The sequence below is a fragment of the Asterias amurensis genome, chromosome 9 (genome assembly GCF_032118995.1).
Source record: "Asterias amurensis chromosome 9, ASM3211899v1".
NCBI classification, from domain to species: domain Eukaryota; kingdom Metazoa; phylum Echinodermata; class Asteroidea; order Forcipulatida; family Asteriidae; genus Asterias; species Asterias amurensis.
In genome coordinates, this window is record NC_092656.1 from 21,344,489 (window position 1) to 21,466,384 (window position 121,896).

The following is a 121,896-nucleotide window of genomic DNA, read 5'->3' on the forward strand; positions in this document are numbered from 1 at the left end:
AGTATCTCCTTTGTGTTTTTCTATGGGGCGGTAACTAAATAGGTTGTCATTTGTAATAGAGTTATTTTAATTCATTTTCTGAAGATATGGTGGCCCTGCTGAACGGACGTCAACAAAATCGCAAATATTAACGTGAATTTGTGCTTATTGTTCGTGTCGCGAATATTTATGGAAATATTTACAGTAATATTAACGTATTTGTTTGAGTGTTTGGGCAAAAAGGGGGCGAAACTTTACGTTAAAATGTCCCTTCAGGGCAACCATACTGTAGTTATTCTGGACTGTTTTCTCTGAAAGAGTTATGTTTGTATGTCTACAGATTTGAAATAATTAAACGAATAAATGATAAATACATACATTTTTGTGCTTATGAGTGAGTTTCGCTCGCAAACTGAAGCCCTGAAAAACAAAGTTAATTCCCCCAACATCGCAAGACGCAGACAGAAAAACTGTCAGTTTGGAAACTCATTCTAGAAGAGTTTATTATCCCCTGGGACGATTAAAGCATGAAGTGCACTTATGTCACTGGCTGAGCTTTAGAGAGAACGCAAAAGGGGAAATAAAAATTGATTACTTGGTCGGAAGAACCTTTTCTTATCTGACGCCCAGTCGTCCATGTAGAAACTGATGGATTAAGTCATAATATGTAGATGAGGCAAGTGTGTACGTCACTGCCTTCAAAAGGAAATAATTTCTGAGTGAGAGTGGGGAATTGAAGTGAGAGTCTGTGATTGATTGGGATGTTTAGATTGAGTGATTCATTCGTTTATTTATTTATTTATATCTTAGTTTATTTATTTATTAATTCATTCAGTGTTTTTTTTATATTTTTAATATGGAACAAAATCTTTGGCAAACAATTAGCATAATTGGTTCTGTTTTATCGAAAAGCGTGACCCGCCGAAAAGTTTGATTAGATTTTGTATAGGTTGCCTCATAAAGTTTGTTTGTTTTGTTGCTGTTGTTGTTGTTGTTGTTGTTGTTGTTGTTGTTGTTGTCGTTTTTGTTTTTGTATTTGTATATTTTTGGTTGGGGTGAGGGTGAGGATTATTATTAGTTATTTATTGGTTTATTTCAGAAACAAAAGCTTGCCAGCCTTAAGGGGCTGAATTGAGGGTTTGTTTTCTTTTACATCATTAAAGCCATTATACACTTTCGGTACAGAAAAAAAAGGTCACAGATTTACAAATAATTAACAGGGTTTACAGAAGGTAATGGTGAAAGACTTCGCTTGAAATATTGTTCCGTGAAATGCTTTACTTTTTGAGAAAACATTAAAACAATATAAATTCTCGTTAGCGAGAATTGCGGATTTATTTTAAACACATGTCATGACACGGCGAAACGCGCGGAAACAAGAATGGGTTTTCCCGTTATTTTCTCCCGACTCCGATGTCCGATTGAACCTAAATTTTCACAGGTTTGATATTTTATATATAAGTTGTGATACACGAAGTGTGGGACTTGGACAATACTGTTTACCGAAAGTGTATAATGGCTTTAAGACAAGTTAAAAATATAAATATTCAAAAAAAGACACAATAATACGGGGGATTTTTAATTTACGATATCCCAAACAAAATCTGCTATGTAGGTTTATACCTTTAACTTAAAACATCGTAGTCGTTGCTTTAAAATAACCAGTCGGCTACAACAAACATCTTGTCTTTACTTTTTAAGGTTATCCATCATTACGCTACCTTAATTTGTTCTTAGAAATGTCAGGCACTCGCTAATTAGTGTGTTAATTAAGGTTTACCGAAACAATCCAACGTGTGGCGTGCACGTTGGTGCTCTACACACGCGATGTATTAAAGTCACTTGACACTATTGGTCATTACTCAAAATAATCGTCAGCATAAAACCTTTCTTGGTAAAGAGCATTGGAGAGCTGTTGATTGTATAAAACATTGGGTAAAACGGCTCTGAAGTAACATAAATTTTTAGAAAGAGGTAATTTCTCACTCAAATAATAAAAGACTTCAGGCCTTAAAGGCAGTGGACACTATTGGCAATTACTCAAAATAATAATTAGCATAAAACCTTACTTGGTAACGAGTAATGGGGAGAGATTGATGGTTTAAAACATTGTGGGAAACGGCTCCCTCTGAAGTGACATAGTTTTCGAGAAAGAAGTAATTTTCCACGAACTTGATTTAGAGACCCTCAGGTTTAGAACTTGAGGTCTCGAAATTAACCATCTAAACGCACACAACGTCGTGTAACAAGGGTGTCTTTTCTTTCATTATTATCTCGCAACTTCGACGACCAATTGAGCTCAAATTTTCACAGGTTTGTTATTTTATGCATATGTTGAGATACACAAAGTGAGAAGACTGGTCTTTCACAATTACCAATAGTGTCCACTGCCTTTAGAGGCACTGAACACGTTTGGTAATTGTCAAAGACCAGTTTGTTCTTTGTATTTTTTAAAGGTTATTTTTTAGCAACTGTTCTCTTAGATAATTACAGTACGGTACATGAACTATCGATTTCTCTCAAACGCGTTGCATCATCGAGGAATTCCACACTTCACTTCCCCCGTCTTCTTCGTCCACAGTCTCCCTTAAAAAGACTGGGAACGTTTGGTAATATTATTGTCAAAGACCAGTATTCTCACTTGGTGTATCCCAATAAATGCATACAAAAAAAATCGGCGAAAATTTTGACTCGATTGGCCATCGAAGTTAAAAGAGAAAAATTAAAACAAAACACTCTTGTTGCACACATTATGTGTTCTGTCGGGTGCTTATAGAAGGTCCTGAGGTATTTGAGAGTGAAAAATTACCTCTTTCTCAAAAACTACGTTACTACATAGGGAGCAGTTTCTCACAATGTTTTAAACTATCAACAGCTCTCCATTGGTCGTTACCAAGTACGCTATTATACTAAAAATTATTGTATTACCAATAGTGTCCAGTGCCTTTAAGACCAGTCTTCTCACTTGATGTTTCTCAACATATGCATAAAATAATAAACCTGTGAAGATTTCAGCTCGATTGGTCGTCGGAGTTGCGAGATAACTATGAAAGAAAGAAAAAACACCCATGTCACACAAAGTTGTGTGCTTTCAGATGCTTGATTTCGAGACCTCAAATTCTAAATTTGAGGACTCCAAATCAAATTCGTGGAAACATCACTTTCTCGAAAACTACGTCACTTCAAAGGGAGCCATTTCTCACAATGTTTTATACTATCAACCATTACTTGTTACCAAGTAAGGTTCTATGCTGATAATTATTTTGAGTAATTACCAAAAGTGTCCAGTGCCTTTAAATCTTCCCTGCTTTGAACTCACCATCTATATTTGGGGGTTTGGGAATAATATTGTTTTTCGCGTCTTTAATTTCCTCTTTTCCTCTCCCTTTTTCTAAGCCGTCACCTTGAGACCGAGGAATAGCGTTTCAAATATTCCCTATAAACAAAATCTAAGAATGAATCCGTTTTTATGGTCTAGAAACTGTGCCGGTAAACTACAGTTTCGCGTTGACTGAATCGATCGATGCCTGCATTGACGTTGCCTCGGTTACTAAATACAGTCAAGTCACCGACTTTGAAGGCTGTTAAAGGTAGACGTGTAATAAATTGGAGAGTTCTTGATATCTAAAACTAGAGTATTGGAATGGATGTTTGTTTATTCCATAACAGGGCCTAAATCTATCTAGTAGGTAATAAACCAAGGAATCATCAACAAAGACTAGCACTATAACCCGTAGAACTGGGCCCAATTTCATAGAGCTGCTAAGCACTCCACGGATAAGCAAACAGCAGCTGGATACCAGTTAGCAATATGCAACAAACAGAAACTTGGTTGGTAATCACGTTTTTACCAAGAAAGAAATTTCATGCTAAGCAAATTGTTGTGCGGCGCAGCTCTATGCAATTTGGCCAAGAAGTCACCTGTGCAGAGATACAGGTCATATATCTGTAAAGAAAAAATAACATATTTTTTGGAAATCGATCCAATCAGGTCAGGGACTGCAATTCAACCCAATCTGTATGTGTGACACTCCAACCCAAAGAGGGATTCGATCCGGGGTCCCCGGACACAGAAGCCACCACGGACCCAACCACATCATCTCCAAGAAAACTAGTGATGAATCACACTGTAGTGCATGTGCACCAATTCCACCTATAACAAAAAAAGCTGCACAGTGACCCAGTTACGCGATCCTTCAAAACAAGTCAGATAATATCCGCTCTTGTACACTAGGCCAAAATAACAGACGTTCATGTTTCACTCTCACCAACTCACTGCTAAACGTACAACAAAAAACACATGAGCTTTCATTATTAACCGAAGATACTTCCTTTTGTCTATTCCCTGAATAATTCATTTATTAGTTGGTACAGAGTTGGGATGATAGGCTGCAGGAAGAAACGAGGAGGTAATTCATCTTGGTGTCTCCGTTAGAAGACAGTGATTTAAGACACATTACGGAAGAGCGAGCTATTTCTTGAAAAGGTCCACGTTGGCTCTAATGCATAACATGCAAAATCTTACTGGTTGAACTTATTTAGCTGAAGTATCTCCAGAATCCAGGCCAGGCCCCGGCCGTGCACGGCCTAATTTATCAGGGGGTCATTTCCTCCGAGTGACTGAGGGGGGTGAATCGGAAAGGATGTGCAGGGGTAATCTTCGGTAGGGAGAGGGGCAGATGCATGCAATTTACTGATTGAGATATTAAGCACGGAGAAAAGAAGTTTGAAACATTAAGACGGAAATGGAGATGAATTAAGCCCTTAGGTTAAGACGAGGATTGAGGTTACGGGTTACTCGTATATGAAGATGGGACGTGACGTGGATTTCCTTCGTGGGTTGTAATGATGCAGAAGACGGGGAAGAAAATTAAGTCATGGGAGAAGAAAGTAGAGCGACTTACAAGTGACAGAAAATCTGTCTTGGTCCAAATTAGTTACGTAGACCCTTTGGCTGAAACCGAATAGGGGATTAGTAGTAGTATAACTTTGCAGTTTAGGGTAATAGATAATCACAGGGGGTGAGGATGTTAGTTAATTCAAATCCCTTTGCAAACTCACCACACAACCAACCTGTGGAACCTTGTGCACACAGTTTTTTCCGAGAAAACATCAAATTAATAGTTTGCATTTTGTTGTGAGAAATTGTGTGCGTATTTCGTTGCAGCGATAGGATACAGTGTTTGGGAAACAAAGTTAATTACCCTTACTTTGTTGCAGCATTTCAGAACGAAATAGTTATGCTTATCGAATTGGTCTCTATCTTTAGAACAAAAACATATCCTCGTGCACTTTTTAAGACACTTGACACTATTGGTAATTGTCAAAGAGCAGTCTTCACACAGTTGGTGTATCTCAACATATACACATAAAAAAACAACCTGTGAAAGTTTGAGCTCGATTAGTCGTCGGAGTTGCAAAATAACTATGAAAGAAAAAAACACCCTTGCCACACGAACTTGTGTGTTTTCAGATGCTTGATTTCGAGACCTGAAATTCTAAATCTGAGGTCTCGAACTCGAAAACTACGTCACTTCAGAGGGAGCCGTTTCTCACAATGTTTTATACTATGAACCTCTCCCCATTACTCGTTACCAAGTGAGGTTTTATGCTGAAATTTATTTTGAGTAATTACCAATATAGTGCCCACTGCCTTTAATTACGATTATTAACTTTGTAATGATCAGTGATATTTTGGGGGTTATACTTCCTGGGGTCGATTTCACAAACAGTTAGGACCAGTCCTAACTTAGGACTAGTCCTAAGAGATATCAAAAACGTACACCTAGTCCTAAGTTAGGACTAGTAACTCGTCCTAACTCGAGATAAGACTAGTCCTAACTCTTTGTGAAATCCACCCCTGACACAGGAACACATTGCCTTCACGTCCCCTTTTCCTCTGTTGGTCCCAGTGGCAGCCATTTTTCAAAACACCCGCCAATTCTCATATATTTCAGGGAAATGTTTTATAATGGCAATTCTAAGCAGAACAAGATTTTCTTTAAGTCCTAGTCGAAGGGACTCCTACAAAAAAAAAATCCGGGACATTTTTGAGGATGCCAATTCTAAACAGCATCGCAAATAAAAAACCGCAGAGCAAAAAAAAAATCGTCCGGAAGCCCCCGGGATGCTCCGCGATGTTCCGTCTATCTAGACCGATGAGGAATGGATCAATGTTGGTGATCATTAGGTTTGCGTTAGATCATCTGTAAGGATGATTGAGATGATGTCTCAGGATTCGACTCGGGCAGCTGTTGCATATGTCAATTTATAGTGCTCATTTTCTCTACTACATTTTTTCATGTGTGAGGGGATGGGATGGGAGTTATGTATAATTGGTTTGTGGTAACACCACGAGTGTATCTACTTGCCATGAAAAAAAATTCTTTAAAGAACTGATTATTTCTTTGTTACAGTACACAAAATAATTCATCAAGAACAAAATTACATACCAAGAAAAAAAAACAGAGCGGGAAAAACAGAAAGTCCGGCATACTCGTGTCTCATAAAACTGTCTTGTCTTAATATTCTACTACCGCGGAGAAGACTTTCGGAATTCGGGAGACTTCTCAGTTCTAAAAAGAACAAAATTACATACCAAGAAAAAAAACAGAGCGGGAAAAACAGAAAGTCCGGCATACTCGTGTCTCATAAAACTGTCTTGTCTTAATATTCTACTACCGCGGAGAAGACTTTCGGAATTCGGGAGACTTCTCAGTTCTAAAAAGAACTGTCCTGCTTTTTTAACTGCTACACTTTAGCTTCTATTAGTTGAACGTTATTAACTTCATTCAAAACCGAAGGTGAATTCTTATTTGGTTTCAACGTTTCGACTAGCCTGCTCTCGTCATTATCAGGAGACTGGGTAAGAGTAAGGTGTCTAGACAGTTAAACAAAACTCTGAACTCAAATGGAATACATACGTTTAGTAATCACTCTTAAATTGTATTAATTGTGGTTGCATACCATTACACCGATGTGCGTTAGCACTGTATACTCAGTACTTTTCCGAGTCCCCGTGAAACAAATATCACAGGCATATTACTCGGGTGGGATTCGAACCCACAACCCTTGCCATTCTAGAACAGTGTCTTCCCATCGGAGATTGCCCGGTGGCTAGAGCCAGTTCGAATCCTATGTTTTTTGGGTAGCGGGTACCGCAACGATTTAAAGGAACACGTTGCCTTGGATCGGACGAGTTGGTCAAAACAAAAGCGTTTGTAACCGTTTTTTATAAAATGCATATGGTTGGAAAGATGTTTTAAAAGTAGAATACAATGATCCACACAAGTTTGCCTCGAAATTGCGTGGTTTTCCTTCTACTGTGCGAACTATCATGGTCGGCCATTTATGGGAGTCAAAATTTTGACCCCCATAAATGGCCGACGTGTTAGTTGACGAGGTAAAAGGAAAACCACGCAATTTCGAGGCATGTTTGTGTGGATCATTGTATTCTACTTTTACAACATCTTTCTACCCATATGCATTTTATAAAAAACTGTTACAAACGCTTTTCAAAGACCAACTCGACCGATCCAAGGCAACGTGTTCCTTTAATAGATGTTATAACTCTTATATTGGCAATACAAAATGGCAACACAACAGTTTGTTTAGAACCCTACATCAGCTTTTCGTTAGTATAATGCATGTTTAGAAAAAACATTCACTTCGAAGTAATGTGATCAAGTAAAAAAAAAAAACTGTTTCTAAGAAGCATCGCTGTCAGTTACGCTTCTCAGTGTGTTCCCTGTAGGGATTAGCCTTACTGTGCGGTCATAATAAACATATAAACATTAATGGTGATAATATTCAAGAATTCGACCCACTCTTTGAAGCAATTCACAAATTGAACATAAATCCTGTCCGTGCGATATGGTCAAAGATTTAATTTCCGGTTTCCTTTTCTTTTTTCCCATGAATGAATCTAGATTGCATTCATGAATGTTATATGCTTTCTAAAAATAGTTATATGTACTCCGTGGCTGCTGCTGTGTCAAAATGGTATTGCTGAAAAATTTGAATAGTAACCGGCGTAGTCTTCTTGCGATTTATCCATCCATTTTACTTTCTACTCAGTCGATTACCGCACAATTATTTGTTTGTATGTTGTTTTTCTTTCTTGCTTATCTGGAAACAAATAACATGTTCTTTTATACTCTTTTTTTGAGTTTTCGAAAGCTGATTGGTTGACAAAAAATTATTAGAATAATACATTTATTATTTATTAATCAATAAAAACGTTTTTTTTTTTTTTTTTCTTTTTTTTTTTTCGTTTTTTTTTTTTTTGGGGGGGGGCTTTTTCTCCCTTTTTTTAAAATACTTTTTTCTTTGCTTGAAGTATGCTTATCACTTTCTTTCGAGTTACCGGGGCAATTAATTCCTAAGATGTGTGCACTGACTATGGCACCAGTACCCCCGTGGGACCACTGAAGACCTTCAAAATCGGTTCATCGAGCGACAAAATGTCGCCATTCCAAATGATTTTTAAAACTTTAATTAGTAAAGCTTGTTTTGAACATCAATAATTCAGCCTTGATGTACCCTTCGACCGTGTCGGCAGACAGATCAGCAAAGGGAACAAAAAGGGAATGGGTTCATTATCGGTTGATATTTGCAAATTATTTCATCATTAGCCTGTATTAATCCAATGGCTGGACGAACCCCTCCCCGCAATTATTTCAACACTGACATTAAGCACAAATTAAACAAATAAATTCCCTAATTCTTGGAACGATGGAGCATACTTTTCCTCCCTCTACGGTCGCTCACAAGCCTCTAAAGGCACTAGACACTGATGGCAATTACTCGAAATTATTGTTAGCATAACAACATTACTTGGTAATGAGCATTGAAGAGCTGTTGATAGTATAACAAATTGTGAGAATCGGCTTCCTCTGAAGTAACATAGTTTTGTTTTAATTTCTCAATCAAATATTAAAAGACTTCAGGCCCGAAGCCTGAAAGAACACAAATTAAAATGTGCATATAGGCAGTGTTTTATATTTCATTATTCCCTTGCAACTCCGATGACCAATTGAGCTGCTGCTGCTGCTGCTGCTGCTGCTGCTGCTGCTGCTGCTGCTGCTGCTGCTGCTGCTGCTGCTGCTGCTGCTGCTGCTGCTGCTGCTGCTGCTGCTGCTGCTGCTGCTGCTGCTGCTGCTGCTGCTGCTGCTGCTGCTGCTGCTGCTGCTGCTGCTGCTGCTGCTGCTGTTGTTGTTGTTGTTGTTGTTGTTGTTGTTGTTGTTGTTGTTGTTGTTGTTGTTGTTGTTGTTGTTGTTGTTGTTGTTGTTGTTGGTTGTAGTTTTTTTGGGGGAGTGTACCTACCAATCTAATGGCCCAAGCTTTACGTCTGAACACCATAAAACACTTGCACCGATGGTGCCATAAATCGATGGCGAATGTTTTATTTTTTCTTACCGAAAAAAAACCCCCATTATTTTCTTCCCTCTCCAAAAACTTGAAGTTAACTCACACCGTGTGTACGTCTTGACATTTCCTTCCTAACTCTCGAACACGTTTAGCACCTTTAAATAGCCCCTATTCAGGAACCTATCTTTGAAAGTGTTTCCTTAAAACACAGTTTTTCTTTCTTGCGAAAGATCGTATTCTATAATTATCCACTGCTATCACCCACGCAATGTTTTCGTACCGCCTTCTGTGTCAGCTAATATATCAAGTAATCTAAATCGGATACTCGACTGGTTCAATTGTCAGCATATTGATGTTTTTAAAGACACTGGACACTATTGGTAGTTGTCAAAGACCAGTCTTTTCACTTGGTGAATCTCAACATATGCATAAAATAAAAAACCTGTAAAAATTTGAGCTCAATTGGACGTCGAAGTTGCGAGGAAATAATGACAGAAAAAAAACCTTGTTTCACGAAGTCATGTGCTTTCAGATGCTTGATTTCGAGACCTCAAGTTCTAAATCTGAGGTCTCGAAATCAAATTCGTGGAAAATTTGTACTTTCTAAAAAAACTCTTTTACTTCAGAGGGAGCTGTTTCTCACAATGTTTTATACTATCAACAGCTCATATCCATTGCTCGTTATCGAGAAAGTTAATACGCTACAAATTATTTTGAGTAATTACTATTAGTTTCCGGCGCCTTTAAAGCTATTTTGAGAAAGGGCTTTCTTCGAAGTAATAATTACGCTCTGGATAAACTTTCATCCAAAACAAACTGAGACTCTAAGAATCGGTGTCCGTTCATAAGTGCTGCGTCCAGAGGTCGGGTACCCGAACTCGCCAAGCATGAATATTAACGTTCTGTATGAAGATACCGTATAAGTTACAAATTCTTGCTTTTTTTCTCAGCAGGTACACATTCTATTCACAGCTAAAACTTTCAGAAGTTACTTTTGTATTTTTGTTTTGTTTTATAGTTGTGCCTATAAATCAGCCTTTCACAAAAGACAATTTCGTCAACCCTGTACCTTTTAAGATACCATCAGGGCGCAATTTCATAAAGCTGCTTATGGATGCAAATTTAACATCTATTAAAACAAAAAGTAGCTTAGCGTATATAACAAAATGTTGCATACCAACATGTCACGTGTACTACTAGTGACTAAAATCCTGCCCAGTTTTGCTTAGCAGAAATTGTTTCAGCAATTGTTTCTGCTGGAGCAGCTTAATGAAATTGGGCCAAGTATATGTAATGTAGCTTCACGGTGGTCAGATGTTAAATATTGCACGGAATTTAAATCCTCAAGATAAGGTTTGCGACAGAATGATCATTCTTATAAATCTGTTTTGACGTCACGGTGACGTCAGTTCATTGCGAGTTTCAATTGACTCTATAGACAATTAAGCGTTCGGCATTATGGCATTTTGTTTGATCTCGTTCGTAATGGGGCAGATTATTACCAAAGCAAAAATTACATAATGCATTTAGACATTGTGACGTCACCACGTCATGCCCTACATACCTCGTCAGAATTGACTATACATTAGTGTTCTTTGTAAGTCAGCTCGTGGTTTTGGGAACCGTCCCCTTTTTTGTTTTTTCCCCGAATATTTTAATCAGAAGTGAGAGATTCCCGAGAGAGAAATGTGGCGCGACTTTGCAAAATAACACCTCGCATATTTATCGGGTATTGTGTCATTCATAAAATATTAAAAGGGAATTCCTGTTTTAACTGTTAGCGAGTTTGGTCCCCGTTGGCGCAAACTGAGAACTGCGTGTGAGTAAACCCCGCAAGTGAATTCACGTTCGCGATACAGGAAGTAGGTTCAGATTGTACATCGATACTGCTAACACTGAAACTACTGCACGGAATCCCATGAGCGCGCTTTTGACGCATCTATAATGTAATCATTCTCTAAACACGAGATTTATCATTGCGCAACCTTTTCCATTCAGACCGTGCGCATTGTCGTCATCGGCCGCCATATTGGATGTAAACCGATGATGAAGCAATAACGACATAACCTGTTAAAAATGTCAACTTCTCCCGTCATTCATTCCAATGCATCATGGGACAGCCGACCGGAACTACTTTCGTTTGAAAATTGTAGTAGATATAATGAACAAGGTCCAATTTCACTCATTATAGCTGGTAAGCAGAAAATACTGCCTGACAATTCCTTTGCTAAGCAGTCACAACCATGTAAACCTAGTGTAATTTTGGCTGGTAACCTGTCTCTGTTAAGCTGTACCTTTCTGTGCTTCAACAAGTTTTGTGCTTACAGGCTTTATGCAATTGGGCCCATGTCGTAAACTATTTATAACGCTGCAACGTACAGTTATTTAACAAGCTCAAGTAACACAATAGAGGGCCTACATATCTACGGATGCTTTAAAAATTAAGAATAAGAATAAGAGTTGGTGTCAATTAATTTCCTGAAAGTATCGTGTAAAACGAGGACTACGCCCCCATGGATGCCATTGGGGACTTAGTCACCAATAATTAGGAAAGTTGATGGTTGGCATAACAAAAACACCGCACTCGCAGTTTCACTTTTTCGTTTGAAATATTTTCATAAAGGTGTCAAACTTTTATCGCCAGATTTAAAGCAAAAACAAAAATATATAAAACTTAATCTGCCAATCCATTATCATCACCTCGTAGTTTTTTTCCCTCCTTTCGCGAGAGGCAATGATGAGCCACCCGAGCCGAATTGAAAGATTTCACGCTTTCTGTGCTTCATTATACGATGCCCCATTGACGACACAGTGAGTGTTATGTCAGTTGTGCTCGAGTTAACAGCGACAAAACCCCGGTGTCACGCCAGAAACCACACTCAGAAACATTGAAGTAGCTTCCCGAAGAGCTTTTTGGAAGAGCGATTTAATGTCCCATCTTATAGTTTTCAAATAATTCATCTCTCACAAGCTGCGTCTCTTTGGAACTCCTTGACTGGTTGTATGTTTCCCTCAATCCCACAGTCTAGACAGTTTTAAGAGGATTTTATTTTCCTACTTTCAGCTCCCTTGAGTTATTATCATCTTTAATTCCTTTCTCCTTGTAGTAGCCCCTTACCAAGAATGGCTTTTAGCCTTGATAGGAGCGAACTTGCATTTATGTATCTATACGTGTATTTAATTCTTGCAGCAAACCTATGGAAACACTTGCTCGATACGGGGTCCATGCCCCCCCCCCCCCCACCCCCCCCCCCCCCACCACCGCTTTCCTAAGTTGAATCGAAGTCTTATATAGCGCACGTATCTACCAAACAGTGTACTCAAGGCGCTGACAAACTTTCAGAAAGATAGGTTATTGCAGTGATGAATTCTGAGACCCAATTATTTAGCACCTTATAAGGGTTTACAAGGTGCTACGGCGCATACAGTAGCCACAGCCAGGAACACCGGGGCGAACCGCTTCTCTTTTCGATAAGTGCACTGCGTTCTTTTACATGCGTTACACAACACATGGGACCAACGGCTTTACGTCCCATCCGAAAGGACGAAAACAAGGCAATGTCATCTTCACTGAAAATAGGGCAATGAACACCAATTCACGGGGAATTAATGCAGATTTCATATTGCAAGCAACAGCTGCAATTGAAATATGCTAGGGTGATTTGTAGATTATCTCAATGATATTCCAGCTGGACTCTCATAACTCTTAGGATGGACAATTCTGTTCTCTGATGATTGGGTACCGGTTTAAGCTTTGTAACTTTATACATTAAGTGACACTAGGTTATATCACCGTTAACTCAGGCACAACTGACATAACACTCACTCTGTCGTCAATGGGACATCATGTTCTTACATGAGCGTCAATTAAATTTCAATCATACGGAATTACTATGCTTAAAGCTACAATTTGATTACGAATATGTCCGATTATTAGTTTTTTTGTTTTTTTTTCTGTCTATACTAGTGCATGTTGATTTTGTTTTATGGACTTTAAAGGCATCGGATACAGTTGTCAAAGACCAGTACTCTCACTTGGTGAATCACAACAAACGCATACAATAATAATAAATCTGTAAAAATTTGGGCTCAACTTGGGCATCGAATTTGCAAACAAAAATGAAAGAAAAACACCATTGTTCAGTACCTTGTGTGCTATCAGATGCATCATATCAAAAGGCTTCATATTATTTGAGTGAGAAACGTACTTCTTTCTCAAATTCTACGTTACTTCAGAGGGAGCCGTTTCTCACAATGTTGTGTCACAATGTTGTGTTTTCCATTGCTTGGTACCAAGTAAGCTTTAATGCTAACACATGTTTTGAGTAATTACCAATAGTGTCCAGTGCCTTTACAGATGTTTTGGATTTTTGTTTAGTAAACTTGTTGTAGTGGGTTTTTTGTTTTTTTTTGGGGGGGGGGGGGGGGAGGTTCAGAAGGAGGGGGTTAATGGGGTCCAGATACGTACACACCTTTTCTAACAGTATTTCCTTTACAAGCCATGTGTACGATAGAAAATTATAATTTCAATTTTAAATGTATGTAAAATTGTTGTAATTCAGCCTTTGTGCTGCGAGAACAGTTTTTTTAATAAACCATTTTATCTTGCGAGAACAGTTTTTTTAATAAACCATTTTATGTATCTATCTATATCTATCTATAACTATCATTCTTTTCCCATTTTTGCATTTTTTCTATAATTGGGAGGCTTCAATGAAATTTATGACATCCTGTCTTTATGAAAACTATGAAAATAACAAAAGAAAATGTGCCAGTAGCGTACCTCACTGCTGATGGAGATCACACACGTCGTTGACAAGCTCACTTAACAACTTCAAGGTCCAAGTAGCGACCGTTGCGGGCTATTTTTATACTGTTCGATAACAATGTCCATCAACTGCTTTCCGCTCCAATCTCGACTGTGAAATTGTTTTAGCCCCCCCATGGATATTATTTATTATGCTCTTAACACATTCTTACAAACGGGTAAGGAATTCCTTTTTACACATTATAGCGTTCATTAAAAACCGTCAAAAACATCTGCTCTGAACGCGAAAGACACCCGCTCAAAAAAGGAAAGAAACAACTTTGATGTGAAAATAGCATTCTCGCATTCGCAGTGCCGCGGGTAAGTCGGGTAGATCCGGCGAACAAATTTAATCGAGAAAGCCTGTGAGTTAAAAAAGCACTGGAAACTAATAGTAACTACACTCAAAAGAAATGTTAGCATAAAACTAACTTAACGTTCAATGGAGAGCCATTAGAGCATCGAGCACAAGTTCCGGTGGTTGAGTGGTCGGAGTGTGTGTTCGAATTCCGCTCATGACACTTGTGTCATCGAACAAGTTACTTTACCACAACGGCTTCTCTTCACAAGGTTAGAGGCTGGTATTGTGTATGATTAAGCCCTTGGAGCGCCGCGGCAGCTCGGGGCACAAATTCATAGAGCTGCTAAGCTAAACAATTTGCTTAGCATGAATTTTCTTCATTTATTAAAACACAGGATTATCGACCAAATTTTCACGTGATTTTCAGGATAAGCAAACAACAGCTGAAAACCAGTAACAAGCAATATGCAACAAAATGGAAATTTGTTTGGTAGCCCTGTTTTTATCAAGAAGGAAGAAATGTCATGCTTAGAAAATGTGTGTGCTTAGCAGCTCTTTGAAATTGGGCCCTGGACTGTAAACTCCCCATAGGGAGCTGAGAAAGAGTACGGGAAAGTTATGCAAGGCACGTGTATTGTTGAAACAGTGTTATTCGTCATTATGCGGCCCCGAGGAATCTGTGCAAAAGTTTACCTCAAAAAGAGTATAAAACATCGAATTTAAAACATCATGCGACGATTCCAAGAATTGGGTCACAAAGGCTTTAATCTAATCACACATAAAATATCACTTGATTGGTGATATTTATTGCCTCAGTGTATTGGGTCATTTAATGTTATCTAATTAAAACCACACTTTGCAAAAACACTGTCAGTTAACCCATTGGGAGACATGTTATGGAAATTGCCGCATCTCTCTAGGCTATAGCTCTCCCTGTAAATTGATAATTAAATTGCACTAATACAAAGTAATTAAGAAATGCTTGGATGAATCAGGTCCCCATCGAATCCACCCACGCCGGAAAGCACCTGGTCGCGGACACGTCGTAAAGTGGTGTTTTAGGGGTATGTTAGTAGTTTTAAACTACTAACAAAATACTTAATTGCATGAAGTTTCCACCCTATAAGGTCTTTTTCGAAGGCTGAGATGACAGGCAACAAACAAGACAAGGTATCTTAAGTGTAACATAAGCAGTAATGGTGGAAATACATGAATAGACAGGGAGGAAGAGAGGGGGGTCAGAAAGCACACACAAAAAGCAAGGGGTAAACAGTGAATATGGAGACAAAATGGGGTGACCACAAGAAGGTGGAAACAGGACAATATCAAAGGTGGGAAGAGAGAAAAAAGGTAATTAAATAGTGAGTGTATGGGGCAGGCTGAAAAGGGGGATCTGTTGGGTAAAGAAGAAGGCAAAGACAAAGGGTTATTAGTCATTTCCTTATTGGATGCTCATCTTGGATATTTCTCAATAAAGAAACCTGTGAGAAACACACAGCTTGTCAGACAGTTGAAGGGAGCAAACCCAGAATGTTTAAACAAGAAACAGCGACAACGGGAACAAACACTGTCAATAAGATGAAATGTTCCGTTCCACTTACAAAAATTGCGCTTTCAAAGGTAAACAATTATTCTGAAAATGCCAGCTCACTTGTTCAATATTTGAATTGCATGGCAGTAATTCAATCAAGCGCTATGGTACATCGACAAAGGACTAAACATTAAATCCCATTGAAACTGTGATTTTGCCCGCCATTTCAAAGTAGAATTAGAGGGCACGTATTATATTGTTTGGTTCATTGTTCATTGTGTTTTCTAAAGGTAGGGAAACATTAATTTACTTTAACATTCAGAAACCTATTGTGTATGTTGGAATTTCTTTTATCAAAGGTTTGACGTTGTTATGACAAGTTAACGTGACTGGAAAATACATAATAACCAGGCTTTCTTTGACTAAGGCCATCCTCTACGTTTTTAATGTCTTTCTTTTGATTGCCCATTTTATTGAATGTTTTATTGCCACCTTGGGCAGACAAGGGTGAATCTGAACGTCATTGCCTCCAAAGATTACACATGGATTAGATCATTTCTCACCCAAAGAGCTCAACAAGTCATTTCTAGATGCTCGAAGGAACATCTTCATATCCAATACATGTAACATCCGGTGTTCCACAATGCACAATACTTGGCCCTTTACTCTTTTTGCTGCATATTAATGACATTGGTGTGTGGATATTGTGCAGTTAACGTCACCAGAACCAAAACCTGAAGCAAACTGTATCATTACGAGTCATCATTGATTCATAATGGGGATTCTATGCATGTTTTTGGCCCATCATTAATCACATACATTTATCAACGGATAAACCATTCGAATCTTCAATTATTCAAATTATGTGAAATTAGGTCGTTAGTCTTTTTCTGTCCACAGTTGGGGCAACACAAAGGCTTGGGACCCGACGAGCGAGCCAAACGGTATTCAAAAATTAATAAGTGATTTGGTTTTATGCATCACTGATGTTAGAAAACCAATGAGGAAATAAATCTAGTGCACATGCATAATACAATTATAAAAACATGAAAATAAAGGAACCTAATTACTGCAACTGTCGAATACCCTCACATCATTTTCAAAACTCTCAACGGTATTTATGAATGTTGAATGAATAAGAAGAATGGGTCGTATGAATAAAAAGTAGTACTTACTTTTACTTGAAAATTTCAAGTATTTACTACCATCCATATGAATAAAAGGAAGTAAAAACTGTTACTTAAAAGTATTTACTAAAATGCTAAAAGTATCTACTTTTACCAAAAAGTAAATTCTTTTAATTTTAGCACTTACTTACTTCCATATGAATAAAACGGAGAATATACTACAAAATGCAAGTAAATACTAGTGATTTTTCAAGGTAGCTCCAGAGCTACCTTGGGCACAGAAGTAAAAGGCTCGTGCCAAGAAATTACAGTGTTTATGAATGTTCCTCAAAGGATTAATGTTTTAGTCCAAAGGAAAGACGTCACTGAAATATTAAATAGACACATACACAGTGTTTCACAACAGAAACAATACACACAAACTCAAACTGCTTTTAATCAAACTTGTTTAAATATGCTGAGGATAAAATAAAACCGTTTGTAAAAAAAAGGTTTTGTATCATTACAGTAAGCTTTTTAAAAAGATATAAAGATTTTTTTCAACTCTGAAATAAATGCCTCGATCATTAAGGCTTATTGTTCATAAAATCAGAAGAAGTAATTTTTTAAATGCAATTAAATGCATTTCAATGCATTTCAATAGAATGTTGTTCGTGCTATATTAAAACTTTTAAGTTTGATTTAAATAGCTACGCTCATATCCAGCTCTCATCTTCTCTATACAGCGCTGTCATGCACTCCAAGTTTCAAAAGCATAACAAAAACGTGTTTATTCTGTGTGTCCAGATGAGTCGTCTTCATCAAAATGTTGTCAGAATAAAAACCTCATGGCTGACTTGAAGATTTCTATGTTTCTATTAAATCAAATGCTGCTTTGGCTGTGTGTGTGAGCGCGTACGTAGACGTGAATGGGAGTTGTAATACAAAGGAAACCTTTTGTTAAGAGCCATTCAGCCATGGTATATCAGAAGTATTTACTCCAAAGCATTAAGTGAATACTTTGCAGTAAAAGAATAGGTTTATTCATACGGAATTCAGAAGATGCTTTGACTGAATGCTTTGACTTGAAAGTTTATGCTTTTACTTTTTGCTAGTACTTGTCAATAAATACTACTTTTTATTCATACGACACAATGTTTTGTTTTACTATGTATCGCATAGTGTATCATTGCTTATTACATTATAACCCTTCTTATTTGGACTGCTGAACATTCATGTAATCTTTCCCAGCTCTCTGTTCAGCATACAGCCCTGAGCTGCCATGGCACTCCGCCAAACACAGTATACGGCATCGAGCTCATGGACACGAGAGCCACCATACCGGGGACCTGGTTTTATTGTCTGAAGCATCGAATCAAACAGTAATCGGTGAAAATAATATCAAACACGACTCTGGAGGGCGCACTAGGTCTTTTCCAAAGCGTGCGTTTTTGCAACACTCAAAGGCACAACTCTCATACAAATGCATCCCTGTTATGTGGAGCATTAAATAGCTCTTTCTTTTTTCCCTGCACTTAACAGTTTCCCATAGACCTTGTACACAAACTTCCTTGTGTAGCACCAAGTCTTTAGAATTCCCTCATAATATGGAGTCATATTTGTCCTTATTTTGTCCTTGGTTTCCAGAAGGTATCCAATAGTTTGAGCGCAAACTCAAAGTGCAATTCTGACCAGGTTAGACTTGGTCCAGATAAAAAAATATGTGAACTTCAGCTTGGTCTTTCAATTGACCCTCATGCATTAAACAAGCACAATCACTCTGTCTGTTCTTCACGCATAGTCTAGCAAGAGATTATACGGTGACATTTCATTTGTATTTAGTTTCAAAATAATCACCGTTGGAATTATTGTTTGGAGTGATGCTGAGTGGGATAAGGACTTTTTTTCCATCAAAAATCTGAGCACGGGTTTTTGTTCGTTCAGGTCAAATGCTTGAGGCAGCACGTGTGAAATGACGATTTAACGATCTCCAATGTAGGACACCCACCAAAGGTTACGTTGGTCTAGAACTAGAAGAGCCAAACCCCGTTTGATAAAGTGTGATTTATTTCATGTATTTGTAACATACACCAAAAATATCATTTATGAGTTATGGTTCTATAATTAGTCACCATGAGTACGTTTATTAGCATCTACGATGACGTCAAATCGAGCAGGTGTTACAATGGTTTGAACACACACATTGACTTTAGCGGCTAGACAAGAAATCGATCCATAACAAGCTATTTTGGTACACACTATATACACAGTGTGTCAAAATGTTGCCAGCTCTGCTAATCTTAAAGACACTGGACACTATTGGTAATTATCAAAGATCAGTCTTCTCACTTGGTGTATCTCAACGGTATGCATAAAATAACAAAACTGTGAAAATTTGAGCTCAATCGGTCATCGAAGTTGCGATAATAAAAGAAAAAACACCCTTGTCACACAAAGTTGTGTGCTTTCAGATGCTTGATTTCGAGACCTCAAATTCTAATTTTGAGGTCTCGAAATCAAGTTCGTGGAAAATTACTTCTTTCTCGAAAACTACGTTACTTCAGAGGGAGCCATTTCTCACACTGTTTATACCATCAACAGCTCCCCCATTACTCGTTACCAAGTAAGGTTTTAGGCTTATAACTATTTTGAGTAATTACCAACAAGTGTCCAGTGCCTTTAAGTCCAAATGGGTCGACTCAGATAGATAGATGAAATACTCACAGCCCTGTATTCTTTGTTTTTGAAGGGCAAGGGCGAATGCATTATACCCTTATTGGTAAAGGGCACCCTATGAGAAAATTGTAAATGTCTTCTGTAGCATTTCAAGGGCACCAAGGCAATGCCCGTGGGCCTGCGGGCATGGGGGTAATCGTCTTCGTTGTCTTCGAGTGTCAGGCCTGTAGCCTACTCACAAAAAAAATAAGCACAGGAAAACCTTGCTAAGCAAAACCATGTTACAAAAAAAAGTTAACAATGTTTCGACTGTGCCCAGGCCTATTTTGAAAACATGGGGCACTGGTATAGTGTGACGACCCGCGTGTTGTATTTCCAAACGCACTTGGAACAAAACGCTGGCGAGGGCATTACTCTAAAGAGTTGAAAGACTAAAACCGACAACAGAGTGGGCTATGTGTTTCTCGCGTCAGGCTCAGTTTATGTTTGCCAGACTTTACTTATATTTGCCGTAGGGCTAGAGCGTCAGAACCATGACAGCCCGTTGACAGCATTCCCCTACACCATGCGACCTCTCATCTCACCTTAAAGTTTAAAACAATCACATAAACCCGCAGAAGAAAAACAGATCTAATTGAGTTTATCTCTTCGGTTCGTTGGACTTGGTCTGATGTGTGGTGACAGCATTGTGAGACATCTTGGGTGACGACGTCGACGTATAGTCTTTGATCGTGACTGAATCGGGTTCTCACCCGCAGCAGCCAGTATAGGCCCTAGTGATACTATTAATTCCTGCCTAAAAACGACTGCGATAACGTATAGTCTCGACTTTCTATTTCAAAACTAAAGAGCTGAGCACGGTCTATTCTTTTGGGTCACTTCGTATGACGTTCGTAAATCTTTCATCATCCAAAGGTGTAATGCTATAGTGTTTAATCGTCATACGAAAGTGTGCGCGGCAAAAGGTCACAAAGATTAATGTGCAAAATCGTGTTTCAAGAATTAAGAAAACCAAGTGTGAAAGTTTGAGCGTTTCTCTACCATTGATAAGTCAATAAATGTAGGATTCTTTTTTTTCAGCAGTGGGAATGGGGGAAAAAAACATGTTGATGGGATAAATCTAGCCAAAAAGCCACATATTATGCAATTTTATTTTTTTCAAAAGAAGCAATTGCTCACGATCTTCCGCCGAGAGAAAAAAATAGTTGTACCGTTAGGAGGACCTACATGTCCTACAGAGTGTCACGAAATATCGTTTTTCTATCCTTCTGTCGGGTGCCCGCAATATTATTATTGTTTCATCTCAACTCGAATAAAAATATCTTTATAAGCCGTTGGCGTTGATCACAGGAGGTGCACCCATTCCCTTTGTTGCATCCCTGTGAAGACACCTTTTGTTCTTTCCACTGTTACTGTACTTTTCCCATATAGACTTTGTACACAAAAATGCTTATGGAGCAACCAGGTCTTTAGAGTTTTCCCTATGGGAGTCATTTTATTTTTCCCGGTTTTGTTTTGTCCTTTTGTTTTGTCTCCAGAGGGTACCGAATATGAAAGCAGATATTCCCATTTATGGTTTTAGTTTCCGTCCGCTATGAACACAAAAAATAGCATACTATAGTTAATAAAAATTATAAAAATTAGAATAAATTGATACTGCCACAAACTGGCGATCTCGTTCCCAGACGAGGATCTGGTTACTATACCGTATCGCGACTTCCGTTGGTCATTGTCCTATTAAAAATAAATATGCGAAACAAATTTATTTATATCAAGGATATTGATGTCTCTCAGAGCATCAGCGGAGAAAATAACTTCAAAAAAATGAAGAATATATTTTTTTTTATGATTTTGTTCAAACAGCGCGTATTCCGTCTGGCTTTAGGAACAGCCACACTGCAGTCAAGTTAAGACTTTGAGGACGAGTTAAGTTCCGTATCCATAGACGTTAGGTGCATTGAGCCCATCCTAAGTTAGGACGAGTTAACTCAAGATAGAGTTAATCCTAGCGTTTTTGTATATAGGCCTACTCGCAATAAGTGTTCACAACTTTGTTTTAAATACTTGGTATAACGAGCAATGGAGAGTTATTGATATAACCATTGTGAAGTAACGTATAGTTTTGAATGAAAGAGGTGATTTCTTACTCTTAATATTCAGACCTGAAGTATTTTTATTTCATTTTTTATTTTATGCTTATGCTGGGATACACCAAATGAGAATACTGGTGTTTGACAATTACCAAAGGTGATGTCCAGTGCCTTTAATGGCGCAGGGTTGCAATGAGGTGTATAATCATCATAATGGTGGCGTATCGCTCTTCATGCAAATTATGCTGTAAAGTATCAACTCTTTATATAAAAAAATCCAACTTCACATCAGGTTTTTCAACATCAATATATCTGTGGCGTATTTTTCTACTTTAGGCCTAATGCAGTCTGGCGTCACCCCCAACATTGTAAACTACCGCTTTATTCATATTTATGGATATTTAATGAATGGGGAGCAACAAAGGTGCGGAAATCGAATTTCATTTTGGAGTCCGCTTATTTGATGCAAATATTAAACATTTATATATCCCTGAAACAATTACACATGCATGTGACGCATATAGAATCATCATGTATTGAGATGTCACCCATGGGAGTTGAAAAAAAGCCGCAGACCGTGAAAGTTAAAACTGCTGGGAGGCATTTCTTCTTGGTGCGTGTTCTTACCGGCGAGGCGGGTTTACGGTACGGTCAAAGACCACTGGCTAGTGAGCCCCACGCCGTGACGTCGCTCCCTGCGGCATGCGCGATCTCTTGTAAAGCGTGACGTCAGAGTTTGATCATCGCATAGGTGTCGCTGGTGGAGCTATGTCAATTGGTTCGGGGCAAACTTTTGCATAGTAACCTCCAGATGAGCAAACATTGTGCCATACACATCCTTTCAAAATGTTACCGTCTCTAACGTTAACTACGCGAAAGCTTGGCCGAATCATGAGACATAGCAACTGCTATAGTCTGATGAATTCAAATTTTAAGCGGTAAATTGTGATCAAGCACGTCATTGTACCAGACAATATTCAGAAGTAATACGCAAATGGCTTATTCTGTGTATGCGTGATCTGGTGTGTGTCGTTGTCGCATTACCAAACCATGAATGAAGGGCCGCTACCTTTAAGTACCCAAAATGGCTCTCAAAAACAATCAATTCGTTAACTTTACACGAGTGCCATTGAGAAGAGGACAAGCTCAGAAGTCGACCGACTCTTCAGTCAATAACACTCAATCACGCATGCAGAATATTAGTCATTTCCCCCTAAAGCCAAGAGCACGCTGTGAAGAAACTGAGGGTGCGTGTCCGACCTATGGTAGCGTGAAGAGCGTCAAGAATGACGGAACGTATCGGCTTTAGGCGGCCCCCTCATCGGGCACACTTTAAGAAAGTCCAAGAGATCAGTAAGATCTTTAAAGGCACTGGACACTATTGGTTTTTACTCAAATAATTGTAGGCATAAGATATTACTTGGCAACGATCGCATTGGAGAACTGTTAATAGTATAAACATTGCTAGAAACGGCTCCCTCTGAAGTAACCTAGTTTGTTTTTTTTAAGAGGTAATTTCTCACACAAATTATAAAATACTTCAGCTGAAGCCTTTATTATGCATCTGAAAGCGCAAAAAGTAATGCAACAAAGGTGTTTCCTCTTTCATCAATCTCTTGTAACTTCGATGACCAATTGAGTTCAAATTTCCACAAATTTAAATTATTGTATGCGTAATATGTTGGGAAACACCAAGTGAGAATACTGGTCTTTGACAATTACCGAACGTGTCCAGGCCTTTAAAGACACTGGCCACTATTTGTTAATTATTGTCTTCTCACTTGGTGTATCTCAACATATATGCACAAAATATCAAACCTTTGAAAATTTGAACTCAATTGGTCGTCGAAGTTGTGAGATAATAATGGAAGGAAAACACCCTTGTCACACAAAGTTGTGTGCTTTCAGATGCTAGATTTCGGGACCTCAAAATGCGAGTGCGAGGTCTCGATATCAAATTCGTGGAAAATTACTTCTTTTTCAAAAACTACGTTTCTTCAGAGGGAGCTGTTTCTCACATCATCTTATATAATATCAACAGCTCTTTATTGCTCCTTACAAAGTAAGTTTTTATGCTAACAATTATTTTAAATAATTACTCATAGTGTTCAGTGCCTTTTAAGCCAACAGCTCTTTTTGTTTTCCTTCTCTCTCTTGCCCTCCCTCTCCTAATCTTTTTCCTGGCGCGATACCGTCTCTCATGTCGGCGGCAGGAAATCGACGCCGCCGGTAAGGTCCAACTGACGCGCCACAAGACAAACATATCGATTGGCGGCTGGAACGGAGGCTACGATCGATGATGTTGAATCACATGTTGATGTAATCACTCGGGGTATGGATTGTGGGTGGGTGTGGGTGGGCGGGATTAACTCTCATGCAGTATGCAAACAGAGCATCTTAAGTGTCACATTTTCCTGTCAATGTCCGGGTAAAACTGTAAAGTTTAGGATAATATACATGGTACATCCTTGTTATTTCGGTGTAAGTTTACATAGACCTTACAGCACACTGACGTAATAGACTCGCATAAGGCCTTATCACATAAAGTATTTTTGTCACGGTAACCATAGGGCAAAAAAGTGCATACAATAAGGATACGACGGCAAACTTAAACTTTTTTTTAACAGCTGATTACATGTACCACATCCAGGAAAACTGAGTGAACATTTTAACATGAATATTGTTTCCTTTGTGGAAATTGCTTGACAACGGTAAAGCCCGCAAGTGTACAATGCATTCATACACACAAACATGAGGGGGCTGTCCATGTTTAACATTATATGGCAAGACAGCATCCTATGGGGTGGGTGGCGTTTACAAATTCCAGGCATAATAAAATAATCGGATTTTATATCGCGCTTTTCACACCCGAAGGGCTTCTCAAAGTACTGCTAACATCCTTTCCCCTGGTCACTGGGCCATTTTAATTAATTCATTTACTCAAGCTTCATAGGGAGCCGTTTCACATAGTGTTTCATATTTTCAACAGCTCTCCATTGCTCGTTACCAAGTAAGTTTTTGTGCTAACAATTATTTTGAGTAATTACTAAAGAACGTCCAGTGCCTTTAAAGCTACACAGTACCGTCTGCAGTATTATGACAATTTGAAACTTTCAGGAAATCTCTAAACCCAACATAATTCAACAAACATAATGTTCTGACAAAGTGTGTATATAAACGTAACCTGTTTCATTGTGTACAGTACAAATGTGTTATTTTTTATTCAGATTCTTTTCAGTGAAAGTGTACATTTATTTGAAAATTATCAATGATACACCCAGAGTAACAATGAGCAAAGAAAATTGAGTTTCATTTCGTTTCGTTTCACTTGTATAAGGGGTCAGAGGCATTGCTAACAAAAAGGTCTAAACTAGAATCCAGATTAAAGGATTGTTGAAATGATAGCATTTGTACTTTCTGGTAGCTCATTTCAAAGTGTCTATAGCACTAAAAGCAATAGTAGCATTGCTTCACATCTCAAAAAAGATAGCAGCTACTTGCTTCCACCAGGCAGACAATAAAAAAGTCAGATAAAAGTCTGAAATTTCTCATCTGTGTGGTACGCAGTGTACCCTTTTGTAGATTAAGTTTTGGCCAAGACATGAATCCCTACTCACTGTGAATGAAGATGTAATAAAATTTAACAATAGAAGTTTAAGCTTCATTGGTCATCAAGTTTTTGAATTTTTTAGGATAGTCATGTAAATACCAGTACATTGTAAAACACTGTACTAAAATAACTTTCGCTTCCTTAGAGGAAAACAATTTTCGTGACAATGCTTTACTCATTTCTCGAAAAACTACAGCACCTCAGCACGTAGTATTTTAAGGGTAAACTTTCTACCATTATTATCCTCAATCCATGTCAGTTAAATGTAAATCTGTGAACATTGAATGCTCGTGTCCTGCTAAAAAGTACACAAACCCTTTAAGAGAAATAAAATAAATCACTAGACTTAATACTTTGTTTTTCCTCCCCCGGTTTACAAAACATGACCGCAAAACAAAAAACCTGTTAGTCACAGAAAAGCACAGAAGGTTACCAGCACTAATACTGTGTTAATCACCATGCTCATCACCAGTTCCTTGCCACTGAGTTGTGGACTTTACCCACCTCTCAAACTAAAAAATAATACCAATATAAATAGCTCAATTTCTCTCTCACAATGATACTGTACGGTTCATGAGAAAAGCTACCATCATTTTCAAGATCTCATTGTTGAAGTCTCTGACCTTTCCATCCTTGATGTCACCGTACAGAGAGAGATCTTCTGTGTGCCAGCAGACATTCCGCAGGGGGTTGTCTTGGGACCTTTCTGACAGGCCAAGGGTATTCAGCTGGTAACAGAAGAAGGAAAACTTGCTCCCATTGGTGACGATCGTCTGACAGGTCATCGGCTGCGTTAGATCTTTGTAGGGATTAAACACTGTGGGACAAAAACAGAAGTTGCAACTGATTACAAAGGAGAGGAAACCAGATTCCGATTTTAATCAAAATAATTAGAGGGGAAATTTTGATGTGATTGTGCTTTACCCTAGCAGTACCCTGTATTAATTATGTGTAGTGTTTCATTTCATTTATTCTGGTTGTGAAGCCAAGGACTCTCAGAAAAGCGAACCTTATCACTATACTAGCACAAAAAAACAAAAGAGAGAAGAAGCGGAAGAAAGTTAGAGAGAATTTATCTCAGTTTGAGTTGTCTAACAGTAGGAGGGTTTAAAAAAAATATATAGGTTTATTTGGTAACTTACTGTTATACATAGCAAGAGAATGGAGCCATCCGAACGACGCACTCAATCCACAACCCATCAACACTTCTTCTAAGAGATTCTGCTTTTTGCATCGTAGCCGATCGAAGGATGGAACGTAGACCTGAGTGTGACCAAAGTTGTAGGGATTTCCCACTTTGTAACCTGAAAGTAAGAAACATCTATCGTTAATTAAAATCATAAATCAGTCCCAGAACTTAAAAACCATGTTACAGTAGGCCTATGTTGAGGGAATACTTTGATATTTTGACCAGTACGAATACGTAGCTTTTTACAGCGTTACCAAAGCAGTTCTAGGTAATAATCCAAACTATATACATCAAACTACTTTATATCAACTCTGGTTTTAAAAACAGGAAATGACATAATAAACACAAACATGAATATATATGGAAAAGGAAACTTATTTAAATAAATAATAGGTCCGAAAAGGACGTTATCCTAAGCCTAGGTCAAAATTATGTAAATTATTTATATAAATATAAAACTAAGGATTAAGCCTCTAAAATTCTAAAGTTTGCTGATTCCTAGACAGTAGACACAAATGCAAAATTGAGATATGAGATTAACGGATCAAAGATAAATTATTTTACTCACAACATCAAAAATATAAAACAATACATTATATACTAATGTACAATTAGAGCATTCTGTACACTCTGCATCGCAGCACTTTACAAACAAATAGACAACTTTTTAATTGAAAATACAAAACAATAACAACAACAAAACAGAGGAAATGGTAAAGCATTATGAATTATGCCCAGTGTTTTTCACTTTAAAGGCAAAAAGACTGAAAATAAACAAAGAGAAGGAAAAACAATTAAAAATTGGCTTATAAGCCAACTGAAAACTTGCACCCCTGAAAAAAAATTACAAGATACAAAAGTGCTAGTCAATTATAAGATGATTGACACAAATAAACGAACTGACATAAATGTATGGAGAATGTTATTGAACTTGGCAGAACAGATAATTGTAACTACATAACCTTAACAGAATGACAGGGAGAGGGTATCTCATAGGTTGTTTGGTCTACCAAATAGGTACATTGAGATTTGTGAGGTACAGAGGAACATTTAGTAACATTAACATTTCCAGCAAAAAATAAAATTGTCAACAACATTTGATGACAATAGTTCAAATGATGCTCACAAAAATGTATACAATGTACATTATCAACCAACACACAGATGCAGCATAATAAGACACCCTAAACCCTAAAATGGGGAAACAACACAATCAAAATAATGACTGAAAATGTAAACAAAAACTAGACGATGTAAACATGTTTACAGCCTTCCTGCTTCTTAAAAAAAAAAAATTGTCTTTTACTTTCCCTACTCTAGAATCTTTATCCCACCAACAATCCCCCTGTAAAAATAAAGGAACATACATGTACATAAAGAGCATTCAACAAAATGTGGGCAGTTGACACAATGGTTGAAACAACAGAACTACAATTGAACAGTTAGAATCTTATTAACAGTTCTACGAAAAAACTAATTCAGAAAACCCATTCAGAACCTTTCTGAGGGCAATATTATTTTACCCGGAAAGCAATCTGGATTGATATGCCGCTTGAATACACTGACATTCTCAGGAGCGTATGGCCATGATGGCACCTCTCCAACAGACAGCTCACTATCTCTGCTAATAAACTAAGTATGAAAACAAAAAACACACATATTAACTTTAAACCATTTTTTTACACAGGGTACTTCACACAATTAACTAATAAATTATGATATGTGCATTTTTAGTAAAGAATGAAACATATTCAGTGAGTAAATTTTGTTGAGTAATGCAAATGCAAGGTTACAAATATTTTGTTTAAACATTTCACAATTATAATATTTGGCCGAATTATATTTGATTTTTGAATCAAATTTGAGTTATAAATTGCAAACAAAAACGTAAATGAAATGGAGTTGGAATTTAAAGATAAAAATTTATAATCATCATGAAAACAAAATTCAATTGGAACCAAACAGATAGGGAAGGAAAGTTTCAGTATCCTGCCGCCACTTTTTCATTCGTTATGAAAAAAAAGAGTCTACTCAAATAATGAGATATTCCTTTTTGTCAAAATGTTTTAAAAAGTGATGGCAGGATACAAAAACTTTTCCCAAAGATCGTCCTTGTACCTCTGGTAAAGGGTCTTTTGATCTGATTGCAAACAGCTGCGTTCCAGTGAATTGAAACCTCGTCGTGTCTCTTTTCCAGAATGCCTTCACGTTGACATCCTCATCCGTTTCTCCGTCCCGTAAATGCGGCATATCAGCAGAGAGTCCCGTCAACATTACACGCATAACATTTTCCATGGTCTGTTTCCCAACGTGGTAATCTCTCTTCACCAGATCCCCCCTGTGTCTGTAGGTGTAGAGGTGTTCCTGTAGAATGCAATCAATGACGTGAGGTTTCAGTCTCGTCGCAACCTCATCCACCTCCTCGGTTTTGGCGAGCTCTTCCAACTGCTCCGGTAAGCTGTCCACCATGACCGTCTTCATACAGTGCTTGTACAAGTTAAGAAAGCTATTGTGGAAGCATGTTGGGTTGATAATATAGTGCCATTTCTGTTGCTTGCTAAGTTCGTAGATCATGTCCTTTGCCGTTGGCTTTGCGTTCAAGTCATCGATTGCGACCTGCGTTCGGTACTCTTCCGACTCTTTAGTTTTTCCGTGAAATGGAGGAATTATCGGTGGGTATTTCGCCTGAGGAACCTCCACAAGTTCCTCGGTGGCCGGCTCTACGGTTGAGTACTCACATTTAGCAAACTGGACGAAATTATGGGGTGAAAACAGTGAAATTCGTCGAGGCAGCAGCGTGAGACGTCTGCACATGGAGGCCGCCATCTTGAATTTAAGTGGCGGTCTAATGCGCAGATGCCAAAAAGTTACATCAAATGAAATTTAAGAGCGATCACTGTAAATTGTTCTAGCAAGGAATTGACCAATTAACGGGGATAAGGCTTACTTTATTTACCATCGAGGTCAGCTGACCTTAATATCACGTGACTTTGTTGCACACGAAAGCAAAATCCTGTTGCCGGACGAATCGAGTTGGACAAAAAAGGTGCAAAAACGACTGAAAATGGCTGGACGAAGAGATTGTCCCGAGATTGTGAGGAAAATTCCAAACTCACAGAGAGAAAGGTAAGTGTGAGTGCAAGTTTACGGTCTCGAAGAAGCCTAGGATTTTCAGGCAATAAATGAATTGAATGGTTTGGATCGGGGACCCTCCCCTTTGCTTCACACTTTTCGTTTTCCCCCTTGTGTTGGTCTTGGAATTGTTGTCATGTTTATTGACTTGTATTTAATATTTGTAATGTATTGTCTTGCTGTTTATGCTCTTGGGCACATTTGGTCAATCTGCTCAAATGGTTGATCACGTTGCACAGTCACTCTGATGCGGCCTGTAGGATGTTTCAGAATTTACTTACCTTCAAAAAAAGATCCTCGTTAGTTTTGAATTTATAGATAAGGTTTTGAGTGGTGGTAGTTGTGATGATCGTAACCCCCCATCCTCCCTACATCTACCGTTTGGCTTTGGGGGGATTGGGTGGGTGGGGGGGGGGGGGGGGGGGGTTACGTTCATCGCAACTCGTCTGGTGGCAGCAGGATGGACCAAATCCAAAAAGATTTTCCAACCGATAGCCAAACACAATCTACATGTACCGTTTATGCCAAACATATTATTCCATTATTTTTTATTCACATGTTAATTGATTGAGTTTGTATTAAAAAAGAAGAAATTTATTTCTGTTTTAGGTACAAATCTCTGGGCAAACTCTACAAGGAAAGATTTGGTTCGCAGCCAGCGTTCTTTGCCAGGGCACCAGGCAGAGTTAATCTCATAGGTCAGTATTTTCAATTTTCCCATCAAAAATTTACTCAAATTATTCTCAGGATTGTGCTTGAATTAAATTAAAGACCCTGGACACTATTGGTAATTGTCAAAGACCTGTCTTTCCACTTGGTGTATCTCAACATATGCACAAAATAATAAACCTCAAAATTTGAGCTCAATGGGTCGTCGAAGTTGCGAGATAACTATGAAAGAAAAAACACCTTTGTCACACGAAGTTGTGTGCTTTCAGATGCTTGATTTCGAGACCTCAAATTCTAAATCTGAGGTCTCGAAATTAAATTCGTGGAAAATCACTTCTTTCTCAAAAACTACATCACTTCAGAGGGAGCCGTTTCTCACAATGTTTCATACTATCAACCTCTCGTCATTACACGTTACCAATTAAGGTTTTATGCTAATAACTATTTTGAGTATTTACCAATAGTGGCCAGTGCCTTTAAACAATGTCCTTTCTTTCCTTTTCCCCTTAGGTGAGCACATAGATTACTGTGGGTACTCGGTTCTACCGATGGCCATTCAACAAGACATAGTAATGGCTGCAGGGACCAACCCAGATCAGATGCTAGTCTTCACTAACTCAAACCCAGAATATCAGTAAGTACTTGGGAAGGATTTAGGGATGGTATAATCAGTAAATAGTTAACCCTCCTTAGTAACATCTTCCAGTGAGTTCTCGAGGCATTTGGAACCATTCAACTGCATAGTACAAAGACCTTTTCGCAAATACCATTGCGCAAGCGCAAACTGTTGAATGAGGTGTATTGTTGGATAGCTATAGATCAAATCTTATCACCAGCTAGACCACAATGCACCTAATTCCAAGCTTTACGCGTGCTCCTGAGTATTTGCGAAAAGGTCTATGGGTGTGTATGGTGTTACAACTCTGCAACTAATGTGTATAATGCGTTGATCAGCACCATATTGCAGGCTGGCCAATATGGTTATCTATAATTCAAAACCACAGTGGATGATATTGAATGGTGAAACAGTAGGAGGGTTAAATGTTGAGAATACCTCAAGTACAAACATTCATATCGATTGAATTCAATCAAATAAACTTGAAATCTGGCTTCTGCCGCTTTAAAAAATTACAACTCTGGCACATGATGAGTATGGAAATTAGGTCACCATTGTTTCACTGACTGGTGTGTGTCAGTTTCAATGTGGCATGGTTTGTTACGTAAAGTTTGAAGGCTCATATTTATTGTAAATGCTGTATCCAATACTTCTCATACTTACGTTTGCTTTTGTATTTAAAGTGATACACAATTTGAACCTACGTCCGCAGGGATTACAAGTCAAGCGTGGAAGACTATAAGATTAATTCCAGCAACCCACTATGGCATAACTACATACTATGTGGCTTCCGAGGTATCGTAGAGGCAGAGTGTATATCTAATCCAACGGGAATGAACCTCGTTGTCGACGGGACAGTACCCCGCAGTGCTGGACTGTCAAGCTCTAGTGCTCTGGTGTGCTGCGGTAGTCTGGCGACCATGCACGCCAACCAGCAAGAAATACCAAAGGTAGGTTCCAGATCTAGTGTGGACTTCATTGCGCCATAGCACCTTGTGAACCACTACATGGTGCCATGTAAAAGGAACAGGTCTAATACTTCAACATTTAGCCTCGCATACCTTGCAAGAAAAATACTGATACGCTTTGAGATGGGAAACTGACTGATAGCATTATACATCAATTCAGGGTGATACAGGATTTGAACCTGTGACCTGTGACAGTGCTCTACCTAATGAGTCATCTAGCCACATGTTGGCAGTGTCTCTATTGTGTCAATGTTTTAACGGCAAAGCCGATTGGCCGATAGGAGCACCAGCTTCCCCTAGCTACCCCCTTCTGGCTGATTGGGTAACCCGGTAGCCAGGGATGCGTCTCCTAGTACACTCAATGGTTGCAAATTCTGGAGTTTCATTGTGTCAATAAAAGCTCTTGTCAGATGCTCTGAGAACACAAGAAAAGGTTTCCTTGTCTCCTTGAAAAACTGTGTGAGGTTAGTCTTTTTATATGTCAGTTAATATGAAAATTATACTGTTGTCATGTTTTAGAAAAAGCTGGCGGATATCTGCATGAGGTGTGAGCAATACATCGGCACTCAGGGCGGTGGGATGGATCAATCCATCTGTTTCCTCGCTGAAGCTGGAACGGTTAGTCAACCTCCTTGTATCATTTCTTCAATTTGAAATCTTCAAGCTATACAATGGTCATAAAGTCATAAGTCAGAATAAGTGTTGTTGAGCAAGACACTTAATCATAAGCGCTTCTCATCACCCAGGAGTAAATGGTACCTGCAGCAAACATGCTTATAAATTAGTCGCGATTTCTTGCAAAGTCCAACTGTTCACGCTATTTGAGAACCGACTAGTCGAGTAGTAAGTTTCACTAGGCATCATCATCATCATCATTCTCTTAATCCATCTTGGGGATGGGGGACGTAGAGCAGCCCAACCAATGCGATCTGATGCGAATTGCCACAGCTGCCGGGCCCGAGACTCGAAGTCTGCTTCCAGTTGGCCCAGGGCCTCTTGGCCTCTTCTGCACTAGTCACCCAGGGGTGGATTTCACAAAGAGTTAGGACTAGTCTTATCTTGAGTTGGGAAGTGTTACTAGTCCTAACTTAGGACTAGCTACATGTTTTTGCTATCTCTTAGGACTAGTCGTAAGTTAGGACTAGTCCTAACTCTTTGTGAAATCGACCCCTGGCCTTGTTACTGCTGTGTGATTTTTTCCAAACTTCTTGTTTTGATCTATCCAGGCCAAGTTGATTGAGTTCAATCCAATCAGAGCCTCAAATGTCTCCTTGCCGGACGGCACTACTTTCGTCATCTCCAACAGTTGTGTTGAATTGCAGAAAGCTGCCACGTCTCACTTCAACATCAGAGTAGTGGAATGTCGCTTGGCAACTCAGGTACGAGATGATAATAAAAAACAGCACTTATAAAAAGCCAATTTCTTACAAATAAAATGCCATTCAAGGGCACCAGTTTGCAAAGTCTAAAGTCCAGGATTTAAAATGCTATATTGAACTGAATACTATTGAATGAACTGAATACTATTTGCGCATTCTTCCATCTGAATTTGCATCAGATCTTAGCCAAGTCCAAAGGTCTAGACTGGAAGCAGTTCAAGGTGCTCGGCAAGCTACAAGAGTCCCTCGGGGTGTCCTTCGAGGACATGTTGAGTCTTGTGGAGACCACGTTACACCACGAGCCGTATGATAAGAAGGAGGTGTGTGATATATTGGGGGTCAGTGAGGAAGAGTTGAATCAAGCTAGTCTAAGTGCGAACACGCTGGATGGTGAGACACTTTACTTTGTTCAAGGATCAGAAATGTTTAACTTTTGTCCGAGTTCAGACTCGTTAAGTCGGCCTGGTGAAGAAAATCAGTCGTTATTTTGTCTACATGAAGAAAGCTCCTTAAAATCTATAACTCCTGGGGTTACCAAAAGGTGGACATGCCATCATTTTAGCATACCTCCCAAAATTAGATCCCATTTTCAGACTTTTCTTGTCAGCAATGACTCTCACCCTTGTTTTACTCTACAACCCCTTTCACGTTGACATCTAAGAAACAAGAAATCTGTAAAAAAAACAATCGTCAAGTTCTTGTTTTGTGAAAACAATGTTTTGTCAAAGCCATGTGCATGTTTGTGTCTGGCTTATTTTGGGTGTGGCAATCACCGTTGAGTTGAGTCAAACCCACATTCTGTTGACACCAACACTTAAACAGTGCACCCAGAGCACACAGCCTGGAGGCTGTAGTACCCTGTTCGAGTCCCATCTAACCCATATTCAGAAACCTGTGAGTGGGTACTCATAAGAGTTATGTCCCGTTCCAGTGTAAAGTTCACTTTGCATTTATTTCAACTTGACATAAACCTGACACTGATAAATTGGTCATCATTCAAACAGTTATAATGTTTTCCAATAATACTTTGTTACAGTAACGTCTTTCAAACTGCACGACCGAGCAAAGCACGTTTTCAGTGAAGCTAACAGGGTGGTGCAATTCAAGGAGATATGTGACCAGGGTCTTGGCGATGCTGCTAGCATCCTGGGAGGTCTAATGAATGACAGTCACGCTAGCTGTAGAGACCTGTATGAGTGTAGCTGTGAGCCGCTGGATAAACTCGTTCAGATCTGCAGGTAAAACCACTTGATCAATTTTTTATTTTATTTTTTTTCAAAAGAAAAGTAACTAGAGTGGGACTTACACCTGTGACCTGGTCCCAATTTCATAGAGCTGCTCAAGCAGTGAATTAAGCTCAACATCTTTCTGCTAAGAGAAAAAAAGCTGGATACCAGTCACACACTGTACATGTGACATGGTAGTTTGGCTGGTAACCTTATCTCGTAAGAATCATTTTGTTGTGCTCTATGAAATTGGGCCTTTGGGACATCACTTGTGTAAAAAAAGGGCCACAGAGCAGGGTCTTCCTGCAGGCACGATTTGTACAGATTTAGTGGAGGTAATCTTTACTGTAAAGGAATTTTTGGGGGTGGGCCTCAGCCATAAAATTTCACTATTAAAAAGGACAGGAAATACTACAAGGATGCTGAGCTCACGCACAAGTTTTTACACATAAAAGAACAGCTACCATCCAACCATTTGCCTACTTTGACTCCTGTGAGGGCACGCCTTTTTGTGCCTGTGACGTCCATGCAACACAAGGGGTCTATTGTCTTGGGTTTATCTTGCTGGGGATTGACCGTTGGATGCTTCCCCCACAACACCCCGATGCATTTCCAAAACTCATCAGTATTTTATTGCGTGAATAATTGATATCCTGTTGTTTACTCCACGATAGGGATTCTGGTGCCCTGGGCTCGCGGCTCACCGGGGCAGGCTGGGGAGGTTGCACAGTCTCCATGGTTCCATCGGGGGACGTCGACGACTTCATCGCCAAAGTACATGCTGGGTATTATGCAGCAGACCCCAAGCTCGAGGGAAAAGCCGCAGGGAGTTTGTTTGCGACTGAGCCGGGCAACGGGGCATGCATGTTTGAAATGGATGCTGAAACCACTGTTTAAGATTTGTAGATGTATTCCTTGCCCCTCAGAGTCCTGGGGGCCAATTTCACAATGAACTTAGAACTCTAGGAAACATTCAAAACTTAAGGTTAGTCCTAAGTTAGGTAACCCGTCCTAACTCGAGATATGACTAGTCTTAACTTCTTGTGAAATCGACCCCAGAGCATTTAGCCGACTGCCCATACTGCATCTGCCTTTACCAAGGTCCCACAAACAAAAACTGTTATCTGAAATACTTTGCAAGAAAACAAATTGTCCCCCAAACTCAGTTTAAACTTTTATTTGCCAAACTAAAAATCAACATTAAGTAGATGAATGCATTGACAAAACCCGGTCTACTTGGATAGTGCCTTTAAATGCTTGTCATCAGTCGACCAATCAAATGACCAGTCCAATGTCATGTGACAGTAACCAATTTGTTGTGTCAGTGCAACTGGGTCCTACTGTAACTCTGTTTTAGTCAAAGAGTCATTTGATTTTGTGGCATGTTAAGAGCAAAGGACTCTAGCTCTGTTGGTGTTTCTGATCAGTCGAGTGTGGGTTTGAGTCTTGGTCTTTGAACGCGTGTCCTTAAAGGTAGTGGACACTATTGGTAATTACTCAAAATAATTATCATCATAAAACCTTTCTTGATTACAAGTAATGGGAAGAGGTTGATGATGTAAAACATTGTGAGAAACGGCTCCCTCTGAAGTGACGTAGTTTCCGAGAAAGAAGTAATTTTCCACGAATTTGATTTCGAGACCTCAAGTTTAGAATTTGAGGTCTCGAAATCAAGCATCAGAATGCACACAATTTTGTGTGACAAGGGTGTTTTTTCTTTCATTATTATCTCGCGAATTCAACGACCGATTGAGCTCAAATTTTCATAGGTTTGTTACTTGATGCATATGTTGAGATACACCAACTGTGAAGACTAGTCTTTGACAATTACCAATAGTGTCCACTGTCTTTAAGCAAGGTTTAAAAAAAGGCAGGCAAACCAAAACCAAACTATGTTGCCCAAGTTGGTGTGATGTTTCCAAAAGGATGCTTTGCTGACTAAATAATTTAGAGCCAGGTACCACTTTGTTGCATTATGAAAAATGCATTTTACACGAGGTCCTAACTCACACATGACATGACAATGTAATGTGTTGTTAGCTTAAGATTAATGACAAATACAGTAACATTCTGTATGGATCAAACAAAAATAAAATTAATTTTTACCTTCCAAGTTTTAAAATGTCTACCAACACAATTTAGCATGCCAGTACTTAACAGTTTTTAAAAGAAATGAACAAATATATATATATATGTATACTATTTGGAGGTAAATTAAGGAATATAATGTGAAGAAGAGAAAATCCAAAACATTTTGGGTGACTGTATGTCTGTGTTAACTTTAAAAGTTACTGTTTTTCTTTGTTGTTCCCCGTCATACAAGTGTGTTTAATCAGTTTTGATATCGATTTTTGGGACTATGTTTTGAACTTTGTAAGGTGTAGTTAAAGGTGCAACGAATTCTTTTATAGAAATGCGATAGTTCATGCTTCATTAGACTATGCAAATCTTTTGCGAATGTTTTCAAAAGCGAGTGATTTTGTTTTCTTTCAAAGGTTAAAAGTGTTATACGGGATTTGAGAGGATAAGAAACATCATTATAAAGTAGGATTTGAAACTTTGCATGGTGGGAGCTTATTTAGGTGAGGATTGCGGTTTTACTCTTTGTGTATGTTCTGAAAAGAACCAGTGGTTGACAACTTAGCGTTTGGATCAGTATGCTCTACCGTCTTCAAAAGGAAACAGAAGGAAGGAAAGAAGTTTTTAAAACATTCTGCATCGCACACTTTAAAAAACATTCATCCCAGCAGAAAATTGTATTTAGCAATATAAAAATGACAGCTTTTGTAACAATTCAGGTCATTTCTTTGTCCGTTTAATGGCAGAATGAAATTGCCCTACAATCATGACAATGAATGGAAGACAAGTTATCGTATTTTCCAAACTTGGATTTCATGAAACTCGATAAATCAAATGCATGTGATAAACCCCGTATTTTTTTTCAAATATCTTTTTAATTTCATCAAGCATAGATTTAGTCATTATTTTACAAAACTGTTGAATTTTCATTGTTTGTTAAATTATGTTTATTAAATTAACAGTTCATCATTGTAAAAAATACAGATAAATAAAATATATATACAAATAAAGTATGTACATGTACAAAATCTCTTTGTCCAGTCATCAATTTCAGTATTAGAAATAGTTATGTTCATTCGATTATTTTTTTTGAAACCAACACGTGTGGCTTGGCATATATGTAATGTTGGATACTTGACTCCCTGCACTTCAAAACGAGGTCTAAGATTCACCAGCAACATGCTCCTTGTTCCCCGGTCTCGTCTAGCCAGCTACAGGGAAAGGGTTTTTTCCTTTACAGCAACACGCAGGCTCTGGAATTCACTTCCTGAAAACCTCAGGGAAATACATAACTTGTTCAGCAGCAACTGAAGACACCTGTTCACACTTGCTTTCCCAACAATTTGAGAATTCCCTCTTTTCAATCTTAACCGGTGCCTTTGAATGGTTTTACATCAGATTTAGTGCGCCTTTATAAATAAGGGAATCAATGTGTGGTGAAGAGGTTTTCAACAAGTGGTTTAATCCCAACGAGGCCTGGTTCTTGATAATTTTACCGAGACGAAGTATCCAAAGCACTAGAGAAGTAGACCAATGAGCAGGATTTCTTTGTGGGAACAAGTATTGTCTGATTTTCTTCACCAGGCCGACATAAAAAGTCTGAATTCAGCCAAAAGTTTGAACAATCTCATCCCTGTCCCACTCCTACTCTTTCCTCACCTACCCTTCCCCACACCCCATTGGATACAATCCTTAATCATCCTCATCTAATGATGGACTGAATGTCACCCTCCTGTTTTCCCCACCCTCCAACTCCCCACACCCCGTTGGTTATAAACACTCCTTACTCATCATCATAATCCTCATCTGATGATGAACTATACCCACTCCCCGTTCTCTTTGATGCTGGCATCACCTGTCGCTCCTGTCAAATCAAAACAATAAAAGATTGTCAGACGTCAAAAGGAGAGAGGAAAATGTACTAAATAATTAGAATTACAATTGTACAAGCACGCATAACACTCTGCAATGGATTTTGCAACACACCCTCTCTCGGACAGCAGCATAGCTTTTAGGAGAGTACAACAATTCGAGATTCAAGAGTGTGTGATTTTGTTATGTCTTCTTCTCTAATGGCAGACATTCGGACAATAGGTGGCAGCAGATATAGATCGTGTAAGTCTTGCGGGGTATTAGACCATTTGTGATGGGCTCTGTGACAATGAGTCACAAGGGGGAAAATTTACTTATTTAGTTTTATACATGGCTGAAAAGAGCATACAGAGCTTCATTTTGACACAGCTTACACACTTATGTGATGTTTAGTTCAAAAGTTATGACCTTTTGAAAAATAGATTATGTCATAATCTGAAAATAACCCAAACTGGGGAAACAGCCCGTTTAGTAAAAACATCACCTAATGATATCTAAGGGATGAAAAAAAAATTGATTTATTCACAATTATCAATCAAAACAAATACAGACCCTAAAGAAGCATAAAACCACTTTTTAAAAATATAAAAAAAAAATATTTTTTGTTCACCCTCCCACCCATCACTCAACAACCTTTAACTGGTAAGTGAGCTTTGCGACAAGCGACTCATTTTTGTAGAGCCCGTCACATTTTTCAAACCAATTTAGTCCCAATGTCAATTGCTTTAATTTGTGTGGTATTTATGATACAAAATGTAATGTCTGAACAGTCATGTCAAGCAATTCCTAGGAAATGCCCCCGGAATGTAAGATCACTAGTTTTATAAACAAAGCTGTCTACTACAGGACTTTATAATACTCAGCACATCAAAAAGTTAGTTATATCACACATGTTAACTGCCTGCTACAGGGGGGAGGGAGGGGGGAGGGGGGTTGGGGGTAATAAGTGGGCACTTTTGCATAATGAAGTCAATTTACAGCATTCTCAAGAGATAGCTGAGGGTATTCTAATTGGTTATTTCAGCGTAATTAATTGTTCACAATTTCTTTGCAAATGAAATAAGGTAGTTGTATGGAAATGTATGCATATGAAAAGTATGCAGTTATGCAAGTAGATTGTGTATCTGATACTTAGTTTGTTTCTTTCAAAGAAACATTTTTTAAGCAGTATTTTTTAGCTTGACAACTTTATGACAGTGGGCCCTGACCGCACGAGCAAGATTCACCAAGGTTTTGAGAGCAGTCAAGGTTTTGAGAGCAGTATGGCAGTATTCTCTGTTCCTTTCACCAATTCTACAATCTTTTATTTGACACACGAACAATACCCATAAACGTGTTTACTATTTTCTCAGAGGTGTATTATGTTAACTATTTTTAGCAGAGTACAATCCTAAAAACAAAAACATAACTTAAAGGGAAGGTACACGTTTGGCGATTACTCAAAACAAATATTATCATAAAAACTTACTTGGTAACGAGTAATGGAGAGCTGTTGATAGTATAAAACATTGTGAGAAACGGCTCCCTCTGAAGTAGCATAGATTTTGAGAAAGAGGTAATTTCTCACTAAAATAATAAGAGACTTCTAGCCAGAACACAAATTCTAACACAAATTCGTTCAACAAAGGTGTTTTTTCTTCGTTGACCTATTGAGCCCAAATTTTCACAGGCTGTTATTTTATGCTTATGTTGGGATACACCAAGTGAGAAGACTGGTCTTTGACAATTACCAAACGTGTACATTCCCTTTAATCTTCTTATTACTTTTCAGGACATGGTAAAAGAAAATTCAGCAAAAGTTCAATTTTACGGAAGAAATTATAGCTATACAGACATGAATGGTCTTTAAAGGGTTAAACAAATCAAGATTAATGTATTACACAGTGAACAATCATTGCTATGCATTATAGTTGGTAGCTTTTGCATCACACTTTGCTGATGATTGAAAAATACACAGTGAGTCAATGAAGATGTTAGTTGTACATAATGTACATGAATTATGCTTTCTCGCAAAAACTGTTGATTACGCAAATCAAGATCAATAAAGATGATTAATATTATCAGCTTTCTTGTCAGACCTCGTGTCCAGCTGCCTCCTTCAGCAAACTCAAGATGCCTTCTTTTCCCTTTAGGAAATAGCAATTTGGAAAGGAATGGTACGGGAGAAAAACAATCATATTTGAATTTAGACCGAATATTTAAAATGTAAAAGAATACATAGTTTGTGTCTTCCTTTTATTATTTACTGGCAAACAAAAAGGAAGAAGGGTAATGAAGAAAAAGCAAACCATGCCTTAAAACAAATAGATTGAAATATCAATACATGTATAGACATGACAGAGTTCTTGCACAATGGTACGGGAGAAAAACAATCAAATTTGAGATTCATATTTTTGAAAAAACAATCGTATTTGAGATGCATATTTTGAAAATGTACAAAGAACTACATAATTTGCATCTTCGTTTTATTTAGTGGCAACGAAGAAAGCAAATCATGTCTTGAAACAAATCGTTGAAATAACATTACTAGATAAGTATTGACCCCTGCACAAAGCACAGTTCACTCTACACGTGCCTAGTTCGCCAAAGTGTTCCTGGTTTGAAGGAATTATTATCTCATCCCTAAAACGACTCAACTCACCCTCATATCAAGAATCTTTTCGCTCAGGATCTTGACGTCCACATTGCGGAGTAGAATCTTCTGCTTTAACTGTTCGATCTCTCTCGTCTGTTCCCTCTTCTGCTTCTCAATGGCCATCATCTCTCTCGCCAACTCCTCCTTGATCCTAAAGTACACAAGAAAGGGGTAGATGGAGGATATAAAAAAAAAACTATTGATAATTTTGCTTTTCATGATTTGTTGATAAAAAAATAGCAAATATAAAATACACAGAAATCTAAAATTAAAGTAAAACAAAATGGCAAGTAAATTTGTTTTGAAAATATATGCAGAAACCATCATTAATCACCAAAAGAGTCAAACAAAAGTAGACACAGAACTCAGGAAACTTCTGAGTACACGGTGCTTATTACACATCGGTGTATAAGAGTACAAAATAAATTATATTCTTTATCCCCAATGAAAACTTTACATCTATTAAAAAGTAGGCAAGACAACACAGACTGAAATATTTACAAAATATGAACAATTATGAATTTGGAGACAAACTTACTTCTGGTACTCTGTGTTGAGGGATTTGCTCATGCGCTGTGTGTCTTTAATTACTTCACGATACGTCATGGCTGGAGGAGTTGGACCAGTTAAGGAAGGTTGCAATTAAGATGTTAAGCTTTGCATTGTGTAATATGCAAACCATAAAATACCAGACCTCGAAATAACCAACGACACCCACAGCAATTGCTGTGGTGCCTTATGCTTTTGCTGTGGTGCCCTCTACAAGGTTCCAATACAAACTTACATTTTCCTCATAGAAGAGCCCCTAACCAGAGGAAAATTAGTGAAAATTTTCACAGATTATTTCACAGTGTTATTTTATGCATAATGTTATGATACACCAAGTGAGAATCGCTTTAAGAGATAGCTTTGGTTCTTCTCGGAATCAAGCATACTCACTTACAGACACTGGACACTATTGGTAATTGTCAAAGACTAGTCTTCACAGTTGGTGTATCTCAACATATGCATAAAATATCAAACCTGTAAAAACTTGAGCTCAATTGGTCGTCGAAGTTGCGAGATAATAATGAAAGAAAAAACATCCTTGTCGTACGAAGTTGGCGCTTTCAGATGCTTGATTTCTGAGGTCTCGAAGTCAAATTAGTGGAAAATTACTTCTTTCTCAAAAACTACATTACTTCAGAGGGAGCCGTTTCTCACAATGTTTTATACTATCAACCTCTCCCCATTACTCGTTACCACCAAAGGTTTTATGCTAATAATTATTTTGAGTAATTACCAATAGTGTCCACTGCCTTTAAGAGATCCCTCTAATTCTTCTCGAAACCAAACAGACTCACTTTAAAGAGTTCACCCAAAAGGATATGGTATATTTGCGACCTCTGTCCTGCGTACATTGCGTCCGATGTGTTCATTCCCTGCTAGATCCTTCATGTAGAGGTAGTGAGCAATGAGAGGACTACGACCCTGGATGTTGAATAACACTCTCTCAAAGTCTGGCCCCGGACCTATCTGATGTGACTGTGTGTCAAAATACAGAAAGAGAAGATCTTGTTATCTGTTGGTTAAAGCAATCGCACAACATCGGTAAACAGTCCAAAGGCCCACACTTCGTGTATCACAACTTATATATAAAATAACAAACCTGTGAAAATTTAGGCTCAATCGATCATCGGAGTCTGGAGAAAATAACGGGAAAACCCACCCTTGTTTCCGCACGTTTCGCCGTGTCTTGACATGTGATTAAAATAAATCCGTTATTCTCGATATCAAGAATGATAATTGTTTCAAGGGAAGTCTTTCACCATTACCTTCTGTAAACCCTGTAAGTTATTTGTAAATCTGTGAACTTTTAATTTTTGTTCTGTTCAGAAAGTGTCCAATGGCTTTAAGTATGGGGAAAACCATGCCATATTATTGTCAGACAGGACTTAGGAGGTCATTGGTTTCAATCCTAAGTAAGCAAAATGCAAAAGTAAGAAAGCTGAGTACAAACTTATAATCAACTGTCAACACAGCAGAGTAATAGCTTGGTTCATACTTCAAGGCCTTGTGTGCCTGGTGTTGTACTCGGCTTTCTGCCGTTTGCATTTCGACTTCAAGGCGTGGGCTACAATTGATTTTTCTTTTTTTCAGGGGCTGTTTTGCCACCTATTCCTGGGACTGAAACAGGGTTACCCCCTTAACAGTACATACGGATGTAGGTTTGGGTTTCATCCATCAGAAGCCTGGCTGGTAGCCCAAATGGACTTTTAAAGTTTTCTGTAATCGGCAGCAGGCTTTTACGGTACAACACAACCATCAAACACGTACCTCGGTCTGCATTGGAGGGATTGCAGGCAAGGCAGCACCAGCTGCAGCATGGAATCGAAGGCTCTTATTCGTCAATTGTGTGGCCTCGCGTGACATGCCTGCCGCCAGAGCGCCCTCGGATGAATTCTCCTCGTCAGAGGGTACGTCAACGCTTATCGAAAAATCAGCTACAGATAAACACCAAAAAACAGGTAAATGGAATTTATTCATGAATGTAAAAATATTACAGGGATGTGATAAACTGTTGAAAAAAAAATCTGAGATCTGGCTGAAACACAAAATCTTGCTGTGTGCACACAATAAAAGATATGCAACTTTCTTATTGCAAACAAAAATAAGGAAATGGCAAATGACACTTAACATTTGTACAGTGTTTTTCAGTTTTCTTTGGCACTGTTTTGAAAAGAAAGAGAGGAAATCAGCTGATCAGCTGAAAAGTTGCATGCCTGCAAATAAGAAGAAGCAGCACCCAATAACCTCCCCCCTCCCCCCCTCCCCCCCCCCCCACCACACACGTGTCATTCATTTGCGCCCATTTATCAATCTTCACATATTCTTTAATAATCTTCATACCTTCTTTATTAATCTTTCCTTCCTTGATGAGAACCACCTTCTTCTTGTCTTCTTCTTTCTCTTTATTCATGCTTTTTGGTTGCAGTCTCTTGACGTCCCAGTGATCCCAAGCATCGGGTCCAGGTTTAATACCTTTAAAATACCGTAAAAGAAATAAGTAAAGTTAATAAAAAGTCAAAAGTGACTGAAATATTAACAGAGGTCATATATAACAAATTAATCAAATCGTTTTATTAGGGCCTTCTGGAAGTAATAACAGATTGTGAAACATGCAAGCATAAAGCTTGTTTACTTAATCTTCTCTTTGGAAAAAAAATTGTTGCATGTTAGAGAGAGCGGTAACCATACGATTTGGTTTTGATAACTGGAGGAGTCCGAAGGGATTTATGTCACATGATGTCCGATTTCTAGCTGTTAGATACTAAACATTGAAGATAAATAGGAGCAATGCCATGGATACACAGACAAGTCAGAACCAAAATGTTGAAACCTATTCTAGCTCGTTTTGGTAGCCAATGTAAATCTTTAAGAATGGTTGTGATGAATTCACAAGTGGGAGTTCTTAAAAACTAAACGTACCATCCCTTTTTATCTAACAAAAAGACCTTTTGCACTTACCAGCTACCCACTCACTGCACAGTGTCGCAATCTTCTGCTTGAACTTTGAGTCAAAGGACTTGTGGGAGTCTATGAACGCCTCCCAATAGCCAGCAAAGACTGACTGGGCCAAGCAGTCTGAATAAACCTACCATTGGTAGAATTATCAAATGGGATATAAGAAAAATAAAATACAAAAAGTGTCTATTGATTCTTAAAGGAACACATTGCCTTGGATCGGTCGAGTTGGTCTTTGAAAAGCGTTTGTAACCGTTTGCTATAAAATGCATATGGTTAGAAAGATGAATTAAAAGTAGAATCACAATGATCCAGACAAATTTGCCTCAAAATTGTGTGGTTTTCCTTTTACTTTGCGAATTAACACGGTCGGCCATTTATGGGAGTCAAAAATTTTACTCCCAAAATGGCCGACCGTGTTAGTCAACGAGGTAAAAAGAAAACCACGCAATTTTGAGTGATACTTGTGTAGATCATTAAATTCTACTTTTAAAATATCTTTCTAATCATATGCATTTTATAACAAACGGTTACAAACGCTTTTCAAAGACCAACTCGACAGATCCAAGGCAACGTGTTCCTTTAATCTAGCCTTTGAGAAAGACTCTGCTAGGGTCAAAACCTCAGGGATTAACTTTGTTTTGTGCATGCAATTCTTAAGCTACTCCGAATTAGTAGATAACAGCAGGACAAGTTCGGTTTCGTTCTTATCAGAACATGGAAAGATTGGTTTACTTTTAGGGAACTTTCAGCAGAATCAGGGAGAGTTTGGCAATGGCAACTCTGAGAGAATATAGCTGTACTGGATTGGTGGTTCTGCCAGAAAACATTCTGTACGCCACGCAACACCAAACACAAAGTATAATGCATGGAGGCAATTAGGTTTAAATTTGCCAAGGTGTAATATTCAGAACAAAAGCAAGATGATTAACTCATATTTATTTGATCGACTTACTGCAAAGAATTTGTCCTTTATTTCAGGGTTGACACTGGTGAAGAGAGCCACAAAGCTATCGGCAATCCGATTGAACAACTTGTTCTGGTCCGAAGACTGTTTCGGCTGCATAAAATTAATAAACAATTTTGAGATACATTGGAAACAGCGTGACACACGGACCTTCAAAGGCAAAATAGCCCAACTCAAAAAAAATTATGGTTTTTTAAAGGCAGTGGCGCTATTGGTAATTACTCAAAATAATTATTGGCATAAAACCTTACTTGGTAACGAGTAATGGAGAGAGGTTGATGGTATAAAACATTGTGAGAAACAGCTCCCTCTGAAGTGACATAGTTTAGGAGAAAGAAGTAATTTTCCACGAATTTGATTTTGAGACCTTTCCCGAAATCAAGCATCTGAAAGCACACAACTTCGTGTGACAAGGGTGTTTTTTTCTTTCATAGTTATCTCGCAACTCCGACGACCGATCAAGCTCAAATTTTCACAGGTTTGTTATTTTATGCATATGTTGAGATACCCAAAGTGAAAAGACTGGTCTTTGACAATTACAAATAGTGTCCACTGTCTTTAAACAAGACCATTTCTAGATAAAATTAGGGTACCTTTTCAATTTCAAAGTATCAAAGACCTACTTTGTATGGATGTGAATAATAATACCCCTTTTCTCAAAAACTACGTTACTTCAGAGGGAGCCATTTCCCAGTCACAATGTTTTTTACTTTCAAAAGCTCTTCATTAGAAAGATCTTCGTTACCAAGTACATGTAATTTTTTGTGCTAACAATTATTTTGAGTAATTACCAGTGGTGTCCAAGGCCTGTAAGTGAACAAATTTCAACAGGAATAACAATGGGTGCATTCGTTTAGCTTCCCTGGGTCGACCCCGGTGTGTGGCGTTTTTTTTTTCCAGGACGAACGTGGGTAATAATCTGCACACGTTCGTCCTGGAAAAAACAACCGCCACACACCCGGGTCGACCAGGGGAAGCTAAACGAACGCACCCTATACAAACTCAGATTGACTCTCACCTGATATTCTTGTAGGAAGAACCACCAGAACGTGTCTTGCATGACGGCCACTGAAGCCTCCGACAGAAACAGCTTCTTCCAGAACTTATTGAAACCAGTCTGCAGAAAAGTTATCCACAACAAAATTATTGTCTTTTATAATAATAATATAATAATAATAACGAAAACTTATATAGCGCCAAAGTCCGCCTAAAAGACACTCAAGGCGCTTCACATAGATACAATTTAAGAAAAAGAAAAAAAAAGGCTAAAAAGAACTAATCTACGTAATTAATCATTAATTAACAAACCAAAAAAAATTATTTAAAAAAAATAAAAATAAAAAATAAAAAAAATTCAAAGGTTTAACGCACTGGTTATCAAATTTACCTATTTACCCTTAGTCTGTATTCCCCATTCATGTATTTCCACTTCACTGCTTATGTTTCACTTAGTTACCCGTTCATGTTTGTTGTGTTGTCATTTAGCCTTCGAGAAAGACTCTGCTATGGTCGAAACATCAGGCCATTAACTATTTTTTGTATTTACCCTTTTGTTACAAAATTTGTGTGACATAATAATAACCACTAGGTGCTTGAATTGTCGACAACTCTTGTGTAAAGCACACATTTTGAACAGCAAGAATTTGTTCATGAAGCAAATTTAGGTCTAGGTCCTCTAGACTTTAGTCGGGCTCTTAAGTTTCCAAACTCAGCCCTTATCAGACCATGATATTAATCTTAGACTTTGACCTTCAGGTTTTACTAAAAACTTATTTCAGCATTTTTACGTACTCTTTTTAGTCTCAATCTCAGTATTTGACTTTAAGTCTCTTCTGCTTAGCCGAACTAAGACTTGGACTTTCAGATGTTAGTCATGGATTCTCAGCATAAATTTTAATCAAAAACTTCAGATTCCAGTCCTAACTCTTAAGTGTTTCAGTCTTTGTGTTTGACCTCAGGTCTCATTTACCCAGCCTTGGTCTTGGATTTTTCAAATCTTATTCTTGGACTCTGATCCTAAGGCTTTTATCTTAGTTTTTATTAGACCCCCCAATTCTTCTCAAAGGTTCAGCATTTGTATTTGGACTTCGTCTAGACTCCAACCAGATATATTATATCTACTTACATTGAAGTCTTGAGCCTTTGTGATCCTATCCAGTATCTGTGGTGCCTCCAGTCCATGAGGCAACTCTGTTAGTTCACTCCTACTAAACCCTGGGAAGGTGGTTGTCTATCAACGAAAACAGAAATGAATATTAAAAATACAATTGTATTTGCTTTTATTTAATTCATTTCACATCCAACAGTGCAAACGACAATTACAGGTTGGTGAAAAGGAAACAAGAATAAAGGCACTGGAACCTATTAGTAATTACTCAAAATAATGGTTAGCATAAAACCTTACTTTACTTGGTAGCGAGTAATGGGGAGAGGTTGATGGTACAAAACATTCTGAGAAACGGCTCCCTCTGAAGTGATGTAGTTTTCAAGAAAGAAGAAATTTCCCACAAATTTAATTTCGAGACCTCAGATTTAGAATTTGAGGTCTCGAAATCAAGCATCTGAATAAGCACACAACTTTGTGTGACAAGGGTGTTTTTTCTATCATTATTATCTCGTAACTTTGCTGACCAATTGAGCTAAAATTTTCACAGGTTTGCTATTTTATGCATATGTTGAGATACACCAAGTAAAGACTGGTCTTTGACAATTACCAAAGGTGTACAGTGTCTTTAATCACAAAGCTTTCTTCAACATGTTCAATGAGAAACTACAAAGAAACATTGAGACTAATATTTTATAATGATTCCCTACCTCTACACTCCTGGCTTTGCTACCAAGGATCAGCGCTCTAAGCTCATAGGTCTTATCCTTACGTTGACGCTGACTGGCCTTCACTGCATTGGACTCCAATGCCTTCTCCATCACTATGAAATCAAGTAAACTATAGTCAGAACCTGACTGGGTACATGTATGCTGTGTTGGGTGTTAGAAATCCTAAATGGAGGAATATGATTAAGGTTTAAGATGTATTTATTTAAAATTTTACTACCTTGTTCCAGTCTTTAAATATTTTGGGATGAACAAACAAAAACCGACTAGATAGAATTTCAACTTGCATCGCCTGGACTCTGTCAGCTATCTAGCACTAACGAAGCGAACACAATTGTGCTTTAGAAACAGAATAGCAGTTGCAAGTTCAAGTCCCATTCTTGTCATTTGTTCCTTTTCACTCCAAAATGTAATAAAAGCGACTAAATAAGTTTCCATTGTTGTAAATACTTGATATTTAGATTTTTGTTCGAGGTTATCTGGTTATATAAGTTAGGTTTGAATCTTAACAATGACAAGGTGGGAAGTGTACAAAATGACAACTACACTGTAGTGTATGGGCAAAAAAAATTGCGTTAAATATTTTTCTGATCAGGTCGAAATGTCAGGTCATTAACAAATTGTTTTCCTTCTAGTTTTTGTAACATTTGTTTATCCTGGCTCAGGCCTAAACCTTGTTGCCAAGACTAACTATAAATATGTCCAGTACAGGAATCTGTACATATGTTGTGCTTGAAATATAATACTTGGTGCTTTAATGAAATAAAGTTAGCATGCTGTTTAAATGTGTACTTGTTAATGGTGCTGTGCAGGAATGAATGTGCAAATCAAAATGTGCAAGACAGAAAGAATTAACAAAAGAAAGTTCGGTCATTTATAAGTAATTTATATGTGCATTAATTATTTTCATGAATTTTTTTTTTAAATATCATATCATAGTTATGATCATTTTTTTCAGGCCTGATACTTCACTCTCGTAAAAAGCAAGGCATTTTTTTTTCTCAGGGAAGGGCATCTCAATGAGGTAAAACCAAATGGATTGTTTTGAGGGGCATCAGGCAATGACCAGGGGCATAGAGGCGATTGCCTTTGTTAATATTAATAATAATAAACGTATTTATAGCGCGCCTTTTCCAAAGGATACAAAGCAACAATTATTTTTACTGCAAGGTGAGTGGGACAAAGATTTGAAATTATGAGACCCACTCCTTAGCACACCATCTAGGTTTACATGCTGCTACGGCGCATACAGCAGCCACAGCCAGGAACACTGGAGCGGACCCCTTCTCTTTTCGATATTAAGTGCATGCACTGGGTTCTTTTGCATGTGTTACACAACACATAGGACCAATGGCTTAACGTCCCATCCGAAGGACGAAGCAATGGTTAAGTGTCTTGCTTAAGGACACAAGTGTCACGGCTGGGGATTCGAACCCACACTCTGCGGATCAGAAACACCTGAGTTTGAATTCGGTGCTCTTAACCACTCGGCCACGACACTTCCATATTATGAAGTATCAGACCTGTACTCTTTTAAGGGAGATGGGGCAGGTAAAAAATTTCAGTCAGTGAAACCACAAACCGTTGTTTCCTAAAATTGTCATAAACGCTGCATCTGGAATGACAAGGTTTTTAGATCATTCGGATAAATACAAATAGTGAACAGTGCTATAATAATTATTAAGCAGGAACAAATTTCAAAAGACTGGACAACACATTAGGTTAGACTGAAAGTAAGAAAGGAGATTTGCAAAGCAAGAAAAATAACAGTTAATTTGTAAGATTATTAGTTTTATTTGCCCTCTATTGACAAACATACAAAGCACATGTACCAGTTTTCTTCTGCCAACAAAATCAGTAAAAGATAGTTGGGTTTTAAATCTGACCTAGTTTACTGCAAAAAGGTGATCTAAAATGTCTCTTTTCAGAATTCACACACGCCAGTCTTCGGTTTTAAAAAGCAATATGGGTCGTTGCCACACAGGTCAACTTCAAAATTGCTCCAGAATGTGTGCTGTAGAATTTATCTGCAGAATTTGTTCTACAGAATTCGCACTCCAGAATTTGTGCAGCAGAAATGGTGCTGCAGAAACTGTTTTCATAAAGTGGAGAAATTGCTCTATAAAATTCGTACTGCAGAATTTTTTTCTACAGAATTTGGGCAGCAGAAATTGTTTTGCAAAATGTCCAGAAATCAATATGCAGAATTCATACTGCAAAAAAATAATTCTACAAAATTTGTGTAGCAGAAATTGTTCTGCACAAAATGTTTTGCAAAATGCTTGTGGTGCTTTATATATAACTCAGTGACAGGCATAATTAGTTTCATATTTGCGACGATTGAATAACATCATTTGAAACCAATTGTTTGTTTTGCTCAAACATCAATACTTCTCATGCAAATGTGCAAGTGATATTAGCATATCATACCTTCTTTGTACACCACAGGGCCTGATTAATTTGCATAGAGGAATGTATAGCAAAGGAAGATATTAGCATACACCATCAAATATTAAAGAAGCAGCCATTTGTGCAATTTATTTAAGGCAAGTTTACAGCGAATTCGGCTGAATTTCATAGAACTGTTTAAGTAAAAATATTTGATCTGGCAAGTAAGATCGAGCAGGAAACCATGCCATAAATGATGTATATTATGACACAAAATGTGGAAAATTTTGGATGGCAACCTTTTTGGAGAGCATAATTTTGTTTTGCTTAGCTTTTTTTGTGTGCTTAAGCAGCTCTATGAAATTGTGCTCTAGGGTCCAAGGGTCCGTTAGGTGTAAATGTGTGACGTACCCATCGCAAAAAACAGGCAGCTCACGCAAATAAGTGAAATATAATTAAAATCAAAAACAACCCATACATCAGCCATAATATAATGTCAACGGTGTAGTGGCATCTTAACAAACTTCATGTCGTTTCATGTTCACTACAATCTACATGTACTTAGGTGTTTTTTCAAAACTCTTATTCTCATCTATTTGATGAACAAGTCTCAGTTTTGAGTTTGGGTCCTTAAAGGCAGTGGACACTATTGGTAATTACTCAAAATAATTATTAGCATAAAACCTTTCTTGATTATGAGTAATGGGGAGAGGTTGGTGGTATAAAAAATTATGAGAAACAGCTCCCTCTGAAGTGCCATAGTATTCGAGAAAGAAGTAATTTTTGACGAGTTTGATTTCGAGACCTCAGGTTTAGAACTTGAGGTCTCGAAATCAAGCATCTAAACGCACACTTCGTGTAACAAGGGTGTTTTCTTCTTTCATTATTATCTCGCAAGTTTGATGACCGATTGAGCTCAAATTTTCACGGGTTTGTTATTTTATGCTTATGTTGAGATACACCAACTGTAAAGGCTAGTCTGTGACAATTACCAAGTGTACACTGCCTTTAAACTGGGAAGGCTTTGACAGCAAAAGTGATGTGGCCGGTTCCTGGCAATGAATGATGAGCTTGTAACAATAATCCGTCTTTGAACTTCAGCCCTTACCTGAGCTCGGGGAGTGAAAGAGATTATTCTGCATTCGGTACGACATCTGCTCGGAGGTGACTATCTGAGTAGCATAGACGTCTAGATTCTGCTTGAGATCTTCAAGTTTGGACCCCAGGTTGTCCAGCATGTACATCGGAAGAGCTTTGGGAAGGTTAAGGAGTAATTATAATAATAATAATAATAAAGGGTTCTTATATAACGCTTTATCATACCCTAGAGTATATCAAATCACAGAACTCGAGAGTATAACAGTGCTAACACACATCGGTGTATATTGGTAAAAAAAACAAAATGAATATTTCTGACATCAAAATGGGGAGCAAAAAACCTCCATTCTTCTGATTCTTATTCCAAAGGATACGTGCATGTTCACGCAACGATTCTAAGATGTCATCACGATCTCCAAGAAGATTCTTCTCCGACGTGACATCAAACTCACACTCTTCACCCTCAATCCTGGGCCAATCATCCTGTCAAAAGTTCAGCAAAATTAAGTTTGACAAAAACTGTACAATAATTTGGGGTAGAACAATAACAAATTGAGTACTCAGTAGGACTCGAACCTGTGACCTCCGGCTTATATAAACTGAGTTATTTTGAGAGTCCAAAACTCAATCTCTAAAACAGTTAAAACTCTCATGACATCAATGACCGATTGAGCTTAAAGGAACACGTTGCCTTGGATCGGTCGAGTTGGTCTTTGAAAAGCGTTTGTAAGCGTTTGTTATAAAATGCATATGGGTAGAAAGGTGTTGTAAAAGTAGAATACAATGATCCACACAAACATGCCTCGAAAATGCACGGTTTTCCTTTTACCTCGTCGAGTAACACGGTCGGCCATTTATGGGAGTCAAATCTGCAGATTTCGAGACCTCAGATTTAGAATTTAAGGTCTCGAAATCAAGCATCTGAAAGCACACAACTTCGTGTGACAAGGGTAATTTTTTTTTTCATTATTATCTCGCAACTTCGACGACCGATCGAGCTCAAATTTTCACAGGTTTATTATTTTATGCATATGTTGAGATACACCCACTGTGAAGACAAGTCTTTGACAATTACCAATAGTGTCCACTGTCTTTAACAGCCATGTACACTAAATATTATATGGAAGAAGTATTGGCTCTTAGAAGAATAGGTTTTTTGAGAGCTGCAATGTTCTAATTGTTTATTTACCCGCTTGAGATTCTGTGTCTCCAGCCATGACTCCAGCGTATCAGCAGGCCTTGCTCTGTCTACTTTGCTGCTTGTTATGCTACCCGCCAAGGAGGCTGGACTCCTGCATCCGGCCTCCATCATCTCCATCATCAAATCGATACCGAAAATCACTCTACATAAGATCTTGAATTGGTTACAGTGCATCCAAGACTGTAACACCACCCTTGAAAATATAAGGTTTTTTTGTCAAGACCCATCAATAATTTTGGAAAATTTTCTGGGATAACTTTCCGTATGGCGCCACCACTTTTTCACTCATTTTTACAAAAAGGGATATATCAATCAGGTAAATTAAATACTATATTATTTTATTTCGAATGAAAAAGTGGTGGCGCCATACGGAAACTTTTCCATTTTCTGTATGACAGTAGGCCTATGGCACCACCACTTTTTCATTTGATATGAAATAATATAGTATCCAATTTACTTCACAATGAGATATCCCTTTATGTTTTTGTAAAAATTAGTGAAAAAGTGGTGGCGCCATACGGAAAGTTATCCAAATAAGTTCCTATATTATTTCATATCGAATGAAAAAGTGGTGGCACCATACGGAAACTCCTCCTCCCGACGGCCGCCAGGCCGGCTTGTGCGGCCGTCTGATTTGTCGCGGGAGGAGGGTTACGTTATTATCGTTATTATCGCAACTAACTAATTACTAACTGCATGATGACACTGACAGTGGTCACTGTCCGTCAGTCAGTTCTCAGTGACTCGACGTCAACAGAAAACAATACAATACACACCACCATCGGTTACCAAAACATTCCTGCCCATTCCTGACGTATTTATTAACACAATGATTTGTTTTTTAAGTTCACTGAAAAGTAACCTACCATTTTTTCGATGAATTTTTAAAACGAAAACTGCACACCGCTGCGGAGTTTTTTCTTCGTCGTCAAGAACGCTTTTTTATGCACGACTGGTACCTGTAAGTTTAAAGGCATAAGAGTTTGCAAACTAAACCGAAATAAAGGTACCCGACTCCTTCCAACTTTTCACGACGACTATTCTATATTCAGTTCGCACCGACGGCTTTTGTATGACCTTAAATAATATTTACAATAAATATTTTATTTAAAGGAACACGTTGCCTTGGATCGGACGAGTTGGTCAAAACAAAAGCGTTTGTAACCGTTTTTTATAAAATGCATATGGTTGAAAAGATGTTTTAAAAGTAGAATACAATGATCCACACAAGTTTGCCTCGAAATTGCGTGATTTTCCTTCTACTGTGCGAACTAACATGGTCGGCCATTTATGGGAGTCAAAATTTTGACCCCCATAAATGGCCGACGTGTTAGTCGACGAGGTAAAAGGAAAACCACGCAATTTCGAGGCATGTTTGTGTGGATCATTGTATTCTACTTTTACAACATCTTTCTACCCATATGCATTTTATAAAAAACGGTTACAAACGTTTTTCAAAGACCAACTCGACCGATGCGAGGCAACGTGTTCCTTTAATTAACAAAATAATGAAAAAAGACATACACTTTGTAAAAATTACATGACTTTGTTGTATTTATTATCCCATGCCAAACACACAACAAAACCTATTTACAAATACTGAGCATTAATTTATAGCTTTTTTTCGGATTGCGATTCACAAAAGATTTACATCAATTTAGTATTGACACTTTCTTTTCAAACTTATTTAAAAAAAAAAAGGAAAGACAACAACAAAAATATTACCTTTGCTAAATTTTATGAAGTACATTTTATGTAAAAGTTTGGAAGATGAAAAAATTCTAGCACCCAAGTATAATTAGGAAGATACAACAATTAAATGAACAACTGTGGTTGGTGTTAAAACAATGTTGAGAAAAAAAAAAGGAAGAAATAATTTTCTTGTTTATTTGGGAAATTAAAATTAAAATCTATAAACCCAATGACACACTAATTTATTCTGTCGTGTTAACTGATGCCCTCGTTGTTCACTGCCAGGGTGGACCAATAGTTCCCTACAGTAATAGAAACAATAGACTCATTTGTCCCTTTTCTTGCACTTCAAGTGTCCCAAACAATAGACCGATCCATTAGGCTCCGCCCACGACGCACTTGTGAGCAAGAATACGTGCGCCTCTCCAATGCCACTCTGCACAACTCTGCCGCGTGCGCCAAGCATACGAAGCATGTCGGACCTTAATTTGTCTGACTTTTGGTTGCACAATAGGTTGTGATCGGTCAATACAAAATGGGGCGGGGCTTAATGGATCGGTCTATTGTGCAGATGAGTGCAAAGAATATATAAGTTTGTTTTAAACCTTCCTTTCAAACAAAAAGAATCTTTAAAATATTCATTGAATCATACAGTTTTTCAAACATTTACATATCTTTCTTTTGAGCAGTGATGCATTTTCCAGGCCAATTCTTGAAAAAAAGAAAACCAAACAATTGTACCTAAGCTTGATTTTTTTTTTTTTTGAAGGGGAAATAGCACAAAGGTGCCTTCTCTTTTGTTAAAGCCATTATACACTTTCGGAACAGAAAAATAATGCAATAATGCATAATGCATTATGCAATTGTGTCCGCCCGGACACATTTGCATATGCAGTTGTGTCCACTCCCACGCAAAACCATCCTTGCAGTAAATTAAACGCCCTTTGTCGACGGAACACATTCGCTATTTTTTTTACAAGCTAAGTGCATGTCATGAATGACATGGGAAATGTTCGGCCGTTGGGTATTCGCTGCTATCATAAAAAACATGATTATTCCTTGCTGCATATACGTAGGTTCATTGCATGCACGCTCGCTTTTGCGCGCACGGTCATGTAAATGTCCGCCGGACGGTTTTTGCATAACCCCAGACACGATTGCATATGCAAAAGTGTCCAGAGCGGACATTATTGCATGGCGGACACAATTGCATCTGACACAGGTGTATCACAATTTTCCAATAGGATTCGAAATTGTAACACTAAAGTAAGAACAAAAAATTAAAGTAAAACAAAAACTTAGTGTAATTTTAGTTAATTAAGTCTTTCTGAGTAAATGGCAAGTAATTATTTCTAATCTATAGTATTTTTTTTAAAAGCAAAACACAGATGTACAAAAATAGAACCATTAAATTTCTTACAACAAACGACAACTGTTTCATTTCTGAAACAGTGTTTGACAAACTTTACCCATCTAATTTAAGTAATTTTATACAGATTATACATTTCACAAACTACATATAATTTTATGACCTTTTTGGAATCCAATTGCATGTTTTGTATGCTTCTGTTGGACTGAAGAACGCGTTGAATGAGTTCAACAGATTGAGTGTTGAATTCTAATAACGGTCTTGGATTTTGTTAGAGTGAGGAAGGATCCTTGTAAATCACTTACTTTGTAAAGTATCAATTTGGGTCTTGGAAAATTCACGAAAACAGATTAGCAGAAAGCGATTTTCATATATAAAAGTTTTATGAGACAAAAGAATTAGCTGTTGCAGACTTGTTACCAACCAAAATGACCAATGGTATAAGTTTTTATAAGTAGATACAATCCCACCATCTAGTTAAAAAAAAAATTGTTTTTAAACAAACTGCAATATATTGATCAGAAAAGCTGCTCATGGTAAAACAAAAATAATAATAATAATAATACCTGTAATAATTTTCAACAACATTACGAGAAGAATTAACTGATCAGTGATTTGCCACAATAAACCTTCCAAATCTCTGGTGTACAGGAACATTTTGTGCAAATGATTTGTTCCAACGTTCACTGCTTTAGCGATCAAAGAAGACAAAATTGTGCACTTTAACTTGAATAGATATTCCAATGCCAGAGACTTGCATAGTATATAATGTACGTAGTCCTCCAACAGCCAAAGCACCAGTCAATGGAACTCAGCGATCATCTTACTTTGAAGTCTAATTTTGCACTATTTATCAGAACCATTACTTTGATGCTTTAATCAACCAGTCCATTAAAAACTGAACAAATGCCCGGTTTACTAGTGAATGTTAATAGCCATATAATTATAATAATCTAACTACACCATTTCTTATACTCTTATGCAAAATATACACATTTCTAACATCCTAACATTTAACGAACGATTTCTTCATTTGGGACCAAACTTTACAATAAATACACTGAAAATATTATGTCTTGCACAGACAACGATAATTCATGGCTTTTTTTAAAAAAAATGGTTAAACATTACTAACATGAACTTAAAAGGCCATGATTTTTAAAAATTGTTTGGTTCAGTTCAAAGTTTTCAAACTACTGTAAAAACTAAAGGAGCTTCATTGCAGAGTAGTCTAGTATGCTAAAACACAGTTCTCAAAGCCAGTTGATAACAGTGTGTGTACGTTTGAATTGCAGTAACGACATTTATTTTCTTGAACAAAATACTTTTTAGTAGAATATTTGATCTGCCCTTGAGATAAGGAACTATCAGCAGAAGTTACATGTAAGTTATGGTTAAGTAGATCACGTAATAATACATGTACTAATACTTTAGCAGCCAGAAAGAAAACACTGCATTGTTATTCATTTTAGGCCAATCTGCAAGTTAGCCCTACAATCCCGGCCAAAATGCTTGGGCCACCCTTTCCTAACGTTGTTTACAAAAATTCCCTGTGCACTTCCCATTCACATTCAAAACATTTGTCCCCCGCCCGCCGCCCCCCGCTCATTTTTGACTGTAACTCAGAACACAATCGGCAATTGGAACTGTAACTCAGAACACAATCGGCAATTGGAACCAACATTGAAAGGGGGCAGGGGGGCCCAACGAGATATGGCCGGGATTGTAGGTACCAGTGCTCCGTAAGACCTAAGCATCAGTGTGTTCTGTACAAACTTTTAATTTGTTCATATGCCTTAAATTTCTATTAGGAATCTTAACTTTGCATTTGAAAACAAAAAAATCATGAAAGGCATTGGACATCTCATTTTACTCTGCTATTTAAATTTAACAATAAAAATATACATATTTACCCTTGATACTTTCTACGCTTCTGGCCAAATTTAAGTAACAGATACATTAAAAAAAAATCACTTCAAAAATGATTTTAAAGTATTCAGGTGGATTATTTAAATGGAAAGCACTGAAAAACAGTAGAAACACACAAAAAAGAGATAAAAACTACAAACAAAACTGTGAAACATTAAAGAAGAAAAGGATTCTGAAGAAAAAAAAGATAAAAACTACAAACAAAACTGTGAAACATTAAAGAAGAAAAAGGATTCTGAAGAAAAAATTACAAACAAATTTTCCAATCGGAAATGCAGGGTGGGGTGGCAGACTTACAAGGTAAATTATTATATATTTCTAAAACCAAGGATGCCTCCTGAGTTGGCTTAATCACTTTAGCTCGCAAGCCTGAGTAAACCTAGTAAACAAGGTTAGGTTGCTTGCTATGTGAACCAAGTGTCCATAAGCTTGATCTCGAGGCCTAAAAATTCTAAATCTGAGGTCTCGAAATCAAGTTCGTGGAAAATTACTCCTTGAAAACTACGTTACTTCAGAGGGAGCCGTTCATCACAATGTTTTAAACTACCAACAGCTCCCCATTACTCGTACGGTTTTATGCTCATAATTACTTTGAGTAATTACCAATAGTGTCCACTGCCTTTAAGTGCGTAGTTTAATTAAGGGTTAAAAAACCAAATATCGAGATAATGAACCTTTGAACGCCGATCAAAAATGTTGTTTTCTTCGGCCATTATGAGTGCTCAGCACCATGTTCTAAGTAGTAACCCCCCGAAATACTCAAATTGATTCCCTTGCATCTCCGTGTAAACAACACTCAAGTCTGCGAAATCTCAGAGTGAAGCTTCCAAACTTGTCCGACACTAGAAATCTGTTTCCATCTTCTTTGTATCAGTCAGTAGTTGCCGCTTCAAATCTTCTAACCTCCGCTGAATGGACGAGAAAGTAGGCCGTTTCGTCGGGTTCAGCTCCCAGCATTTGAGCATGACATCAAAGATACTGTCTGGACAGTCATCCGGGGGTTGCATTCTGCTGCCGTCCTCCACAAAAACTATGACGTTATCAGCGGGCTGGTGGGATGAAGAATGACAAGAGTATACATGTTTGGTTTGTGGTAACACCATGTGTGTGTCTATACGCCAGGTAGATTTTGTTCTTTAGAGAACTGCCTTGCAATAAATTATACTACTCTGCGTGTGTGTCTAATGCCAGGTTTATTTTTTATTTTTTAGACATGTTAGAGAACTGCCTTGCAATAAATTCTACTACCGCGGAGTAGATTTTCGGGAGACTTGTTATCTCTGAAAAGAACTGTCCTGCTTTAAACTACTACATTGTACCTGGTGCGTAAGGTAGAAAATCAGCTTAACCTTACAGAGTGTTGTTATTTACTTTACAACCAAGGAGTGAGTTCTTAATTGGTCTCGTCGGGATGACTCAATGCAACTCCTATATAGGCTTCTGGTAATAACTGGAGTCAGTTTGTGTAAAGTCGTTGTGGCTCAAGGCCCGGTCACACAGGCCCCGATAACGAGAACGAAAAACGGGAATGTTAACAATGCACGCCCTCGATTGGTTGAATGAGCGTGGGCACGTCCTGCATGAAGCAATTCAACCAATAGAATGCGTTCTCTTTGCAGACCCGTTATCGTTTTCATTATCGCTGCAGTGTGACTCGGCCTTTACAGTGGACTTACGTCACGCAAACAAACATGATAATGGCAAAGAATAATCTATAAAGAACTCCCTCCAAAGAGAATTACATGTATTAAAATTTCACAAACATTTCACAAACATTTCACAATTCTCTTTAACTTGTGGGTACAACCATCTAATAATTCTCATTTGATGGAGAGCCAGTTTCATCTCACAATTCCAACAGTATACTCTTCATCAAAAGAAAACAGGACAATGGAAATAGCAAACTGTACTTCTTATTGGTATCAACTTACCACCCGTGGGTATGGAACTCTCCCAAATGAGTACAGCTCCCACAAAAGAATACCGTAGCTCCACACATCAGACTTGGTGGAGTAATGCTGTGCAGAAAAGAACAAAACAATTTAACAATCAATTCAATTTTTTTTTCCCCTTTTTTTTCTTTTTTTCTTTCTTTTATGCAAGTTGCCTGACACACAAGGCCTGAAGGCCACTTCGGGGCTACAATTATGTTTGTCCAGAGGCCGTTGCCACCTACTCCTAGGGCTGAAACAGGGTTACCCCTTTCACAGTCCATACGAATGTACATGTAGGCTTGGGTATCATCAATTCGAAGCCTGGCCGGTAGAGCAGAAAGCACTACCTCCCCAATTTTATGTAGCAAGTGTCACGACCGGGATCCGAACCCACACCCTGCTGATCAAACACCAGTGCTTGAATCCGGTGCTCTTTAACTGCTCGGCCATGACACTGCCACTAAACCCATATATCATGGTGGGGTTGAACAAAGAAAACTTTACTAGAGCAGGATTTGAACCAACGTCCTCCAGTTTAATGTCCTGGTGCTCTACAACTGATATCTAGCCATTAGTGGTCTCCCTATTTACATGTACCTAGTCAGTTTCCCTTGTGGATCATTTATCACTTGGCATTTTTAATAAACCTAGCCAACCCCTAACCCTACAAATTCTATCTGCATGTTTTGTTTAAAGATGGACTATAATGGTACTCCTACATTAAAATCACTATCAGAACTTGTTTATGTTGTGTTCAGCTATCAATTCATTGTTGTGGTCATGTTTTTCTCCAAATAATTTTGCTACAATTTGACCGAAAAAATTTGACCTCGATTCTTCGATTTTGAAATTTCCCGCCCTGGACTGGTTCCCGGCTATTAAACCAACACTGAAATCCAAGCGGATTTGTAAACCAGCGGACGTCATGAACGCGGTCAAAAAATGGTGATGTCATACCCATGAAGCAACGAGAGTAAACAAAGATTACGCCATGTTACTCCGTGTGTTGTGTATGCGTTTTCATCCACACTATAGGCGTGCGTGTGTGCTACGAAGCTTTTTGTTTCTAATGTATCAGCTATAAATACTGCCGACTATTTGGTTGTTTGTGGATGCACTAGAAGTTTCAAAGTTTGTGTAAGAAGCCTGGATCGACTCCGAAATTTAAACCTCTAAGCACTGAGAGAATTCAGGGGGATCTTCTACAACCAGGCCCCAGCCAGTGCTGCTTGTGCATGCTACGACGTCGGCGGGGTCCCTCTGCCGTGGCCCTGGTCGCAAGTGGCCGTGGAACAGCAAAAGAATCAAGTGGCATTACAGAAAAGAGAGGGAGAAAAGCCTGGTAAGTACTTGTTAATAATTTTTACAAATCTACTACTGAGAAACTATCTCCATTATTAATTCAGGCCCAATACATGTACATGTAATTGTAATAAGAAAAATAGTAAACAATCTCTACCCTTTTCATGCAAGGAACAATCATCTTGTTGTCAAATGACACGATTTCATGCTCTGAATCTGACCCGACTACCATAAAATAGCTACATAGTGTATTGACTCTGTTGAGTGATGAATCCATGTAGCCACCCAAGAGCTTTAGGCATGTTTATGCCCTGGTTTACACTTTCTGGCATGTTCATGCTCAACCATGTGTGAACACTATATTAATCCATTTAAAAAGTTGATTGTTACAGTTAACAGTTTATTGGCCTCGCTGACATGTATTTATATTGGTCTATACTGGATTGCTGGACATGTATTTATATTGGTCTATACTGGATTGCTGGACATGTATTTATATTGGTCGATACTGGATTGCTGGACATTGTTTTTGCCAAAGCTGCCTAAGAATTGTTTGCTTTTTTTTTAAGGCACAGCTCAAAAATATGTTCTAACTCCCATCCATATAATTGCCCATCCATGGTCATTCAGAATTTTTCCCTCCTAATTCAGGAATTACCAATTCCAGAGAAGTTTAGTATGAAGTTTTCCTATAGCTGTGTTTATTGGCTTGGCACGGTTAATTATGGAGTGTTTACTATATTTGCATTTGTAAAATAAGGCCAGTTCTTTTTCAGCACTAGTTTTTTTATTTATTTATTTATTTTTTGTTTTTATATTTTTTTGTACAGAAATAACTCGCAGCTCTACACTACAATGAGAATGCAGGACGAAGACAATGCAGTACAGAGACATGCTAGCCAGAAGAAGAAATGGAGACCTAAGATTCTCAATAGCACTTTAGGTAAGTAGTAGGCCTATGCATGCAAATTTTCAGAGGATCAGATGATTTCTTCATTTTTAGTTTTTCAGCTGCCCCTTTGAAAACTGTTTACGGTGGAGGGGGGGGGGGGAGGGGATGGGGTGTTGAATCGCAAGAACCCCCCCCCCCCACCCGATCTGTACCTGAACAGTTTTGTACTAGGTGTAGATCTGGGGGAGGGGGGTGGTTGGAGGTCATGTTTTCTATCTGACATAAAGAAAACCTGCCCCCTTGGTTTTGTTGCATGTGGACTCCTTTTGTACTGGTTTTGCGTTAACTCCTGTAAGGTTCTTTTTAAAACTACGCCAACTCAAAGAGAGATTGTCAGTACATGGTGTTACGTCAAACCTTCCGAGATTGTATTTCTGCCTTGTAAATTTTCAAGAAATCCCACATAACGTTTATTTGGTTTTGTTTTTTATTTTTCATTAAACAGATACGCATAGAATGCATGCACAATGCACTTGTTCATTGTCAGCAGGGTGACAAGACATGAAAACAACTCCATCCGCAGCTGATGTGTAACCCCCGTGTCATCGACATCAACCTTCACCAACTGGAAAAGGATGCAGCTTTTTTTGGGGGGGGGGGGGTGGGGGTTCAAAGGTAGTGGGTTCAACTTTGTTTGAAGAAAGAATGACCTGTGCCCAATTTCATGGATCTGTTCACCACCAAAATGTGCGCTATGATCACGGTTCTCTGCTTACGTCCAAAGGCTAAATTTCTGCGCTTAATACTTTGTAAGCGTAGAATGCCTGGTATAAACCAAGTATGCACCCATGACCCGCAAAAGGCAAAATTTGCTGGTAACCTGTGAAACACGCTTGACGTAAGCACAGAATTTCCTGCTTCCGCAAGTGTCGATTCTTTGTTTACAGTAAGCAGATCCATGAAATTGGGCCCTAGCTTGTACACATTGATGTGGGTTTTTATTTTATTTTTTATATATATTTTTTTTGGGGGGGGGGGGTAACCAGGGTAGTACAATCATCTTTGTTTAAAAACAGAATGACATGGTCTGTACACAATGATTTTATTATATTCTTTTAATGTACAACTTAATTTACAATTTACAAAGAGAACCACAGCTAACTAGGTACATAACATGGCTTAGGTTTTCTTTTTTTTTGGGGGGAGGGGCGTTGACAGGGTTGTCTAGTTAACTTTTTTTGATGATGGAATGTTCAGATGATTTCGCTATCACTAGGCAACCTTTTTTCAATTTTGATATTTTAAACTCAAAAATAAACTATTGTCGTTTGCAAATACATACAGTTTTAGTGTTGTCGTTATTATGGAGGTGTACATGGCTTCTGTTTTTTTGTTTTGTTTTTATATTTCTGCTAACCAAGTTGAATGTTGTTACCATGTTAATCATAGTGTATTGTTGACAACAGGGGACAAGTTTATTGCACATAAGTGCTAAATTAATCAATTTGAACCACACACCTAATTTTATAAGTCGTAGTAATTTACATTTTGTGTCTTTCAGAGGGGTGGGTGGTTCAAATTAAATTAATCAATTTGAACCACCCACCCATCTGAAAGGAACAAAATGAAATAATATACATGTACATTTATACGTAAATTATTATGGCTTATCAAATTATTTCTCACTCCCTCTGGATCATTATAACTTGGAAAATTGTTACGACTGAAGACAAATAAACCAAAGCAAAGCTGCCTAATCCGTTGGTGGATACGAAAATCCTTCCACTGTACTGTACACGAGGGTTTGGAAACGTCCTTCGTGTTTCTGCCATCAAACATGATGTCAGTGGCAGCGGTTGAACGGACAAGATAGTCCTAAGCTCACCACTTGCTGATAATCATCATTGCAGTGTTTTCTGTAAAACAAAACAAAGAATTCATACAAAATTATTAACAAAAGAATTCATACAAAATTATTAACAACAGATTTGTGGGTTGCATGGTGAAGTGTTAATATTGCATGTGTGTACCTGAATTGCTTTAAAACTATACCCATGCCAGAAGGCAATCATAATCCAAAGTAGCAGTTACATACATGTACATGAGATATTTGTGTAGATGCACATGTGTCAACCACCACGCAGTTACTTGGTGGAGAAAAACAACAACATAGGTTATCTACAATATCAGTTTAAATTGATAATGTATGAATTTTGCCAACAAAGTATAAAACGCAAGACAAAAATTACCCCTCCCCTCACATTTCTACTGCCTAAGTCAGTGCATGTGTTGTTCACATACATGTATTATAACGTGAATGGAGGTAAACAATAAACCTTGTCCATCATGTTCGTTCATGTTTTAATTTAGTCAAGGATAGCCTTCAACTATTTTTGGGAGCAGAAATAAACTGATCAAACGAAGCATCATTCAGTATAATTCATGAAACGTTTTGTGGCCTTACCAGTCTGTCTTTAGCCGTCGATCATCAGGGTTTGGCTCATCGTCTTCGGCCTGACGATCATCGTCTCCGGGCTGGTTAACTACATGTACTCATAACACGTCTTCGGCTTCTCTCTCGTCCGGTGAGCTCCCCTTATCGCTAGAGCCCTCACTTTCCTCTGAAGTGCCTCCCTGAAATGCCTTTTCCTCATCTATACTGTGGTTTTCCCAAGACCCGCTGCCATCGGACAGTTTCGCTGTTTTTTGTGTCAAAAAAATGCAGCCTATAGTGTCCGATGTTATTCCACATTCAATGTACGTGTAAAATGCACGCACACGATCGACCTGACACACTGTGTACAGAGCTTCGGTACGTGGTGTGACGTCACACACTGTGTATGAATGGTTCGTGGGTCACCGGCTTTTGCCGAAACTGAGTTTTCTGGGTCGGAGTACGCCGCGCGAATTTGTGTTTTTTTTGCATGAAGGTAAAGGTTTTATTGAATACTACTAAAATATCAGTCCTTATTTTACATTTCTCGTACAAAAATAGTAATATTGGCTATATCAATAATCTGTTATAGTCCACCTTTAACTCTGTTTTATGCTTCATATGGAATCAAGCATAGAACCATAATCACAGTTCAACAGTTTGGGTGTTGGCTGACTGTCTGGTGTTGGATTTTGTTAGAGGAAGGAAGGATCCTACTAGATCATTCAAGGAATCAGGCATACCACTATCATGACAGTCCAACAGATTTCCTCACAGATGGTGTCATTTGTTAGAATGAGGAAGGATCCCTACTGTCTCTGGCAAGAGACCCTCCCACACCCTAAAAGCCTCTGATCTTTGGGAGCTCAACACCCAAATATTTTGACTTGGCTATTAGGTTTGTAAGCCCTGCCCAATGATAAACAACTTTTATTTTGAAACTGCAATACAATACCCTGCAAAGTCAGAGAACTTCCTGACAGAGAATTTAGGAGTGTACTTGAGGTTAATGATAGTCTTTAAAATTATTAAAAACCAAAGCAAATGATAGTGCTCTTGTTACATGTAACCAGACCACTCATAGACACCACATACGTGTTCAACATACATGTAATGTACCAGGAAACCATGTAGACATAAACCATTAGTAAGTTGTACAACGGCTTGCCTTCCTGTATGTCAGGATATACAGCTACATGATGCGGTAAAAAGAATACACGTTCAAACCAAGGATGAATCTTAAGTGAACATAATCACTGTAGCGCGCAAGCCTGAGGAAACCTTTAAAGACACTGGACACTTTTGGTAATTGTCAAAGACCAGTCTTCTCACTTGGTGTATCTCAACATATGCACAAAATAACAAACCTGTGAAAATTTGAACTCAATTCGTCGTCCAAGTTGCGAGATAATAATGTAAGAAAAAACACCCTCCCCACACGAAGTTGTGTGCTTTCAGATGCTTGATTTCGAGACCTCAAATTCTAAATCTGAGGTCTCAAAATCAAATTTGTGGAAAAATTTATTCTTTCTCGAAAACTACTCCACTTCAGAGGGAGCTGTTTCTCACAATGTTTTATACTATCAACCTCTCCCCGTTACTAGTTACCAAATTAGGTTTTGTGCTAATAAATATTTTGAGTAATTACCAATAGTGTCCACTGCCTTTAAACAAGGGTGCTTGCTATGTGAAACAGAAACACGGGAACACGGGATAAACCCTTATCAAGAAAATCAATAAATCTTACTTTATTTCTGACAGCCTCTGGTGCCGTCCACTTAACTGGGATCTTGGATTTCTCGACAAGATCCCGATCGTGCTGGGCCAGACCGAAGTCAGATACTTTGGCGATGTCTTCGTCGGAGACGAGGATATTTCGGGCAGCGAGGTCTCGGTGGACAAACTTCTTCTCCTCCAGGTACATCATGCCACTTGCTATGTTTCTGTGAAATTCACAAGTAGGTATATTATGTTCCCAAGGAGGTATTAACGTTGTTGTTATTGTTCATGAGTTTTCCCATACAGTAGTACAGTAGTAGTAGAGTCTTTCCAAAGACAGAATGGCTCATCAGGCCGGAGGTTATACCTGGTTTCATTGGTATTTGAACGACTGAAAATATTTTGATTTCCCTTGCATATAGGATGCCAGTCCATTGCAGATTACTCCCCAGCTCTAACTAGAACCCATTTGTACTCGGGTACAGAGTCCTAAATATTAGTGCCTGTTTCTGTGGCGGAAATTTTTCAAAGCTTCATAACCCCAATCTTACCTGCTAGAAGCCACTAATTTCAACAGATTCACATTCAATGGCAGCATACGTTTCTCTGCGGTGGGTTTTGGTCGTCATATATTCCTCAGAAATCCATCATTTGCGTGAAATAATGCAGCACCCAACGTAAAGAAAATTCCAAAGTGGGGTCTACCTATCTTGTCAAAATAAAATTCTCAGGGGTGCCAGTCAGAAGACAAACAACCTGTACCTGCCATAATAACTGACTCATACTATGACAAAATAACATTCATCATGGAGCAAAATACTTACATGGAGAATTTAATTTGATCGATCTTTCTGACGACGGATCTACCTCTTGATCTCAGGTAGTCTAGTAGATTACCCTGTAATCAAAAGAAAACAAAAAATCAGATGGATGTTTGTCTGAGAAAGCATCAATACCGGTCAGTTTAACCCTCCCGCTGTGTATTGCATTCGAAATCGCCCACTGTGTTTTTTTTAATGATAGATAAACTGCAATTTGATAACATCATGCAGTACGCCTCGGTGGTCTTGCAGCAGCAGTGCTTGATGGAACCCCACTTGGACGTTGTCGCTGGATCGACGGACTCACCAGGTGGAGTGGCCTCAGCATGGCTGAACTAACTGCGGCGACCCTACAGCGAGGCAAAATCACCCCTGCACCAGTCACACAACCCAGGGGAAGTGGACTGTTGTTGCGTCAACGGGCAACAGCCTATGACGATTGATGATGAGTTCACAAGCACCCGCCTACTGTCTGACCATTAAAAATGATCCCCTGTGGTTTTGAAAGTTAGCATACAAATATCGACTGCTTCAAGTGATTGTAGGTTAAAACTACGACTCCCAAGGTGTACCTTGGCGCATTCTATTTTCCTGAGGCGAAGCCAAGGGAAAAAAGACTGCTCCAGGGATCATTAAGTGAGTCATAGCACGAGTAAGCATGAGTAAATGTAGTAAATAAATTTTTTTTACACACCTTCATTTATTGGGTACCAATAAGCAGGGCCAATTTCATGGCTCTGCTTACCACAGAATTCTGCGCTTACAGAACTTTGTAGCACACAATTTTATGATACTTAAGCGCAGAATTCCGCGGTTAGCAGAGCCATGAAATTGGGCCCTGATGTTTCTATGGGTATAGTACATGTAGACTGGTTGCTATGGGGGTAGTACATTGTTTGCTGAGTGTACAGTGTGTCAAGTTTGCTTTCACTTTGCTCTCAAATTAAAATTAAACAAATTAAAAGGCAGACTCTTTGTGCAAAGGGTGTTATAAATAAAACAATTCCAGCCTGCACTGATATTATGTAATGATATACACCTGTAGCTACATGTATGTGACACCACTCATATCATATCTTGCGCTTAGTAAACAGCAAAAATAGCATCAGGCATGCAATGATGACGAATGGACCAATAAGAGTTCGGCTCTTAATCATGAATACTTATGAAGTAAAGTAAGACAAGTCTATAACTTTAGTTACATGTACGCTTGTTTCCATTTTAAGACTTTTTCCCTTTAAGAAGGAAGTCACCAAAATAAACAAAATGAAAGTGCAATAAAACCTTTAAATGATTTATAAATAGACGCACTTCCCCCACAAATTTCAAGAGATTTGTTTGTACTGTCACAATGGACGATGACTCATAGAGCTATAAATAGACCGGCCCTGGCAAACTGTTGCTTTACTCTGTTGCCAAGGGGCACTGACCTAGAATTGGTATCAGGTCATTATCACTGCTAGCTTGTGTGTACATGTGCACGTAGTTGAAATTATTTTGCTCAAAGAAGTTTGATGGAGACTTGCATGTAACCTACATGTAATATACCATACAGCAAGGTACTTGCTCTATGTGAACAAAATTCACAGGCATATTATTTGGATGGGATTCTCACCCAAGATCTCTTACCATTTTAGGCATGCTAGGGCAGGGTCCAATTTCATGGCTCTGCATACACCATGTACACTCAGAATAGATAAGGCGCTTGCGGACGCAAATAGTTCTGTGCTTATGGCAAGCGTATTTCAAGCTAGCGTTAGCAGGGAATTTCGGCCTTTGAGCACGTATGTACTCCAAGTTACTAGGCATTCTACGCTTACACAGCTAGCGCAGAAATTCTGAGCTTGCACGTAAGCGGAGAATGATGTTCAAAAGCGCAGAATTCGGCGATAAGCAGAGCTATGAAATTGGACCCAGAAGTCTTACCGACTAGTCCACCGAGATTGCCCATTGGTCTAGTTGGTGAGACATCTGCTCTAGAACGACAAATCTCGTGGGTTTGAATCCCACCCAAGTAATATGCCTGTACATTATGTTCACAGGACTCGGGAAAGCATACAGTGCTTAACACACATCAGTGCAAGGGTTATCCAAACAAGGGTTATCCAAACAAGAGTTATCCAAACAAGGGTCATCTTGGTGTTCTCAAAGGAATACTAACATTAACTTTGGAACACACTGCAGACTTGAATTGCAATTAACCAAGATCGAACTAATTTACAAGTTATATATATAGAGCATACTGATCGAAACGTCGAGTGGAAACCAACGGTTCTTTTCAGAACCACCCCAACTCATTTAGAGGTCATTACATGGTGTTACTGCAAACCTTTCCATATCGTATTTCCACCATGCAAAGTTTCAAATCCTACATAATTTACAAGTTGTTATTTTGTGCCACTTTTAGTCCAGTAGTTTCTCTTAAACAATCAACGTAATTGTCAGGCCACATGGATTAAGTACAATGGCCATCTGTCCTTATTGTCAACACAAAGCCCCCATGACGTCCTACTTTGTCATGATGGGCAGACTGCCAGCATATAAACCTGTTGTATCATATCCTGATGTGGTTAACATAGATCTGATGTGACGTATTCAGATTAGTTACGTTGGCAATGTGAGCTACAATGTACGCTTGCAGTCGGATCTGGTCATACTGAGTTTACCACAGTCTATTGCATGCCTCCTGCTGCTTTAAACACTCAATGTCACCCGATGTGGTTTCGAATGATTATCATTAAACTTTATATTTCTGGTAATGAAACCAAGGATGCCTTCATCACTGTAGCTTGCATGCCTGAGGAAACCTTCAAACAAGGGTGCTTGCTATGTGAACACTGAAACACTGGAAATTAACCGCGACTCTTCACAATAAAGCCCGGGTCATACACATCCTTCCTGGGAATGCGAATGCGAATGCGATGCGATTTATTCTTTGCGAATATGTGACGTCAACATTCGTATCGCATTCACATTCGCAGGAAGTATGAACCAGGCTTCAATATTCTAGGTTTTTTTATACGTGTACTACCAATGTACATGGAACCTACGGCTTGATGTCCCATCTGACGGCCAAAGCAAATATAGTTAAGTATTTTGCTCAAGAACACAAGTGCCAAGCCAATGTACAACCAGCTCTGTGATGCATACATAGAGTTTTTATATATAAGAACTAGAGGGCGCACTGGCCTATATACGCGCCCCGGCATGCGCGCAGGCGGCCATTTTCTAAGTTGAACAAACAGGCATTGCTAAGCATGTGTTTGTGCGGCCATTTTGTAGGTTGGAAAAACAGCATCGCGTCAGCGTTCAATAAACACAAACTCTACTTCGTATTCAATGCGTGTACATAATGGCGCGCGTGTCTCATTGCGGTCCCGAAAACTATGTCACTTCAGAGGGAGCCGTTTCTCACAATGTTTTATACTACCAACCTCTCCCTATTACTCGATACCAAATGAGGTTTTATGCTGATAATTATTTTGAGTAATTACCAATAGTGTCCACTGCCTTTAAACACACACACACAGTTTGTTCTCTGCACAGTTGTGCTCGAGTGAGTTAGGAGGATTACACAACAGTAATCTATTTTAATTTAAGTTACAAAGCAAAATACACTACAGTAAACGTTAGAATAAATCAGCATATTGCCTGACCTTTGACATAAATTCCAGTAATATCCATAGAGAAGCTCCTGATGACACACCAATTAGCTGCACCAAGTTAGGATGTCTTAACTGCCTACAAAGTGAAAATAAATGTGCTTTATTATTTTTTTTTTAAATGACTGAAGATAAACACACTGGGGGAACCCCCTTCTCTTAGCAATATAAGTGTGTACTTGGACCTTTTCGGTGATGGTACACACAGCATTATGTCCCATCCAAAGGACAAAGCATTAATGTTTAAAGGTTTTGCTTAAGGACACAAGTGTCATGACAGGGACTCAATCTTACACTCTGCCGACCAGAAGCACAAGAGGTCGAGTTTGGTGCACCTATCGGCTCGGCCACGACACCTCACACCTCATGTGAAGCAAAACCTCTAGTCTTTAAAGACAAGCCTCAAGTTTTTATGTGAAAGTATCAATTCTAAAAGATAAGCCTCAATCCAACAATATCTAACAACTTTGTAAATGAAGAAGTCTATATAAGTGTACTCGAGATACAAAAGTAAAATTTTTGTTTTAAACAGAACGAGTACAGCATCTTGCCTGTCATAAGTGAACTGGAACGTTCATGTTCAAGGTCACTTTTTTAGAAGGCAAGGTGCCATCTTCCACCTTACATGTAATCTACAAAAGGACTTACGTCATAATCGACGCCTCTGCAAGAAAGCTCTGGCTCTGAAGCTTGTCATCTTTCATCACCTTGATGGCAACATCCTGCCCCTGGTAACTCCCTTTCCTCACCTCTGTTTAAAAACAAAGAAACATAGTGTTCAAGAATCGATACCATCATTGAGGTTGGTATCACCGTCTCTGCTTGGGTGGACACTTTGGATGAGGGGTTCAGGGCCCAATTTCATAGAGCTGCTAAGCACAACAATTTGCTTAGCATGAAATTTCTTCCATGATCAAAAACAGATTACCAACCAAATTTCCACGTGATTTTCAGAATAAGCAAAACAGCTGAATACCAGTACCAAGCAATATGGGGCCAATTTCATAGTGCTGCTTATCGGTGGGAAAATTTCATCGTCAAAACTGTAGCAAAAAAAATGGCTTGAGCGTAAGTGTATTTCACAGGTTAACAAGAAAATTAGGCTGTCAACTTGCTCGTTCACCGAGGATTTGAATGGTTACTTCATTCATTTGCTATACAGTAAGCATGCCTTTCCTTGTACTTACGACTAGTAGCGCTGTGAAATGGAAATCACACAGCAAGCACAAAATCTGCAGCTAAGCAGCTCTTTGGAAATGGGTCCTGGTTGTGGCATTGGTGCCCTCAAAAGTATTCCATAGACTTCCAAAGATTTTCAAAATAGGAAATTATCTCTATTTTTTACAGTCTCTTATTGTATATTTGCTCTAGGATTTTAGTCTTTGATGTTTGAAAGTATTTTTATATTGTAGCTTAAACGCAATTCAGCCTTTTTGGCTGCAAAGTTTTACTTTTAATAAACCAATAAAAACAGTAACAAATTTTCTTCAAGTTTTCTGCGAGTGAACCGTGCTGTACACAACTTGCTAATGTTCTTACCTCCAAAGTTTCCTCGACCAATCACTCTTCCAGCTGTAATTTGATTTCTCTCGATGGACCAGCCAGCTATGCAAAACAAAAAATAAAGAACAATTTAAAGACAAGTGTAGTGATAGAAAATCGTCAGTAGATTAAGTCAGGCCTGATACTTCACAGAGGCAATGAAGGTGATTGCCTCCATGCACCCGGGTCATTGCCTTGGTGCCCCTTGAAATACTCCAGTAGAAATTAAAAATGTCCTCATAGGGTGCCCGTTACCAAGGAGAAAATGCCTCGGTGCCCTTGATTTCAAAAACGAAGCATACAGGCCTGTTAACTATTGTAACTTAACTCACTGATGACTGGCCTTACATGTGTTAAGTGAGTTTGAAACCATCTTTAATTTTAGTTAAAATATTTCAAATTCCTCCAAATTACTATAATTACCAAGTAAATAACTGACAAGATGCTCAATTCTACACAAGTGTTATGAGCAAGTATCTATCCAGACAGATAAAAATTGTGTAAAATAAATGAAAAGGAGGGGGGGGTGTTTGGCCAAAGCATGCTGAACTTAAACAAGGTCTTTGGGATGTTTTACTTGGTGTTTATCTTGGTTTTAAAAATTCTACTGTGCAGTCTGCGGCATTCACGGCTTTCTCTCAATGATTTTTATGAAGATTTATTTCAAACAAACTGTGTTTTATTAATGTGTCAATTTGTTTCTTTTTTTTTCTGTATTGGCCAAAATTTGCGCAGATTGGCATGCAATTCATTGATACCGTCTGATGTACTACAACGTAGCTTGTGCACAGGAACCCTGATCATAGTGATAGAAGTTCCTAACTCCCATAAACTGCCCCCCCCCCTCTTCTTTACCTTTTTCAAATTGCGAAGAGTATCCTCCATCCCTTTTCTGACTGACCACCGGTGTAATGAGACGACTGACGAGGCCATCAGCATCCTCCGAATAATGCTGCAATTGTAATCAAGCAAAATATTTCAGTCACAACCCTGACATCACATTAGAATGGACTCTTACTGATTTGTACAATTGACAAGACACCTGGGGTGGATTTCACCAAAAGTTTAGACTATCCTCATCTCGAGTTGGGACCAGTTACTCGTCCAAACTTAGAACTAGCCGTAAGTTTTTAGTATCTCCTAGGACTAGTCCCAACTCTGTGTGAAATCGACCCCTGCACTGCTGTTTAGCAAAAAAAAAACTGCTTAACAAATTTTGTCCTTTGCAAAAGACAACTTACTGAAACTAGTTCCGGCAGGGAGGTGAAGTATTCCTCCTCGTCGATGGTGAGTTTTCTGTGATCGAGAATAACCCGATAATGCTCCACCCTGGAATCGATGCAGACACACAGGGTGTAGTCACCGACGTAGTGTGTGCTCTCTCGCACCAGGAACGTACCAGTCCTCCACGGCTCCAATAATCTTTCAGCTTCTTCTCTTGCAATCTTTCCGTGAAACCATCTGAAGAGAAATGCAAAAGCAAAAGTAGAGTAGTTAGGGTCCTGACATTTTGACACTAGCACAGAGTCTTTCTCGAAGGCTAAAATTACAAAATGATATGAGGAAAGAATGTATTTGCAGGCCTGATACATGTACTTTGCGGAGGCAATGAAGGCGATTGCCCCTGGTCATTGCCTTGGTGCCATTGAAATGTTTCAGTCCAAAATTTACAATTCCCTCATAGGGTGTCCTTTACCAAGGAGAAATTGACTTGGTGCCCTTGCCCTTTCAAACACTAAGCATACATGCCAGGCCAAGGCCAAATTTCATAGAGCTGTTGTACAGGACAAAATTTGCTTATCATGGAATTTCTTCCTTGATAAAAACATTTACCAATTAAATTTCCATTTATTGCATATTGCATGTTAATAGTATTCAGCTGTTTGGAAATTTGGTTGGTAATACTGTTTTTTATCAATAAAGAAATTTCATGCTAAGCGAACTTTTTTGTGCTTAGCAGCTCTATGAAATTGGGCCCTGGTGTAATACATGCCATGGACAATGCTAAATCAAGGAGATAAAAAATAAAAAAATACTACATGTAGTATTTTTTTTTTTTTTTAAATCTCCTGGATTTAGCATTGTTCATGGCAATAGAGAGGAAGTAATTGGATGTGATACAATGATGGTTTATGATGATGATGATAAACGCTGTAAAAGATGATATTATCAAGTGACTCATACCACATGGCATGTGTGATTGAAACTCTATCTGGTCAATTTCACATGTTATTTCTAGTTAGTTGGTTTTTGCTTTGGGGCGTTTTATGTTAGCATTTTGTCAAATACAGTCTGTGAAGGTCTTTCACTCGGCCCCAGCGGCCAGTCTATCCAGGACTGCTGGGATGGGCTAATCGCTTGCACAGATTCTTGTTCAGGAAGTACGTCATGTATGCAGTGCATAGAAATAACATGGTGCAATGTGAGTGTGATGCATGATGGAACTGCGCATTATTAAACCAATTACAGTGCATGATACGTTTGCCCATCCCAGCGCCTTTTGGTTAAAGCAAGGCGCTGGGTTCGAGCGAACGAAGGTCTACCCTTTCTGCTTTTAGCTTTCCTTACAACGTATTGCTCTAGTACAATGTAGTAGGCCTAATGTATTCAAGTGTTTAAAGGCAAAGCATTCCGTTGGTTTTTAGTTTTATGGTTCAGTGATTTTAATCAGAGCCAACACTCCCACAAAAGACATTTATAATGTATGGTTTCTTCCTACATTCACACCATGCAAAGCTTCAAACAATACTCAAGTGAATGTATTTTCTGTATTTTGTCGAGGTTTTAAAAAAATGCCGGTGTTGTTGAGAGCTAAAGAATGAAAAACAAATTTTAAAACCAATGATGTACATTTACAGTGTAATAACACACTATTGAAAAACATAAGAAAAGGAACTTCCTCGTACAGTTCATAACGAATGTTTCAAGCATTTTTGTAACACTGAAAGCAGAGCCGTAACTTCCTCTCTGATCTTTTTCAAAATAATTTCAAAAACTCCATTGAACGGGAAAACTATTGTGTGCACTGCAGCTATTTCCTCAAAGCTACCAAGGAGTCTGGGACTGCCCCAAACATGGATTATCTGCAGTCACTGGCCCATGAGGGTTTGCTTTGAAAGCATTGAATAATGAGAGAGCCCAGTGTTTTGTTAGGGTCATAATCAAAATAAATAATGGTTCCGATAAGTATGCCTCCCCCAGAACTATGATTATAGAGTCTATATTTGCTCACATCCTGGTGCCAATGATTTTTATGATTATTTAATTGTTTGAGACAAGGTTTTCATCAGCCGATCAGGAACTGGAATATTAAGCTATGAATTTATGAATGAAATTATGGTTCACTTGGTTCTTTTAAAATAAGTGTAAGTTGACAATGAAAATTTTCTGAGAAAAAAATTGTTTGTCTTTTTAACTACATGTACTAGGGAAACAGGGGATGAGTGTAAAGATGGTTTTGTTATTCGCAGGTTGATAAACCATTGCCTTCAGATATTTTGGAGAATGTATTTGCAAAAAAAATGTACACCAATGAACATGTGAAATGAGATGAGACTTACAATTAATAATGATAATAATAACAATAATAATAATAACAATAATAATAACAATAATAACAAGACTTGTAATGCGCATGTATCCACCCTGCTGGGTGTTCAATTATATACAAAAGTACATTTTAATAAGCAAAATACGTTTTACACAAATAGTTCAAAAAATCACCAATGTTACACTGAAACAAGAACAAATGGCCCTTGAACAAAACATTTAGCTGGTGGAATTTGAAGGGATGGCTTTTTTCTCTGAGATTAAGAACTGAAGAATAGATTGAATTTCACACTGTAGGCCTACTGCACTGCGAGCCAAACTAAGAATGTTACACATATTACATACATGTACCAGAGGGGACCCAACTGCTCAATGTTGTACAGGTGTACACACACACAAATGTTCAAATATACAGGCCTGCCAAAAGTAATGATGTGTACCGAATGTACATGTAGGTTGAACATAGTACACTTTAAAGCCATTGGACCCTTTCGGTAAACAGTGTTGTCCAAGGCCCACACTTAGTGTACCTCAACTTCTATATCAAATAACAAACCTGTGAAAATTTAGGCTCAATCGGTCATCGGAGTCAGGAGAAACCAACGGAAAACCCCACACTTGTTTCCGCGCGCTTCGCCGTGTCATGACATGTGTTAAAAATAAATCCGTAATTCTCGTTAACGAGAACTTATATTGTATTGCTGTTTTCTCAAAAAGTAAAGCATTTCATGGACTAATATTTCAAGAGAAGTATTTCACCATTGCCTTCTGTAAACCCTTTAAGTTATTTGTTAATCTGTGAACTTTTACCTTTTTTTCTGAACCGAAAGGGTCCAATGGCTTTAAAACAAGTTGTAAAGAATGTTCCGTGTATTTATGCCATGAACTGAGGCAACTCAAACAGTTGGTGCACAAACACAAGCATGTATAAACACAGGCCTTCATGTACCCAAAGTAATTTATGTCAGTTAGTAAGGGAATAAAAGGGTAGCGACAAGTTCTTACATGGCCGTTTAAAGCCGACAGGGTCGAATTGCCGTGTGATGAAGCGCACGGCAAGAACCTTGCAAGGTTTTAAACTGACGTTTAAGAACGAGTCTCTACTCTTTTATCCCCATTCATAAATGCCCTTTTGTTAAAAAAACATTAAAAAAATACAATTACAGACACTTTGACAGTTGAAAATTCGAGGTTTGAAATATTTTTTTCAAAAACTTTGTGAAGAGTCTGTTGCGCGTGGGTTGTGTGTACGCCAAAATAGATTACGCGCTGTTACTAACAGCTATGAATTGCGTTCCATGTGAAAATCTTGCGTGCTTGACACGTGGAAGCCAGCCAGTTATAAACACTGGTTATTATCAACCGTTTAAACACCCCCACGTGACGCGCTCTCCACCAATAGGAGTAGAGAAACTGTCAGGGGTAATTATGAATACAATGTAAAAGAGTTGTTTAGAATGATCCAAGAACTCACGGCATATTATTATCAACATGATCAACAGACCAGCTCCCTCTCACAGACGATAAAGCCGTAGCAAACTGCTTCCCTCCTGTCTTTCCCATGTTTCACAACAGCGACGACGTGTTAACCATCACACAGCAAATCTTTCAACATAAGTCCACCTCTCCGTTCCCAACGAGGACTCACGCTGCATCCCCTCCGCCAAGAAGCGAACATATGACAGACTTTAACAGTCAGTAACCCCTTTCCCCTCCCCCCAAATAAACCACATCACGATTGATCAAAAAAGAGGGCAGGAAACTAACTAAACAGTCGGGAAGGAAATTGGGCAGGAGACCAAAACAAGACAGCTAATTCCTTTTGTATTTTTAGCGGGTAACCCCTCCATGACTTACGGTTTATCGTCAAGTTTCACCTCTTCCCTCTGGGGTACCTCATCCCAACGAGTCACCCAGTTTTTCTTCTCACTCATGACTGGTTTAGCAGCTTCGGTAGCTTCCAATCAACATTGGGAGCCGTCTGAAGGGGGAGGTCTGGGATGGCGGCTGCGTTAATAAAGTCAGACAGAAAGAAGAAGAAAAAAACGAGAGGAAGATATTAATTTAAAGTGATTCAGACCTGTTCAACCGGAATCAATGTAAGTTTTATGACGTCAAAGTGACCAAAATATGATGGGCTAATTATAGCGTGGTTAATTGTCCCACTAAACTTAACTACAGACGAGGCTCTATCACACCACAAACTATTTTCCTCGTATAGTATATGCCCCAATCCCCAACCCACATCCCCATAGGAAGTACGTCCAATATGTTACTAACCTACATGTATCAAACCATGGAGGTAGTTCTAATATACCTCCATGATCGGTATTCGGTATGTCTCTTGCAAAAATAAAAACACACACCTTGAATTGTTTTTTATTAAAAATAATCACATATAGGCCTAATATTTGTAGTCTCTTGAGTCTAATTGGAAAATTATCATAAATTCCAAGTCTAGGGTTTATCAAGATTGAACTGTAACTTCAACTTTAACTTGGCCTATAGGTCTGACACTAGTTGACATGGTTTGAACTTACACTCAGATTTTACCTACATGCATGTAGCATGCTGCATGCATAATATTCAATTTGTCTGTAGCTGGTAGCTTAGTTGCGATAAAGTAACCCTCCTGCCAACGACAGGAGGATTTTGTGATCACAACTACTGGTAGCTGTGTACAGTCAGACAGTGTACACCTTGTGTCATGCCATTACCTACACAAACACTAACATTGTTATATTATAAGTAAACACTGTGTACTTTACTCTTTGGCCACTGCCATTAACCCCCCCCCTCAATACTTTACCAGTTGCTTCCTTCCCAATCTCCATTGAATGAGCCAAATCCAGGTACCCCTGTATTACAGTATCAGTAGGCCCTAGTAGCTACGGTAATTATTGTTTGCTTGGGGGGGGGAGCAAACCAAACCATAGGCCTAGAGGAGAGAGTTTCCTTCTCCCCTAAATGGAATTTATATTATAAAATGAAATTGAAGCATCAAATCACCCTGTTGTCTGTGATACTACACAATAGGCCAACATGGTGTGGACAGAGTTTAAAGCCATTATACACTTTCGTAAACAGTATTGTCCAAGTCCCACACTTCGTGTATCACAACTTATATATAAAATAACAGACCTGTGAAAATTTAGGTTCAATCGGTCATCGGAGTCGGGAGAACATAACGGGAAAACCCATTACTTGTTTCCGCGCATTTCGCCGTGTCATGACATGTGTTTAAAATAAATCCGTAATTCTCGCTAAAGAGAATTTATATTGTTTTAATGTTTTCTCAAAAAGTAAAGCATTTCATGGAACAATATTTCAAAAGAAGTCTTTCACCATTACCTTCTGTAAACCCTGTAAATTATTTGTAAATCTGTGAACTTTTTTTTTTTCCTGTACCTACATGTAAAGGGTATAATGGCTTTAAAGGCAGTGGACACTCTTGGTAATTACTTAAAATAATTATTAGCATAAAACCTTACTTGGTGACGAGTAATCGGCAGAGGTTGATGGTATAAAACATTGTGAGAAACGGCTCCCTCTGAAGTGACATAGTTTTCGAGAAAGAATTTGATTTTTCACGAATTTGATTTCGAGACCTCAGATTTAGAATTTGAGGTCTCAAAATCAACCATCTAAACACACACAACTTTGTGTGACACAGAGGGTGTTTTTTCTTTCATTATTATCTCGCAACTTCAACGACCAATTGAGCTAAAATTTTCACAGGTTTGTTATTTTATGCATTAGGCCTATGTGTTGAGATACACCAAGTGAGAAGACTGGTCTTTGAAAATTACCAATTAGTGTCCAGGGTCTTTAATGCCTACATGGAGTGTAAAGTTTTTACACCTTCCCCCACCTTCCCAACATGAGTTAGTGAACATTGACACCCAACACTTCATTACACTGGGTAGTAGTGTTAAACCATGGAGGAAGAGTTGACACAAGCTGCAATCTAAAAACACTGGCAAACTAGCATATATATATACAGTAATATGCTTAACTTGTTCTGTACAGTGCTTCAATGACATTGTAAGTGTACAACACTTTTTTTCTGCACACAGACTATACTAAATGTACTCGTTGCACTAAGAGCTTGTTTTCAAAACAGTTCATATTCCATACCAAGATTCATTTAAAGAAAACAATGCAGTCTGAGTCTATGCCTAGTGGCTTCATTTCAAATAACCATTTCCAGATGTCTCATCAATAAAGCAGCATTAAAAGGTAATTGAAAACATGTTTTGGGGAATCAATCATTCTTGAATTATTTTACAGTGAACTCAACTTGCCAATGTGAAAGGGGAAACACCAAAGGCCTGGTAACATTTTCTCATCGATAGTACGGTGTATGAGGAAATTATAAATTTCTGCTGTCGAGCATTTCGAGGGCATAAAGGGCAACAACCAGGGGGCATGGAGGCAATGGCCTTGGTTGCCTCTATGAAGGATCAGGTCTGTTGGAAATTTTTCCCAAAGGTTGAAACTGTGTTAAAGCATGTTAAGCTCCGGAAATCGCCCAAAAGTCTTTCAACACGTAGAGTTGCAAATATGCACTTGTTGAAAAAAGTCTGAATTGATTACTTGCTAATATTTAAATTTTGTAGTGAGCAAACCACCCTAATATTTCCATCCAAAATGGTTGGAAAAAAATAAATCCCGCCTTTTTCGCCAAAATTTTGTTTAAAACTGAAACTTGAAAGAACCTTCATTGAAAATAATTTTCCACTCAAATTATATACAAGTGAATTTATTTTACGTTAAAATACTTTTGAATGAATTTTTCAGACTGATTGAATAAAATGTTAGTGGTCAAGTGCATCTGCAATGCAATGCTCGACTGCACTTATTATTGTCTGCACATCAAATTAATTTGTTCATTGATGCACAGCAGACACAGAAAATAATGAGTTATATGATAATGAGATACTACAAATATGACACACTGTCAAAATGACAGCATGAATTTTGATTGTTGTAGTGTGTCAGACTATCCTGGGGAGAAGTTAACTGCTTATCAACTGAAAGAGCCAAGTTGCTTTTTATCAGATGGTTAATTTTCAAATGGACCTTGTTTCAGAGGTCTGTTCTGCTATCGTCAAATCGTTTAGTGGATAATATAGCAGTTCTAGGAGTAAGCCACGCCAATACTGTACACTGTATAAAAACTAACTTAATTAAAAACCCAAATAATTAAAAACACAATGATTATTTGGAGTACACGTATCATCAATTATTTTTCACACACAGACAATAAGCATTCGTACCATATCATTTCAGCGACAAACAGACAGTGTGACACATACAAATAACACAGCTTACATAATTTGCAAAAAATTGCATATTATTACATCAAAAATTAAAATGTGACATTGATTGACCATTTATGATTTTAATATTGGTAATTGTCATTGACCAGTCTTCTCATTTGGTGTATATTAGCATATATGCAATGCATAAAATAAAAAGCCTGTGAATATTTAAGCTCAATCAATTGGTCGTCAAAGTTGCGAGATAATAACAAAAGAAAAAACACCCTTGTCACACAAGTTGTGTTGTGTGCTTTCACATTCTTGATTTCGAGACCTCAAATTCTAAATAAATCTTAGACCCTCAAAACCAAATTCATGGAAAATTACTTCTTTCTCGAAAACTATGTCACTTCCGAGGGAGCCGTTTCTCACAATGTTGACACCATCAACCTCTCCCCATTACTCTTCACAAAGAAAGGTTTTATGCTAATAATTATTTTGAGTAATTACCAATAGTGTCCACTGCCTTTATTAAATTATAATGATTATTTATTGACCATGTTGACAGTTGACTGTTGACAACCTTTTAATTTAAGACCTCCAAGTTACAATGAATTAGGCCCTATAAAACTATAGATAGAGCATACACAGGAGATGACAGAGTGTACTTGCAGTTGATTTTCTCAATCAGTTACTTCCATAATCAGAGGCAAAGTAAGGATGGGCGAAGGGTCCAATAATTTTCTTATTTCCATGGAAATTCTGAATCTGACCGAGTTGAGCGAATTCGGCTGCTGTGCTGCGTTGTGTAGCACTGTAGGTCAGTGATGTCATGATCATGAAATGATGCACTCGCCGGGCCTCACGCATTGATTGATTGGTTGCAATTATTAATTATTTTAATTATTTGTCATCCTCAATTTAGTTCACTTTTCATCAATAATTTCACTGCAAAAGAGAAGAAATCATACTCACGCAAATAAATAGCACTAAAGAAGTTTGCGGTCGTGCCAAATCACCTCGCGTGTGCTAAGTCCAGATTTTTTTCCCTGCATTTATTTATGTCAGTCAGGACTTCCGCGTTCCATCTATAAATTAATTCATCAAGAAGAAAAAAAATTCAGAGAATAGTTTAATATTAACCCTGTTCCCAGGTTGAATTCACTGCATCGGTTTTGGTTAGATTTCGAGGTATTTAAGTACGAGGTTGATTTTGTGTCAGGTATCCAACCCCCTTTAATACGTTCAATCTTAAATATTTTTTATCCTGACGGTACCAGACTACTCATAAAAAAAAACAAGAGTTTTGCTATCTCTGAATGGAACAGCTGGTCGACAACACCAAGCGAGAGGTTCGAGAGGCGGCTGGAAAAGTCCGCAAATAGCGGCCATAAAAGAGGTATGAATACCTTCGTTATCACTATCAATGTATCGACTAAATTATAGGTAATTGGTTGCATGTGTAGAGATGTGGAGAGTGATTGTTTTTGCTAGCTACCACCAGAGCCTTCTCTCTGTTGCTGCCCGAGCGTTCATCCTGCCTTTTGTTTGCTGAGTGAACTTTGTTGTTGCTTGTTGAATTGAAAGAAGGGCAAAGGGTACTCCTAGAACTATTTCGGTTTCGTCCGGCTATCGTCTCCCGTTACGGGAGACGATAGCCGGACGAAACCGAAATAGTTCTAGGAGTAGGCAAAGGAAAGCCACTGACTGTGCATTGGATGGGGATGTCACCTGTCCAGATGTCAATGTGATGTCAGTCACGGTGGGTCTGTTGCCGGGTTAGAGAGTACAGTCAGTGGACAAACAATTACCATGGAGCTGTTCCGTCCCAACTATAGTTTGGGACGATTATCAAGTTGGGCCGGAACAGAGCTATTTCTACCTCCATGCAAATAATATTAATTTTGTGTAGGCCTAAATTAAACCATTATTATAATTAATTTCAAACATCAACAAGACAAAAGAAAAACTTTCACAAGGACTCAATTTCAACATGTTCAAGGAGAACAAAAATTAAGATTTTAAAGTTAAAACAAAATTAGTGAATTGTTTGTTCGCTCTTTTTCTAATGTTGTGTTGTTTTGTTTTGGGGTTTTTCCTCCTCTCATAAACATATTCATACCCTTTTTTTTTTCTTTTTTTTTTTTTTTTTTTTTTTTAAATCATGTTTATGCTAATTGTTGAGGGGTGAGGAAGCATGGAAGTCTTAGGTGTCGTTGTGTTTTTATTTTATTTTTCTAATAGTTATGACTGATCTCGACCCCATTTAATTTTAACCCATTTTCACCACCCACTTAAAAGTATCGAAAAACCCATAAATTGTCCAGAAATTTAATCTCAAAAATAGTTAAACTAAGACTCCAGGAGAAGACTTGGTATATTTAAGGCTTACAAAATTCAAAATCAAATTTATGGATACATACTTGTTTTTCTAGCTGTTTTTCTTTCAGGACTACTTTTGTCTTTTCTTCAAAAACTTAACCTTCCATCTTTTTAATTGTCAGATGATTTCTAGTAGTTGAGATTGAAGCAGTCTCGAAAGCCATGGACCAAGATCGTCTTCACACCATCCCTGTAGTTCCCAACTCCTCGTCTGCACCAAATCAAGTCTACCCTACAAGCTTACACTTGGTCACCAGTCAAGTTCCTATGGCGGGTTACCACCACCAGACGCACCAGCAGGTCACTGTGATGTCCGATAATAATAAGGGTCAGGCAGCGACAACGATGCTCAACATACCCATTGATTATAGCAGCCGTCCGGCCATTGTACACGTCCAGCCCTCCATGATGGCAGTGGACAGAGTGCTGAATTCACTCAGTGACCAGGACCAAACAAGCTCGGATCTGGAAGTCCAGTCTGTCATGTGTCCAGGTACATGTATATCTTCTTCTTCCTTTTTGAGTGTGCGCCTTCAAATGATCAAAGATTAACGCTCTGGCAGACATACCTGGGCAATGAGTGTGTACTGGGGTATTTTACATGCATTGTTGGTACACACAGCTTTATGTTCCATCAGAAGGACAAATCAAATAATGGTTAAGTTTCCAACTTAAAGACACAAGCGTCACAACCGGGACTCGAACCCACACTCTTCTGAAATGAAGCACCAGAGCTTGAACTCGGTGCTCTTAACTTTGCCACGACACGCCACACCTCAAGTAAACTCTTGAATTCTCTTTAAGTCTGTTAAATCCACAGATGAGATCACCCATAGGAAGGAATGATTCTGCCTCAGAAAGGGTCTTAGCCAGACTCTACAATGTGCAAGAGGATAAGGGAGGCCCCCCCCCCAAAACCCCTTCCCCATACATAGTAGCATTGCCATTCGGCACAGAAAGCTCTTTATAGAAACCACTATACCAACCTGATCTCAGAATTGTATTATATAAGCAAACACCACCTTTCAACAGTTGAATAAACAATCAAAATTGTAGTACACTGTCATAAAATCTTCCTCTTTTTTATTTCAGAGACGAGGAATTTGTTGCCGACCTTGAAGCAAGTTTGTCCGAGTAGATCATCATCATCCAGTAAATCGAGCAAGTCCAGTTATTCCCCAATGAGGGTAAGGATAATAAACATTTGTAGTATACAGGGTGTTTAAAAAAAAAGCTATACACATTTGAAATGGCTGCTGATTAAAAAATATATGATTCTAGGGGAAAAGGTTTATATGTATGGATAGCTTATGGACTCGACTTTCATATGACACAAAACAACTGAAAATAATTAATGCTTGGGTGAGTCCTGCTCACTTTTGTACAGGGTATGAAAATTAGGTTTCCCAGGAATACGCCAATTTGTGAGAGGCAAGTCCTTTGGAGCTTACAAAATTCAATCCAAGATGTCGGCTGCTTAATCTTCAGTGAGCAGTGCTCACCCAAGCACTAATTATTTTCTGACTTTTTGGTGTCATGAAAGTTGAGTCCATAAGCTATCCATACATACAAAACTTTTCCACCAGAATCATAGTTTTTTTATTCGGCAGCCATTTCAAAAGTGTATAGTGTTTTTTTTGAGAAACACGGTATGGCCAAAACTCAAACTGATCTTTATTAAAAATTTGTTTTTTTATCTTGTTTTTTGTCTAAAGTTGCAGATAACAATGACAAACACCAAGCGAGGAAATATCCAGAGTGTCACGCCAACCAGTCTTTATAGTGAGTTTGGAAGCTACCTTTATTAGTTTCTGAGAAAATAGAATTAGCTGTTGCAAACTGCTTACTAACCCAACAAAAGGACAGGTGCAAAAACAAATAGTCAGTGGCATGATGATTCGTTTTGACCCTAGAAGAGTCTTGCTCAATGGCTTATAATGACAATGCAACAAAAAAATAAACAGGTATACTGGCATACCTGGTATACTGGTGCAATAAAAGCAATCAAGTTGAAGTAGAAGATAGAGATGAAAACACACAGAGAATGCAGGGGACTATTGCTGGGGATGAACAGGAGGAGGGTAACAAACAGGGGGTTGGTGGAAGGGGCTTGTTTGACCACAGGACCACAGGACCATCTCCTCACCTGGAGTTAATGGGTATATTGTGAAGATAGAGATGGTTCTTGTGATTGATTAATACTCTGATGGGGGTACATACTAGGTAGAGATTGTCGATCTGAGTGGTAGCAGCCTGTACGCCCATTTGGCTGGCGGTGCTGCATACTCCCAAGGAGCTGAGAGTGGTGCCAGGAAGGCCCAATGCAAGGAGCTGCTAGAGTGGTGCCAGAAAGGCCCAATGCAAGGAGCTGCTAGAGTGGTGCCAGGAAGGCCCAATGCAAGGAGCTGAGCATGGTGCCAGGAAGGCCCAATGCAAGGAGCTGAGAGTGGTGCCAGGAAGGCCCAATGCAAGGAGCTGCTAGAGTGGTGCCAGGAAGGCCCAATGCAAGGAGCTGAGCGTGGTGCCAGGAAGGCCCAATGCAAGGAGCTGAGAGTGGTGCCAGGAAGGCCCAATGCAAGGAGCTGCTAGAGTGGTGCCAGGAAGGCCCAATGCAAGGAGCTGCTAGAGTGGTGCCAGGGAGGCCCAATGCATTGAGCTGAGAGTGGTGCCAGGAAGGCCCAATGCAAGGAGCTGAGAGTGGTGCCAGGAAGGCCAAATGAAAACCTCAGTAAAATAAATACTATTTTTTTATATCCAAAACCTACTCAGATCTGTCAGTCCATCAGCTTGCAGCCCAAGGCGAGATAGCCACCATGGATGAGAAACTCCAAGAAGAATGCGAGTTGAACGAGTCCGATCCGTTGGGCCGTACCCCGCTGATGTGGGCATGTGCTCACCGGCAGACAGATATTGTCAAGTATCTCTTGGGCAACGAGGCGGACGTGATGCGGGAGAGTGATGAGGGGGAGACGGCTCTGGCATACGCAAGCAGCTCTGGGTGTCTGGAGATTGTCCGTTTATTGCTGGAAGATGGAGCAGATGTCAACAAACTTGATATGGTAAAAAGCTTGTATACATGTATTTGTCTTTTGCTTTTTCATCTGACATATCGTTAAAGTTTCTTGTTTCAGTTTAGCATTTAACTAATTTGTACACCGGCTGAATATATCTGTGTCTTTGCAAACCCATCAATAAGTGTTTGGGATTCTTTTACATGCACTGCCTAGTTCATGGAGCCTAACAGCCAAAGGAAATGGGGTTTAGGCAAGTATCGTTCTCAGGGCCCAAAGTACCACAACCGGGACCCACATTCGATTAGAAACACCAGAGCTTGAGGTCCAGTGCTCTTAGCACTGAATATATTTGTGTCTCTGTAAGCCCATCGGTATTTTTAAAGCGAACTATCGGCTGTGTTAACAAGATTTAGGAGTTTTCTCTCAAGATCCCGAGGGGTTGAAGTGAATGATGAAAAAATACACAAATCAGAGCGTGTTAGAAACACTGCAGTTGGCGGATCACAATCTGATATTTCTAAACGACTATCTTGAATTTGATTGATGTTTAAGAATGAGGGAACGCCATTGCTGTACGCAGTCTACAATAACCATCCACTGTGTGCCCGCCTGCTGCTAGAAGCCGGTGCTGACCTGACCGTACAAACTGAAGGGGGACATTCACCGCTGAGTCTGGCTGTTGCTCTAGGTTACAGAGAAGGTAATAATTGTTTGATTTTTCTGGTAATAAAACTAAGGATGCCTCCTAAGAGAACTTAAAGGCAGTGGACACTATTGGTATTTACTCAAAATAATTGTTAGCATAAAAACTTACTTGGTAACGAGCAATGGAGAGCTGTTGATAGTATAAAACCCTGTGAGAAACGGCTCTCTCTGAAGTAACATAATTTTTGGAAAGAGATCATTTCTCACTCAAATATTAAAGAATACTTCAGGTCTAAAGACTTGAAAATGCATCTGAAATCTTCCTTTTTTAGTGGCGGTGGGACCCTGTACTGTTTTTACTTTTAGGAACATATGTGTGCAAAAAAACTATTACGTATTTGTCCAGCGGCAGTGATCAAAGTGTCTCATACATCTTTCATCTTTCGTTTCCTTTCCAGTACAACTTGCCATTGAGAAACACATGATACAACTTCTTCAAAGCTGCACATGATGTAGATGCTACCCCTTGGACAGCAAGTATCCCACCCCTTACACATACCAAGCCCCACCCAGTAACAGTTGACCCCTTTTTTATCATCCCAAATTGTCCATATAATCCATCCACTGCTTTTTGCCTGAGTGACATTGTACATTTGTAAAAGGCTCAAACACATCAAGTCAACAAAAAGACACCGAGACGAAAGGTCCATGTTTTTCCACAGTTGAAACTGTTTCCCCCATTTGTCCACAGTTAGAAACTGCAAATAAAAATGGCCTTGCCCTCTCAAAAAATGAAATTCAGGGATGCAGTTATTGAGCCAGATGTTACACTCCTGGAGGGCGTTTTGGCGACCCCAACCAATTGGTCATTGGTTGAGCGTTTTCACTTGTCACGGTTGAGCGCGGTGACGATGCTGTTCAGACCAATCGGTAACCGACTTGTGGACTCTGTTGGGCTTTGGTTGGGGTTGCCAAAACGCACTCTTGAAGCCACCAGGTGCCCTGTGCTTTTGCTGTGGTGCCCTCTGCAAGATTCCAATACCAACTGACATTTTTCCCCAAAATTGTCCCTTACCATAGGAAACTTGTTGAGCCCCTTCAAGAACAAAGTTCAAGGCTTGATAAAGTGTCATGTCAGGGTCTCAAACCCACACTCTGATGATTTGGCTATCGGTGATTTGAATCTGCTGAATTTGGTGAATTGAACCGCACATTGGTCATAACAAAGCAATTTTCGTTCACAAAGCATTTTATATTGCTTTAAGAGGTTGTTGCTAACCAGTGACATGACACTTGTTGTGAAATCAAATAGTAGAAGGGTAAACCAAGGTATCCGAATAAGCATGAATGATTTTATGAGGTGAAATGCAATATTGACAGTGTGTGGCATTAATATATAATAGCGCGGACAGAGTTAACAAAAAAGGCCTTGTATTTTTCCTATCTGATTTTCCCTTTTGTTTGCCCTCAGAAAAAAACAGCAAAGTTGTTTTTAAGTAGCATGACAAGTCTTTAGAACCCTTTCCCATATGCACATACAGGTCTGCCCTTGTACTAAATAAAGTATTCCTACGTTTTTTTCAAGGGCAAAATGTTATCCTTAAAAAAAACTATTCACTCAATTGGAGATCCCTGAATTAAAACAGCAACTATTTCCTCAATAGTGGTGACCCTTCATTAACCTTATACAACCCTTATTTGACCTTAGACAGTTTCTTTAGCTCACCACATCTTTTAGGATCAAATGAAAGCAGACCTTGTTTGGATAAAATATTTTACAGACTTTGGTAAACTAAATTTTAATTTATCAGTTTCTTTCCCTTAGAATATAGCAATTTTGTGTCAAGTATTATGTGCAACCCTTTGTGAAAATGTATAGTTAGAATTTGTTTATATATTAGTGTAACCTTTTTGATAAGCAATCTCCTGTTGAAGGGTCAAGTTGGTCTTTGGAGTTCTAGGATTGAGGAAACTTGTGTACGTTTAACAGTAATTATATTATTTGATATACACATTCATGTAAAGGTTTTGTAATATTTTGCTCTCGTTTAGTTACATTATGAAGTATTAATGTTCTTTTTGTTTGTTATATAAGCAAAAAATGAATTCCAGGTTTGTTTTGATCTGTGTTGGACATCAGGTAAGATTGTGTTTTACTGAAGATTGCCAATGGCAGTGAAGTTGCAATAAGCCTAGTGTGTTTGATTGAATAACGTGTGGTACAAGTTTACTGCTTAAATTTTAATTTGTCTGTCTATAGACCTTATGCATTGACGTCATCCAGCCGCCATTTTTTAGGTCAAACGGTGACAAAACAATCGAAACGCACATAGATTGGCCAATGAACAACCTCCTTTTGACCTCAAGGCGAGGGCGCCGTACTGAAATGACGTCATGTGCATAAGGTTTATAGAGTTGCTACATGTATGTCAAATGTTCAGGGGCAAGCTTTTGTATAGCAACCTCCAGATGAGCAAACCATGGTGCCATTGTGCCATACACATCCATTCAAAATGTTGTATGGGTTTTCGCTGTCTCTTCCATCACTACACAAAAGCCTGCCCCTAAACATGTGATATAGCAACTGTGTCTATAGTCTGAGGATTTCAAAGTTAAGCAGTAACTTGTGACTGAGTGAGTCATTCTACCAGACATTATTCAAATGCAACTCGCACATCGGCTTATTGATTTTAAATTAGTGCTTTCCTAGTTTTAAAAAAGTGTAGGCTTGAAATGCCTTCTTTTTGTTTTTTCTTCAGAAGGGCATTCCAGGATGTAAGGTTTAATGAACGATATTCGGTGAAGAGCAATTGTAAAAGAAAAAGTTATTTTTGATGTGTGTTTTAATCTGGGATTTTTATTTTAAAAGGTTTTTTTTTCTCTTTTTTTGTGAACAAAGAACAATTATTTAAAGTTGGACTTGAATCTGCTACCTGTGGTTTAACATACCTGCGCTCTACCAAGTGAGCTATCTAGCTGTAATGACAACAGCTTTCCTTTTTTGCCTCCATGTTTGTGTTGAGGTCCCTGTACCAGAGAGTAACTAGGAAGGTGGGCTTGAAACCTAAGCGAATAATTCTCAGGATTTTGCTTGTATTTTGTGGATTGTTGTGTCGGTATCCATAATTTTAAAAAGATACAAACAATGTTAGTGTTGTTTGCGTAAAATAAAAATTCTGTATTTTATTAAGAAAAAGTGTAGAACAATCCAATAAACAAGTTGTACAATAAAAATTAATGTAGATTTGCAGAAAAGACCATGTCTACAATAGTCTCCTAGAAGTATGCATAGTTATTAGAAGAACGAGCGGAAAACCATTCATATCCATAACAGATTAGACACCCGATTCTATTTGTACCTCTTAATTATACTTCTGTTCTGTTTATTTTACGTTTTTATTTATGTATTTATTTATCTATGTAAGATGCTATGTCAGATTTTTGGCCCCAAACATTAAAAAATATTTTTTTTTGAGTGAATAGTATTTCAAAGAGTATTACCCGCTCTAACGAAAACAAGTTTAACGTTTACTTTTAATGGTCAGGAACCATGACAAAAATTTAAAACGTTTCTTATAAAACACAATAGAATTGGTCACGTGATATTTTGTCGGGATCCGACAAAAACTAATTTTGAGCACTTTATTTCACTGCTTCTAATAATTGGCAGACTTTTTCGGGCAATGACTCAAATGAAAGCTTGTAACTTTCTGGACCCCCATCAAAATACCTATTGAATTTTAAATCAAAATTTTTGGATCAAATCAGCCAAAAATCTGACATAGCATCTTTATTTATTTATTTATTTGTTATTTATTTGGGGTTTTGGGGTTTTTTTCCCGTTATTTACTTATTTATTTATTTTGAAGTTGTGCGAAGGTCATTAGCTGATTTTGTGTGTCCTTAATCCAGTTTTCAATGGAAATAATATTTTAAAAACAACAAAAAGTTGGTGCTGATATTCGTTACCTTTTGGAGACCAAGGACAAAATAATAAAATACAACAAAAGGACTCCATAGGGACACTCTAAAGACCAGGGTGCTCCACAAGTATTGTGTGTACAAAGTCTATGGGAACATCTTAAGTACAGGAACAATGGAAAGAACAAAAGATGTCTCCACACGGATGCATATTTCAGGCTTTGGAAACTCCTTAATTTGCTGGAAGAGCATTGATAAAGAACTGCTTCATTTGAGGCATTGTTTTGTTTCTTCAGCACACAGATTACACTATGAACAGTCAAAATCAAAATTTGGGGAAACAAGTTTTGTTATTGTTTTATTGTTATACTGAATAACCCTTAAGTTGTTCAATATTTTCATTGGAAGAATAGGTAGGTAAGTTTGCTTTGTATTAACTTTCAAAATAAACCTTGTTGTTGAATAATTAAGTATAAGCAAACCAGGGGCCAAAGTTACGGCTAAGAGAATTAACTGTTTTGTAATCAGAAATATTTGAAAGTAGTTGGTAGTGAATTGTTTTTAATAATGTACATATTGTGAGAGTAGGCTTTTGTTGTTTGTAAATACATGAAGATAACAATAGCTGAAATAAAGTATATATTTATTTTGAATGAAAAAGGTTTGCGTTGTCATTGTTTTATTGTCTTCTGAAGAGTCATAATAAAAGGAGAATGTTAAAGCCCAACTTTGTACTGATTTCACCCTGAACATAAATTAAAACCCAAATAGCCCTTTCCAATTGCTCAGAAAATGTGTTGACTATTCATAACATTAGATGGTTTCAAACAGTTAATTTCCAAACAATTTTTCAATTGGGCAAAAGGGTCGATCCAACCCTCGCCACTCTACCCCTCCCAAAAAGTCCAAAAAGACACCAAAACAAAAAAATTATATAAATTATGTTAAACTAATTGAAAGTTTACTAGTTTATAATAAAAACGAAAAAGTTTATAAAGTTAATTACCAAAAAATAATCAATTAGACAACATCAACAGTATGAATTGCAAAAGACAATGAATTTGATGTTATAAATACCAATTTAGTTTGCCATCGGTGCAATTTTTATACAACTGATGATGTTACACAACTTGTGTGATTGGTCCAAAGCTTGGACAAGACTTTAACATTTAAATTGTAACCCTCCGGAGAACGTTTTGTTTTCTTCGTTTGGCTATCAGCATGTGTTTTTAACAGAACCACGAAGAAATGCCAGATCACATTATTATGAACAACTTGATAGACAACTTTTTTTTAATCGGGAGCCATACGATATGCAATGGAATGGGACTACGAAAGGATAAGAATTTTTAAAATATTTTTTGAGAGAGTTATGCAATAAAAAAAAATTGTACGTTTTTCTTGCCCAATGCTCTTAAGAGGGAAATTCCTTCATCCATCCCAATAATAATAAAGCGCATCTTTTTGGGGACTTTTAAACAACGCCCTCTTTCGTTTCTCTATACATAGTGGCATTGATTTGCATCGGACGATCGCTTTCCTCAACTAAAAAGCACAAAAAACACAAAAGAAGCACCAGCTGATACAGAATAATGATGAATAAAAAAACCTTGTCTGGACCTCAATGAACTACGTAATACGCTATTTACAGAGCGTCACCTTTTGTCACACAGGTCACAGTTACCACATCCCTACTCATGAAATGGAAGCTCCCTGCCGTATCCAGGGCGTTGCATTCTCGCACCTGTGTTGATGCAAGATATTGACCAATGAACGATCGCGGCCAACATTGACCTGACGAATCACGTTCCTCCCGCGGTTGTTTCGAAAGGTATTTAGTGCGCAGCGAATCTAGATTTCATTTGCACACAAACACACGACGTCGAGTTATCAGCATTTTATACGAAACGTGTTTACAGATTTAAAGCCCAGCAATCCTGAAATATTTTGTCAACTATAACGGCTTTTATTTAGAATTAACTGAGGAAAGGTTTCTGCTCTTTTCTGTTTTGAAGAAGCATAGCATTTTGCTGAAATGTCTCTGAGAGTGAGAGGAAACACGGTAAGTATTTTGGGGTCTTCGAACGAAAAATGTATGTCGTCATCCATTGCATTTGCATTGAAACCAGTGACCATGCTTTCAAGAGATTAAATAAATTATTTTTAATGTTGAAGTTTGTCTGGTGAACCTTTTCTTGTCTCCCCATATGGACTTGTTTTTGTTGATCATGGTACGATTGTGTATTACTGTTAACTCATTGTAACTTATTGCTATTTATTAAGGACATAAATACAACCCTTTTGAATTTGTTTACTTTTTCTTTTTTTTTTCTCTTTTTTTACACAACAAATTAATACAAATTTTGTCACAAATGTTAAGTTTGCCATGATAAGAACCTTTTCTTTTGTCTCCTCGTTTTTAAATAGTTTTGTAAGCAGTTAACTGTTTGAAATCAAATTATTCTGTCATCAAAAGTTGGAACTGGATTTCGTTTAGTGAATTTTTCATCAAATATAAATAAAATAGTTCATAAATAAAATATTTATTTAAAATTGGCGTGTTCTTGTTCCATTTCAAGACTCCAACCATGCCAGTGAACATTTTGTACCACAAATACAGTCGTTTGACCAGTTCTGGATCACTTTTTGAATTCACATTGTTTTTTGTTGCAATCTCTTTGATATTTTAAACAAAAAAGTTTATCAGTTTACCTAAACATGACATAAAACTCACCAAGTATTCACTGACAAAAAAGATTAGTTCTTTTGAAGAGGCTTTAAGAAAAGTATTGTCACCTGTTTGACCAGTTCAGGATCAGTTGAATCTATTCTGAATCAGTAGAGTGCCCTTTATTGCAAACCCATACTCCCATTCAAAAAACTGTCTCTCAAGGACACAAAACTTCAGAGGTGTGTTGGCATGGACTTGGACTTCCTTTCTTTAGTGAATGTCATGCAAGTGTCTTCAATAGCAGCGCAAAAACCCAGTGACAAAACCACAAAACAACAGCAAAGGCAAATGAAAATGTGAAGCGAACCTAAAAAGCATTATCGACCCCTCCAAGTTTAAATTTCTCAAAAAAAAAAAAATCTAAAAGAATTTGTTGAAGTAATGTTTCTCAAAATCATCTGAATAAACTTTCTACTGCAGTAGTATGATTTTACCATACTTAGTAAGTTAGTGCGGCACCATTTGACGCAATGAGATGTTGAGTGATCCCCAACTGGTCAAGGGTAAGTTGCCCCCCTAAAGAAGATTTTGGTAACTTCGTCTCCTCAAAAAAACAAGATGTCTGCACAGTATTTACAGGAATGTTTTTTAACACATTTTTATCATTTTACATAAATATTTTTTGCCCCGGCACTCCAATTCTAAAGGTAAGAAGTTTTAACAGTGTTTTTCAACCAACATTTTTAAACAAAAAAATGATAAATTTCGCAGACAACCTTCAGGAAAACAGCCATAATTTATTTGCTGATGATGTTTGGCACCTTATTTTGGGTTTGTTGGTTTAATGGGTGTTAATCTTCACATTTATCAACAGAAATTGGTAATAATGAGAAGTGATATAACTATTTGGTTATTGCAAAGTTGAAGTGATCCCGAACTGGTCAATGATCCCGAACCGGTCAAATGACTGTATTTAAATTGTACACCACCAAAACGGGCCGAATTCCACGTATTTATAGTGAAATTCCTTGCAAAACCCGCAAAACCTCCCTTTCTAAGAAAACGCCCTCTTGGAAATTAATTTTTAAATTAATTTTTTTTCTTCTAGTATTTAATTTATGAACGAGTTAAGTTTGTTGTGTAGGAAATAATAACAATTTAGGAAAAATAAAGCAGATATAGCTGGTCTAATTGTACTTTTTTGTAGTCTAAAAAAAGACGCTTTTTAATCTTTTGCAAATCGTTTTCTTTATTCAGAATCTTCTTGGCAATGCCAAATTGGGCCTGTTGAATGGCGAGAATGTCGACTCTAGGATCATGGGCAAGATGGCCACCAGAGCATCCTCAAAAGGAGTCAAGTCGACCCTAGGCACAAGAGGGGCCCTAGAGAACATCAGTAATGTGGCACGCAACAACTTGCAAGCAGGAGCTAAAAAGGTATCGCCAAATGTCTTATAAATTGATTCCAACTGCGATAGATAACGATGTTTCCTAAAATAAAATAACAATGACAGCAAGTTAAAATTAAAAATTTGACCTTTTGGCGATGATCAATTTGTAAATAAAACTCATAGCAAAAAAATATGGAAATATTTTCCTGTTTTGTTAACTTGTTTGTTTTGACAAGACAGACAGAAACAACAGATGAACAATTAATAATTGACTCATTTGCAATCATCACTTTTTAAAAACAATAGCCAGCAGTGGAAATATTGTTTCCTCCTTTTTTATACTAACCTTTCTTTTGTGACTTTTTTTTTTAGGAGTTGGTAAAACCCAAACGAGGGATGACTAAATCAAAGGCTACCAGTTCACTGCAGTCTGTCATGGGGCTCAATGTTGAACCAATGGAACAGGTGAGGAGAACAACTTTTCAGCAACAAGTTTACATATGAACCAGTCTACAATTTCCCTCGTATAGCCAAGCAAAATGAACCGGAATATCATGATTTGCTACTCAATGTTGGCATTCAGTGTGCACAAAACAAGTTTGGTCTAATTATTTTGCAGCTGGATGAAATCGTTGAACACAGGCTGATTTTAAACATGGCATAATGTTCAAAATATGCAAATATTAAACAAGGTTTTGTTCCCTCTTGTCTCCAGGTCAAACCACCACAGTCACCAGAGCCCATGGATATGAGCGATATCAATACTGCGTTGGAAGCATTCTCACAGAACCTCTTGGAAGGAGTGGAAGACATTGACAAGAATGACTTTGACAACCCACAGCTCTGCAGCGAGTTTGTTAACGACATCTATCACTACATGAGAAAACTTGAGGTATATTCCCCAACATTTTGTAGAATTACAGTATACGTCTGACTAAATGTTTTTCCGATTGCATACCATATTCCCAAACCTAGTATAGTATTCCATGAAAGTTTAATGAACATAAAATGTTTGTGAAATCCCATCTTATTCTTATGGTGTATTGTGTCTCTCTATTAATTAATCTTTTGCATTGTCGATCACTATAGTGTCTTACACGTGCTTAATTCATTTGAATCTATCTCCACACAGCGTGAATTCAAAGTGAGGACAGACTACATGACGATACAGGAAATCACAGAGAGAATGCGCAACATCCTCATCGACTGGTTGGTCCAAGTCCATCTAAGATTCAATCTTCTACAAGAGACTCTCTTTCTCACCATTCAGATTCTGGACAGATACCTAGAGGTATGATAAGTGGCCAATCAAACTGTCTTCTTATTCCCTTAGTTTTCTGCAATACTACATGTCACTTCTCTAAACACTACTAGTGCTTGCTACATTTGAAGCATTTTTATGTTTCCAAGCACACATTACACAGCCAGGCATGCAACTTATCAGCCGAGTTCCTCTTTTTCTTTTTAAAACAGTGCCATAGAAAACTGAACAAATGCATTACAAAAGTCGAGTGTGATCGGTCATTACCTCTTTTTTGGCAAACAGAAAGTTGCATATCAAAGACAGCTTATCAAATTTGAATCCTTCCTATACTTGCAGGTTCAACCCGTGTCCAAGAGTAAACTCCAGCTGGTTGGAGTAACGTCCATGCTGATTGCAGCCAAGTACGAGGAGATGTACCCACCAGAGATTGGCGACTTTGTGTACATCACCGACAACGCTTACACCAAGGCACAGATTCGCTCCATGGAGTGCCATATCCTCAGGAGGCTGGACTTCAGTCTCGGCAAACCACTCTGCATTCACTTCCTCAGACGCAACTCAAAGGCTGGAGGGGTAAGATATTATTTTACAACTGTCTCTTTGGTGTTGGCGTTTTTTTTTTATTTTTTAGTTTCTCTTGGTGGCACTACACAAATTTTTCAGAAATTAAGTTAGTATGGCTCTATTTAAGAACATGTCCCAACCTTGAACCTGTGTCTTTGTCAATCCTTCACTTTGGTCCATCTTACTGAAGTATCTTGCACAGTAGGTTCCCCGAACCACAGCATTTAAAGGAGTTTAAAGTTCAACTTCAGGGTGTCTTGTTATTAATTTTATTTGACTTAACCTGGTTGTGATTGATAACACTAATAGATCGCAAAGATACATTTTTGACAATACTGTACAAGTTTGAAATTTGGGCTCCTCACGTTGAAACTTCTGGGGGCTAAGTGAAATGCAAAGTTAATAGCTCAGCAAGGCCACTTAAACTACAAAATATTTATAAGAATTATGTACATGTATTTATGAATGGTTTTTTTTTTGTGTACTTTTCATACCACAGGTCGACAGTCATAAGCACACCATGTCCAAGTACCTGATGGAGCTAACTCTACCAGAATATGCATTTGTCCCATATGACCCATCAGAGATTGCCGCAGCTGCCCTTTGCTTATCCAGTCAGATGATTGAGCCTGACACAGAATGGGTAAGCTATATCAAGTGATTCATAAATTTACTCTGTTTTTCCCTTGCAAAACTTTACAAACATTTACTTTCCAGTTGTTGATGAGGACTTTAAACTGCATGCTCGCAAAGAGTCAAATTTTTTATCCCGAGCAAAGAATTAAATCAGTCTTCTTTGGTAGTTCAGTGTTGGAATGTATCCGAAGGGTCTATGGACAAGTGAAACGGCTGATAAACTAATAAAAAACAACCTGCCTTGTTTTGTTGGCTAGTCACTATAAAATGTAAAAGCAAATCCTGTAAATAAATTATAAAAACAATTTTTCTTATTTTGAAAATGTGTGCTCAGCAGAATCAATTGATCAATACATTGAAATGAACTACATGTATAATGAATAACTTTGATGTGCCATTGTTTTGTTTGTGCAGAATTCTACACTAGTCCATTACAGCGCATACAGTGAGGACCACCTGATGCCTATCATGCAGAAGATGGCACTCGTCATCAAGAATGCACCAACATCAAAATTCCAGGTACTAAAGATACTCAATACTTAAGTGACCCTTAACTTTGGTGTTTAGATTGCCTTGCGGCTTCTTACACCAAATTGAAACATGTGTGTAGTTGAAGCGATGCAGAATGATTTAATCAAGAGCTATCTTAAAATTTGTTGGTTTCAAAATGCTTACATGGTAAACACTTTTGCACACAGTTGTGGGGACTTGCTATTATATTGTCTCATTGTTCCTTTCTCTAAAACAACCCCTTGTGATATGCAGTTTAACAAAAACAAAACTTGTTGGTATCTTTGGTCCATTGTGTAAAAGTCCCAACAGTGTATGCTCTACCCATGCACATTAAATTGACAAGCATGTGAATGTTTTTTTCTTGGGGTAAAACTTTTTCTCTCTTCCACTACATTTGTCTAATTGGCTCTAATTTGTGTTGTTTCCCAGGCCGTCAGAAAGAAGTACTCGAGCGCCAAATTCAGGAATGTGAGCACAAGCCCAGAACTGAGGTCTTCCATCGTAATGGAGCTTGCTGAACAGACGTGCTGAGCATAGATCCCTCAACAGTTTCACATTCTGTACATAGTATGTATATCATAGAGTAGTATTGATTATTGCTGAAGATATTGCCTGTTGACCATTAGTACAAGCCAGCTACAAGAACACAAATTACGATCTAATAAGAGTTTAAAGTTTGAGCTGACATGGCCATCAAAGCTGTAGTTTTGGATGATAGATGTATATTTTTTAAGGCAGAGAGGAAATTGATGTCAATAGCTTGGGTTTGAGAAGGTACACATCGCGTTCAATGCTAAAGAAATGGTGGATAAGACAATCTAAATTTATAGCGAAATCCAAATTTATAGCGAAATCCAAATATTGTCTTGGTGCTATCCAACTATTCTTCTTGGTATTGATCGATTGAATTGAAATGAATGCCTGTGCAATGAAATGTATATAAGCTGAACAGCTTGGCAGAGTCCACTCATTTTAAACTGAATTATGTTGAGTGCTAAGGGGGGGTTTTAGAAGCAAAGTAAAAAACGCTATATTTGTATTCATCATTGCTCAAAATACAAACTATTCTGGTATAAAGGGCAATGTTACAGTTTTATGAAAGTTTTACGACTCATTAACTTTAGTTTGGCTTTAACCTTGTCTATTGCGATTAATTAAATTTTTTTTTTTTTTACTGTGTTTAACATATATTTGCGCAGAGGTCTGTTAGTTCCCCACACAACTTCAGACCAACCTTGTTCATGTTCAGTAAATTAAATTTTAAATTCACCTTTTCATTTTGGAAAGATCATGTCCAAGCTAATTTTTTTATCGAGGACGGCTCATAATTGATTGTTGTATTTTAATTAAAAATTATTGTGATGTATTTGTTCGTTGTAAATAAAATGTTATTAGAAATTAACTTGGCTTGGTTTCCAGCTTTGTTTTTTTAAAGTTACTGTCTAGTTTCAGTGGACGCTCACTCCCTCCATTGGCCTGGTATTGGCGTTTAAATTGTTCCTGTGGTTTTTTAGTGTATTTCCCCTAACAAGATCAAAATACTAACTTGGTATGCTGTATCATGTTTTTACCGACAGTTCAAAAGTACATAAAATTAATGGTGCATTCTTTATCATAATACATGTACATGATGTATGTGCACTCAATTATTGTGCATTTATGTACAAAGTCCAAACGAAGTGACACAGTTGCCTCTGTTGAATTTGAGGCTTTGAACATGTATTCTTCCAATATAAAAAAGGTGGTTAAAGTTTTTGAGATAGAGCTGAAACTTTAGAGCGAAGTCGCCATGCCGAAAGAATAATCCCAAATAGGAATACTGAATCTGCAAAGATTTACCGCAGTTATGCTTCTTATATTCCAATTGTAGTACATGAACTGCAGAGTAAAATGTTTGAGATATCACCAACAATCGCGAGAGAATATTAACATGTAGTTGACTCCCGTTATTACGAGCTCGCATATTACGAGGTTTCTGTACAGGCAGGAAGAATAATCCCCAATAGGAATACTGAATCTGGGAGTTACTGCAGTTATGCTTCTCATATTCCATATAGTAGTATGCTCGAGTGTTTGAGATATCACCGACAATCGGGAGCGAATATGTACATGTACAAAGAATAATCCCTAATAGGAATACTGAATCTGGGAAGAGTTACTGCAGTTATGCTTCTCATATTCAAACTTTGGCGGATAAAAAATGCTATGGGACTATCCAAAGCTGTTGTACTTCTCAACACACAAGTTTTTATTTGCCATTAATTTTCATTACCAAACATTGTACAGACCCTTTGAGTATTAGCTTAACACTTGCATACATGTACGCTGATCAAAATGGGCAAAATTTTTAACATTTTATTATTGTCCTTGATGTGACCACACTGAAACTGTGTATACGTACACCCAAATGTGTGTAGTCAAAAAGTGTAAATCTTGAGCGCCCCCCCCCCCCCCAAACATTAAACCATGTACATGTACTCTGTAGTAGAAGCAATAAGTACATGTACATCAATGCATAACGTGTACATGTACATGTAGTTAACTTTATTTGATGACCCCTCAAAGATGTACTTTCTGATTCTACAATTTGACAGCAGCCAGTAACCAACTTATCGAAGTAAGCAACACTAGAGATTGCTTGTGCAGATATGCTTTTCCAGCAGTTGCATTCGTCTTCCTTGGTTATAACCCTGCTCTCCATGACGGTACGGCTCTGTAGAGTAGAAAAATCAGATTTAGTCTCGATAAAATTGAAATAACTGTTGCTGTCTGCAATTTTAAATCAAAGTGCAGAAAGGCGGTGCTTCATTTCCTCCTTTACCAAGGAGAAAATGCCTTGCTGCCCTTGCCCTTTCAAAACGAAGCGTACAGGTCTGATTGTCTATACTATTGACCCCTTGCATGCTTGTCACACGCGGTGACTGTGCCACGCTCACCATTTGGTTGGCAATGGGTTTTTGTGTAAAGGCTGCGTCGCCTAAAATGCGCACTTCACTGAGTAACGCACAGTGACATTGCCCACCAGTATGGCGCATCTTATAATTATTCTGATGATGACATCAGGTGAAATGGGTCAATTGGTCGATTGGTACATGTACAATTATGACACCAAATGATTAATTTTGAAAAACTAATTGGATAATTTAGAACTTGTACTAGTCTTTTCATGGACTTTACCTGTGAGGCATGTGTAAGACTGGTCCTCCAGACGATGATGTATCTTTCATACGTTCTTTCATTCCTTTTGTTAATTTATACAACCTCGTTGGATCACGCTCTGCCTGCACTTCAACCTACAACAATGAACAACCCAATGAAAAATTGTATGAAGTAAAAATATTAAGGAAGAAATATTGACTAATATAGTTCCAAAATGAATACAATTATCTTAACTACTACTCCACCCCCAAATGACATGTGTGATCTGTAAACTTGGAACACTTTTTGGTGCGCAAAAAGTCACTGATCATCATAATGGAAATTGATTTCAGACACTGAAGTAATTACCAGCCATTCATGTACCCCCCCCCCCCAAAAAAAAAAAACAACAAAAAAACGCACAGACAATTGGGGTTCAATTACCAGAGACAATACTGTTCAATACCACCAACATTATTTCAGCTCCAATTTCTAATGGATGAATTGTGAATTTCTGAAAAAGATCTATGTATGAGATCACTGGGACTAAATCATCCCCATTATAACAACAATGTTATTATAAGAGAACGGCAATGAAATTTGAATCAGAGAGAGATTTAGGATTCCAGAAATGAAACTACATGTACAAATTTTTTTGTAGATTTTGTCTCCATAATCCATTCCTTCATTCTCTCTTTACCTGGCCCTTCAACTTAGCTAGTCTCTTTGCTTTCCTTCTCTCCTCTTCTTCTTTAGCTCTTCCCTTGGCTAGTCTCTCCTCAATCTTCCGTTGATCTCTCTCCTGGAATCTTGCAACGTCCACTTGACCTATGACCCTCTTCTCCTCCATCTCCATTTCTTTCTTAGCCTCCTCTTCCAGTCTCTGTAGTGCATCTTCTTCCTGCTTTTGGTGGAGGTACTCTTGGACTCGGTTCTTGACATCCATCTGGAAGTTATAAGATAGCATTTAAGTTGCTTTTTTGGCACACTTAAAACTTAATTTTACTAAAAACTAATACTTACTCCTTAAAAGCAACAATCCTATCTTTATCATCATCTCACCTTTCTTTGTTGTTCCTTTTCAAAATCCTTGATTTTTTTCATCTCCATCTCCATCATCTTCTCTTCTGCCATAGCTTTCTTCAGTTCCTTCTGAACCTGTTAAAAAAAATGAAAATAATCAAGTTACTGCAAGAAAATGGCATATGTTATGTTTTTCTCCTTTTTGGCAGCTCGTCATGGCATCCTCGCTGCTCTATTTAAAGGGGTTTGACACCTTTTGTAGATCAAGCTTTTCGCCATGAGATAAATCCCTAACTCACTGTGAATGAAGATGTATGTAATATGATTCACAAGTAGAAGTTTCATCTTCATTGTTTATCAATATAAACCGCCAATATAGGGCTAGATAGCTCATTTGGTAGAGCCGGCACGTTAATCTGGAAGTCTTTGGTTTGAATCCCACTCTAGTCAATTCTGTGTTCAACCCTCAAAATCTTCATTATTTGTCAGGTTTTTGAGAAAAAAAAAGTAAAAATCACAGAGAGATGTTTTCAGGAGAGTCGGGTTAATCCGTTGTACATGCTCAAACAATTTTCGTCTCACTGAGACGAAAATTATTTTTGTGAAATTGTTTTACTCATCTCTCAAAAACAATAGCACCTCAGCAAGTAATATTAAGGGAAGCTTTCTACCATCATTATCTTGAAACCGTTTAAGAATAATGTAAATATGTGGCAATTGGGTTTTGAGGCATATAAAAAATACCCAAGCCCTCTAAAGAAAACCTGCCTTGTCCTTACATAAGAAGATCTGCTTTACCTTCCAAGCATTGATTCTCTCTGATTGCGCTCTTCTCTCTTCTTCAAGTTTACGAACCCTAGCCTGCGCCTTCCTTTCTTCCTTCTCCTTAAATTCATCTTCATTGACGGCTGCCTGGGTTAAAAGATCCTCTTTCTGGGCCTTAGACAGAAGAGATTTTAGTGCATGGGTTTAAACAAAGTGTAATAAATGAGTACGTGAACTAGTGAAGATATTAAGGGAGAAAAAGTATTATCATGATGGTTGACTCACCCTATTCGATAGGTAGGCAGTACAACTGTTGTTAACATTATCTAGAGCTTAGCAGAACTGTATGCATTTTGAGTATGCAGATGCAGTTGTTTAGTGAATAAAAAAAGAGCTGTGTTTTACTGGTTTGAAAACAATAGCCAGCTTTTAAGTTACAGCTTCCAAGACGAATACAACATTTACTTAAAGACACTGGACACTATTGGTAATTGTCAACAACTAGCCTTCACAGTTGGTGTATCTCAAGATATGCATAAAATAACAAACCTGTGACAATTTGAGCTCAATCAGTCGTCGAAGTTGCGAGATAACAATGAAAGAAAAAACACCCTTGTCACACAAAGTTGTGTGCGTTTAGATGCTTGATATCGAGACCTCAAATTCTAAATCTGAGGTCTGGAAATCAAATTCGTGGAAAATTAATTCTTTAAACTTAATTAATTCGAAAACTACATTACTTCAGAGGGAGCTGTTTCTCATGTTTTATACTATCAACCTCTCCCCATTACTCCTTACCATATAAGGTTTAATGCTAATGGTTATTTTGAGTAATTACCAATAGTGTCCACTGCCTTTAAAGATGGTGACCTTGAAAGATTTTTCTACTGAACCAACCTCTTTCACAATCTTCCATTTCTGAATAGCATCTTTCTTCTTCTCCATCAAGGACAGATATTCCTGGTACCAATTCTCGTGTTGTCGGACATCAACGATATTACGACCAGGGATTGAGGTTGCTGCCTCATCCAGGAATGCTATCTTGCCCTGTAGAGATACAAATATCAGGAATTGTGAAGTAACATTCAGGCCTCGCAATAACCCACGGCACCCAGAGAGCAATTGCAGTGGTGACCTGGGCCCAATTTCATGGCTCTGCTTACCGTAAGCACTGAATCAGCGCTTACAGAAGCAGGAAATTCAGTGCTTACGTTGGGGGACACAATACACAGGCTAAAGGTCTCTGGCGCCAGAGTCTGGTGGGATATAACCTAAAAAAAAAAACATTAAAAAGCGTCGCTAGACATTGGCGTGTGCCCTAGACTATTCAGAACTGCAGCCTAAGGAAGAATATCATGAAGAATATCGCCAGTTTCTATGGTTCCTAAACACAACTACCAAACATTTTCTTCAAGTTTTCCTCATTAACAAATGAAGCAATGGCAATAAAATATACAGTGAATGAACAGAAGACAGCTAGTTAAAGATTTGATCAGATTTTCTAATCAGAATGCTCACCTTATATTTGTTTCTTATCCTGAGGAATGTTCCTTGATCGTACTCATCCCAGCCTCCTTTATGTCCGCCAGTCTGAACTAAGAATCTCTGTAACCAAAGGTTCAAACAGATAATAATTTGGATTTTACCATAAAGGCCGAGTTATAGTCGGTCGCACGATGGTCGGGCGTCGAAAATCTTGATGCACGATCATAAAAAGACATGGTTTTTAGGCCTCAGTCTCCAGATTGCGCGCAAGATTTCCATCGCGCGACCATCGAGCGACCGACTATAAACCGGACTTAATACTGATGTACTTTCCCAAGTTCTGTGAAAAAAATATCCACAAGCCAATCGCTTGGGTGGGATTCCAAACCCATGACCTTTGCATTGCTAGAGAAAATATCTTATTACATCACAAGTGCAAACAGGCAAAGGGAAACTTTTCCTGCCGTCAATTTCACCAAACTCTTCCTAACTTAGGATTAATCTTAGGACTTGGGACGAGTTCAATTCTGTATCTGACAAAGATGTTAGGACACATTGAACCCATCCTAAGTTGGGATGGGTTACTCGTCCCGACTAATCCCAGCATTTTGTGAAATCGGCTGCAGGGCCTTTTAACCAAGTTTTATTTTGCAACTGCAGTCACTTAATGCAAGGTCATTTTCATTTCAACAATGATTTGTATGGCACTTCCTAATGGGGGATTACACAGAGAGCATACACAGTTTCATCAGTCATTGATGCGTCCCCTCACCTCAAACGCTGCCACTTCAGGAGGTAGGTCTGCTATGACGTTCCTTGCAGAAGACACTGGTTTGGGTTTAGTCTGCTTGGTTTGTATGGTAACGGGCGGAGCCTGGGCCCAGGATTCAAGACGCTTTTCCAGTGCTGTCACCTCCTGGCTCAAGGTCTGTTCTTCTCGAAAGAGCTCTTCATATCTGAGAAAGCAAAGAAACAAAACTATAAATGATAACTAAAAGAAATCTTCATTCATGTTGTAAGAATAATGCGCTATGTATTTAATGTGTGGTTCTGAGAAGAACTGGAGATAGTTAAAGTTATCGAAAAACATCGGTAAACAGTATTGTCCAAAGGCCCACACTTCGTGTATCAAAACTTATATATAAAATAAAAAACCTGTGAAAATTTAGGTTTAATCGGTCATCGGAGTCGGGAGAAAAAACGGGAACACCCACCCATTTTTCCGCAGGTTTCGCCGTGTCATGACATGTGTTTAAAATAAATCTGTTATTCACGATATCGAGAATTGATAATTTTTTTAATATTTTCTCAAAAAGTAAAGCATTTCATGGAATAATATTTCAAGGGAAGTCTTTCACTATTACCTTCTGTAAACCCTGTAAGTTATTTGTAAATCTGTGAACTTTTAATTTTTGTTCTGTTCAGAAAGTGTCCAATGGCTTTAATGTTTCAAACAGTGCAGTGAAATGTAGGAATTCCAATTGGGAATGAAGCTTGTGTAGGTTGATGCAAGATTCTTCTGGGTATCTGGATAAATATTCTCGACTTACAATTTTCTCTGTTGTTCTTTGAACTCCCTCATGATAGCTTCTATTGTTTCCATCATCTCTTTCAATTTCTCCACAACTGAAATTGACAAAATTATTAACAAGAAATAACAGTTACTTTTACACTAAATAATTGCCCTCCGACTTATCATTATTAGAACTTTATACCAATTACACTCAAAATAAAAGCTTATACACTCTAAAAAAAAAAGGGGTTTTTTTTTTCTGCAAGTAGTTATTGCATTGCCTTTTCTATTAATTTAATGGTCTTTGCTTTGTCTTTTTGTCTTTGTTATAGTAATTCACATGGAATCTTCTTTGTTTTCAGCAATGTATGATCACGTTGTAATCTTTTAAGTCTTTGTAAAATATGGAAGCCATGAAACATATCCATCAAATAGGCAAGGGCTACAGCGATGAATTGAAATTGATGATCTCTAGCATTGTATTTTTCTACTTACATTCAGGTGTTGGTTTCACATCGCGTAGTTGACGTTGGAACTTAGTGACAGTGCCTCGCATCTTATTCAGCTGCTGCACTAGTCGAACTTCTGCAAAAAATATTAAGAAAAAATATTTATTTATTAATAATGATGTGAAGATATTATAAACCAAAACCCAAAATTGTAAAATAATGTTTGCTTATGGGTAATTTAGGCTAGTATTAAAAACCAAAATTGTAAAGAATTACAATTATCAATCAGTTGACTTTATTGGCATATCAAATTACAGGCTGGCATACACAGTGGATGAGATTAAAGGTCAGACAGTAGGAGGGTTGACTGTGAACTTTGTAGAGATGAATTCAGCCCAGAATCAAATTGCAGGCCAGCATAGTTCTGTCACTCAAAACCACACACAATTCGATGATTGGATGGTCAAAATTAGGAGGGTGACTGTGTACTGTGTACAGGTGCAATCAGCACATTGTATCAAAATAGGATACAGTAGGAAGGTTGACTGTGACCTGTGTAGAGATGCATTAACCACATGGTTTCATGTAAGCTAGCATAGTTTATATGTCACTCAAAAACCACAGTAGATGATATTGAATGGTCAAACAGTATGAGAGTTGAGTGTATGTTGTCACTGTCATATTGCTGACTGGCACAGGAAATCATTCAAAACCATGAGAGAATGAGACTGTATGGTCAAAAAGTAGGAGAATGTATTGTGACCAGTTTCTACAAAGTTACTTACTTTCAGCTTTCCGGTCGTTATTCATCTTTAATTCCTGTTCTTCTAAAGTGCAAAACAGCTTGCGGAAATCACTTCGCTTGCTGTACAGATTGGTGCTTTTCTCTCTGTCCAAACTATTGATCCTGAAAAGTTCAAAAACAAATTATTTACTTTTAAAATAGTTTGTTTGGTTTTTGTGGCGGGACATTTTTATCTAATTTTTTCAAACTGACAAATGGGGTGAAATATTCCTAGAGCAATGAGTACCAACGTTTAAGTTTTTATTCTGATCCACATACAGCCTCTTTGGGTGCATGAGTTTTTGGCAGTGTCATGCGCAGAATTTTGTTGAAAGGGAATAAAATAACAAGTTTAGAATAGTCACAGATCTAGTATGGTGTAAACTAAATTGGGATCCAAAACTGATCAGGTAACAAAAAGTATTAGCTACCCTGTTCCCTCATGTTTGTATTTAAGATTTCACCTCAAAATTTATGTAGTTGATTAATAAGGAACTGATATTTATACTTCCTAACAAATCAGTTCATGGCACATTTATAAAAGATACTCTGCTAAATGTCATGAAAACAGTAACCCTTCATTTAACAACTACCTACTTTTGCTCCATTTGTTCGATCTCCCTGAGGGTTTCTACTTTCTTGACATTTTCTGTCTTCGTCTTCTGAGAAGATCCTGCTGTCCTTATATCTCCCCCTCCTAGGTCTTTACCTTTCATCTTGGTCGGTCTAGAGTTTGTTGCCCCCTGATATGAAAGGTACTTGTAAGCATTAATTGTACATTTATGAATATAATTGTTATTATAGAATAACTTGCAATGTGAACAATGCTCACATCCCTTCTTGTTGTAGTTCTACAGAAGAGATGGTGAAAAGTTAATCAACATCAGTGACACCAAATGATTATTAATTTATATTAATAATCTTTATTCTTACATCGGTGATAAAGAATATTATTTTGGTTTTTTACACTTTCACTCTTGCCATGACACAGTGCTGCCAAAACACATCAAAATTATATTACATTAAATTATTTGAATGTCAAAATTATTTACAAAGGAAAGACCCTAAACTTGTGAACAAGTCGTTAATGCCAATGGTCCCACGCGGTGAGATAGTCCAGTTGTGGCGGTGCTCACTGCAACAGACATTTAACGACTTGTTCACAAGTCTAGAAAACCCCAGCCAGTTCTACTACATTCATGATTAACATGATTAACCCCGCACCATGACACACTATGGCGATCAGGCCTTTTCAGTCATAGCTCCAACACTTTGGAACAAGCTACCCACCCACATTCAACACACATTGGACACTTTTAAATCTTTGTCAATCTGGACCTGGTTATAGCGCTTAGAAACATCCGTAATTTAGCGCTCTATAAATGTTGCAATTATTATTAATTATTATTATTATTACTATTATTATTTATTACACTTTACACATACAATAACAATAACATGTTGTAATTGTATGTGTAAAGTGTAATAAATAATAATAATATTCATAATAAATATGCAGTTATCCTGATAAAAGTTGGTGAAATAACCACCGCTGAGGTCTATTCATCTTCAACCCATCCAGTCGAAATCGAGTGTAACACTACACTATTTATTTTATTACAACAATAAAACATCCATCATAAAAACCCCAATAACATAGCACTGCAACAGGCCCCTACTTACAAAATTGACTAACTTGCAGCTTACTTACAGTTACACATGACTGACCATTCCATTTTGTTTACAAAAATATATCATCAGTTTCACATGCAATATACTACAAGTAGATAAATTTTAACCGTGTAGATATAACCACTAATATTAATAAGGTAGGCCTATCGTACCTTTGATGACATTTCATTCAAAAACAAATGGAAATCTCCAAGGGAAAACTAGATCAAGTCAGTACCAAAATACCACTTGCAATTTGCAGCAAGCAGCCGACATCAAACAAACCTAAAAAAATGAACAGGAATTTTCCCGATGTATTTAATTTTAAGTGGTTCAAAAATTTATATTTTATTATATTATTTTTCAAAAACCATATTAGTAATTATATTTAATCTATTATATATTTTTAAGTACAAAATATATCCTTTTATTTTAATATTTTATCAAAATGCAAAGTCAATATTTTATGTTGTTGGAAAGTGGGTGACCTGATCACCCAAGCATGACTATTGACCTTGTGCACTGGCATAGCAACAGTAATCATCCATAGCCGTGCACAGTTAAATTTATGTGCAATTTGACGTGTAAAAACACTTGATTTTGCGTGTATCTGTAAGAAGTTTTCATACTGAAAGTGTTCTGATCAACGACAGGCAAACAGTGCAATTTTACTTCCAACATGTCCGGTCTCAATCCGTCCAGAACAATTTATAATTCCGAAGGAAAATGCTTGTTAGAAAATTGGGTTGAGGAGGTAAGCAAATTCACCCATAACAGAGTAGGCGCGGCACTGACACTGACCATGCTGACAGTGACTGTGACATGTGTTTATAAAACTATGTCAGGCCTCATTCCTTAATTTCTTGTTATGTTCTTATGACTTTCTAGCTGAGTAAATTGATCTTTTTGGTTTGAATATATTGTTAAAATACCTCAATAATATAGCGGTCATATAGCTTGAAGTTTAATTAATTTTTTTGGTAAAGTTTACTGTACAAAAGTCAATGTTCACTTGGCTTATTTAACTTCACTTATTTTAAGTCATATTTTAAAACAAAATAATGAAGTTTGTTATGATTTATGAATAATTAATTACGATGAAAACCAGCTAAAAAATACTAGGCCTAAATTCTAAAACTTTAATCCCTAAAATAATACACTGACACTACTGACTGATGACTGCTTATTCAAAATGAAATTTCTTCATTTCATTGTTTTCTTTAATTTTAAAGTTGTTTAATTTATTAAAAGTCTGTGTGATGTTTCCATGATAATAACATTATGTACTCTACCGATTCAGATTCAGATTAATATATCCTATCCTCCAGAGAAATATTTTCATCTGAAATACGGGTAACTTTCCATATGTCAACAAAGATTTAACATAATTGAAGATTTTGAAATTACACATGTTTAATACAGTAGTGTTAGTTGCAATGATCGTAACACTCAATCCTCTCGACAGAGGATTGACGTTTACGATCATCGCAGCTATTAATATTTATAGTGTTGTAAGTTTATTATCTGATTGATTATTGACACATCCAAGATATTGGGCCTTAAACCATTTATATTTTTCTCTCAATCTCTCCTCATGTGACAGCGTCAAGTTCAAGAACGAAGCCTTGACTCACTTCCCAACAGCATGAAATATGAAAACAAATCGCTTCCATTCAAAGATGGCCACAAATCAATCCTGTCCACACCAACCCATGAGGGACAGGGTACCCCTCTATCAACATGCACGGAATCCTACATGTTGCCACCAAAACTCAAAGTCCGAACTGGAGGTAAGCTTTGATAGGGCCTACAAGACTCTGCTCAAACACACAAGGAAACAATATTTTTATCAAAGACAGCTTGTCAGTTCATGACACGTGGTCTGTTTACAAAGCTAAAACTTTGTCTTTTTTATAACTTCCTTTAGTTTGGGGTTAAACGAATACAAATTTCCTTGAACCTGCAACTTCCAGAGCCGAATTTCATAAAGCTGCTTAAGAAGAAAATACTGGTTAAAAATTTCCTGCTAAGCAGAAATGATCAGGACACCAGTCACAATTTGTACTTTCAAGTGTAGTTTGGCTGGTAACCTTGTTCTGGTGAGCGTAGTTGGGATGTGCTTAGCTATTTTTTGTGTTAAAGCAGCTCTATGAAATTGGGCCCTGATTATTATGCTTGCACTCTACCTACTGAGCTTTCAAGCCCTATGTTGGCAGTCTTCCTATTTTGTCAACATTTTTGTTTGGGGGTACCCAGTTAGAAGATATTCAACCTGTTACTCTTGTATAATCAGGCCTTCAGCTAGGGGATGCAACTTCCTTTCAAACATGAAGCAATAGCGTAAAACACAAGGGCAACTGAATGGGTAACTTTTTTAATAATTTCTTTTAAACTCTGTATTTCTCAGGGAGGAAGAAGGAGTTAACGGAGCGAGCGTTGTATGCCCAGGTTGCCAAGGAACTACAAGAAGAGGCGGAGGAACCTCCACCAATGCCCGAATACAAATCAGTCACCCAGAAGGACTTTGACGTGGAGGGATTTGTTTCGGAGCTTCCACCCCCTGAGATGGAGCACAATGTTGCCAACGAGCAACCCATCACCTTCTGGACTCAACACAAACAAAAAATACCTGTAAGTCTATACTCTCCTTTTCTATACATTTATAGTTGCCTGGTTCTTCCAGCAGGATGTTTGAGTATGAAACCTGGGCCCATGTTCATGACTCTGCTTACTGCCAAATTCTGCACAATCACCGAATTTCTGCGCTAGCTGTGTAAGCGAAGAGTGCCTAGTAATGTGACGTACGCATGCGCACAAGCCAAAATTCCCTGCTTACCTGTGAAATACACTTGACCTAAGCACAGAATTCCCTGCTTCCGTAAGTGCTGATTCTTTGCTTACTGTAAACAGACCCATGAAATTGCCCAGGCTTTCTGCTTCTTCTCACTCATACACTCTTGCTTTGCTTACATGTAGAACAATGAACCATTCCAACAGCTTCATTCAACATGCTGCATCAATTGTAACTCCTTGCCCGAGCATGTTTCCCTCCATCCTACAATCTTGACTGTTTTAAAAGGAAAATCAGTTCTTCGATCAGCAGGCTTTTGTTTTGCAACCTCCAAATGAGCAAACCTTTGTGGCCTTGTGCCAAACACATTCATTCAAAATTGTGTGTGGGTGTTCATAGTCTCTTTATGTAACTTTACAAAAGATTACTACGATTGATCATGTAATAATATTGCAACTGACTCTCTTGAAGAATTCAAATTTAAGGTGTAACGTGTAACTTAGCAAGTCATTGTACCAGAAATTAATTATTCAAATCTAACTCACAAATGGCTTATTGACTCATCATCTCTCTACCCCTAATAACCCCTCCCTTCCCTATTTTTATTTTCCACAGGGGGTGACACAAGAGAAGACATTAGATACACCCTTCAGAAAGAACACATCCTTCAGTAAACCCATCGATGAGTACTTCAATGAGGCGCAACCCTATGACAAGGAAGGCTACCCATGGATGTGATTCCGTCTCCTAGAACTATTATAGAACTGTCTTGTCAGTAAATGTACAATTTTAGTGGTTATATTGTCATTGACGTTTATTGTAAACATAGGTGCACAGGTTGAGAAAAAGATAAGGTGAACTTGTTCACTTTTTGTTATGAGGGTTATTTATTTTGAGTTTAACAGATCCTTGTCATTTGATTGGTGGAACACACATCACGAGTCACCCTGTATATTGATAATATTGTTCTACTATTTGAGAAGTCAACTTCTACCCATGCCTGGGCATATCTATACAAAAACTACATTACCATGACAATTAACTTTTATTTGTAAGATATCTGTCCATACATGCATTTTGTGGTTTTAATAAAAAGAATACGTTTTATCAATGATTTTAATGGCTCAATAAATATTTTTACTACCAACTATTTTGTTAGTTTCATTTTAATACATAAAATATTAAGCGGAACACAATGCTGACCTGTTCGTTTCCAAGCATATGTTGTCATAAACATATAAGACCATATGTGACAGCAAAAAGCAAAACTATTGGCAACCAGTTCAAGGAATTTAATTTTAATTTAGTTGGAATACCATTTCATTGTAAAGTCCTTGTCATACGAGACAACATTTACAGTCAATATTTGGAGGCAATCAACTCACTGCAATGCATTGTTTGGCAATGGTGTCAAACCCTAAAATGTCGGAGAATTTTTGAAGAATGTGTTTGACTCCACAGGACCTTTAGTTAGTTCACAAAGATAAATATGAAACTACACTTTCGAAGCATGTTTGTGTGGATCATCGTTCTTAAAACATTAATTTTCCGGTATTTTTCTCTTAACAAAAAAGCCTTTATAGCCAAGATCGCCAATCCAAAGGAAGTCTGTCCCTAATTTACATTGTATATGATTAAATGCGATGCGAATTTTCGTCACCCAAAACCCAACTACATGTGTAAACGACTTGTGATTTAAACCCCTCCTAAAAAATACAGAGCATAGCCTTGCGCGCTTCCCTGTTTTGTTTCCTTCTTCCGCCCACGTTAAAGCCATGTGCGTATATGAACCCGCGGTCTATTATGACGCAAAAAAAAAAGTTGTGACGCAGCTGACCGAATGTTTTGTGACGTAGGCCTTAACAGAACGCGCGCGTAAATAGCTGGTAAACAGTGCGGTGTAGTAGCTAGGCTCTGTGTTGTTGATATTTCCAAGTTGATGGCTTGGTGTTGATAACGCAGTTTTGGCAGAGAGATGATGTAGACTGGAGGTGTGGACAGTGGCTTTTAACTTTACTGGTTTGGCCTATCAACGGGTGGAAATGGACCCAGGGACCGGCAACAATCCTCCAGCTTTATCGGTTGCGTTACGGTCCAACAAGGTAACACCGGTTGATTATGCCTCACCTAAGGAACACAAGTCAAATGTTCCCGCCATGCCCACAGAAGGAACAGACGTGTTACACGCACAGGGTCCAGAAGCATCCTCAAAGCGGATCCCCTCCATGGTCGGAAAATCTCAACCTGGTGCCTCGACCAGCCATCAAGGCGGTTCCAGATCATCAACAGACAAGGGGAGCAGCAAGGGTGTCAGCCATGTTGCCTTCGACATGAAGAACGTAGAAATGTTGATGGACCATGCTAAACCACAGCACGACAGCAAGGACTCAATCAGGGCAAGCATGTCTCTGCTCGGGATACCAAGACCGCCTGGCAACAGCGACGAAACCGGGCCGAAGAACACCTTCATAAGACGGCAGCTGTGGACGATGCTCCAGCCGACTGATAACAGGCTGTCCATGAAGTTGTTTGGGAGCACCAATGGAATCAAGAAGGAGAAGAAGCGTCTCAAAGCTGCTGGGTTTCTTATCGTTCACCCGTGCAGTGCATTTAAGTAGGCCATTATAAGTTTTTGTTTCATTATCAGCTATTAAGTCTGTGTCATATTATGGCAAGCTATAGAATCGTGTTTTCATGAGAACTTGTATTAAAATCTTTCTCTGATTAACCGAGTTCAATTAAGAATCGGGGAAATGGTTTGGAGACTGATAATTGGACTATTTTTGTGAGCTGAGTTGTCTCAAGAGATAAAAGCAGTTGGGGAGACTGCCATCACTAGATGGCTCATAGAGCACTGTCACGTTAATCCGGAGGTCGCAGGTTAAAGTCCCCCTTCAGTCAATTTCAATGTCCAACCCCAAAAATTGTTTAAAAGCAGTTGTGTTACAACTTTTGTTTATATCTTGTCTTGAAGATTCTACTGGGATCTCCTAATGGTGATGCTTCTGATATGCAACTTGGTGAGCCTGCCCGTTATTATTGCATTCTTCTACCACACGGAGCCGAGCAGGCTGTGGACGATCTTCAACTGTGGGTCAGATAGTTTATTCATACTGGACGTCATCATCAATATGAGAAGTGGGTATATGGATCCGAACACATCCGAACAGGTAAACCGATCTCCTTAAATTCGGCTGTGTTCCTTAAATTTGTGTTCATGCAGCCCTCCTGATAAAAATGCATCTCAAAGTGCATTTTTTGTCCATCTATATATTTTTACTGAACACTAAGAAAGATCAACATGGTAAAACTAATAATAAATACAAAAGTCCAATATACCTTTTCTAGGGTGTTACCCTTTGTCACTTCGTACCTTCGGGTAACTTTGAACCTGGTCATTTCGTACGGAAGATACGAAGTGTACAGGGTACGAACAGGAAGGCCTACGAAGTGTCCAAAGGGAACGAAGTGTCCGTGGTACGAAGTGGTCAACGAACGAAGTGACCTGCTTCTAAGCTTCAATACTGGGGATATCGACGCTAATGTCATGATTCATTTCAGGTAATTCTAAAACCAAAGAAGATTGCCATCCACTACTTGAAGACGTGGTTCATCATTGATTTCATCTCATCCATCCCCATGGATTGCATCTTCATGGCTGTGAATGGTGGAACATCAGGAAACCATCTATACGAAGTCTCTAAAGCTCTACGCGTCTTGAGATTAGCCAAGCTTCTTAGTTTGGTTAGGTTGCTTCGTCTGTCCAGGCTGATGCGATTCGTTCGACAATGGGAACAGGTGCGCTTTCTAAATATATAGGCTCAGCTTAAATCTTTTAATAGATGAAAACTTGCATCGGGGACAAAATATTTTAATTTTGGTTTTACCCATCTGCCTAATGATAATCACTAGTAAAATGCAATAAATTCATTATGTGGTGACTATTGTGAAGAGAGAGAAAAAAGTCAAATGGACGACTTTCATAATTGCAATCATTGCATGCAGGTGTTTGATGTTGCCGGGGCAGTGATCCGAATCGGCAATCTAATCTGCATAATGCTCCTGATTGGTCACTGGAACGGCTGTCTGCAGTTTCTGGTTCCGATGCTGCAGGAGTTTCCTCAAGACAGCTGGGTCTCCATCAATAACCTTGTGGTGGGTGTGATCTTAATTATTCATGAATAAATTATAATAGGTGTGGGTATCAACATCCTTTATCATTCATTTCTAAAAGATTATATAATGGGAGTACCAATAACCTTGTCTTGCTCGTTCATGAATAAATTATCCCATAATGGTGATATCAGAAATGTCATGGTGGATGTGGTTTTGTACATTCATGAATAAATTATTATATAATGGAGTACCAATAATCTTATGGTGGGTGTGGTCTTGACATTCATGAATAAATTATCATAAAATAATGGATGTCTTGAAAGTAGACACAAATTTGCCTCGAAATTGCACGGTTTTCCGTTTGTACGTTGTGAACTTACGCAGCACTCCAATTTGGGGAGTCAATTTTTGACTCCACAAAATGGCCGACCATGTTAGTTTGCCAAGTAAAAGGAAACCTTGCAATTTCGAGGCATATTTATCCAAAGAAAAACACAAACAGCATCGTTATGAAACTTCATTTCGCTTTTGCTATTCTTTCAATGAAACAGGACGCCCATTGGTGGGAGCAGTACACGTGGGCTTTATTCAAAGCAATGTCGCACATGCTCTGTATTGGCTACGGTCGTTTCCCGCCACAAAGTTTGACTGATTTGTGGCTCACCATGGCAAGTATGATCTCCGGTGCCTCATGTTTCGCTCTCTTCATCGGGCACGCAACCAACCTCATTCAGTCAATGGACTCGTCTAGCAGACAGTACCGTGAAAAGGTAAAAATGATTAGGCAAACAGGGGTATTTTCTTTGAGTAAACATATTAATGAACGTCAGCTAAGTCATGGTAAAGTCACATCCAAAATATATCATGTTCTCATCATTTTGTCGGATATCCGTTTGCTTTGGGCAGAGAAAAAATCTCAGGAGTCGGTATAGACCTAACCTACCCATACGCAGTCCAGAGAATGGTTCAAAAGCACAAATATTCCTTACCCATTTAGCTTACTTGCTATAGCAAGATTTGTTGTCTTATACTCTTAGCAATGATTAAGCCGTGTCCGAATTGTCGACTGTCGCTGGTGATGATGTGGCTAGCCTACTAACACGCGCAGTCTGGGCCCAGCAGAGCTCCGTTCACCACCAAGGGCTTGCCCGCAATAACATGTTGAACGTGGTGATCCAGTCACTGCAGCTCACAGAATCTACTTTCCTCCTGTTTTACAGTTGAAACAAGTCGAGGAGTACATGGCCTACCGCAGATTGCCGAGTGAAATGAGGGAACGCATCACTGATTACTACGACTACCGTTACCATGGCAAGATGTTCACCGAGTCAGTCATTTTCGATGAGATCTCAGTCAAACTTAGAGAGGTTAGTTTTCGTATCAGTCTCTTTTGCTTATAGCGGGCACGGCTTTTGCCAAACAAACCGATTCATGTATTATAACTTGGTTGATACAAGTCGTAGTGTTCTCACCCCACCCGGTTGATTATAGTTGTATGTGACTTTGTAATTGTTTTAGTATTCTGTTCATTAAACACTAATCATTCCTAACACACGTCGCCTTTGTTTCTCCCAGGACGTTGCTAACTACAACTGCCGCGAACTCGTGGCTTGCGTACCGTTCTTCAGCGTTGCCGATCCCAACTTCGTCTCTCGCGTTGTGATTCTACTAAAGTTTGAAGTGTTCCAGCCTGGCGATTACATCATTAGGGAGGGTACCTACGGGGACAGGATGTTCTTTATCCAGCAGGGCGTGGTCGATGTCATCACCTCAGATGGAGAGGTTGCGACTTCTTTAAGTGATGGCTCATATTTTGGAGGTGAGATTCAACAGACCTTTATCATGCTGCCCACGTTCCCCGCTCCAAAACAATAATGAATGCTGATAATCATTTTGCAATTAGGAACCAGACTATTTTGTTCTTCCAGCCTCGGTTTGGTAACATTATCAGTGGGAGAAATTCAAGATGGCAGTGCACCGTGATAAAGGTCTATAGACAGGGATGATATAGTTCAGACATTTATCTGTTTACAAACGATTTCAAAAGATGACAATTTTAGGTTTAGGACAATATGATACAGTTTTCCAGTTTCTTTTGGTCGACCCTTTTGTCAAGAAAAGCGTTTCAGTCCATATTGACCCTCAAGATTAGAAAGTCTATTTAAAACTAATTATAAACCTTTACTGATCAACATTTTAATTCTCGACAGAAATTTGTTTGCTGACCCACGAGAAGCGGGTTGCCAGCATACGCACCGACACGTACTGTTCTCTCTATTCACTCTCTGTGGAACACTTTCAACAGGTAAATATTGCTCCTCATTCGCCTCTGAACTTATGAATAATTTTCCGCTCGCCAAGCTCGGTGAACTAAATTGGATTTAGAGCCCGCCACTAAAATTGTTCAAGCTACAACACTAATGTAAAGCCCTCTTAACTATTATGACAAAGGGTGGCTCAGTCTTTTATATTTGATTCATGATTTGTTTTATTTTAAGTTGTGTCATAATGTCTGATCTTGCCCCCCCCAAAAAAAAAAAAGAAAAAACACCCCTAAAACAAACAAAATGAACAAACACCCCAACAAGCAAACAAACAAAACATTCCTGCACCAGAAGTTTCTACCACTAAAAGTTCTACAACTGAAAGCTCTACGCCAAATGTTTCTTCAACTGAAGGCTCAACAACTGAAACTTCTTTACCAGAGGTTTATTCAATATTCAATTTTGACATAATCTCGAAAGTACATAAAAATGTTCATTATTTACTACAGGTTCTGACGGAATTTCCCTCAGTCCGGAAAACAATGATAGAAGTTGCAATAAAACGTCTTGAGAAAATAGGAAGGCCGTCAAGTGCGCTGGTGTCTGCTTTGAGTGAACAAAACTCATCCAAGTCAAAAAGTACAGAGCGCTTGTTTCAAATTCCGGACTCTGTAACAATAGTGAGGTAAGTATAATAATGCTTTACAATCGGGTTATTGTATGTAAAGTTGAGGGGAAGTCCCTGTATATCCATTGTATCGGCAAATCTGAGGATTCAGAGGTAAGTTACAGCTCCCAATTCACAGTTCACTGTTCACTGTTGGCTCTACTTTGAAATTTGACGAAACATAATCCATCCGATTCAATAATCTTGCAAATTTTATTGGGCAAGCATCATGCTTAATTATTGCTTACCCAAAATGTAATTGATGTCAAAAAATAAACTACAGTGTGGTGGTATTTGAACAATTAATTGATGAACATAAGTGTTTTATGAAACATTGGGTCCCGTCAAACTGACACCGGAATATGCTTTAGCCACCTTGGTAGCTGTATTACCATCAACCCAATGCCATTGTTTTTGGATCGAGAGAGAGAAATATTGAACCAGGCACAGTGCGCTTAGTTACTTATTCAAGCGACAGGAAGATCGAAAAGTGATACCATTCACGGGAAAGTTGTCTATACTGTCATGTTCCTGCAACATCTTTATTATTTGCTAATTTCAGAGAAACTGAAAACGAGAAAAGACATGAAGAGTTTGAACATGATTCGATGGAGGAAATTCTGCAAGTAAATGATGGTCCATCAGCCGACACGGCTCAAAACCACTCTTACCCGATCGGTGGTGATTCCCTCTGCAACAATGCCTCATATAGACACCCGTCACCCGTATGATGATGGTGCTTTGTAGAATGGCAATTAACTCGTTTTCAACTAATTATATTTCACGTAATACTCTATATTCAGTGGCGTCTATAGAAAGTCGAGAGTGGCTAAAAAATAGATGACAAATTCAGCGAAATAATCACAACAGTTAATGATAAAGTATTGCATTTGACTGGCTCAAACCAATTGGCGTTATATGAATAACAAGGTCGTTTTTCAAAGGGTCTTAGAAATTGAACTCAACTACACTTTTTTTATAATAATATTTTGGCATTTAGAATTATTTTTATTATATTATTTTGGCATTTAGAATAACATCTTGAATGTGCTCGGTTCCTGATTCAGCAAAAGGTGCGCTATGGTTTAAAAAAAGAAAAATCATTGAAGATGTGGGCCTATTGTAAGAACTTTAACATAAACAATGAACGTAGAGCAGTCACCAAAAAAAATAATAGCTGTTTGCCTACTAATCGATCAAGAAAACAAAATTAAATAAGACTCACAAGCAAAAGTAATTCGACTGCTTAATTTTGTATTTAAATTTAGGTATGAACAGAAAAAGATTAGAAGCAAAACAATACTGTTAATAAAAAAGAAATATCATAATTATCTCGTAAATGATAACATTAATAAAACAAATGAAATTGGTAGGCTCACGTACCTTGGCTTAGACATTAATTATAAATTAATGCATTAATAACAGCAGCATCGACATTATCCATGTTGTATACTTTCTTTTGTTTACGATCCGGAAAAGAGAAGAAAAAAACATTTAAAACTTCATGTCTTAGGAACCAAATAATAATCTTATCAAACTGAATACGCACTTTTCCAGTTATGTTTGTATGGTTTGTGGTCATGTGGAAAACCATGACATCTTTTGGTTGTTAGAAGGGGAAAAAAGTATTGTGTATAAATAAAGTTACACACTAGGAACAGTCAGGACAAAAGTGACCTCATTATTTAGAAGCAATAGAAAATCATACAACTGGATTACTAAACTAATTTCCGAATTAAAACAATAAATAACGTATAATAAAGGTTTTTCGGTCAAATTCGGCAAATGAGCAGTCAATTTTATTTTCATGCGTTCCAATTTAAGCTGTTTTGCCTCTCCAGTTGTAACTGTGTTTCAAATTCAGAATTCGGCCATTCAATTTCGTTTTGGGTCGAGTCAAATTCCTTTAGCACTATGTTCAATTAAGCGTAGCGACATTTTTTTTTCTCGTGACACACACGCCTCAAGAAGCGTCTACGAATTTGAATGCTGCTTTGATGAATTGTTAAATTGAATGATTATTTTGTTGATTCGAATGACGCAACATTACATTTGACTAATCCCAAAACGAAGTCGAATTACCCTTTTGAGTAGCATTCGATTTTGCGCGAAATAGAATTGCTTGTTGGTTAAATTGGCTGCTTATTTTCCGAAATTGACCGAGAAAACCTATAGTTAGTAAACATGATGTCATTCAAGTGGTTTGAAATTATGTATACGTTTACGGTATCCTTTTAGATCAACGAAAAAATCTCAGACATTGTTCATCAGCTAAGGACAGAATCTACATTACATAATTATTACCACTTTGAGTGACAGCTATTCAATCACCTACACGTGTGCATTGTCCACAATTTGTAAACAATTAACACATGTTCTGACTATGGGCTTTGTTGATTGGCTGGACGGAGTCGAATGTATGCGCACGAACTCTACTTCGTCCCAACGTGAAAGGCGCAGTGGTTGCCCTTAATTTAGTAAACAATTAACACCTGTTCTGAGAATGGGCTTTGTTGATTGGCTGGAAGTTGAATGGATGCTCCTTAACGTTACTGCGTCCCAAAGTGAAAGGCGCAGTGATTGCCCTCATTTGGTAAACAATTAATACCTGGTCTGAGAATGGCCTTTGTTGATTGGCTGGAATTTGAATGTATGGTCACGAACATTACTTCGTCCCAAAGTGAAAGGCGCAGAGGTATCCCAGAAGGCCATGGTAAACTATTCGCATCAAACAACACCACGCCACTTTTTTTCCACTTGAGTTTGAATTAAAATTGACTAGAGGTGGACGGTCACCATAAACACCCAAACTGGTGGCACCACTTGTCTGAAATTTGTGTTCTGATGGACGACCCCCCTGGAAATAATAAGTTGCGTGGAAAATAAATACCTCTCA

At 38.1% G+C, this 121,896-nt stretch overlaps 9 protein-coding genes and 1 long non-coding RNA gene across 13 annotated transcripts; 6 read left to right on the top strand and 4 right to left on the bottom strand.

Moving 5' to 3' along the window:
* Positions 1-25,049: 25,049 nt before the first annotated feature.
* Positions 25,050-29,484, bottom strand: LOC139941573 (large ribosomal subunit protein mL65-like). The gene is made up of 4 exons (XM_071938137.1): positions 28,777-29,484; positions 28,182-28,290; positions 26,612-26,773; positions 25,050-26,286 (listed from the first exon to the last, which is right to left on the bottom strand). Exons 1-4 carry the CDS (start codon positions 29,482-29,484, stop codon positions 26,021-26,023), a joined length of 1,245 nt encoding a protein of 414 aa, XP_071794238.1. The 3' UTR covers positions 25,050-26,020.
* A 178-nt stretch (positions 29,485-29,662) lies between these two features.
* On the top strand, positions 29,663-37,469 carry LOC139941605 (N-acetylgalactosamine kinase-like). The gene is made up of 9 exons (XM_071938184.1): positions 29,663-29,784; positions 30,400-30,488; positions 30,970-31,093; positions 31,788-32,025; positions 32,563-32,661; positions 33,270-33,422; positions 33,602-33,812; positions 34,459-34,660; positions 35,323-37,469. Exons 1-9 carry the CDS (start codon positions 29,723-29,725, stop codon positions 35,543-35,545), a joined length of 1,401 nt encoding a protein of 466 aa, XP_071794285.1. The 5' UTR covers positions 29,663-29,722; the 3' UTR covers positions 35,546-37,469.
* A 186-nt stretch (positions 37,470-37,655) lies between these two features.
* Positions 37,656-54,152, bottom strand: LOC139941604 (protein FAM227B-like). 4 transcript variants are annotated; one of them, XM_071938182.1, is made up of 17 exons: positions 54,091-54,152; positions 53,213-53,417; positions 52,398-52,506; positions 52,034-52,177; positions 50,968-50,988; positions 48,520-48,632; positions 47,831-47,935; positions 46,724-46,822; positions 45,694-45,798; positions 44,742-44,868; positions 44,124-44,255; positions 43,551-43,717; positions 42,604-42,758; positions 41,773-41,850; positions 41,241-41,385; positions 40,678-40,725; positions 37,656-38,591 (listed from the first exon to the last, which is right to left on the bottom strand). In XM_071938182.1, the coding sequence occupies exons 2-17, from the start codon at positions 53,396-53,398 to the stop codon at positions 38,511-38,513; spliced, it is 1,815 nt and encodes a 604-aa protein (XP_071794283.1). In that variant the 5' UTR covers positions 53,399-53,417; positions 54,091-54,152; the 3' UTR covers positions 37,656-38,510. The 4 variants fall into 4 exon arrangements, with proteins under 4 accessions (XP_071794283.1, XP_071794280.1, XP_071794281.1 ...); XM_071938179.1 differs by lacking the exon at positions 54,091-54,152 and adding an exon at positions 53,918-53,937 and having other exon boundaries at positions 37,657-38,591; XM_071938180.1 differs by lacking the exons at positions 50,968-50,988; positions 54,091-54,152 and adding an exon at positions 53,918-53,937 and having other exon boundaries at positions 37,661-38,591.
* Positions 54,153-54,756: 604 nt separating this feature from the next.
* On the bottom strand, positions 54,757-82,867 carry LOC139941857 (tyrosine-protein kinase CSK-like). The gene is made up of 12 exons (XM_071938489.1): positions 82,743-82,867; positions 82,309-82,421; positions 77,927-78,076; positions 73,762-73,981; positions 73,376-73,472; positions 72,518-72,583; positions 71,627-71,729; positions 70,973-71,057; positions 67,320-67,393; positions 66,524-66,719; positions 60,146-60,232; positions 54,757-59,263 (listed from the first exon to the last, which is right to left on the bottom strand). The coding sequence occupies exons 3-12, from the start codon at positions 78,001-78,003 to the stop codon at positions 59,057-59,059; spliced, it is 1,212 nt and encodes a 403-aa protein (XP_071794590.1). The 5' UTR covers positions 78,004-78,076; positions 82,309-82,421; positions 82,743-82,867; the 3' UTR covers positions 54,757-59,056.
* LOC139941859 (uncharacterized) lies at positions 60,840-63,680 on the top strand. Its single transcript, XR_011786634.1, has 3 exons — positions 60,840-61,490; positions 62,281-62,393; positions 62,848-63,680. It is a non-coding gene; the product is annotated as an uncharacterized lncRNA (long non-coding RNA).
* On the top strand, positions 82,645-91,905 carry LOC139941858 (DNA-binding protein RFXANK-like). Its single transcript, XM_071938490.1, has 7 exons — positions 82,645-82,732; positions 83,838-84,208; positions 84,808-84,902; positions 85,431-85,497; positions 86,485-86,774; positions 87,282-87,429; positions 87,833-91,905. Exons 2-7 carry the CDS (start codon positions 83,878-83,880, stop codon positions 87,883-87,885), a joined length of 984 nt encoding a protein of 327 aa, XP_071794591.1. The 5' UTR covers positions 82,645-82,732; positions 83,838-83,877; the 3' UTR covers positions 87,886-91,905.
* A 1,238-nt stretch (positions 91,906-93,143) lies between these two features.
* Positions 93,144-99,736, top strand: LOC139941735 (G2/mitotic-specific cyclin-B). The gene is made up of 9 exons (XM_071938351.1): positions 93,144-93,357; positions 95,224-95,403; positions 95,730-95,822; positions 96,073-96,249; positions 96,490-96,648; positions 96,958-97,194; positions 97,685-97,828; positions 98,236-98,340; positions 98,764-99,736. Exons 1-9 carry the CDS (start codon positions 93,331-93,333, stop codon positions 98,863-98,865), a joined length of 1,224 nt encoding a protein of 407 aa, XP_071794452.1. The 5' UTR covers positions 93,144-93,330; the 3' UTR covers positions 98,866-99,736.
* Positions 99,737-100,389: 653 nt separating this feature from the next.
* LOC139941734 (coiled-coil domain-containing protein 112-like) lies at positions 100,390-109,465 on the bottom strand. The gene is made up of 13 exons (XM_071938350.1): positions 109,336-109,465; positions 108,089-108,234; positions 107,493-107,614; positions 106,754-106,843; positions 106,296-106,371; positions 105,518-105,701; positions 104,779-104,865; positions 104,158-104,307; positions 103,294-103,434; positions 102,535-102,630; positions 102,173-102,418; positions 101,512-101,627; positions 100,390-101,047 (listed from the first exon to the last, which is right to left on the bottom strand). Exons 1-13 carry the CDS (start codon positions 109,345-109,347, stop codon positions 101,017-101,019), a joined length of 1,497 nt encoding a protein of 498 aa, XP_071794451.1. The 5' UTR covers positions 109,348-109,465; the 3' UTR covers positions 100,390-101,016.
* A 227-nt stretch (positions 109,466-109,692) lies between these two features.
* On the top strand, positions 109,693-113,624 carry LOC139941626 (sperm-associated antigen 8-like). Its single transcript, XM_071938211.1, has 4 exons — positions 109,693-109,916; positions 110,766-110,952; positions 111,570-111,793; positions 112,569-113,624. The coding sequence occupies exons 1-4, from the start codon at positions 109,842-109,844 to the stop codon at positions 112,689-112,691; spliced, it is 609 nt and encodes a 202-aa protein (XP_071794312.1). The 5' UTR covers positions 109,693-109,841; the 3' UTR covers positions 112,692-113,624.
* Positions 113,625-113,854: 230 nt separating this feature from the next.
* LOC139941465 (potassium/sodium hyperpolarization-activated cyclic nucleotide-gated channel 2-like) lies at positions 113,855-120,422 on the top strand. The gene is made up of 10 exons (XM_071937980.1): positions 113,855-114,567; positions 114,928-115,123; positions 115,515-115,751; positions 115,959-116,108; positions 116,621-116,839; positions 117,290-117,436; positions 117,645-117,888; positions 118,280-118,374; positions 118,843-119,018; positions 119,563-120,422. The coding sequence occupies exons 1-10, from the start codon at positions 113,996-113,998 to the stop codon at positions 119,729-119,731; spliced, it is 2,205 nt and encodes a 734-aa protein (XP_071794081.1). The 5' UTR covers positions 113,855-113,995; the 3' UTR covers positions 119,732-120,422.
* The last annotated feature ends 1,474 nt before the right edge of the window (positions 120,423-121,896 follow it).

What these genes read in the sequence shown, in the direction of transcription:
- LOC139941573 (XM_071938137.1), bottom strand. Translation starts at nt 29,484, where the DNA reads ATGGCGGCCTCCATGTGCAGACGTCTCACGCTGCTGCCTCGACGAATT. An exon ending in CAAAAGACCCTTTACCAGAG is followed by an intron (nt 28,291 to 28,776) that starts GTACAAGGACGA and finishes TTTCATACTTAG; the next exon opens with TTTATTAGCAGAGATAGTGA. An exon ending in CAATCCAGATTGCTTTCCGG is followed by an intron (nt 26,774 to 28,181) that starts GTAAAATAATAT and finishes TCTTACTTTCAG; the next exon opens with GTTACAAAGTGGGAAATCCC.
- LOC139941605 (XM_071938184.1), top strand. Translation starts at nt 29,723, where the DNA reads ATGGCTGGACGAAGAGATTGTCCCGAGATTGTGAGGAAAATTCCAAAC. An exon ending in CCAAACTCACAGAGAGAAAG is followed by an intron (nt 29,785 to 30,399) that starts GTAAGTGTGAGT and finishes TTTCTGTTTTAG; the next exon opens with GTACAAATCTCTGGGCAAAC. An exon ending in AACTCAAACCCAGAATATCA is followed by an intron (nt 31,094 to 31,787) that starts GTAAGTACTTGG and finishes CTACGTCCGCAG; the next exon opens with GGATTACAAGTCAAGCGTGG.
- LOC139941604 (XM_071938179.1), bottom strand. An exon ending in ATCGTTGCGTGAACATGCAC is followed by an intron (nt 52,178 to 52,397) that starts GTATCCTTTGGA and finishes ACCTTCCCAAAG; the next exon opens with CTCTTCCGATGTACATGCTG. An exon ending in AGGAGGCAGCTGGACACGAG is followed by an intron (nt 38,592 to 40,677) that starts GTCTGACAAGAA and finishes TTGATTTGACAG; the next exon opens with GAGCGACAGGTGATGCCAGC.
- LOC139941857 (XM_071938489.1), bottom strand. Translation starts at nt 78,003, where the DNA reads ATGAGTGAGAAGAAAAACTGGGTGACTCGTTGGGATGAGGTACCCCAG. An exon ending in CCCTGCCGGAACTAGTTTCA is followed by an intron (nt 73,473 to 73,761) that starts GTAAGTTGTCTT and finishes TTACAATTGCAG; the next exon opens with CATTATTCGGAGGATGCTGA. An exon ending in TGGTCGAGGAAACTTTGGAG is followed by an intron (nt 71,730 to 72,517) that starts GTAAGAACATTA and finishes GTTTTTAAACAG; the next exon opens with AGGTGAGGAAAGGGAGTTAC.
- LOC139941858 (XM_071938490.1), top strand. Translation starts at nt 83,878, where the DNA reads ATGGACCAAGATCGTCTTCACACCATCCCTGTAGTTCCCAACTCCTCG. An exon ending in CACGCCAACCAGTCTTTATA is followed by an intron (nt 85,498 to 86,484) that starts GTGAGTTTGGAA and finishes AAACCTACTCAG; the next exon opens with ATCTGTCAGTCCATCAGCTT. An exon ending in TGCTCTAGGTTACAGAGAAG is followed by an intron (nt 87,430 to 87,832) that starts GTAATAATTGTT and finishes TTTCCTTTCCAG; the next exon opens with TACAACTTGCCATTGAGAAA.
- LOC139941735 (XM_071938351.1), top strand. Translation starts at nt 93,331, where the DNA reads ATGTCTCTGAGAGTGAGAGGAAACACG. An exon ending in ACTACATGAGAAAACTTGAG is followed by an intron (nt 96,250 to 96,489) that starts GTATATTCCCCA and finishes ATCTCCACACAG; the next exon opens with CGTGAATTCAAAGTGAGGAC. An exon ending in TTGAGCCTGACACAGAATGG is followed by an intron (nt 97,829 to 98,235) that starts GTAAGCTATATC and finishes TTGTTTGTGCAG; the next exon opens with AATTCTACACTAGTCCATTA.
- LOC139941734 (XM_071938350.1), bottom strand. An exon ending in AAAAGGAACAACAAAGAAAG is followed by an intron (nt 102,419 to 102,534) that starts GTGAGATGATGA and finishes TATAACTTCCAG; the next exon opens with ATGGATGTCAAGAACCGAGT. An exon ending in GTCTTACACATGCCTCACAG is followed by an intron (nt 101,048 to 101,511) that starts GTAAAGTCCATG and finishes TCTACTCTACAG; the next exon opens with AGCCGTACCGTCATGGAGAG.
- LOC139941626 (XM_071938211.1), top strand. Translation starts at nt 109,842, where the DNA reads ATGTCCGGTCTCAATCCGTCCAGAACAATTTATAATTCCGAAGGAAAA. An exon ending in ACTCAAAGTCCGAACTGGAG is followed by an intron (nt 110,953 to 111,569) that starts GTAAGCTTTGAT and finishes TGTATTTCTCAG; the next exon opens with GGAGGAAGAAGGAGTTAACG. An exon ending in AACACAAACAAAAAATACCT is followed by an intron (nt 111,794 to 112,568) that starts GTAAGTCTATAC and finishes TATTTTCCACAG; the next exon opens with GGGGTGACACAAGAGAAGAC.
- LOC139941465 (XM_071937980.1), top strand. Translation starts at nt 113,996, where the DNA reads ATGGACCCAGGGACCGGCAACAATCCTCCAGCTTTATCGGTTGCGTTA. An exon ending in TCTCAGTCAAACTTAGAGAG is followed by an intron (nt 117,437 to 117,644) that starts GTTAGTTTTCGT and finishes TGTTTCTCCCAG; the next exon opens with GACGTTGCTAACTACAACTG. An exon ending in GACTCTGTAACAATAGTGAG is followed by an intron (nt 119,019 to 119,562) that starts GTAAGTATAATA and finishes TGCTAATTTCAG; the next exon opens with AGAAACTGAAAACGAGAAAA.